This window comes from Gallinula chloropus (assembly GCF_964237585.1).
Source record: "Gallinula chloropus genome assembly, chromosome: 5".
Lineage (NCBI taxonomy): Eukaryota > Metazoa > Chordata > Aves > Gruiformes > Rallidae > Gallinula > Gallinula chloropus.
The window spans coordinates 55,075,348-55,197,243 of record NC_140090.1 but is presented as its reverse complement, the minus strand read 5'-3'; the positions used below and the strand labels follow the sequence as shown (position 1 = coordinate 55,197,243).

The window sequence follows — 121,896 nt, the reverse complement described above, 5'->3', positions numbered from 1 at the left end:
GAAAGTAAACTAACATGCAATGAGCTTACTTCTTATGTCTGCATGCTGTCATTGCTGAGGCCCATAAAACATTTTGCTAACCATCATGCCTGAGTAGGATATTGTGTATCCCTCTCTTGTGTAACTGTGGTCTTTGACTCGTCTTGTCCTCCAAGGTGGTTTGGTCAGCAGTGTAAGAGGGTGACGTGTACAAATTGGTCAATGCTTCTTCATGCTAGCATAATCACATCAGAAGATGGAAATGTTAGGGGATGGATAGTTTGAGGCTCCCTTTCATCAGACAAAAAGTGGGGTTTGAATTTGAATTTCTGTGGAATTTGACCTATTCTGAAATGCTGTTTCTGTCAACATTGATATTTAAATCTGCAATACTTTATTCATGAGTGAATAATTATTCCCTAAAAGATATTTACTTGAAGTAAAGGCAAATGGAAATGCAAGCTGCTACTACTGCAAAACAGTTCCTGGAATTTTTTTGTTTTATAGATATGTGTGTGTGTATATAAATATATATATTTTTTTAGTTTAAAGGAGTAGGAAGAGGCTTTGTTGCTGGGTTATTTCCTCCCACAAAAAAAACAAAACCAAAACAAAACTTGAGAAGGAATGGGGGAGTTAAAACTAATGAAACTAGATGAGAGTAGAAGAACCCTTAGTACTTCAGCTAGCTGTGTGAAAAATGTATTTTGTTAGACTGTCCATATTGTTGCTTTCCAGATGCTATTTGAAAGGAATCACTTATGGCTGATGCAGTGGAAAGAAATAATGTTTTCTCTGTCTCCTTTTCCCACCCCTTCCCCCAGCAATCTTTTGTATCCATGTGATAGAACTTCATTAATGTATTTTCCAAATGACCAGCTGCTTTGTAGTTCTAATATGTACCTTTCTTTTTACTTTTAGGTTCTGTCTTCATTTTGCTGTCTCAAACTACAGATTCCAAGGAAAGGAGGGGGAGTAGAATAAAATACTCAAGAGCCACTGGAAGAGCCAGACTAGCCAATGAAAAACACTGTTACTAAACTGTAGAGTGCTTTCACTTAGAGCGAGGGTAAAAAATGGCTGTAGATTACTTTCACAGACTCTCCTGAACTTCAAACAGGCTAAAACCCTTGAAGTAGGAAATGGAAACATGACTCCTTGCTGGTGTCTTCCACTTTTTCTCCCCTTCTGCACCATTTTTTGTTTGGGGTAGGAAATCCTGAACAAAGTGTATGGCGTCAATCAAACTTACAGTTGATGGTTATGGATGACGTAGGAACTTCAGATTTATGCCTCTGCAATGACACGTGATTAAGGCAACGGTTGAAAACTGCTCATCAGCTACTGTATCAAAACTTGTAGTAACTATTATGTTCATACTGTTTGTTTCTAAGATTTGAACTCTGTGGTGATGTTCCCTGGAAGGCATGAGCAGATAACTCATCTTTTTGGATTGAAAACAGAAATAATATAAGAATGCCCAGGAGAGGCTTAGTAATTCAAGCCAGGACTCGTTGGCTATTAGTGGGCCTTGCTTTACTGTTCAGCTTAGTTTTGCTCATGTATTTGCTCGAGTGTGCTCCACAAACAGATGGTAATGGATCTCTACCTGGTGTTGTAGGTGAAAACATGGGGAAAGAATACTATCAAGCTCTTTTGCAGGAACAAGAAGAGCATTATCAAAACCGAGCTACCAGTCTGAAACGACAGATTGCCCAGTTAAAGCAAGAACTTCAGGAAATGAGTGATAAATTGAAATCCCTGCAGGAAAAAAAGAGCCCCAAGGTCAATGGTATGAACTACCAGGGCACCAAAGAACAAACTTCCAATGATCTCCTAGAGTTTCTTCATTCCCAAATTGACAAAGCTGAGGTGAGCGTAGGGGCCAAACTGCCTAGTGAGTATGGCGTCATTCCTTTTGAAAGCTTTACGTCCATGAAAGTATTCCAGTTGGAGATGGGGCTCACTCGGCATCCAGAAGAGAAACCTGTTAGAAAGGATAAACGTGATGAATTGGTGGAAGTTATTGAGGCTGGCCTAGAAGTTATCAATAATCCAGATGAAGAAGACGGACAAGATGAAGATGATGGAGTAGGAGAGAGGCAGCTGTATAGTGAAAATGATTTCATAGAAGGTATGTGGTTTATGCACTTTCCAGCCTGTTAACAGAATGTCACAACAGGCATTTAATGGTGTTTGTATTTTTAAGGGGTTTACCTGCTTGATTATAGTCTTTACCAGTAATTACACAGGAAGAACCTTTATTTCTAATAATGAGACTATTAGGTTGTGATTTGAGTAGGGAGCAAGAAACGCATTTCAGAGGAAGGGCTCACCAAAAGAAGTCTGTAGGGAAGCTTTATCCTCTTAAAATACCGAGGCATTCATAAGTGATTGTAGCTGAAGTCAGTGTGATGCAGCTGCTTATGGTTCTAAGTAACTGAAAGCCTTCCAGTCATCCAGGCTTTTGACTCTTCAAGCTGGCATACTTGTATTGGAGGGAGAGAACTGGTAGGCTAACGTGTTCTGATCACATCAGCTGAAGAACTTGGTGTCCTGAGTAGACCCTTCATGATGTACTAGTTACGGGTCTGCTAAGCTGCCCAACCATGAATTGTTCTCTCTCAGTGCTATTAAGTTTAATTACAGAGCATATATTATAAAGGCAAATATAGCAGTTATGCTTTCAATACTTAGTGACACCTTTAAAAGATGTGTTAGTGGTAATTCCTATCAAAGTTGGCTTTCAAGGTACAGTGAGATGCTGAGGGAGATAAGTAAACTGCCCTAGTGTCTCTTCTTTGTATTTCCAATATTAAATATAGTTCATGTTGCCATAAAGCCCCCAAACGTCGGACCATGTTATGAGAGCATTACTGTAAAAGGGATACTGGATCTGAGTACTGTCATCTGTACCAGTAAACAGATGTGCTGGAGAAAGGTACCATTGGCCTGGAAATAGTCAGTTCTTTCAGTCTCAGATGATGTAATTGGTCTGTGGTATGAGAAGTCTCTTCTTGTAACAGCTACTGCATTTGAAGTTTAATGCGAGTACTCTTCTTCGTTCCAGACGGTGGGGCAGGGTGTATGATCCACTCAACTCTGTCAGTATTACACAGCCAGCCCAGTGTTAGCTTTTTGGTGCAGTTTTCACTTAAAACCATAGTACTTGGTCTGGAGGTAGTCCTTCTTGTAAGTGTGCAGCTGCTTTTCTTTTGCTGTCTAAGATACTGCTTATATTCTAGTGATTTTACTTTTATGTGTTTACTGATACTGAAATAGCTGCTTGTTTTTCTTAGTGTACTGCCTGTAATGACTGCAGACCTCCAAGATTTAGGACCATATAAATGTACTTCACACCTCTGCTTCTCCACACCGGTATATTTATAATTGTTTTTAGAAATCAAACTAATTTCCTTTCACTCTAAAGGCAGTGTCTTTAAGCATAGGGTTACAGGAAATACTGAAATAGAAAACTATATCATATGGGTGTGTTAGCAACTAGACATAGTGATAAATATCAGTGTTGTCTTTTCAGATGGAAGTTGTGGGCTGTGTGGGTATTCTGTGTTTTCATATGTGCAAGCACTACTGGCTAATTTAGACACTGGGCCAGGAAAAAAAAAAGGCTGCTTGTGAATATTAACACATTTTTTTTCCTTATTGTTTCAAAACTTAGAGGTGAACAATGGAACCAGCTGGGATTGGGACCAAAAGGTCCCTCAGCCTGCAGCCCGCTGCCTGGGCCTGTAGTGCACTGCTTCTGGTGGCAACGGGAGTCCAGTTGGAAAGCACATGCCTTTCCATTTAAAAAATCCTGCTCCCTTAAGCCATCATAAACTGGTGGGTTCAAGCTTTATAGCAGACTTGATGTATCTACTGAAGGCACAGCTTATGTAGAGACACAGTTTGTTGAAGTCAGCTTGAATTAAAACAAATAGTTTAACTGCTGTATGCTGTTAAATTGCTAATAGATGATTTTGTAATAAGTGATTTAGGACTAAGACTAGAGTTTTATGCCACGTCAAATGGGAGATGGAGAAACTTGGTGTGAGGATTGCTTTTGTTTTTCCCTCTGGGGCAAGAGAGAAAATATGATTCTACACTAGTTAATGCATAGCCATCATACTTAGTCTAATATTTACAAAAACTGTTTTTGCTGTTGTTATGACTTGCAGGATTTTTTTTTTTTCTCAAAACTAGCATATATCTGTGTACGGAAACTTGCCATGAGTTCAAGCTACACTAGAAACAGGCATTTTTATTCTAGAAGTGTTCTGGCTTCCTACCTCAAAAAGCTAAATTTTCATGTAGGTAAATGTGTAGTTCTGAGATTTTTTTCAGCTTTTTCCCTAGAATTGCGAAATACACAGCTATGCAGGATTTTGTGGTATGTACTTTCAGGTGTCTTAGTAAATCCCTAGGCAATTTGGTGGCTGTTTGTGTAAGTTTAGAATCTTTTTCTTATAGATAGTTTTACCTAATGGCATCTTTTTCATCTCCATTAAATATGTCTGAGGTTCTTCCCTGCATTGACACTGCCTGTGATGCCTAGAAAGTAAAATACCACTATCTCAATTTGTAATTTTTTTTTCTTACCGTATTTTAGGATTTATCTACATCAGAGTCATTTATGACAACATAGACTAACAACATCAATTTAAAATTAATCTGTTTTCTGACTATTTAAATTTGTCTATTTTACAAATAGAAATAGCCTAAATAAACTTTTCTGAAAAAGTACATTTATTTACTTATTTACATGGTTGTCTAAATCTACTGAATTTTATTACTCTAGCACCGCACAGACTAAAATCTTCAAAGTACTTGCTGATGGATGCTAACTTTCTTCTTGCTGCTTAGTTTCCTTTTTTTGCTTTGTGCCCTCAATTTAAGTGTCCCTGCAGCTCTTTTGCTACATGCTCAGCCTCTGGGATCTTTACATGAAGTAGTAGTAGCAGTGGTGCAAGGAAGGTGTATCCATGATAAGGAGCAACCTGTTCAAGTGTTACCTGAACTGATCGGGCTTTTTTTAGTGTTGCAAGACAAAGTAATTATGCTCAGGATCTGGCTGACAGAGAGGGGGAGAATAGCAAAATTCCCATGGTTAAGGAGGAAATGATTAGCGACCTACTTGGCCAGTTAGACACTAACAAGTCAATGGGACCTGATGGGATTCACCTGGGGGTGCTGAGAGAGCTGGCAGATGTGCTAGCCAAACCCCTTTCCATCATCTACCAGAAATCCTGGCAGACTGGGGAAGTTCCACTCGATTGGAGGCTGGCAGATGTTACCCCCGTATATAAGAACGGCCAGAAGGAGGATCCAGGGAACTACAGGCCTGTCAGTCTGACCTCAATCCCAGGGAAGATCATGGAGAGGGTCATCTTGGGAGCTATCATGCAGCACATGCGTGATGGCCAGGGTATCAGGCCTGGTCAACATGGGTTTACAAAAGGTAGATCCTGTCAAATTAACCTGATCACTTTCTATGACAAGGTGACCCGCTTCATGGACAAGGGGAAGGCTGTGGATGTGATCTACCTGGACTTCAGTAAAGCCTTTGACACGGTTTCTCACAGCATTCTGACTGAGAAACTGGCTGCCACTGGCCTTGACAGGTGGACCCTCAGCTGGGTTAAAAACTGGCTGCATGGATGGGCCCAAAGGGTGGTGGTGAATGGAACCAAATCCAGCTGGAGGCCGGTCATGAGTGGCATCCCCCAGGGCTCAGTCCTGGGTCCAGTCTTGTTCAACATCTTTATCATTGACCTTGATGAAGGGATTGAATGCTCCCTCAGTAAGTTTGCAGATGACACTAAACTAGGAGGAAGTGTTGATCTGCCTGAGGGGAGGGGAGGGAGGGTCTTCAGAGGAATCTGAACAGACTGGACCGATGGGTTGAGACCAATGGGATGAGATTTAATATGGCCAAGTGTAGAGTGCTGCACATGGGACATAACAACCCCATGCAACACTACAGACTTGGGGGAGGTTGGCTGGAGAGCTGTCAGGAAGAGAAGGACCTGGGGGTGTTGCTTGACTGCAGGCTGAATATGAGTCAGTGTGCCCAGACAGCCAAGAAGGCCAGTGGCATTCTGGCTTGTATCAAAAACAGTGTGGCCAGTAGGTCAAGGGAGGTAATTGTGCCCCTGTACTCGGCATTGGTGAGACCACACCTTGAGTACTGTGTCCAGTTCTGGGCTCCCCACCATAAGAAGGACATTGAGGTCCTTGAGCAAGTGCAGAGAAGGGCAGCCAGGCTGGTGAAGGGGCTGGAGGGCAAATCATATGAGGAACGGCTGAGGGATGTTTACCCTGGAGAAAGGAGGCTGAGGAGAGACCTTATCACCACCTACAACTACCTGAAGAGAGGTTGTAGAGAGGTGGGCGATGGTCTCTTCAGCCAGGTGACAGGAGATAGGACAAGGGGAAATGGCATGAAGCTGTGCCAGGGCAGGTTTAGATTGCATATTAGAAAAAAAAATTTTACTGAAAGAGTTGTCAGGGCCTGGAACAGGCTGCCCAGGGAGGTGGTTGAGTCACCATCCCTGGATGTGTTCAAAAAAAGGGTAGATGAGGTACTTAGGGATATGGTTTAGCATAGGATAGGAATGGTTGGACTTGATCTTCAAAAGTCTCTTCCAACCTTGTGATTCTGTGAAATTGTTCTGGAGTTGTGGTGAAGCAGAGCTGCCACAGCCACATCATGATCAAGAAGTAACACCAAAGAGAACTAAGATTGGCAAGTACGCATTGTACTGCAAAGATACTTTGAAAACTCCAAATTATTTTTCACAAGGCTCAGTTGGCTTGCTCTGCAGGTAAAACCAGGAAGCTTCTCAGCTCTGTAGGGTTCTGTTGGCTGCACTGTTACTCTCTTTGCTTTGCTGCAACCCAGAATAAAGCTCCCAGAATTCTAATATTAACATAACAAAAATCTGACCTTAAAAAAAGTCTTGTTCTGCAGTAGCTGTTTGAGAAGCACACTGAAGTGGTTTTTTCTTAGTATTTCCATTGGATCCAAGCAAATGAGAAACAGGAGCGTGCTAATTTCCTTGGATGAAGAGTATCCCTAGAGAGGACAAAAGTTGCAATATTACATATTTTCTCAAATGAAGAGGTCTAGGACTAAAAACAATGAACCAGAGTGCCAAACTGGGCATTCTAAGGTACTCCTGGATTAAAAATGGATTTCTCAGAGGAATGTTTGATAATATTGAGAAACAGACGATAAGATGAGGAGAACACAAGAGTATTACCTCCCTCTGTCCCCCCTTTCTTCAGAAGTCAGTGACATAAAGTCTTCAGTAGTGATGCGGAACTCATCGAGGATCCTTCATGGATATCTGTACTTTACTATCAGTAAACTGTAGTTTATATGTACTTTGAGTAGCTGGTTTAATTGGGTTATGGTTATCAGTGTAGCGGGTTTATTTTTGTCAAGAGATAAAATGCCTTTCCATTGAATAGACATTTAAAATTAACTTTTGGAAAATAGAGGCACTGGCGTATATTCAGAAGTTAATTATCAATCAGCTAATCTCTAATAAAGGTCATCTTGTCTACCAGTGCTGCTGTTTGGATCGGTTTCTCTTGCTCTGTGTTTCCAGTTGGAACTGGGCAAAGGCCAGAAACTATCTTTAGGCCTGAATGTCAAGGGAAGACTCCCTGCCCATCCTTGGCACGTAAAAATTGTGTATCCCAGTGCTGCAAGCCCAGAGTCAAAACTCTGGAGGAGTCCTTGCCATCCGTAGAACAGTGTGGACTGTTTGTCATGCAAACATCCCTTCAGTACATCTGCATAAGACCAGAAACTGGCCAGTGTCCTGGGAACTTCAATGGAGAATTTTAATATGAAGGAAAAAAAAAAAGAAAGAAAAAAAAATAAAGGACATAGGTCTTAAATTCCATAGACCAAACACTTCCTTGATAAAACAAGAAAGGCGATAGTAGAACAGCTTTTTAGCTTTGATAGTAATTGATCCCCAGTATCCCTAGACTTAATTTGTTTGGTGAGAAACAGAAGTTCTGCAAAGGGAGGAAGGCTTCATGGACCAGGAATAACGGCTGTTAAGTTATTTCTGCTGCTTTTTTACCTCTTTGCTTATAGAGCTGTATTTTGGATGGCAGCCAGCATATGCTACTTGGAAGGTGAGATTGCGGTTTTTATTGCATGAGTCAGTCCCAAATGTTAAAAACCTGAATACACTAAGTACTAAAACAGATGTGGGCTCTCTTTCTGGCTGTTCTCAACTCTGGCTTCTGTGTATAGAAGCTTTAATCCCATAGAAGTATTCAAATTAGCAGGTAGTATGTAGGCTAGCTCACAGCAAGAGTAACTCAAGGAGCACATACCTACCTACTATTGAAAAGAAGTATGGTGCTCATAAGAAGTATGGTGCTGGTAGGCTGTAGAGGTTCAAAGGTTCAGAACCATGTTCCAGCAATTAAATGTTGGCAAGGCACTACTCAAATTCAGGCTTGCATATTGAAGTCTTTATGAAGTTACAGCAGCATGGGGTTTTTTTTTTTTGAAGTTACTTTAATCTAGAGTGGTTTTATTCTGTACTACAGCATTCTGTTGTAGCCTGATATCTGAGTTTGTCCTTTGATGAAAGATAAGCTATTGGCAACTGTAACATGGGTTTTAAATACTTCACTGATATTGTAAAAGGTGTTTTCATTTGTAAACAGGTATTGGATATTAGAGAAAGGAATGTAGTATGTAACCCCGAATGCTAATTTATGCAGGAGTACTGGTACAAAGTATTTGCTGCGTATTATGTGAGAGCATGGTGTGCAAGCACTGTGGTGCAACTGCTGGTCCCATAATCAAGAAGCTGTTTTCGAGCTACAGCACTGGACTGACTACGCAGCAGAAAGGGTTGGAGTGGAAAAGGATTGAGAGGGACCGAAGATCTGCTTCTAACAGTAAACATTGTGCAATTAAACTGTTTGACTGAAACACACTTTTTTGTACTCGCAATTAATGCTAATTTGAAACTCATGCTTTTCCTGATCATTAAGGTCTGTGTTCACAAATCAATGAATATGGGTTTCTCTCTCCAAGCAGTGCATTGCAAAACTTGTTCAAAGGGTGAAAAGCATTCAAGCTGAAAGGTGAGATTCAGTTACCATTAGCTCACAGTGTGATGGCACCAGCTGCTTCTGCAACACTGTGTGTCCTGCAGATCCAGTGTAGTGGTCATCTGTATTTGCTGTCAGGTCTGCCAGTGTACATGCCTGCCTTCAAGAAAGAGCTGAATATTGGAGAGTAATAGGGAGCCCTCTGCAAAAGAGACTCTTGGGCTGATACAGGCCAGGGCAGAGGGAGTGAATGAAACTGTATTTGGTTTGGGTAAGAGAGGTGAAGTGGAGGAACATGGAGGGAGTTAGGCAGGCCTAGGAAAAGGATTCGTTGTCATGGGAGCTAAGGGTATAGAAGGAAGAAGTTAGGGCAAGTGGTGAGCACATCTGTAAGCTATAAATGCTTTCTTTCTCTATCCTGAGATAGACAAAGAAACCCAACTGCTCTTTGAAGGTTGCTCTCTTTACGTACTGTGAGCCTTCCTGATTTCTGTTGCAAAAAAGAGGCTAACAAAAAGGACTGTTTCAGTACCGAGCACAAGGTAACTTTTCACTAGAACAGTTATTTGTCTCAACCCCTGCCACTTTCTGTCTGTATGGGAGGCTGGGAGGGGACTTCAGAAGTGAGGCTGCATACAGTAGCTGCTCTGGAGGCTGGCTTGCAGGAGAAGATGTAGCTCGGCATCCAGGTGAGGGGCAGTGCTCTGGGTGTGTGGTGTAAAGGCAGATGTGTTCATCACCCCTCGAACTATGCAGCTGTGCCTAACTTTCTCAGTGGTCGGTGTGGCCAGCTCAGCCGAATGGTGTGGCTTATGTTTCTTCACCATAATATCTCTTCCTGGTGGGCAAGAGGATTGCTGAGGTGTGCTGAACAGAGAGCAGTTCTGCTGGGGGATTGTCCCATACCTCAGGTTAGTATAAGTAAGGAATTGACAGCACAGAGCTCAGTTTGGTCCAAGCTACACATGAGTCTTAGTCATAAAATTAGAGAAACTGTTGACTTGACTTGCTTCCTTGATGGTCCATAAATGAACCAAATGGTTATTTGTTCTGAACTGGATAGGTTTCCCTACCCATTGGGAGTAAAATGTCTCCAAATAGGTAATCTTGTTTTATAGGGAACTGGTATTGTTTTCTCAGTGTTAACAGCCATGTAGAAAACCCACCTCCTTAGAGAACTGTAGCTACAGTAAAGTGCCACTATCCTTATTTATGGGATAGAAAGCAGTGTAGCTGGTCGTCAGCAGTGAAAACAGTTTATAAGCATTCCAGCATTTATCACACAGATTTATTTTCATTCAGATATCACATTTCAGATTTTACAGGCTTTGTCAAGTGCGTTAGATTGTTTGTTCTGCCCACAGTTGTGTTGATTGCTGGCCAGATGATCTCAGCTTTTACTGTGAACCAGCTCAGGGGAAGTTCCTGACTGAAGCTCTTAAGAACCGGCAATATTAGATTTCAGCAATCCTTTTCCACAGTGAATAGTTGCCTTTTTGTTGGGAAGACCCAACTCTAATTCTGCCTGAGAAGTTGATGTAGGACCATAAAACCTATCTAAGAAGCAGGGGAAAGCTGGAATGAGTTTGAGATTTACTTTTCAGATCTGAAAGTGTAGGAGGGGGATTGTGATTGGTGGTTTGTGGATTATTTTGTTTTGCTTTGTTTTTAGGAAAATCACAGCAGCTTTCCCTGTCCTCCCCCCCTCCAAGTTTTTTTTGCATCTTCATAGTTCTCAGAAAAAACAGTGTGTCTGAACTACAATTACTGGGATCTTTGACTTTAAAAATTACTTGTGTGACTTATTCTTCAGGTTACTATCGTACAGAAAGAGATAAAGGGACACAGTATGAGCTGTTTTATAAGAAGATGGATGGCATGGAATACAGGCATGTCACCTTGTTCCGGCCTTTTGGACCCCTCATGAAAGTGAAGAGTGAAACGGTCGATATTTCTAGATCAATCATTAACATTATTGTCCCTCTTGCTGGAAGAACTGAGGCATTTGCACAATTTATGCAAAACTTTAGGTAGGTGCATGAGATTATAGTGAGCTATATTGCTGATTTTCAGTAACTTGTTTCCTTTTTGAAATTCATTTGTTTTGGTGGATTTGCAACAGAAATAATGATTCTGACATTGTGTGCAACTGCCTTGGGATATTTGTAATTATACCTATTGTATGGGGAAAATATTCCTTCTAAAAGGATTTAAGAGATTTCCAGAATGCAGGAAAACCCTTTTGACAAAATGCCAGGGCTACTGTGAAACTGGGCACCAGTGGCTTTGAACATCATTTCTGTATTTACACCAGCTTTTGAGCTCCTGTTTATAAAATCATGTCTTGGAATGAGACACACGGTATTGGAACCTTCTGGTTCAAATGGGAAAGAAGGGGAGAAAACCTTTAAAATCTTTAAAAAATCTTCTAAAAATCTTCAGAAGCTAGTTGGACTCTGATTAGAATACATAAATCTGCCAATACTTTTAAATGCAATAGTTTGTAAGTACTTGAAATTTCTTTTGTGTTGCAAGTAATTATTAATATCAGCTTATCTTTGTGCTTATAGGGATGTGTGCATTCATCAGGATAAGCGTGTTCACCTCACAGTGGTGTATTTTGGACATGATGGACAATCAGAAGTAAAAAGCATCCTAGAATCTGTAGCCGGGTAAGTGTGTCAATCCAGTGTCAGTCAATACAAGCAATAAGCATTTTAAATGTTTTGGTTTTTTTTTAAAGGATGAAATAGCAAAAAGAAAAATGTTCTAGTTTGTTACAGGTTCACAGAAGTAAGCTTTATTTACAGTATATTATTTTTTGGATAGCATGTTACAGCTTAAGTTGCAAAGGTCTCCTGAAGACTACTGAAAACTAATTTATAGGCCAAGAAAAGGCTAATGGCAGTGGCAATGAGGCTTCTGTCTGATAGTTCAAAAAGCAACTGGGGTGAGTTTTGCAGGAAATATTCAGTCATGCTAACGGATTGATCAGAATTAAAGTTCTTTGCAGGGGAGATGTACTTTCCGATAGCTCTTTCACTGGAGAATCACTTTTGTTTCAGGCTACGGCAGAGAAATGTAGTCCAAGTAAGGTGGGTTGTGGAGTCTGAGAAGTTAGGTTTTACCCTCTGACCTCTAGGTACTAGGGAAATGGGCCCATACTTCCCCTCTGACATGAGCTCAGGTGCTTGTCCCTGAGCAGGGAGCCTGATACTTGTTACCCAGCTCCCGAGTGTCTCCATCGCACAACTCAGCCCAAGGCTCTGCTCGACGCAATATATTAGACACAGACTATTGTGTTGGTCGCTTAAATGTGACATGAGTTGGCCTGGCAAGCACAGGCATCTTCTAGGAAGGGAGGAGTGCTTCTGCCGCTCTGCTGCAGAGCCTTCCTGGTGCCTTGCTTGGCATGTGCCAGCTGCCTCTGCTTCGGAGGCCTCTTTGCTATGCTCCCTGTGAAATGTCTTCCTTCTCACAGCACTGAGTCAGATCCAGTGCTGTGAACTCACTGGGCATTTATCTGGTTCTTTATCTTCTTAGTGGTTCTCCCGTTGCGTATCTTCACACTGTTCTCTGCAAACATTGGCCTCTGAAGTGTCTCCAAGGTAGACACTTAACTTTGCTTGAAGATATTCCCCAGGTGTATTTCCAGTCTCCCTTTGCTGCTCCATCCCTTTTCTGCAATAAGTGCACGGTATGAAATAACAAGGGGAGGCAAACTGACTGGCTTATGGTGGCATCACCAGGTAGATGGTCTTTTGCCACACAAGTGTGGTGATGCTGGGACTCTAGCTTTCTGTTTGCTCTACTCTGCCATAGTGAAGACAGAAGTGTTCCTCTAATAGTCAGGACTTCTTGGTTTGTGGGGACAAATTTTAGATGTCATTGTAATTTCAGGGGACACTTTAATTCATGTCAGTTGCCAAAATATCTTTTTAATTTGATTAAAGGCAAGGTGAAGTTATGAAGTAAGACTGAGGTCCTTCTTTTTACGGTGTCTAAGCTCTCACACTTAACACAGGCAAGTGAATGAAACAGATATTTCTTCTGGTCATGGTAACTTTTGTTTTTTAAAAATACTGGAGTGAAATTACTGTAAAATGCTAAATAAGTATAAATAGTCCCTTCCGCCACCCACCTCTGATTTGTTCTGGGTTTGGCTCTGTTTTTTCTTGTAGAGAGACTAACTTCCACAATTACACACTGGTCTCTCTGAACGAGGAATTTAACCGAGGCCGGGGACTCGACATGGGAGCCAGAGCCTGGGAAAAGGGCGAGGTCCTGATGTTCTTCTGTGATGTTGATGTGTATTTCACAGCCGAATTCCTCAACAGTTGTCGCTTGAATGCTGAGCCTGGTATGTCCCTTTACAGTTGCTCTAACCGATTCTTGTCATCTTGCTTGGCTTAAGCTGACCTGTGTAGACCATATCTGAAACTGACGTGAATGATAAAGCTTCCTCATGACTGTCCACCTGGGAATATGCAAAATACTGTGTGCACAGGAGACAGTAATAATTAGCCTTAGAAATAGCTTTTGCCTTAGTGTAGCTTGTTTTAAGAACAAGCTTTTGTACAGTACAATTGTCACAGTTTCTTAAGATTTGACTGTCTAAAAGCTTAACAGTTTAATCGCTTTAACAATTAGACTGTGTGTAAATTTGTATAACAAAACTCAGTGGTGGAGAATGATTTTTTTGTTTCACAGAAGTGTCTAACAAGTGTAGCTTATGTCTTCTCACGCTTGTACAGCTGAGACACATCACATATGAATGTTTTCCAGTAGAACTCCACAACGTGCTCCCAACAGAGACTGAGCTCATGTTCCACATTTACATCCCAAGCTCTGAAATTTTCTGACCGTTTTTCTCAAGTTTGTACAGAGCTTGCTTGTTCTAGCACCTTCTGCCAAGAAGGATAAAGCTTTCTTGAGTTAACAAATGTGTTAGTTAAGACCTTCTCCTGTTCAAACATTTGTTTGGATTATTTTTTTTTAGTGCTTACTCTTATTCCGGATTTGTTGCAGTCAGAAACCATTTTGTCCTAGTGTCAATTTGGAACTTTTTATTCACTTAATAAATAGGTCCAAAAATCTGCTATGAGCCAGATATTTAGATTCTATTTCCTGCTTTTTCTTTCATTTCTGACTGTCTCTGCACTTCAATAAATGATTTGTATAAATAATTGGAAAAAATTAGGAGCAGAGTGTCTTGTGAGCTTTCACAAGGAAGGGAGTTTGAGAGACTGCTTGACAATTCATCCTGACAGCTTGTCACCTTGGCTTCAAGTGAGATGTAAAAATACTGCTCTCAGGTTCAGAGTTCATGTCCAAATCAGGGTACTGTGTATTCTTGTGGGCTGTCGTTGATAACATCACAGCACTGGCAATGCAAGAGATCCTTGAAAAATATTTATATGCCTTATGTAATAGGCATAGAACTGGTGTCACAGCATAATCAGGATACTTGTGATGTGTAATGTCCCTTGCAGGACATCCTGGATGTACATGCTTGTGGGAAGAGTTCATAAAGTTCATAAAAACTCAAGCTTTGCAGGGTGTTCCTTAGACTCAGTTATTTGTGAGCTTGCTGCATGCTATTACTGAAGGGATTTTTCGCTGTCATCTAATGCAGTATTCTGGTATAGAATATTTTATTTTATAAAGTATGTATAACTATATATAAATTTATAGAGTAAATTTCTTTGTTTTTATTTGTTTGCACTAGAAAGCGAAAGCTAATATTTTACATAAAGAAAATATTTCTGTTTTCCTCTTGCCTTCAGAAAGTATGCCCACAGAGAGTAACAATACCTTTTGACTTCTAGGAAAAAAGGTTTTTTATCCTGTGGTATTCAGCCTTTATAATCCTGCTATTGTCTATGCCAACCAAGATATACCACCCCCTGTGGAGCAACAGTTGGTAAGCAGTGTGATTTATTCGGGATAGAATTAGTTGTGCTTTGTGTTAAAACAAAAGTGTAACTTGATAGTCTGTCTGGGATATTTTATGACATTTGGCAGTGTTTCCAAACACTTCTCTCCATTATGGGCAAATCACTTGGAAGAAAAGCTTATCAAACAGTACAAAACTGTTTCATAGGTAAACATAGAGTTCTACCTTGATTTGAAAAAAAAAAAAAAGTGATATTAATCAACTAAAGTTGGTAGTTCTGATCTGTTGCTTAATTCTGGCTTGGAAAGCCAGTGTTTTAGCAGGATAGCAGCATAGCATAGCTGCAATTTGGTTTTCTGTTCCAGTGCACAAAGAAGTGGTTAAAGGAAACAAAACCTCCCTATGAATAGTGCTTGGTGAGCTTCCCTCTGTATGGACTCTCTTTGCTAACCAAACGGTAGCTGCAGAAGGCATGCTGTGTAACTCAGGGTGGGCTAAGATGCTCAGTCAGTCGCTTTTTCCATGCTGTGGACAGCGGTACTCTGTGCAGATTGGGACTTCTGAGGTAGACAGGTTTGGTGGGAGAGAATGAAAAACAGACTTACTAAAAAAGCCAAACCAATCCACCATAACCCTCAGCCATGATGTTGTTTGCAAGAATCTTGCAGAAAGTAGGAGGGAAGTTTTTGTGTATGGCCTCAGGTAGTCACAGCAGAGAGGAGTGAGCTCCTGCCTGACAGCTCTGCTGTTCGCTTTTTGGAATTCAACAACTTTATGGTTGCTGACTTCAGTCACAGAACTTACTGTTCTTGTCATATCAGAACAAGAGGAGACAATAGGGCCTTAGAAACCAGGCAGCAATTGTAGTATTGGTAACAGCTGATTTGGCAATAGGCTACCAAACATTCACTGCTTGTTCTGAGCAGATACATAGAAAATAGAGGTGGTGTGGCAGAAAGGGAGACAAGTGTTTGGAGTTGGATGGCAAAGAGTGAAATGAACAGCAGGTAATTAGGAAGCCCACATCTGTGCATGACACAGAAATACTGGAAGTGTTACACGCTTTATCCCCTACTGAGAAAATGATCCAAGAAATTAGCTTTCTACAAAACCAAGTCCAGCCTACCTCCTTTGATATATTTTGCGTTTCAAAATGATATTGTTTTAAAATTGCAGGTACACAAGAAAGATTCTGGTTTCTGGAGAGATTTTGGCTTTGGGATGACCTGTCAATATCGGACAGACTTTCTGACTGTTGGTAAGATGAAACTGTAAAAAAAGAAAACAAAAAAAGTAGTTGTATATTTTTTGTTTCCTTAAAAATTTATTTTCTGTTCTTATCGAAGGACAAGAAATAGTCTTTTTTTTTTATTATTTTACCAAGATCTGCAGTGAGACTGGCTTAGCAAGTCTGACCAATAAGATAAACTAGTTTTTCTAGATTTTGATGTCTCATCTGGTGAGTGTTTGTTAAAAGTCACAGTATTTTTAGTAACAACACTTTACAACTTCTAAAAATCTTTCTTTTTTTTTTTGTACTGTGTGACTGTCTGAAACAAATTAATCATGTGTGAGAAACACGTCCCTCAATTAAACTATTGACGTAGGAAAGAAGCATTCAAATTCTTCCTTATAAATAACTTTGAGTAGTTGAACAGTTGTTGGAGGCGTTAGAAATAAGCTTTGGCACCCCCGTGTGGCATGCTGTTAAAAACTGAGAACAGCTTTGCGTGCTTAAACTTGAAAGACCGTCTTGAGGATGGTCTGCCAGACGGTGTAATGGAACAGCCTCATGTGCGGTGTAATGCCCTGAACGCAGGCTGATTTCTAATAGCAGTCAATTTGCTGTGTGGATGGCATATGGTACGGGATGACTTCATAAATCTAGAGTTTTGAAATTGTGCATGAGTCTGGGCAGATTTTCACTGTGGTCCTGAAAATGGAAGAGAACTTAAAATGGTGGAACAGGTTCCTTCCCTGAATCCAGCTGAGTTGTCACCTATGGAGTAACTGCTGGCATTTTTAGATAGGATTTTTCACGTGGTGCATGACTGCTTTAATTTTCCAGCTGTTAAAATCCATTATGATTGCTAAAAATAACCCAAAAGTATAGCCAGTGAGGTTTGTCTACAGTTTTCTGCAGCTGTCACATGGGATGTCATGCATAATGTGATTTGGAGACACTATTCTAGGAGAGTTTCAGAAGTCAGCAATGCATGATGTGTGTCCTGGGCAGTTTCTACCAGAAAGGAAGTGGTAGGCTTGAAGCTCATCTCCCTCAATTTGGCATGGAGAACTTTAAGTTAATTGCTCCAGAATTTTTGGTATGTCCTACCAGATTTGGTGATAGTTATACCAGGAACATTGCTCTTTTTGCCTTGCATCTGGCCTGTGCACCGAAATAATGTTTTCTGATGTTGTTTTTGTAGGGGGCTTTGACTTGGAAGTCAAAGGCTGGGGTGGTGAGGACGTTCACCTGTACAGAAAGTACTTGCACGGTGACTTGATTGTGATCAGGACCCCAGTGCCTGGTCTCTTTCACCTCTGGCATGAGAAACATTGTGCAGATGAACTCACTCCGGAGCAGTATCGCATGTGTATCCAGTCCAAAGCCATGAATGAGGCCTCTCACTCGCACCTTGGCATGCTGGTCTTCAGGGAGGAGATTGAGACTCACCTCCGTAAGCAGGCTTACAGGACTAACAGCGAAGCAGTGGGTTAAATGTCACCCCCATGACATTTGATGACTTCAAATTCACAATGAACCAGCAACATTTTACAGCCTTAATTCAGCTTAAAAATGCAGTGCCTCTCTTTTTCAGTGAAGAAGAGTTTAGGGGGGGTTTGGTTCTTGTATTTGTTTTCCAAGTAATTCTTTGACTGATGTGCTGTTACCGACATATCTTGCAAGATCCAGCACCTCAAACTGGAAAGCATATGTAGTTCAAGGAAAGTGTCTTCAGTATCAATTGGAAAAATCAGGGGAATGTACAACTTGACCCTTTTCCACACGGTACATTTAAATTCTTATATTTGCATTATTTAAAGAATTAAATTAAATAATCTTTTGTGTTGTCTGGAGTATTTTCGGTCTGTATTGCTCACTGTGCTGTGACTTCAGAAGTATGCTATACTTACACTCCATTGTAGAAGCAAGAGCAAGGTGTGAGAGTGACTCTCACTGTGAAAGGCGTACAGGGCGTGCTGACTGGTGTGCCAACTGTTCCGGCTGCGGATTTCACAGCCGGGCCTTGGTGCTGCATTTGCTGCATTAACGGACGTTCACATGGCTGAATGTAGAATAATTCATGGTGGGGGAGGGCACGAAGCAAAATCTTTTGAAGTGGAATGTTAGAGCATATAATGTAGTTTCACACTGCAAAAGAGACACCACCTTCTTACCTCTGCTATGGGTCAGACAAGCTGGGAATGTTCCAGTTGGGTGTTTCTGCGTCTGGCCGTTTCCCACACTAAACACCACATCGGAATCCCTCCCGTGAACTGAGATGTGCTCTTAAACTTGTTTGTATGAGGATTTTTGGTCCCACTCTCTATTCAAAGGCCCTCCCTGTACTTCTCAATCTTTAAACTGAGGAACTATCTTTTCAGTCCCATATGAATTTATCAGAGGCCCATTTACTATTATGCCAGTATTGTCCTTTGGCTTTCTTTTCCTCTCTCTGGTGTTTTCCTGATGTTTCTGGAAAGCAATCATATATTTTTAGCTATTTCAGTAACAGAAAAAGCAAGTGCTATGCCAGTCTTTCTGCATATAATACTCTCCGTTCCCAGCAGTCTTATTCTTCCCTTTTTGCAGTTTAAGGGTATTTTAGGGTGGTTGGTTTGTTTTGGGTTTTTTTTTTTCTCTGGGGTTTGGCTGGGGTTTTTTTGTGGGGAGGGTGTCTTTTGAGGGGTTGGTTTTTTGGGTTTGGTTTTTTTTTTTTTGAGCATGATTAAGCAGAATTATGCTATGGTCCCATTAGTGCCTTGTACAATGGCACTAACACTTTGCTACTTCCCTTTTGGGTATTTTGGGATGTGTATACAGTTTAAATGCAGCTAGGTCATATTTCTCCATGTTGTCTTATATGCTACCATATGGCATGCCTCATTTTTAATACATTTGTTTATAGAATGAATGTTGAGAATGCTAATTCAGTGGTTAAACCATTTGCATGGTCTCCACTGAGTTTAGAAATTAGTTGAAAACCCTTCTCAAATCAGGTAATTAAAATCTGTTTATGAGTTCAGTTTGCTTTGAGAATTCTGAAGGCAACTAAAGTTGTAAATGGTTGATTTCAGAATAGCAGATATACTGTGCAAATAGTTCTGGGCACTGATCCTTCTTATATGTACATAAAATTTGCCTTTCTGTAACTTATTGTGGAGAACAGTGTACTGTATTGTACTTAGAGTGAAGAGAATGCATTGCAAGACTTCTTGCAATTTATATTCTCAATACAATAAACGAAATTTCTGCATTTTAGAAATTGTTTTAAGCTGTTTTTTTAAAAAAGCTTTTACAATAGTAATTTACAAGGCAGAACACCAGATCCAAGCCATAGTATCTACAGTGAGAGGTTCAGCCAGCTCATTTTTGCATCTGAAGTGACTGAATACCCAGACAAGATACAGAAGTACAGAGCTGGTTCCCCACACACAACTTAAACTTATACCAGAAGTTATTTTCCTTTAAGACATCTTGTTGGTTCCTTACATAAATTATAAGGTACCAGTGATGAAAAGATTAAATACATAGGCATGTTGATTTGGGGCAAAGATAAACGTGGGATCTTCTCCTGAGACTCCAGCCATTAAAACGTCAGCTGCTGCTTTTGTCCTGGCTCTGCTGCACAAGAATAAGCATCACAAGTGCCTGTTGCTGACACCACCGCTGCTTGACGTGCAACAGAATGGGTACTGATGTGGTGCAGAGAGGTTAAGTATTGTTTAGTTGTCTTCCTCAGAAGGATCCGTTTGTCCCAGTTTCCATGTTTTGGAAACACAGCAGGCTGCTGATAGCCTGATCTGCTATTTTCCACTGGGTGGGTGGTTGTGCCTATCAGCAATGGCCAGGAAAGAGAACAGTGTCAGCTGTCTGCATCTGTGCAATCAAAAACTGTCTACAGTGTTGATGCTGGAACCCAACTGAGGAAGCCTGGAGGTGATGGTGGTCAACGGGAACCAAGTCTGAAAACTTTTTCTGTTTATCATCCCAAAAATGTGGAAGCGGATGTGTTGGAGTTAAAAGGAGGTCAGAAGCCTTAGAAACAGTTAATGTCCCAGTTGAGTATTGACACTATTAGTCCGAATAACTGATTATTTGAAGGCTCCTGAACTTTCAGGGGCCATTGCTGGCCTAGACTTTCTCTTGTCTTAGTTCGGCTCCCTGCAATCACTGCCTGTGCAAGAACATGCTGCTGCAGCACGTCGGCTGGGCAGCTCATCAGTTGAGTAGGCAACCATTGCCTATACATGCTGGTTACAAAAGCCAGAGACACTGGCAGGGGCCGTGTGCTGCATGAAGTGAATGTGAGGTACTGGCAGCCCGGTGGAACAACGGGAGTAAGTGTAAGGATGGAATCTCCTTGGGGACCTGCTGCTGCTGCTAGGTGCTGGGTTGGGTACCGGCATCTCGTGGTGTGCCTCTGTGGGAAGATGGCACAATCAAGCTGTGGAACGTTTACAGCAGGAACACACTCAGCTCTATATTGCTTTACAGATTGTGGGGTAGCTTATTAGCAACTTTGATATCGGAAATTAAATCAGTTACTTTAATTAAAAGCTGCTATTCATGATTTAAAATTTGCACTTCCAGGGAGTTATTACTAATCATGTACAGTTCATGTTCCCTAATGACTTACCATTTAACCTATTAATTTCTCTAAATTATTATATAATTAGATTAAAAATTATAAATACCTACCTTAAACTTGCAGCCTTTAAAATTGGGTGGTGGTGTGTGTTATAATTCTCAAGTATTTTAACTTCTGCTTTTGGGCTAGGAAAAAGGCATCTATCTGCAGAGAAGTTTGTTTTGCCCAAGTCCTTAGCATACCTAAAAGAAATTGCACATGCTATATAAATATATTCAGAAAGCTTATATGGTTCTTCATCTCTTTGAATGTCGCATGGTGTTGGCCTGTGTCTTTCTTCACCAATATTCTTGTATTGCGCTTCATCAGCCTGTGTGCTCCCTTCTTTAGTCACCCAGTCCAATTTCAGTTTGCTATGGCTCCTCTGCAATTTCTTCCATCCCTGTGCCTTAAAGCCTTCAGCCTTTTATAAGCTTCAGCCCTGGCAACTCGGAAGCCATTGGGGGTCCCAGCTGACAGAGCTGTGGTGTGGCTGGGCATTGATACCTGGCTCATCAGCCAGACTCCAGAGTGGGACAGGAGGAACTGCACCCTTCTGTTTACCAGCTCAGAGAGCTGGCTTCACATCACAGAGGATTCAGTTTGTGAACTCTCTACTATGGATTAGGCTTTCTTATTTCTGTACTTGTCAAAGTATTTCATGCTGGGATGCAGCAACATGAAGTTCATGGCAAAGAGCAGTGAGTTAAGACCATTACCTGTACCTAGTGCTGCACACCATTGATCCTGCTCTGTAACAGCACCAGAACAGATATAGTAGAACATTCTTCAAGTGAGTTTACAAGTGATTTCACTTACGTGGGTGTATTAAACTTCTGCTTGTGTTGTGGCGTAGCCACGTTGCTATATGGGTGCATCTGTTTGTATAGAGCTCTGTTGCTGCTGTTCTCCATCCCCGCTGGGTGCTGTAAGGCAGGGAGGTTTCCCCTTTCCCAGTAAAATGTGTAACTTGTCCTTGAAGGTGTTTCCCAACCTCATCCAAGAAAGGGAGGAAATTAGTCATGTTTCAAATATGAAATTCTCTACTTGCACAATAAAATCTATTCTGCATGTTGCCACAGGCATACATCTGGCTAAATAGCTGGAATATGTTAGCTAAGTGTCTGGTCTCAATTCTGTCACTCAGGGTGGGGGACTGCAGAGATACCGTTACCATGCGGATCCACAGCTGGGTGCTGCACCTCAGGGTGCTGTACTGTGGGGTACTGTACCATGGGGTGCTGCTGCTTGGGCCACAGCCTGTGCAAAGAGCCTGGCTGCTGGGTCAGACAGCAGGAATGGGGCTGCTGGAGGCTGCAAACTGCATCTCTATCCTCCCCATTGGAGGGGAGCCACTGTGTGCCACAGGAGCTGCTGGGATCAGAGGTTTGGGGTTTGCTCCCTGCTTTAGCAACACACATGGAATTGAGTTACTCAAGGGAGAAGTTAAGCCAAAGGGCTGGCTCCATTCTCAGAATGAGTCCAGTAATTTAATTATTAAGGCTTCAGCGTTGATACTGAGCTCACATTATTGCTGGTCCCCTCCAGCCTCAGCCGGTGTAAAAAGCAAAAGCCCCTCAGCTCGAAGGGTCACTGCTCTTGGGTTGGAGCCACAGGCACTTTCTGGAGGAAAGGGGAACTGCAAGGTTTTGAGCTGTGCATTTGGGTCATTGTCAGCTGTTGCAGCTACAACCTGTGTGGCTGCAGGGGGAGGGGGTGTCCAAAGAGTAGCTTGGCCTTGCACAGACCATTACTGGCTGAGGGGAGGAACCCTGCTCTGACCTTTCGTATCTTCTGCACGGCAAGGGAGAATAAAGCCCACACTGTTCAGCTTGGGCTGCCAGCCGCTGGGGCATTGCAAAAATAAATGAAAATATTATGCTTTGGAGTCAGAAGCGACCCTCTGCCCACGCTGGGAGCTCAGGTTACGTGGCCGGGCGTTGGGCCGTGTCACCATGTTTTGACAGATGCTGTTTACGTAATGCCCTGTTTCCCTTTTCTAAGCTGTGGTCCAAGCATAAAAAGCCAGCTGTGTTTTCCTGGAGGAGGCACTGCAGTTTCATGTTAGAGCAGTAAATATAGTAACGGTTGTTTGAATAGGAACGTGCTCCCCTGAACTGAGAAACAATTATTTTCTTTTTATTTTTAGGTGGTATCTGTTATACACATTAATTGTAACCTTTTCCAAGGAACTTTTGCAATCTGCAGGGGAAGGGGAAGTGTTCTCAATTAAGGGAAGGCAGAAAGAAATTAGCTGAGGGCACACTTTTACATTAGACCTTTTATGGGACTGAATGCAAGTTGTGCTTGTGAATTTGCAAACTTCATTCTGTTTAAAAATGTGTCTTTCAACAGGTCTCCTAGATACTGTTGTGAGAATCATAGAATGGTCTGGGTTGGAAAGGGCCCCAAGGATCATAGATTTCCAACTCCCCCCTGCCATGGGCAGGGCCACCAACCTCCAGGCATGATCTAGTCTGGGTTTCCCAGGGCACCATCCAATCTGGCCTTGAACACCTCCAGGGATGGGGCATCCACCACCTCTCTGGGCAGCCTGTTCCAGCACCTTACTACTCTCTCTGTAAACAACTTCCCTCTAAGATATAATTTAAACCTTCCTTCCTTTAGCTTTAATCCATTCCCCCTTGTCCTGACATTATCTACCCTTTTAAGAAGTTGATTCCCCTCCTGCTTATCAGCTCCCTTCAGGTACTGGAAGGCTGCAATGAGGTTCCCACCCCCCCCCCCCCCAGCCCTCTCTTTTCTAGGCTGAGCAAGCCCAGCTCCCTCAGCCTCTCTTTGTAGGGCAGGTGCTCCAGCCCTCTAATCATCCCTGTGGCCCTCTTCTGAACCCTCTCCAAAAGTTCCACATATTTCTTGTATTGGGGACCCCAGATCTGGGCACAGGACTCCAGATGGGGCCTCACGAGGGCAGAGTAGAGAGGGACAATCACCTCCCTGTCCCTGCTGACCCCTCTTCTGATGGAGCCCAGGATACCATTGGCCTTGTGAGCTGCAAGAGCACACTGCTGGCTCATGGTAAGTTTGTCATCCACCATGACACCCAGATCCTTCTCAGCAGGGCTGCTCTCAATAATATGGAATCTTAAATACAGATGGAAAAGTGGAAAATGTACAGAGAAGTTGGTTCTGTGTCCACTGCATCCAGAAGAAAATACTTAGTGGTACTTTTTAAAGTTTGCTAAAAGCCTGTGACCCTTTGGACTTTGACATACACACACCTATGAAATACTTATTAAAACTTCTTTGTAAATTGATTAGATTGTACTTCTTGGCATGTAAGGGCAGAAGGAGAAGTGGTGGGTAAGCCCACGTACCTCTCTCTGAACTTAGACATGGATTTAAGCTGCAGTGTTTAGTGCATGCTGGAATATAAATTTTAAAATAAAATGAAACAGCCTTTTGCTTTGTCAGATCAGTGAATGAAAGGGAAAGAACTTCAAACAGCCTTTAAAATGATGGTTCAGCATAAATGCAGTAACTCACTGGCTGCTGCATTGCTGCAGCAGTAGAAGTGTTTTGTGTGGGTAGCAAAGGTGGTTTTTGCTTTTGCTTGCATGAGGTGTGCTTGCTGTGTGTGTGGCACCCCACTGCACCCTGAAGAGATCACTCATTTGAATTTTATGTACCTGCCAGGTAAAACGAGGAGTGTCAGGATCTGGCCAAAGCTAAGCAGTGGTTGGTTTTTGCCCCCAGGGTGCCCCTGACAGCTTGCTGAGGGCTCCAGCTCTGTCCTCACAGCACAAACTCGACCACAAAGGAGACTAGGATGAAATACTGCTTTGTGTGTTCCTGTGGCTGCACCAGCTCTGCAGATCTCTGCTTTCATCGACATGCTACCAATTTCTCTCAATGCATCCCAGCAAGGAGTGCATTGAGGGTTGGGGCTGTGCAGGATGCCCCTTGGCAGCAGACTGGTGCAGCACCACCCCCTACGCTGGCTTTGCTAGCCAAGTCTCAGGCCCCACCTGTTTCACATTTGAGCTCCAGGATTGCCTTCAGCCTCCAGTGAATTGGTCCCAGCTGGGAGATCACCCCTGCCCACTGTGAGGAGCCTGCAGAGCTGTGCTGTCCCTCAGCCTGGGGGATGGGGATGCTCTGGGGAATTTTTTTAGGCTCACCTCATCCTGCCCTACTAAAGTGATGGCAGCTGTGTGGTTAAACAGGGCCTTGGGCAGTAACTGACTGCTCTCAGTTTGTTCTTGAAGGCAGCAGAAAAGGTCTCTCCACTTCTTTCTTGACTGGTGGGTTCTCCCCTCTTCTGGGATAGGATAAGGTAAATGTTGTTGTTTTATTTTTCTGGGCTATACTACTATGAGATTATACTGAGAAGGGGCTGGTTTCCCTCTTTAAGAGGGGAGCTTGTGTGGCTCTGCATAGGACATGTGCTGGATTTGAAGAGTTGGGGTGTAGCTGCGATGGCAGCAGTGAAGTGCTTCTGAACTGATGGTGGAATGCTAAATAAATCCCCCTCACTTTTCAGCCTCAGCCTGAGTGTTTGTATGAGTCTGTATTGGTTGTGTTCTGGGATAAGTGAACTGAGTCTCTCTAAGCTGGAGACAAGGCATGGGAGATCAGTGTCTGGGTTGGTTTGACTGATGCATTAGTAGTGATGTACATTTATATGTGAAGTAGTTGAGTTTTTCAGAAGTGGGTTTAAGCCCAAAAGTTTCGAGGTGGTCTTGTAGCTGCAGGACTGGTCTGTCTCGCATGACCTAAGTATCCTGGCCCATGTCCTCTGAGCTCTTACTCCACTGCTGTAGAACTCCTTTGCTGATGCAAGTTAACTTAAAGGCCCTATCATTTTCTTCCCTAGGCAGAGTGTTTTGCTTTGCCAAGACTTGACTGTAAAAGACAATGTTAAACCTTTCCTGCCATTTGTAGTGCCAGTAGCTTACTAAACTCTCAGAAAGAGATAACCGTTGTGATGCTGATGGTGTGTGATTCCAATGACTAGGCTTTTTTATAACTGCTTTGATATCTATGCTCTTTGCTGGTATTGAATTGTTCTTGAAGATCTGCTAAAAAAGCTTTTTTTAAAAAAAAGCAGTTACTGGAGTAATTAGAAAACAACTTTCCCAGGTAAGGTGTGTGACCTGGCTGGCTCTTGCTGAAGCTGGTGGCAAGCATGCCCAGGCAGCAGGGTCACAGCTGTGAAGCAAATGGGGAGATCTTGCAAGAAGCAGTGGTGTGTGTTAGTGTGGAGGGGACGGGATGTGAGGTAAGCTGTTCAGAGCTGTGGAAATTCAAGCCAACGGGTGCAGTGGTGGCGTTGGTCCCAGGAGGGCCTGAGCTCTTGCATGGATTTCCTGCAGCCTTGTGCAAGCTTAAGTGGTGGTTTATCTCTGATGTTTTTACAAGCCATAGGGAAAATAACCGTTTTAAAGAGACAGTTTTAAGAAAAAAAGAGAAACCATTAAGGTAGCTTGGTGTAGGTGTACACTTTGGAGAGGTGCTTCAAGACAGGTAAAGCTTAGGCTCCTCTCAGCATATGAGTTATATGCTTTCCTGGGCTGTGGAGCTACTGGGGAGCAGTTGGGATGGTGTTCTGGCTGGCAAATGCCATCCATGTACTGTACTTGTTGGGGTTTTTTGAGGTGTGTTTGCTTTTACAGCCTTGTCAAACTGACGTTTTGGCTGCTGGGTTCTTGTGACATTCTTGGGATACTCGGATACTGTGATGCTTCTTAGAAGTGAATTAAGAGACATACAGGAAAAAATTATTTACTTTGTGGCTTTGCTGGAATACGCTTGGAATTCATGTTTTGAAGCATTTTAGGAGTGGCTTTTACAAATTGAGACAAGCTCTTAGCTCTGCACTGAGGAGTACGTCATGGTTCCATACCGTAAGTGTTAAAGGCTTTTGTCAAACCCATCATTTGCAGCTCTGCTTGCTGAGACACACCCCACCCCCCCCCCACCCCCCCTCTCCCCCAGTGCTCTGCTGCCTCAACTGGTGGTGCGTTGGACTTTGCTATTTAAATGGATGCTTGGGGAGGTGGAGTGTGGTTAGTACTATCTTCTTTGTATTGAGTGTAAACCACTGGATGTTGTGAGGCCTGAATGTGCTCATTGACAGCCGTTAAAAAGATGTTAAACATTTTTATGTCTGTGTAACGAGGTTCTGCTACAATCTCATTGGTCTTCTGCCTCTAAACAGAATTATATAAATTTTAAGATTAAGATACCTGCTTGATCTGAAGAAGCTAGATAAATTTAGAGATGTTGGAAGGAAATTGCTACTAAGTTTCAAGTTCCTTCTTTCCTGACTCAGATCAGGAGTAGTTTGAATCTGGTCCTTCGGTTTGTGTTCACCTTGACCTTTTTCTCCACCCTGTAAAATGGTCTCCACAGCTTGTGTTCAGGTGGGGATGTTAACAGGAATCCTCTGCATGGCAACAGTCCTGGCTTTGGGGGTCTTATTTTCTTGGGGTGGGTTATTGTTTTCAGTTTTTGGGTGGCACGTTCTGGTAGGTGCTACTACGGGTTTCAAGAAGCTATACTGTTTCTGCCAAGCACTGTTTCTTACAGAACTATATATATAGAAGTGCTTTTAATTTTTATTAGCTGTTAGATGCCTAGGTGTTCTGAATGTAAGGTATGCCCCCTAGGAGAGCAGAAATGGGATGTTTATTGGCTTAGGGTTTTTTAATTACCATTGTATTTCTGGTGCTAGGAATTACTTCCTTACACACCTCTTGAGGAGAAGGTGGGGTATCAGTCAGACTGTCTGAGCGCTCCCCGTGGCACGGAACTTGACTGCTTTTTAGTATTTCCTGTTGAAGAGGAACTAATATCCCTAAGTTATTTCGCAGCAATCAGCTGCATCCATTTTCTCCACAGCAGCTCGTTGTGGTATCGAGAATCCACAAAAATGCTGATGGTAGAAATTGCTTTTGTCAGAAATATTAGAAATGAGTGAACTCTTCACTGTTACAATGTTACAGAAAGAGTTACGCTTTAGGTTATGCCTCCAAATTACAGCAGAAATAACCCCCCAGATTTGTTTTTCTCTCTTCCAAAGTCAGCTTTGGGCATGGTAAACTTACGCAGGCAAACGTCTGCAGTGCTGGGGAACCTGCATGGGAGGCCTGTAGAGATGTGCCGAAATCTCAAAGCATACCCAGTTATCACTGCCTTTCCAGGGACAAGCATGGAAGAAAAGATATGAAAGCAGTTGTTGCTAATACTGGCATGCTTGCTGGTCTAGAAACTTCCTTAATAGCATGCACTGACAGTTTAGGATAAAGTTTTTCTGCAATTGGCACTGTTTTGTTTTTACTTAATGTCCACATGATGCTATTTAATGCCTCCAGAGAGTCATAAGACAAAACTGTGCTTCCATGCACTGCTTGCAGGCTTTTCTGGCTAGCTGGGAGGCTGGGAACGCCTGACACAATTACATACGCTGCAGACTGGAGAGGGAAGATCTGTCTGCACAGCCTCGGAAGGACTACTGATTTCCTTCCAAAAGATGTGCTAGTACCAGTTATCAACTGACTCCTCAGCTGACTGTTGCTACGTGAGTTGTTTTCTGGAAGAAAGCTGTTTCTTGGGACCGATTAACTTGATAAATCAAGTTGCTGCTAACGTAACTAAAGATACCTTGTTGGCACTGAGTTACTGTTTGTCATACTGCCTCGCGCGCTAATGGCAGGAAAGTGCCCGGAAAGCAATTTCATTGTTTACTCTTATGCCTGTGTAAATAGCTAATTTATCCTAATGACTGAATGGGACATAATTGGAAGTACATTTTCAAGGATGTAATATGCATATTAATTATGAGTGTGAACTGGCCATCAGGAAGGCTCTTGTCTGCTTGATCCTCTTAATGCTGGTAAACATAATTATCTTTTCTAATGAGCCATGATGACTGAAAGTAGTACTGTTCTACTCTGGGAGGCTGTTGTGGATGTCTGGTTACCAAAGCAATTTCCCCCGAGAGTTTTCAGCAGATTAAAAATGCTTGCAGCATTACCAGAGTTCCTGTGCTTGCATGCTCTAACTTTTTTTTTTAAGGCTTTTATTCCTGGGAAAGGAGGTACCATGGGGAGTGCCTCAGGAAAGTGGGCTCTCCTGTGTGACCTTGGGGAAGTGACTCTGCTTCTGTAAAGTAGGGCATGAAAAAGGGTAGTGGTTGCAACCAGAGGTCCTGGAGCACTGAAATGTTGACAGAATCTTGCTGTACAGGAAGCCCTGTGGTGTGCTGCTGCCGGATAAATGTGTGGGAGGGGAAGAAGTGAAGTAGAACTCTTAGGATGTGCAGAATGTGTTTATACAGTGGAAGTGTTAATCGCTTTCATCGAGAATGTAAATATTCTATAGCAGGGACACTGTATCAAATCCATAAAATACTATTATAGAGAGCATGTGAGAAGTGGCAGCATATTGGGGGCTTAGTGTCACACTTGCCTTTGTTAGAAGATATCTAAATGTCTCATAATGTATATTTATAAGTCAGAACTTAAATAGTCATTTACTTCATTGTGACTATACTGCCTTACACAGTTGTTTTCCCTTGTTCAGCCACTGGTTTGTGGCTTGATAGCTGTCAAGAGACAAATAACCATGGGGAAAGTTAAGCCTGGTTGAAGCAATTTTTTTATTAATGCAAGCACATCCAGTCAAACACGGAATATCCTGCTTTATGGTACAGCTTTATATTTAGCGTTTCAGCTCAGAATAGCAAAACACAGTATTTAAGGAATGTATCAAACCGAGGGAGGAAAAATAAAAAGGAACCAATGTAGATACTGCGTTGATTTCAAGTATATACTAGGACTGATTGACCAGTGAAGTGCACATTCATGTGAAAGCTTTTTTTAATACATTTACAGAAAGTGTTCTAAAATTGCATTTCAAATATATATTTTTTTTCTTAAACTTTAAGCATCCCTTTTAAATTTCAGTTACATAAACAAAGCTGATATACAATCCCTCTTATAGTGTCTGACAAGGTTACTAGCTAGAACATCTCTGAAAGTGCAAAACACTGTAATAATACAGTATAAATATTCTTACTCTAATCCAGGTCTGAAGGTCAGTACTTCAGCACAGGAAAAATAGCAGCAGATGATAAGAATTATCCCTTCCCCTTTTCTGGGCAGTTCTTATTATGTTAGTATTTTATTTCTTCCTTCTTCATGGCATGACTTGCTTTTGTTTCTCTCTGATGTCAGTACTATGGGAAGAGCAATGTTGATTATGTCCCTTTGTTATCCCAACTTACTCTTTTGATTTTAAGTATTTGTCAAGGGGAACAGGGAGAGAGGGAAGGCTCTTTAATTTTTTTACTGTACTACAGGGCCTATGCAGCAAATAACTTTTCCTAAGTGATTAAGATGTGATATGAAACAGGGGCAGTGCTCTTGGTTGTAGGCACTCAGCAAGAAGAATCTACTGGACTCTTGGTTCAGCAAGTCCTGCCCCTTCTTGAACAGGAGGCATAATAAGGTAAAACCCATCTACTTAGAGTGGATGATTTTAAAAGAAGTTCCTCCAGAGGCCCTCTCTCAGGGTCTATGAGGGTGGCTGCAATGACTCTGAACTCTAGAGGGCTTTGCTCAAGGAAAAATAAAAATCTAATTTTCTGACTCAAGTCACTGTGTTTATAAGCATGTAGTCCTTAAGCGTTAAGACACAAATTAGAGGAAAGGACAGTAGATATTAGCGGGTAATCATCTGTTTATTAAACAAAACAGGTTTTGATTTCAGCCCTTTTTCTTAATTCAGAGATCACATAAGAAATTAAGACCTGAATTCTAATTTTTCCAGGAAATAAATACCTTAAATCTTAACAGACTCCTCAGGTGCTCATTTAGAAGCCAAATTAGGTGCAAACTCAAGACTAAAGAGAAATTAGGAATGGTAAGTATTAGCAAGATTATAGATAATCTCTGATTTTGGTACTGACCTGGGTTCAAAGGCCTGACCAATTTCTTATGGTGTTTTCCCTTAGATTTCAATGGGTTCTGGCCTGGACCATTAATAATGGCTTGCAAAATACTAGGAAAAGCTTGTATCATAAGTGAGTATTTGCTTTAATCGTCGGTAAGTGCAGACTAGCGCTTTCAAAGAAAACATGGGAATTAAGTACCAGTTGAGTGCTTACAAACTCTCTTTAAACTCTGGAGATTTTAGTCTTAAGTTCAAATTGGCTATGTGAGTTTACTTCCCTCTCCTTAGCTCATGTGTGTTCTTTACTTTGCAAAAAGTATTTAAAAAAAAATAAATCACCTTATTGAGCCTGTTTTGCAGAGATAATCTAGTTTAGACATCCTTCTTTTCAACAAAACAAAAAATTCCCTGATTTTTAAAAAGGAAAACACAAACTATTCTGACAGCCAGAATTTAAAGGATAGATCCCAGAAGTACTAAGACTTAGACATGTGTGCGTCTTCACACATGCACGCACACATACTCACACACAAACGTACGTCCCCCAGCAGTTACCCCATCTTAGCTCTTTAAATCATGTAACAAAAATATGTTTGCTGCACCATCAATGTTACAGGCAGGTATACTCTACTTCATGTGCCATATTCTCCATTTTATTTAAAAAGTACATTGTAGCTGGTTTCAAGACACCCATATTTTTATTTTCTTTACTTCCAGTCCAGCGTAATGAAGGTACACTAAACGATCAAAGTACCTTGTAAGGCACTATCTTCTGATGTAGGAGAGGGACACACTCATGGCAGATGTCTAAGGCCTTGACTCTGCAAACGCTCACTGACACATGTGAACAGTATCGCTGATTTGAAGGAGATCCTTCACCTCAAAGCTAGAGAGATGTGTTGAATGTTCTGTAGGACACCGGTCCAATGGAGCATTTAACCTGAACACTGACTTTAGTTGGGATGTGTGTTTCAATTTTTTATTTGGTGGAAGTAAACAAAATAAAAATTTGGATCCTGATAGAATAAGGTCTCCCCAGGGATACCATCTCCCATGATACATTTCGTCTCTGAGAACAGGGCCCTGCCCTTGTATTTAAAATAAAAAAAACCAAAACCCTTCACTTAAGTGCCTTAAGGTTGACATGTGAAATATTTACCACATTTCATTTCATAAAAGTTACTGTATATACAAAAGAGACCTCAGCCAGTGAGGTCTTTCTTAGCTCAGTCCAAGTCTTTTGGGTTGTAAAAACTCATTCATTTGATGTGCTTCAAAGTCTGCAGATCAGATCCCAAAACCTCAGGCTCTATTAAGCAGAGTTGTCCTAGAAGAAGTAGTAATAAAAAAGAAAATTATCTTTTCTGTCGCAACAAAAGGTTTTACAGTATTGGTGAAGGTTGGCAATAGATCTGTCTTGCCTTGTTAGGTGGAAGCCCTTCTTCAAGTGACAGATTTCCAACTGCTGCAAACTGGAATACATCTATGTATTCCAATAAAGATGTCAACTTGAAATTAAATGAGAAGTTAACCTTTCAAATGTTACTTCGGGACCTTAAGGTGTGCTTGGGCAAATAACATCTGTTCTTCTGTCACCCTAAACTATTGCTTGCTGAACAGTCAGACTTAATACAAAGTATACTGGATGGGTGTCATGAGTGAGAAGCTTATGTGGACTTACCAGGAAACCCTGGGATCACTGAGAAACAGTGTCTTGTCTATGAGAATACTGTCATAAAGTAGCTCAACTGCAGCTCAAGACATACAGGCTTCTTCATTCTTTACTGGTACAGGTATGTCAAATCTAAAGTCTAAACCTTTCTGTCTTGGCCTCCGTATTACAAGAAAACTAACTGATCTCATTTTGGACCTGGAGGAAGAGCTTTTTCTGATTTGGACTTTGAAGAAAAAAATTTTGGGGGAGCAAAATTGGTCATAGGCTGGTCCTATGGAAATAGGAGAGAGGAAGTCGATGATCACATGCCTGTGTATGTCTGCTAAAAGGCTCATGTTCTGAGAAAGCTTTATACCTGAGTGTTTTCCAGCTGTCTTTTTCCATGTGGTTTTCTGGACCTTCACTTTCAAAGGATGCAATGAACAGAGCTAGTAAATAAAATAAGAACAATCAGACATGGGTTCTTTAACTGAAAAAACAATAATCAGAAGTTACAATGTAGCGGGGTGTAACTTAGCATACTTCATGATGAAGCTTGTTCTCATTGCAGATGATACTAAAATGATAATACATACTTATCAAGTAGTTTTTTTGCATGTTAACTTTTCTTATGTGCACACTGTCTGCATTTCAACAAGTAGGAAGTCTCATTATAGTGTTCAGTAAAGGATTTTACCTTCTTCACTATAAATGGGTGCTGTGAGTAGATAGCTCTGGATCTTTTTGTCTTTTTCAAAAGGGCATTCAACCTGCTTCCATGTCAGGAAATCATGAATCTGTCTTGAAATTTCCCAGAATTTCTGTATGAGATAATTAAAAGAATATTATTAAAATCAGACTTGTTTACTTCAAATATCCGTTCTTTCATTTAAATTTCAGAACCTCTCAGTCTTGTTCTTATTAAAGGTTTTTCTCTTCTTAACCCTTATTCAGTCTTGTTCCTTGTCATCCTTTCCCCTTGCCGCTCCCTTCATCTTCCCCCTGTGCTCCTAGTTCCTCATCTCTTGTTAGCCTCTCAACTTGAGTAGTGTATCCCTGCTAACTACTTGGTCATTTGCATTCAGTTCCTTTTGTCATCAACCTTTTTTTTGTGTATAATAAAATCCTGTTGGCTTGCTTTCTGTGTTCTATCTCCCAATTAAGTCTGCCAGTGGAAGTAGTCAGTAACTATTTTTCTATTTGCCTACTTATATTTCCAACCTTCAACCAAATGTGACTTTCTCATAAAGCACTTTTGAAATTTAAGAAATAATCAAAATTACCTACAGAAACTATAGATGTCTTTTACTTTCTAGAATTTTAAGTAATGCATAATTACTTAGGGTTTGCATTGTATATTCTGTGTGTTGCTCTTCCCCTATCCAGCCTAAATAATGACAAAATGTTCAAAAACACTTTTGATAGGTTGTGGTCTTCTGTATGTGTATGCTTATTGTGTGGCCTTTTGTGTATGCTTATTACTGAGGGAGAGAGAATCCAGAAACTGTAGAAACTTCCTTGAAAACCTGCTAAATACCATGTACTGGTTATATGTGGCATTTATAGCTATCTAACCTGATGAGGTTATATCAGCTAACGCTGATGATTTAGGGTGAAATTACTTATTATAATTTGATTGGATAGGGCAGCTTGCTGCTGCAGAAAAGCTTACTTTCTGTTCTTTACTGCTTTCTGCTTCCCCCATTCCCTTTTGAACACAAGGCAGCAAAGAGTGGGAAACTTCTATGTGCCTTCATACACTAAAATTCTTTCACTCCTTGATTTGAAGTTCTTTCCTTTTACTTCAAATGTTCTAAGAGTACAATGTTCCTTGAAGAGGTTTACTTTTTCAGTTGGCTACTGTTGCACTATTTCTGTATTAAGTAATTTTTAATGCTGGGGGGTTTGGCTTCTGAAACTCTTGCATTCTCCATCTTCTCACGCATCAGCTTTGGTAAAAAGTCAGTGTTATTCCCATCAGTTCTGCTTACATGAATTTTGACTTTTGCAGTGTTTCTGTCCCATTTCATGTAAAACTAAGAAAATTTATTTCTGTATGCTTTAAAACTAATCTTTTAACTGAAGGCAGCTAAATTCCAGAAGCTTTAATGGATTCCCCTCTGTAATAAGCCATTGGGGATCTGCTATATACATGGCAACTGCAACACTAGCTTTCACAGGAATCTGGTGATGTCACTTTCCCTAGATAATGGTGTTGCTGTATGTCTACGTCACAGCAGTCCTGAAAGAACTGGTAATATAACGAGCTAGAAGTTGAAAACCAGCAAATGCCTGTAATGCACAATGTTTAACTGTCACTACAGTTCCTGTAATAGCAGTGTCTTACCTTGAAGTTGATCTGCCCGTTGGGCAAGCGGTTCGTATGTATTTTGTGCAGGAAGTAGATATCTTTAATAAACAGGTTGAAGACTGGAATGACTATTTTCTCTCGGTTGCTGTTGGCAGTCTGAGATCGCTGCGCTGCTCCTTGCAGGGCTGTGCGGTAGTTACAGAAGTTGCTGGATGGATCCATGTGATGCTGTTTTTGTCGGGGGAGAAAAGAAGACAGTCAAATAAGACATGTTTCCTGAATATAAAAAGCTCTGATCTAACCATTGGAGAGCTCATCCTCTATGAATGTGTTAGGGCCCTTTTGAAATTTCCAAGACAGAGTACCTTATACTGACCAGGTGTGGATTCAGGTTATTGTAGTTTGTACTTTGTTTTAAAGGAAGGTTCTGTACTGGTTTTATATCTATGTCTTGCTTCAGTGATTCATGGAAGACTGAAAGGGAGTGATAAATGACCACTGGGGGGGGACAAGGACAACATAGAATTCTGGCTTGCTGTCACCAGTCTTTCTATTTCATTTAAGTTTTTTTCATTCAGATATCCACTAGATGGAGTACTCTAATTAGTTTTAAGGGTGGCAAAATGGCATTCACTTGAGTGACAACTACCTTAATGTCAAAGTGGAAAAATATGCCAGGAAGAAATAATCTAAAGAAACTTCATCCACTTTGCTTTGCAGGCAAGTAGGGAGTTTGCAATTCAGCAAATGAGCTCCCTAGTATTTTTTTTATGCTGGTGACCACTGACAGAGGTACCTGTGTGATCTCTGACTTAAGTGATTCCACCGTAGAGGTTTGGATGAAACTATTTGGTGGTCTTCTATATGAAGTCTAAATTTTAGACATACCTCTAAAACATCAAATTTGGCTGTTTTGACCTTGGACCAAGTTTTCTTTAGCCGTGCCACAGGACTCAAGTTCATGCCAGCTGAATGGAGAGAGACAAAGAAACAACTCAGTTGGGGAAAAAAAAAATAAATGGGGCTAACATAGCCCATATTTATGTATTAGCACCACACATTCTGGAAGGGAGTTCAGCTTGACAAACAAAAGTTATAGCTAACACACACCCACGTGTTAATCTGTCACCGGTACATACCACCCCTGTAGAAGTGTGCATGCTGATTTAGGGCAAGCATGAGCATAATCTTGACAGGCTATAAAATGGAGTGCCTTTGCCATCTGTGTTAAGAATACTCACAGATGATAGCCATCATGGAGTTGAAGTTTCCAATATTAAAGCATTCTCTTGCCACATCAATGAAAAATTCCACCATTCTTGTACGCTGCTTTTTCTTTACAACCTGAAAAGAACCAAGATCTGTTAACAGGGAAGGGATGGCCTAAATTTTAGATGGGAATGTTCAGTCAAAGGCATTCTACAGGCTGTTTGAATAGTTCTACTAAATCTTACAATGATACAGGCCCGAGGGTATTTTGTTAAGATTAATTTTTAATAATATAGCAGAAGTATTTGGGGCTGCTATCAATTATTTGTCCAGTTGGGGGGGGGGAGTGTGTGTGCAAACTTTTGTTTATACTTCAAGTTCAATGTCTTGGGGAATCTTTTTAAACAAACTGGATACTTTCAGCAATTTCCTGTTAGTGGAAAAGGGAGATAACATAAAACTACTGTCATAAAGAATATATGCAAAAATTTTAAACTTCTGAAGGGGGGAAAGCAGTGGACAGTTTTAAAACAAATGACATACAACCTGAATGTGAGTGAGAGCAATTGCTGTGTCCTGATTTTCTGCATTTTACTGTGTATACTCTTAAATTACCTTTTGAGAGCAGGTAATGATGACAATCAAGTATATAAATCCCCACTCATGCTAACTTGAAGGGGTCTATTAAGTGATGCTAAACATATGCATGCTAGATTCTTTTATAAATGGCAAAGCAAAATTAATATGTAGCACTATCTCAATTTTGTTTCTGAAAGCTATCAATCTTTCTCCTGTTTTTTAAAATAAACTAGTATTACTGCCTAGATTTCAATCATTCATAAAAATCTCTCATGTTTAGATCTAGAAGTTTGGTCTGGCTTTGAGGAGAAAAAAGAAATAAAAAAATTAGTGGTGACTGCAGACTAGTGCACCAGAGATTTCCCTTTCTCTTTTTCAAAAAAAACCCCCCTCTTAGCTAAATACTCTGCAAGATTTGTTGGTGTGGTTTTTGTAACAAGTTTCTGTGAGAACCAGAAATCTTAAGAGATGAGTATCAATATATCAGACTTGGAACTGCAGAAGGGTTCTGGATTTCCATAGAAGAGCTACAGAGCAAGCAGGAATAGATAGAAAAAATCCCATTTGATGGAATTGGTGCATATTAATAGAGATCAAAAAAGACAGAGAATGCACATGTTAAAAAAAAAAAAAAGGCTTCTGGGGCAGTAAACTCTGCGTTTCTTTATATGATAGAAGTGACTTTAACCTCTAATAATCATAGAATCATAGGGGTTGGAAGGGACCTTGAGAGACCATCGGGTCCAACCCCCCTGCCAAAGCAGCTCCCTAGCTCATATAGCACAGACAGGCATCCAGACAGGTCTTGAATATCTCCAGAGAAGGAGACTCCACCACCTCCCTGGGCAGCCTGTCCCAGGGCTCTGTCACCCTCACTGTGAAAAAGTTCTTCCGCATGTTGGTGCAGAACTTCCTGTGCTCCAACTTGCAGCCACTGCCCCTTGTCCTGTCTTCACAGACCACTGAAAAGGGGCTGGCCAATTCCCCCTGCATCCCCTGCTTAAGATAATTATAAACATTAATAAGGTTCCCCCTTAATCATCTTTTCTCCAGGCTGAACAGTCCCAGCTCACTCAGCCTTTGCTCATAGGGGAGATGCTCCAGGCCCTTAATTGTCTTCGTGGCCCTTCTCTGGACTCTCTCCAGGAGATCCCTGTCTCTTTCATACCAGGGAGCCCAGAACTGGACACAATACTCCAGGTGGGGCCTGACCAAGGCAGATGCTGTTGCCCCCTTTTTTATAAAAATCTCTCTAGTAGTCCATTTTCTTTCCAGGCTTCTGAAGAAAGTTTATTCCTGACTTTACTACTTGTAATACCACCGTTGATACCTAAATGCAGCAGCAGAACAGATGTTCATCAGTAAATCCGTATTTAAAGATGAGTATCTTTGAGAACTTATGGATGCATTTAAAAATAAAATTTAAAATTCAAAAGATTTCCTAACTCAAACTCCACACAAGTGCCATTTCACTGCATGACTAATGCTCCTATGGAAGATACACAGAGAATATATGCAAAGCTGAACACAGCCATGAACTCTTAATCATATAAGCATGTAAATAATTTAATGCTTGAGTTGTAATAATGCTAAAGATAATGGCTTAATTGCCATTATCTTTAATTGCACTGCTAATATTTAAATCTCTGTAAGACCACTGCCTGCCTTTTGTCCTTAAGGCCAGCATCATTCTGCTATCTGGTTTTCAAAGAATACCTACCCGACAAATCTCTGTAGCCACCAGCATGCTGAGACAATTGAACCAATTGTCATAGGCCTCCAAATTATAGGTTTTGGTCACATCGCCTCGGCACTACAAAAGAAGAGGCCACATGTTAATCCTATCCTGTATCATGATAAAATCAACATACCAAAAGATAAACTTCCTTTTCATGTCTTGATAAAATTTTGTTGACCATTTCTTAAGGCATGAAAGGGTTAGAAAGTGGCAGACTTTCTTTCACAGGCTATATTTGAATCATGCAGGTCCTTTACTCTGGTTATTCTTGGTTTCTTTTATCCTCTGTGCCCCTTCTCATACCTTGTGATTATCCAGGGAGTCCATGTGGCTGACAATCTGCATCAGATCCTCTGGGTAAATGTTGCTCACCCTTTCCTGTGTTTGGAGACATAAGAGATTGTCACTGTATAGATAAACAGGGAGTTCGGTGAAAATCTGTCAATAAAGCCAAAGGTAGGAGAACATTTTGATGAGTTTGATCTTCCCATGGTGTAGATGTGTGAGGTGTATTTATTGATGTGTCTAACTGGTCTTGTTCGTTACTTGTATTTTTTGATTGAAACATTAGAGACTTTCAGTGAAGCCATAGCAAAATTCCCATTGATTATCTGAATGGACAACTAAATGGACAACAAATCAATTCACAAAAATTAGTGTCTCACCAGTTCGATATAGGTCAGCTGCTGCGCCAAGATCAGAGGGTCACAGCACACGCTCAGAATGTCCTTTTGTGTTGACTGTGGCTTGGTTTTGAGGATGGTGCCTTTGTCGGTAACAGGTTGCCGGAACTTCTCTCTGATTTCCTGGTACTGGCTCCGTGCAGAGAGGGCCATCAGGAGATTCTGTGTCATCTGGCTAATGATCTTTTTCACTGTTCCATTTTCCTAGGCAGAAGGCAGAAATAATGACTGCTAAAACCCTTTAGCTCTTGCAGACACAGATCACCAAAGAACTTCCGGTGGGGGAAAATAAATGCCTATTATCCGTTTTCTTTCGTCTTATCTGAGCTGATCATCCTGTGACAAATGCAGTTGTGCTAACTGCCCACACAACTTCACAAGGACACTGTTATGTCTGCCTGACTTCCTAACTCTGTTTCACTTGCTTGGTTGATCTGCTCCTTGCACCAGTTTTTGGTTAGTACCTCATTTCAAAGGCATCAGGGTAAACCCCTTAAAAGTGGGTATAAGGAAAGGTGGTTGAGTTGTTTGCACGAGGCTTCTTGCATTCTCTGTGTACCACCAGAAAAGCTCTGCCAAAATGCTCTTTCCTATTCTGCTCAGCCCCACTGATCAACTCCTATTTGGCCTAGGTAGAATCCAGGGAATTCACATGATGTTTGGGTGTGTACCTCTACAACACCCTAGCTTGGCTTTGAGCTACTGCGGCATCAAAAGATTTAGGTAAGAGCACCACATTCATCAAGTTCTTGGACAACTGTGATGCCTTTCTACTCATCAGAGGTGTCAATTTCAAACACAGGATCTATAAGGAGACATACTGGTAAAACCACAGAAATATAATCCATCTGTTCAGTGTTTTGATAACTAAGGCAAGCTGAATTCTTTCTGCTACCGATTGTTTGTGTCCTATATACGCTTCTCTTTGAGGTCAACCCCAAAGATCTAATGATCACTTTCCTACACCTCCATCCCTCTTGTTACTCTTTTAAATGTCCCAGGTTCTCTAATCCTGTTTTTCCTGTGGCTGGAAAAACTAATTCTGCAGTCCTCTTTACTACACAGTTGTTTTCTTGCTTTCATGCAAATGATTTCTCTTGAAGTTAGCCACAAGGTTAACGGTTAGTTTATAACCTGCTGTGTTGGTTTCTGCCAGTCAACTGGATGCACTAGAAAACTGCAATGAATCTGTGATAGTTCAAAGAAGCCACTAATGTGCAGTGATGACTGAAATTATGTAGCAGATGTGAGAGACGATGACTACCAAATACTTGTATATTCCATGCTATAATTAAGCAATAATAGTGTCAGAATGTTGCTTTACAAGGCAATAATCGGACTCCCAAGTGAAATCAAATGAAAAGCTGAAGGCAGCGTAGCTCATTTTGATGAGGCAACTGGATTACTGCTCAACAGCAGCTGGCTGGAGCCATTTTGGATACTGTGCTACAAGTGCTAGATATGCCAAGGGAGCGTGGTGGGAGACTAAAATAAAGCACTATTTCTGCTCTCTGGTATGTTGAGCTTTATTGTAAATCATTCGACTTCAGCTGCTCTGCCTGACTTACTCATGAGTCTGGGAAGAGAAGGCAAGCATCTTAGATGTGGATCACAGAAAATCAAACTTGAAGGCTGGTGAGAGTATTGCAGATGTTATGTGAGAGTGAACAAAGAAAGTAGTGACATGAAAAACTATGGCTTATGCTACTGTGAATTTATTAGTGTCTTCATACTTTAATGCCCTTAGAGTCAGGCTAGTAATGAAACTGCTAAAATTCTAAGTTTTCTTACAAGTTTGGAAGGTAAGTCAATAACTATACAATAACTTGTGTACAAACAAGGTATTTGCACTTCATTTGGGGTGCAACCCTGGCTGTCACTATAGCTATTTGGTTTGCTGTCTGACAGAACAGTCGGGTGCTTGTCCTAGTGTTGTGTGAATTCTCTGTTTACTTTCTATCCTATGTATGGAAAACGCTGTCCTAAAGGGATTTGGAAAAGTCTTAAAAGGCAAAATAAACCCCTAACCTATTACTATAACCCCTTGCTGAAGTAAAGCATGGGTAATTTATTGTGATAATAAATAAAAAATAAAAAAAAGAAAAAGAGTTGCTTTTTGTCAGTGTGAAATTGTTTTCTAGGGGTCAGATGTGGCATAGCTCTTCACTGATCAAACCTGACTTGTAGCCTTGTTAAGGGGACAAATATGGTGATGCTGTAATTAAAAGATGTCGTCAGATGCCTCAAACACCAGAGTGCTGAGCCACTCAGTGAACTTTTTTTTTTCTCAAATGACAACTTATTCATATGTAGCAGAATGGGAGGGGAGGGAAAGCAAAAGGGGCCCCAACTCTTTTAATTCAAAGTAACTTGGGAATCAGTAAATACTAAGATACAGATGCTAAATAAAACCTCTGCTGAGTCCCCTTTCACAGTAGCATTGCTACCAACATACACGTCTTCACCTTTGCAAAGGGAATAGAGGGCATATCATATTCCTATTTCTATTTCCTCTTCCCCTCCTACTAAGGCACTGACATTTTCATAGTAGCATCCGGGTAAACAGCTTTGATGCAACAAAATCGACATACTTCCTTTTGACATCTTGGTAACACCTAATTGTGCTATGTCCTATTGCTGATTCATGCAGTGTTGTCAAACCTGCTGTTCTTCATTTTCTTTGAACCTGAATCAACAAAATCACTTAATACAATTGTCTTCTCATTTCCTGCTAATTGTTCTCAAAAGCATCTTAAAGTTGTGGGTTAAAAACCAAGGAGAAGCTTCTATGTCTGTAAAGGTAGTCTTCATGTTCATACAAACACTTCACTATTAATTACCTTAATTATATCCTTCCTTTTGTCTATTGGTAGTTACAGTGACTTTCTCAATGAGAAAAAAGTAAGCTTTGTGAGTGGTGGGGGGGCAACATCCAGAACAACCCCACCCCAAACAAACAGAAAACTATCAGTCCTTGTTTTATTTGAATTTGCTTTATTTGTTTTCAAGAAGTGTTTTGTGAGGTCTAGCTTTCTTCACAGGCTAGAAACTCAGCTGTTAAGACTGGTGATTTGCCTAGCTAGTAGAGCTCAAATACAACGTCCTTAGTGGAAATACTGTGAATGTCACTTGAAACAGCAACAAAGTAGTTGATGATTACTGTTAGGAATCAACTACTAAATAATAAGCATCTCCACCTTGAGCAAGAGTACATTTGATACAACCAGTTGATGTGTCTTGTTGGACTTAAATGTATAGAGGAGTAATAAAGTACAAAGGATGGAACATAATCCATTATGAAATTTAACTTTTAACTATATTGTGCTGTTGCAGTAACTGTTCTTTCCTTTCTCCCTCTGCACCACATACATTTTTCATATCGTCGTGACTATTTTGCCTCTTCCTCTAACACTGTGTGATTATAAATAGACAGTTTCTGCTAATGGACCATTAAGTTCATCGCTCAGCCCGTGTCCTGCAGTTACACTGACAGCTTAGCAACTGCTGCTGTAGTCTGTTTAGACAATACTGCATGCAGGAGCAATGGTTTGTATATAGTACGATAAACTACATATAAAGGTTGACAAATACTGCTTTCCCACTTAATGGTTTTTCTCCCCCACACTCCTACCTCATCACATTGTGTGATCCTGTGAGAAATCTCCTTCAACTCTTTCATGGATTTTTCATCTTGGAAATCATAGGGGAAAGTTTCAGTCCATTCCTTCAGGAGCTGAATTATTTTGGCAGCGAAGGATTTCAACTTTGCCTAGAAAGAAACAATTATTTGATTACTGACCTCAGACCCTTCTGACTGCAGAGTAAATTATCTGATAAAGGCTCCTGTAAAACTAGAGACGCCTTTAAAAACACTTAGCATTAACAGTAGGTGATATTTTAAATATTTAACTGTGAGTCAGAATGCTAAACAGTATGACTTAGTATCCTTTTACAATAGATGGTAATGTCTTACCAAGTGCTTTGAAAGTATTTTCAAGGTTAGTTGTATGAAGTCAGAGAGATGACAGAATAGTTTAACTTATTTGACTCAAGTCAGTGGGATGTAAGCTGATTTTTGCCATCTGAAGCAGCGGTGCTGTATAGTTTAAATCCAAATACATACAAACTGCAGTATTCTACCAAGCATCTTTAATGAGAAACATTCACAAAGACAAATTCTACTGAACAAAAATATCAGACCCTCCAGACTGAGTTGTATATTACAATAAATAAACAGGAGAGATGTGCATATGCTCTCAATGAAATCTAAATCAAAATGGACTTTGAAAATCAAGTATTGATTCTTACTAAAAAAGCTATTCACCACAGAAGGAAAGAAGTAGAGCTATTTTCCAAGTTCTTCTGTTACCTGCGAATCATCTTGGGACTTTTTATCATAGACCTGAATCAGAAGCCAATTATTCCACTATAGTAGCAATAAAGTAACATCAGTAAATCCAAGAGACTGCTCTTGTAAAATTGGGAATGTGATTATTAAGAACACTTAAGAAAAACCAAGAATCAAAACTTAATTCAGGCTATATTTGTCCTCCCATCCCACTTGTGATGCACTAAGGAAAGAGGAAGTTTTCACTTGTGTTTACCTTCTCGCTTACGCAACCTACAGAACTCCCACTACACAGCAGTTCCTTTTGGCCATGCACAGTGCTCTTTCCTCATGGCCCTCTTCATCGGCATCTTTGGGGTTACAGAGGGTGACTTAGCATGTGAGTGTCGCTACAGGAAGTCAGTGTATTTTCTTTTAAGAGAAATAGAGAGTGTCTTCCAAGAACTGGTAGGAACTGTTAAAAGATCATCTGATCATAGTATGAACTAGTCTATTTAATCAAAACCAGAAGTCAAACAAAGCTTTTTGGGGTTTTGTTGGTTTGGTTTGTTTTTGACTTCTCACTGGTATTCAGTCAGTGGGAACGTGAATAATAAGAACGTGAAAGTTCTGCACCCTTAAATCATTAAACTGAAAATGAGCCAGTGCTCCTTCTAAGTTTGGAGAAAAATCTCTTGCTGCTTTTTTTTCTTTCCAGAGCTGCAAACTGCATTCTGCTGGCATGTTTTTCCTTACTTGTTTACTGATAGCATTTAATTGATCCTGCTAGTAAGAGAAGAGCAGAAAAACTGGAATTGTTATGCAGTGGGCATTCCTGCAAAGCAATCTCTGCTAATTCCACTCCTGTGGAGCCCAGCTTCAAGGTATTTCTAAACAGTGTTGGACAGAATTCCAGATTATAATTGTCTGTCCTCCAAATGCCCATTGTCATCTGCCTTGGGGAAAAGACAACTTAAACTTCTTTGCTAGGAAACGCATGGAGCCTGACATTAAGAGAATAATCTGTAGGTGGTGATGGAGAATTAATTAGCTAGGCAGTGTGCTTCCATTCAATTCAAGTTAACAGGTACATGCCTATTCCACTTCTGTTTACCAAACGCCACTACAGAACTATTTTTTTTATTAATTATCTTGACTATCTTTTTAACTTTTGAAACTGAAAAAGGAAGGTCTTCCTTAGGCCCTGGCAAGAATCTCTCAGATGAACACTGGCTTCCTATCTCATGTGTCTGCTCATGAGGTGCTAGGATTTGCTTCCTTCACAGTGGAAATTTAGGCATCTGTTGCAAGACAAACTGTAAGCCGTATTACTCTTAATGCAATTACTCTTCGGGTGTAAAAATTATTAATCTTTTATCAGATGCTTTTAATGCTCATAAAAATAATGTATGCTTTGAGAGCAACGCTACAAAACATCAATATAGCAAAACACAAGGTTGGCGTTCCATGTGCGCGCTGATGAAACGTGACAGGCTTGATGCACATAATGTGTGATAACCTAGATTGATGTCACATGGTATATAGGTAGCAGTATGCATTTTTCCTTTTTGCCATGACTGCAGTAAACCTACCAACCTACTTTCTGCAATCCTTCTCCAGATGTGAGCCTTCCCTTGCAAGGCCCAACGCAGAGTTCTCTGGAGTCTATGGGACTACTTCTCCCATAACTATTTGTTTGGGAAGAAAAAGCCTTTATTAATTTAAGTACTGAGGATCAGTCCTGTTACGCATGACAGGAGTGAGACAGAGCAGAGAAATGACTACCAGTTAGGAAGGAGGGCAATAGCAGTACTGTGCTTGTAGGAAAGGGAGGTTTAATGGCAAAGATCCAGTTCTGAATATTGTTTTTTAACAAGAGAACTTGCTAGTGACAACTTGCTGAAGGAAATAGTTATTTTTGAAGGGACTTGTGTATTCCAAGACAGGTGAGACAAGCTTAATGGAAACTAACTTCTAATTTCTCTCTTAAACTCTGAGTTTTTTAACTACTTATTTTAAAAATAACCTCAAGCTGCAGAAATAAAAACCTGTTTTGAAAACTGGTTTTATTCCACTTCAATACTGGACAATCACTTTTTTCTGTACCAATCTTGTTTGGGTCTTTTTAATTTATAATGAGCTTATGGAGAGTTAAATTTTATGTTTTATCGTCAAGATTAACTACTGACGTATGTTAGAACTGGTGTCTTAAACTATGAAACTTTTCTTTTTATTGTTTGAGTGGCCAAAAGGACTCTAAGCACACACTGAGACATCCCAGAGTAGTTTTCTTTCTAAATCACTTTTCTCTGGGTTATTTTCTATAGGAGTCTTTGACCAGCCAGTGATGTCAAAATCAAAGGAATGGTAAATACTGTGGTGTGTAACCTCAAAACTTGGCTTCTTGCCACTTTTTCACCTCACTGACTATCTAGGCAAGAAGTCAGCCAGCTTCTCGTTTGCTTATGCAAATCCCTTATCCAAAACGATCGCAGCTGCTTTAACTACTTTTGCCAGCTATTTCCTGCTATGGAGCCACTTAATTAGAAGGTGTGGGTAGCTGATGATACCTTAATGGGTTATGACTGTGAATATGTAGAGTGCCTTGAGTCGAGAATTTGTATGCTGCATGTGAAATGAGCTTTTATTTGTTGCCAGATACGAAAACAAACGTTTGCAAATGCTAGTGGCTAAATGACTGTAAAAGGTACAGGTGCATGCAGTAGAGGACAGTAAAGCAGTCCTTTGAGAGGGATGTCAGGATTTTATGTAGTGTTTCCAAGAACTTTGTGTTTAGTGGGCAGGACAAAATTACAGTTTATATTAAGGGGGCAGGAAGGAATTAAGGGCATAGTAGGAAAAGCGATCAGCAGAGCAGGTAAATTAAAGCAGCTTCCCAAACACTTATGTTTTATTGTCACCCGCTCTTTGTCGGTTTTCCTGTAGGCCCATTTCCAAATTGTCAGCAGAATGTGTAAGAGTGTGGGTGTTTGGAATATGAGCTACTCTATTTTACATCCTGTTGATAGGATGTACTGCTATTTCATTCCCATGTGGAAGCCATGATTTTTTTTAAAGCATCTGCTGAAAAGACAGAATAATACTTCTTTACAACTGATATTTTTAAACAGCCAGGTGACTTAGTCCCTAGATATTGTTTTCACTTTAAAATCTCCTAAGTGTATTGCTATTCATGGAAGTTTCACTTTTATGTCCCATAGTTTTTAAATCAAAGTATTTCACTTCAGTATCTCTGACACTAGCTACTGACAGCAGTCTTCCTCTTCACATGTCTACAGATGAGCCCTGCTCATTTCATGCTTCCCATGGTGCCAGTGTCTCTTACAAGTTTCTACTTCTGTTGTTTAGCTACATGTTGCTGAGGAACCCCTACAATTTTCAGAGCATCAGTTTGAGGCTGCTCAGTCATGAACCAGTTTGGTAAAGGCGATGAGAACTGTTACTGCCTCTTTACAAAGCTGGATGCAGTCATTCTTGTACTTTCTTTCCCCAACCCCTTGAACATTACAGCACGTATACAAAAAGTTACATAGCTGTTTAATGAGTAGATCAGGGGACTGACCTGGATGAAAATAACTCAGTACCAAGTGGTTAGTTTTTCCTGTGGAGTAATTCTGTGATGTAATATAAAACCACACCCCAGGAATAGTAAGGGAGAGGGAAGCTCTTAGGTCAGCATTACTGTCAAAACTTCTGCATTGTCAAACTACAGGGTTGCCTTGTGCTCCCCACTCACAGTCCTGATAGACCCATTTTGTTTTCTCATTGGGGTGTCATTATCCTGCACAATAGGAGTGCGAGTGTGTAATTTCTTACTGTAGAGGACTGGATCCAAAATGTGCCCAGAACTTAAGTATTTAAAGACCTAAATTGCTTGTTGACTTATCTTTTTGTTTCTGTCATTGTCTAATGCATCCCAGCTTGGACTATCCTGGTTCTTCAGTTTCAATACACACTTTCCATAATGGTGAAATTTAGATGGATTTAAGTATGTATCATAAACTGATCCAGTTGTAATAAATCTGCATGATTACGCATGTCAGCACAGGCTGCCATTCTAAGTAATGCATCCCTTAATTTCTGTGAGAAGTAACTTTCTGATTTACTGGTACACCAACTTAAAACACCCCACCAATAACCTACAGCAGTGCAGCCAATGTTAATAGGATGGTGAACGTGACTGGAGAAAGGGGAATCTGATTCAAGGAAGAACTTAACTTGGTGAAAGCCCAAGAGCAAAAAGCGACTTGCTGGGCAGGTTTCATGGCAGATAATGTGACTTCAGTGCACAGCACCAACCTGTAGCTCATAAGCCAAGCTGTATTTCCATCCGCTGTATCTCACAGGTGAGATAATATGTAACCGGTGTTTGTGGTTAGCAAAGGAGCAACAGTTCTTCAAAGGAGAAGACCAAAGTAAAAGTGCATCCAGTCCCACTTATCAACTACAATTTCAACTTCTTTATCAATTTATTTAGCTTTGTGAGAGTGGGAAACACAAGATATCAGCACAGCTAACTGAAGGACATAATGGCTCATTTACCTTTTCTGCCTCGGTCCCGGTTTCTAGCTGCTGCTTCTGTTTAATGCAGATCTGCCCCACTTTAGCCAGGAGCTCGTGTGGGTGAATGAAGACTCGTGAGCTCAATAGGAAAGTGAAGATGTAAGTCCTCTGTAGAAACAGGGAGGGGGGGGAGGGAAAACCACACACACAAGTTGAATACCTTTAGCATAAATAATGCCTTCCTTAGAAAAACTATTCCAGAAACATAACTGTCAGTTCAATTACTTACTTTTCCTGTGTCCAAAGATGTGGTGGTCTTTCCTAGCTCTGTTAAAAGGAAATGCTATAGGCTTCAAGGGCGCTAACTACGGTGTTTTCAGAGTCTCAAATTTATTTCCCTTTAAAATGCCAAACTTAGTATGACTAATCTTTGCTCACTAAAAAGACAAATTAAATAGGTACTACATGGAATGTTATGCTTCTTGAATGCCAGTATTTCTGCTGCTTTGTTACTTTAAGAGGGATATTTTTTTTTCCATTGAGCTGAGGAAAACTGCTTCATGCGTATTCCAAACCACAGCTGTAATCTCCTCATGTATGGGGATTTTTCATTCCTTTTTCCCACGATCACTGACACCAGCTTTAGCTTAGATTGTGGCCATATGACAATTTCAGCTTTAAGTTTGACTTGACTTATTTGGGGCCTGTTACAGTCTTTGGAGCATGAACACTGCTAAGAAATGCTAACAACTATTATTTCCTATTAAAAATAGCTTCTCCATTTGTATTTTTAAAGCTGTAATGCATTGTATGCCAAGTCATACTCTGGACAATTTAATTGAAGCACAAATGCTTTTGTGCCCTAGTCTTGCTTCAGTGTTTGAAACTTGGCCTCTGTATTTAAATGTAATAGCCTGAATAATGATAGCAGTATTTCATAAGTACTTCTGTTTTTCCTTCAGGCTTTCTGACAAAATTTGGAATTAAGAAATTGTAGGAGATGTGCTTGACAATGGATTTTAATCTTTGTTATGTTTGCAGTGTGTTTTTAAAAATGTGATCTAGCAGGCCACAGCCAGGTGTGTATATAGTCAGTGTGCCTATCTACAACCTTGGATGGGGAAACTAAAACTAAACATCCAGAAACTTAAGACCACCTGTCTAAAATATGGCATCTCTACTATTAGGTACTGAATTCTTCTGCTTGGTCTCTAAACACACTTGTAGTTGGCATCTTTAGGACTCTTAAAGGGTTATGGGATTTTCTCTAATCACAATAAAACAGGCTATTAATAAAAAGTGTTTCCATGACTTTAGTACTCAGTATGCCCTATTTTTTTTTAAGAAAATAAAATTAACTACAAATTAGTGTTCTAGGAGTGAGTGAACATTATATTAGATTAAGCATATACATATTAAACATCCAACTCTGTCCTGAGCTTGTGGAGGAAGCTAATGAAAGATCTGAGTGTGACACAGCAGAGGCATTTAAAGTGCTCATTCTGATCTGAAGATATGATTATCACTGGGGTTCATGTTTTAAATCTATGCAATCAAACAGGACTTAATCTGTAGTCTTTGCCTTGTCTATGGCTTATGAAGAGTGGAGCAGAAGGGTTAACTGGATGGACAGTTTGGGTCAGATTCTTGAGTAGTACTCCCACTGGTGCCTGCAGAAGATGGACAGCTGGGGCCACCTAATAATTGGGCTCTTAGTGACTTGAAGCAGGCAACAAGGTTACTGACAGGATACTGACAGTGTGGCTTCCCTTCATGATGGCATGGCTGCAAACATCCCACAGTTGAGAAAATTTAAGAAACTGGGATTCTGTTTGGTATTTAGTTTGTCTCTCCAGAATTTCAGGGTTCCTTTTTTATATTTACAATGACAAAAAAAAAGTTGTTTATAGATTTTGAAAAACAATTTCAGTGTAGCTTTTATGACTGGAAACAGTTGACAACATCATGTCAGCTTTGAAGAAGCTTTATTAAAAAAACTATAGTATTGCATGTGGTATGTTACAGGTACTAAAATTAGGCTGAAGAGCTAACCTGAGTCACAAGAGGGGACTGGGCTGTGTTCTGGGACAACCTATCAGACCTTTTATTCTCATGTATATGAGAACAATCACTAAGCTGATGCGCTGCCTGTTCAGAATAAAAGCAGCAGAAAGAAGAGTCATGGCATGGGTTGTGAGACTTGTGGGTTTTGGGGTGCTGGTGAGAGTTTTAAACTATGCCCATTTATCTTCTCTTGATTTTTGGAGCCAGTTTCTGTGTTAACTTCTATCAGTGTTGTCTCTGAACTTAAAACTATGAGTCTAGACTATCTGGGAAAGGAATTTGGCTGTTGGGTGTGTCAGCTGTCAGGAGGCTATGTGAAATTTTTTTTTTTGTTCTGGAAATGTGAAGCAGCCCTCACTTTTTATGCTATTTTGAATTCAAGAGAGATGGAGTATAAAAAAAAATATGAACTCTGATACTTTTATCCCTGCCCTACATTCTTGCTTTGGGAGTTTAGAAGCCTGTCTGAAAGATGCCTATGTCCATAAGGAGTGGGGAACCACAACTTAAACCATGCTGTCCTGCCACTGACCTTAGCTCTGATAAACTGGAACATGTGCTTTTAAGGAAAGATATAATTTTATGTCTTGTACTAATTCTAGTGTTGGTCTCCTCAGTGGAAGTTTGTGTGATGTGGGACAGTGTTTTTCCAGAGTGACTCTGAAAGGCCCACTCTGAGTATGGTTTCCTATTGTTACTCTGCAAGAGAAGTGTGACCCTGATGACCTATGCTTTTATTTGGTTCCTTTGATAATGTTTTATGTGATCTTAAAAAAAGGCTGAATTGCAAGCAGAAAGATACATGGCCATGAAAGAGCAGGCTTTCCATTTTGGGGTTGCTGATGTCTCTCTGCAATCAGTAATATCTGTATCGGACCCATGCAATGCTTTTCCAGACAACTCTGGACTACAAGCTTTTAGGAACAAATTATTATTACTGCTATATTTCTGTAACTATTTTTTCAAGTCATCTTACTGGAACTGGGTTCAGTACTTGGGAAAACAAAGCCATTCTTATTACAGTCAATCAAGATGTACTGGTTTAGAATATATTGGTATCTAACTGTAGGGTGGCTTTGATACTTTTATTGCATATGTTGGCATAAACAAGGAGTAACTGCAATTAAGAACCAAATTAATAGGTCTGACAGCAGTATTGACCTCCATCTCCTTGCCTTTCTGCTAATAGCCACTCCCTATCCAATAAAGAAAATTGAAGTTGAACTAAGCCATACATTTCAGCTTAGTTGCGGGTCTCAGGGGTTAGGAACAGTTGTTTTGGATAGGAAATGTTTCAGACTAATGTCATATGCCTTATCTAGATCAAGGATTTCTGTGATTTGTTGCACCTGTACTACTGTAACACATACAAGCTAAATACAGCATAAAAGCCTACACTCACATAAGCAGTCCCCTAATCATGGTTTGGAGAAAGACATTTAGCCATGAAGCTAGCGGGCTTGACAAAGAATGATTTAAAAAATGCTTCCATAAGCTACGGGATTGAAAGTTACACTCCATTTACCCTACAGAAGTGACAGGTATTTGGGAGGAGAGGCAAAAAAAAAATTCCTTTTTGTGCTTGGAACAACATAAGCTGACACAAAAGAGGCTTGTGCTTTACAATAGAGTAAGAAGCCAGATTCTTCTAGTGCCTAAAGTTGTTGCTATGAGATGGCCTGAATTATATTTAAAAAAAAAAAAAAGCGTGAGCATACAAGACTAAAGAAGGAATTGTTACTCTCTGACCTAGGAATGCACTGATGGCTTCTCAAAGAGGGAAAAAAAATAATTTCTTTGTGCATTCGCTGCTCATTCTGGAACTTCTTGTTTGTGAAATACTTTCTAGAAACATTTTCTTGCTTGGGCACAAGGGTTGCAGCCTGGTACATTCCATTCCTAACCTCCTGAACTCCTCTGTCTCGTGAGTATATATTTCTCTATGTGCTGAACAAGTCCCTGTACACAAACAAGCCTCAAAAGAGCAGTACACAAATGTAAGCCCTTATCTTTCCCATCCTCCCCTGCCTGTCTCGTGTTCTGCCAACATGGCAAATATATTTTTGTTTTACCTCTGTAACCAGCACAGAAAAATACTGTGTTTGCTTTTTTCCTGTCTGCAAGGTTACTGTGATCTTTAGCTTAATGTCTACAAAGGCGAGAATGACTTCTAAGCGCTGTGCTCAGACGTACCAATTGAAAAACCTGGATGAGTACTGCGACTTAAAGGTACCCCGCTCGGAAGCTGAGGTAATTCTGGCGTTACCAACAGCTTGTCATGGTGCAAATTAATTGGCGATGCCTGGCTGCCTTTCCTGGCATGTGTTGCCAGAGACATGTGACTGAAAGGAGTTTATATTGTTCTTCTGAACATACAGTGTGGGTCACTCCTCTGACAGGATGTTGGTGTAAATGGCTATCACTCCCACCCTCTGTGGCAAGTTCCCCAAAAATAAAAACGAGCATGAAATTAAGTATAAAAGTGCAACTGATCTGAAATAGAAAACTTGGATTTGAAGAGGATTCAAATATAGCTCCTTCTTTATGTTGTTCAAAGCTTATTTGTGTGCTTTATAATTAATCCTTTCAGCTAAATTGGGTGATCTGATTTAACTAAAAGAATGTGCTCTGCTGTAGAGGAGATGAATTTGGCTTAATGCTGTTTTCCATCTCTTTCCCTGGAGTTCCCTTGATTGCTTCTGCTGTATCTCTCTCGGCTGTCACTTTGCTGTCTATTTAAACTGCAGCCTCCCAGGGTGGAGTGTGTGGCTGCTTGGCTTGCAATGCTCCCTTGCACAGTGTATGGGATAGCACCATGGAAACTAGTAGCATTCCAAAATAAGCTGCAGACCCCTTTGGTAGTGCTCATTTTATGGAACCATTTTCGGAGTAGCTATGTCAGAAGTAGATCTTATGTTACGAGTTACAATAAGGGATGTGCATTAGCAGTTACTTAAACTTGGTAATGTTCCAGAAATCCAAGCAGCAAGTAACTATGTTCTAGTATTACATGGAAGACAAGGAGATGACTCCTTGAAAGGCTTAACTAAGGCAGCCTAAAGCTGTTCCACTGGTATAGTATGCCATGCCAGCTCTACCTGCTGCTTGCTTCTGCATTTGTTCTACAGTATGTATTTGGGGGCAGTGGGCAGACGTTTAAGGTCTAACAGCAGTTATTGCTCATAAAGGACTTTGTACAAAGTCAGCATCTGTCAAAGGTAGTGCAGTTGTACATGAGCCGTATTTACATGCAAAATTTAGGATTACTTTTCAACTGGAATGTTAAAACATGGTGGGCCTTTTGGTTTTGTTTCTTTTAATCTTCTAGTGACTGCTGTGCTGTTTATAGCCACTGAACTTTAACAAGGGGAGTCCCTTTTTGTGCGTGGTGACTGTGAAGGTAGGTGGTGTAAGTGTGGGTGCTTGGAGGGGCTTTATTGTGACTGATGTGAAACCACAGTAAAACCGTCTATGCAAAATGGAGAAACACACAAGATACAGCACAGTCAACTTCTGTAAGTATAAAGTTCAACAGAGAAGTTAATAGTGATTGCAAATTCCCACCCCCTTGCTAGTCTTTCTGAAGTACTGGGCTGCCTCTGCCATAGCTGCTGGGTTTTTTCAGAGCTCAAATGGAATATATTCTATATATATATATATCTGATCTTGGGCAACTTGTTTAAAATAATCTTTCATTAATGGGTACAAGGGGTCAGTTTAAGTAATAAAGTGATCTCTTAATAATATCCTAGGCTTTGAATATTATTGCATGCCATGAAGCTGTAAGTAGCATCTACTTCAGGGGACTGTGCTGAGGATGTTTAATCAATTGCAAAATCATTTTCAGGCTCAGGAACACACATTGTTACAGTACTGGCATACTGAAGTGTCGTCAGAGAGCATTTTCATCTATTAATTTTTTTCTGATGGCATATCTAGAAGATGCATAGAAAAGTAAGGAAAAAATCTACAGCTGACTTCAGGTCTGCTTTCTTTGGTAGGAGCTGGTTAGTAGTTAATCTTGGCTGCATTAGAGCTAAAGCAGCTTACAGGGATTGAAAATTCTGTAGCTAATGCTGCTTTTAATTGGTTCTTAAGGCACCCATTTGGGTTCAACATGGCTTTATCTTTCTAACAAGTGCCACAAGTGTCCTCATTTAAAAACTGAGAGTATCCCTATTGAGCAACATCTTTCCTGAATGAATACTGCAACTAAAATAAATGCATCTTAGCCTACATCTTGTTCTCAGATCAAGTGGAGACAGAATGATTTGAGGAAGAACCAATCTAGATGATAATGCAGGAATATCATGGGAAGAAAAACCTTCAGTGTCTACTTACATCTGGATAGTAGTCCATAGTGGGTACCAGGTGCTCTATCAAGGCCTCCAGTGATCCAGAAACAAGGTTCCCATCCTGATAAACAGGGTCCACACATCTCTCTCCCATATCTGGCTGCACTTGTCCACTACAACTGGAACCAAGCATGCTGGAAAATATTGGCGTCTGGGGCATAGTTTCCTGCAGGAACAGTAAAAAAAAAAAAGAGGGTTAAGCTTTCATTCAGGATGTCTCATATGTGGGTTTTACAGAAGCATACATCCAACACAATTACATATTTTTGAATGCAGCCTGCACATTAGTGCTAAGTTCTGAATCCAAGCAGTTGTACATCTGTAAGGTGTCTTTGGGGTTTGAAATGCACTTTAAACTATGTCACTAAGGCAGCAGATGCAGAAGCTGTAAGAATTTCCTTCACTGTTCTTGACTACTTTCTCCCTAGCTCTCCTGCCTCTATGCATAAAAGTATACAGGGATGAACACGTAAAATGCTTTCTCAATTTATACTGAAGCGCCTTAGTGAACAAACAAACAAAAAAATACTGTGCTTTCATGTCCCCCTCTGAGCTCTTTTTCAAGTCGGATCTTTGACCACAATATTTGATTTGCAGCGATGAAATCCTTCACTCTCCTGTAGCTAGGTGTAATCCAGGTCTCGACAGAAGTGCATCTTCAGCACACAGGTATCACTGAAGCAGTGGGGGATATACTAGTGGAACAGAACTTCCTTTTTTTAAAATGTGAATGTGAACTAAACTGAGTGGAACTGAATGCTATGACACATTGTAATATACAACTCTAATGTCCCTTTGGAGACTTTTGCTTAGGAAACAAACCTGCTGTTGCACCACAAAACAGAGTAAGGTTTGGGGTTTCTACCTCCCTCCCCTTGGCCACAAGTTGTATCAGTACACTATAGTTACCAACTGTGAGTAAACTTGGGGTTTTTGTTTGTTTTAAACTGGCTGCAGCTTAAACATATACAGGAGGCTAAACAAAACATTGTGCTACTGTATGTAAAGGCTGAAAAAAACTTTCCAGTATCAGAAGCATTTCTCCTGGCTACTGAAATAGTTAAGACTGTTTAGAAGGTAAAGAGAAAAGAAGCCAGCCTTAACTCTAACTGCTGTCTCACCTTCTATGAAACAAACATAATAACACACCCTGAAAAGCACTTAGGTAGATAAAAGGTATTAGGCCATTACCAGTACCTTGAAACTGTTGCTAACTGCGTTCCTGTCATACGGACCTAAGTCCTCTCTTTCTTGGTAGCAATTTTGAATAACTAGTTCAAGAACTGAAAACCTTCAATGCTATAAGGGCTTTTAAAATATTTCAATTTTCCTTTTAGGCAGTGCTTGAAACACTTGCAGAGCAAAAGGGTACTCTGGATGTTTCTAATGCATTCCTACTCCTTTCAAACTCTCCAAAGGGATCATTCACGTTTACCACCTGAGATAAAAAAACACTGGCTGAACACTGGCTGGGTTGCTAATGCTGCTATTGTTGCTTTACCAGTACTAGTTCATTAATGTGACCAGTCTAGTTATATCTATCAGGTTGATCAGTAAAACTTTTTTTGTGGCTTTAACCACAAAAATATGTAATATTTATGTATTTGTATGTCATAGAAAGATAAGGGAAGCATAATTCCCTGTAGACTACTCTGAGGAGTTAAGTTCAGTTTCAGAACAGGACCGAGTGAAACGAAACAGAAAACGTGGAAGCTGATTGCACATGGAAATAAATGAGAAATGATGATTGTGCATAAACAGGCATTATAGGTACTCTGAATTTAACAGACCGATCTGTTAGGCCTAAGCTTTGCAGTACTGAGCAATCTGACACATCACTGGAGCATATGCTGAAGAAGCCAGCTTTGCTATGCGTGCTATGTAACGGCCAGTAATTTGTTTTTTTCCTTTTAAGGTCCATAGCAATAGAGCTGAAAGCTGCTTCCCTGGCTGGACAGGCTGTCATGGGCACTTCTGGCTAAAACTACAAAGCTGCACAGGGGTGTAAGGGAAGCTTACTGCCCACTAAGCACCCCCCAAAAAGATGCTGTCCGAGGAAAGCTATCCCGTGTCATTTTGCCATCGAGTGTTTTAACCTTTAAGGCGATCACTAGTCTATCAGTTATGTTTTTAAAGACCGCTGTAGGGAGCGGGCTCTACCGCTCCTGCCCCCATTGCAAAGACTGGGAGCCGAGTCCTGGCTCTCTGCTAGGAGGGTGCCTGCTGCCACCAGCCCCCGCTCCCTGCGGGGCCGGGCCAGCCCCCCGGGCCCCGAGCCGCCCGGTGCCGCCGCTGCGGGGGAGGCAGTTCCCACCTCTGCGACCAGCCCCCGCGCTCTCAGCCCCCGCAATCCACAAGTTTCTGTGAAAGCAGCAGCATAACGAGACCCCGCTGCTCGGGGGTGGGCGGGGAGCGCTGCGGCGCCTGCCGCAGCCGGCGCCCTCGGGCAGCACCTGCCGCCTCAGCGCTCTCCCGCGGCCGGCGGCCAGCTATCCCCAGGGCCTCGGACAGCCGCGGCACCTCCGCTGGTGGCCTCAGGAGACGCTCGGCAGGACCCCAGCGGGGCGAGCTCCAGCTGCGGCGTGCGGAGCGCCGGCTCCGCCGCAGGGGCCGTTCTGAGACAAGCCCGCCAGTCCCTCAGACCTTTACGGGTTTCCCCCCTCGGTCACGCCGAGCCGCCACCCTGGGGCTCTGCCCCGCCGCGTACCCAACCCGTCCCTACCCCCCCCTCACGCGGCGGGTGAGGGTCGCGACGGCAGCCACCGACCCGACGCGCTTACCCTCATTTTCCTGGGCGACGTGTACATACGCGTGAGCGGGGGCGGCAGCGCCGGTGGCCCCGCAGCTGACAGCTCTGCCCACCCGTGGCGGAGCTGCCGCCCGACCGGCACGGCCGGCCCGGCCCCGCTCCCGCCGCTCGTGACGTCACGGCCCAGCGCGGCGCCCTGTTGGCTGAGCGCGAGCGTGGCCGGTTCAAACGGAGCCGAGTCAACGAGGCGGGGGCGTGTGCGCGTGCGGGGCGGCGCCGCGCGCCCGGCCGTGCCCGTGGGGCGCGGGGGCGGCCGGTCGGTGGGGCTGCTTACACCCCTTGTGGGTTTCTCTCGTTTGGCTGATGGGGGTTTGGCTTGGGGCGCTTTGCCCCCCCCTCCTCCCCCCCCGGAACAACGTTCCGGAGGTACCCGCGGCACAGCGAGGCGTCTGAACGCCTGTGTGCGGGGAGCGCTCCCCCTGCCCCGAGGCAGCTCCCGCGCCTGGCGAGGCAGGGCGTGAAGTGGGCAGGCGGCGAGGGAGGATCGGGCTGCGCTTCTCCCTGCGAAGCTGTTTACTCCGGCACGCGTGGCAGCACCCGCCGTAATCGCTGCAGCACCGAGGGCTGCCGCCCTACCCTCCCTGCTAATCGCTGTGTTTATTCCCCGCTCTGCTGGAGCTGTTCCTCTCTCGCAATTGCCCAGCCGGCAACCCGATAGCTCTGCGCTGGTCGGAGGCCGTGGGGCTGGTGCGGGGCCAGCCCCGTTGTCCTCATGCGGGCTTGGGCGCTTGTCTGTCAGTCTGTCTGTCTCGCCCTCCACGGAAACGTTCGGTGGGAACGTCCAGCCGCCCTGCGAACTCCCTCACCTGCACTCAGGGACATCTGAGGGTATCCCCAGCCTCCCCCCACATAAACAGACCTCTCCTGTCCCGTTTCTCGCTATATTTGAATGGGAATGTTTTAGTATTTTCCCTGTTGTCTCCAGGCATTCGTTAATTTTGCTTATGGAATGGCTCGGCTTGGCTGTGTAGCAGAAGGCTTCCCTGGTTTCCACGGTGACTAACGTGGGAAGAGCCTTTTTGGAAATCAGCATGGCAGTCTAGGTAGGTGGGCAAGGCAAGCGAATTCGGGAACGCACACGTTCTCGAGAGCATAGGAATATGTTCACGTTTGCTCACGATTTGAGGATGAGCACTGTCACCTGACCTAAACACAGTAATTAAAAAAAAAATATTACTCCTAATCTTTACTGCTTGCCTACTGAATTCCTTCTTGGTTCCAAATCTTAACAAATCTGCTATGAGGTTTATTTTCCTTATTGATATTTTTTTTTCTCTTAAATGACAATGCGAGAAGTCAATCCTTTTCCTCCCTGACCACTCTGCTTTGCTTTTAGTCTCGTTTCCGCATCTCAGCGGTACTCTGCAACCCTTAGAGCACACAGGTGTCATAGCACATCAGTTACATCACACTGCCTGCCTTGGGCACTAACCAAGTCCCTGGCAGCATGATCTTCAAAGTTTGATCTGCTGCAGTGTGGTGCTGGGACATTAGTGTGTAATAGTAGAGCAGGATGAGGGACAAGTTTTGTCAAGTCTTAATCAAATGCCTTGAAGATCTTTATAATAATTTATCAAAAGCCAGAAGTAGGAATTCATAGTCTAACACTGTATATAAATATAATAACACTTCTTTCTGAAGGCCACAAAAGCATTCTAACATCTCATCTAATGTTTACAGCTAAGAACAGCACCAGGAAGCCAAGCAGATACATGCGCATGGAAAACCAAGTATCAGATACCATTCTATTTCTGTGTTGCTCTGTTTTTCCACCTTAGCAAATATTTGCTGAGACTTGTAGAAGTATACATCCATTTATCTTAGCAAAACATACACAGCTAGTTAAGCTCTAGTCACAGATTCAATGTGTTGTTAAAACAATCCCTGATCTTTTTATTTGTTTGGGTTTTGAGGGTTTTTCCTGTATCAGATATTAGATGTATCCTGTCATTTGAACTAAGAAATGTAGAAATTTTATAAACATTTTAATATAACTAAGGAAAATTACGCTAGCTAGGCATGTGCTCTCTTCTCTGGGAGGCATGCATCAGTACTCTGTAAGCAAAGGCCTGTTATACCACTGCACAATAAGCACCAGGAAGAGTACCTAGGGTTTCTACCAAGGTTTGGAATAGCTGATGGATTGTACTCCTTCCCCAGAGTACAGATTGCATAGGAGCTGATTCCTGCCATAGTTGGATACAATCCAAAGTAATATACGTAGAGACAAATGGCTGAGACTTATCCTGTTCTCTGTAGTTCCTTATGTTGTGTGTATTGGCACCATATCAAAGTGGTTTTCCATTCTTCTCCATTCTGCAGTCCAGCAAATTCTGCTTAGATTTTTTTCTATGTATACCAAAGGGGGGTGTGTATTTCTTGTTTATATACATACCTACGTATGTGTATATAAACATTGGGGTGTGTTAGAGAATGCAAGTTTAGGGAAGTGTATTTATTTTTTTCCTGTTCTAGCATACGTGATGCTTATTTTGGGAGGCTCTGTGTTGTGTAGTCCTGCAGTTGGTTGGAAAGGTAGTTTTTATAAATCAGAGAAGCTGAAGACCTACATTAAGCTTATATACTGTGTAACAGATGAATCATATTATCCTTTTATTTCCATGTCTGTCTTTGTAAAGTGTGGATGATGACCTTTAGCTAGCTATATTCTGAATGTTGAAATCTGTTGATACAGAAACTCTCTAAGGTCTAATTGTTCCTGTAGTTATGTAAGTTCTGTTCCTCAACAAATTGCTTGCATTCTGAAGATGTTTTCATTAGGCATTGCCTCCTGTTACTGGTGGGTGGACTCTAGAGCGAGTTCAATCAGCAGAGCCTTCATAGCTTGCTTTTGAGGCAACAGTGCTGCGGTTCAATCCAGCAGGTCAGAGGAGTATCTTGCTGCAGAGTGAGTCAGCAGCAGTCATGCCATGGCTGCCTCAACCTTGAAGGTTGCTTCAGCCTTTTTTTATACTGGTTAAAAGCAGTATAATGTTTTCTATTATCTTACAATTAATGAACTGGGTTGGTGTTTGCAATGTTTGGGTTCTATTCCTGCTTATTCTACGGTCTAGCTGTTCAAAGTTTTTAATTCTCACTGTGCCTCAGCATTGATCTATGAGGTGCTGATAAAGATGTGTTCACACTACTGTGCTTACTGTGTATGTTTTTATATGTAGACAGTAAGTTTTTGCTTTACTGTATTTCCTAGTACAATCTGAATACAGTTTCCTAGTAGTTACATGTCCTTTTCACTGCAAAGTTGCTGGTCTGTAATTTGGTAAAATTAGGGAATATTAGCAAAGAAAATGGGTGAAGATGAAATTGATTTCAGGGTGAAGACTATAAAGCTAGATATGCAAGTTAGGGAAGATGAAACTTGGGTCTTAGAAAACAGCACTTTGGAAACAACTTACCCAAATGTGCTTGTGCATATTATTTAAATTGTTACTGTATTTAAAGGCAAGTAATTACATAAGTTATTAATGCTGATCTGAGGCTGTAACCTCGAGCAGAAATATGATGTTTGGAGTGGTCATCGTTAAGCTACTTCAGTCACTTCTTGGTTACCTTCCACACAGATCTGGTTATTATTAACATTTGCTTTCATTTAACATTTAATGTCAATGTCATTTAAAGCTCCAGTATCTGTAGTGAAGAAAGCAGAGGGACACAAAACCAGAGGAGTCAGCATAGGAAGTGGACTTAGTCGTGTATGGCACTCTTTGTAGCGTTGATTAAAAATGGGATTGAGTCTTCATCTGTCCGTTCCCACCCTCTTACGTACCCAGTAGTGTACTGCATGAGTATACCACATTGCTTTGGTCTTTGAAGAACAACTTGGTTTAGTGCATAGTCTTGTTTCTTACTCCAGGACTGTCCGGACTGTTACCCGGAGATCTGTGGGCCTTCAAAGTGGCCAGGGTATATAGGGTCACTGTATTTCAGTTCCAGTAGTGCATTATACCCATAAAGCAATATGATTCCAGAAACTGTTTTGTGTGCTTTAAAGGCATATAGCCTAATATTGTCACTTGGAACATGAATGTAGAATGTAGGCAGAGCTTCAAAGCCTCAGGCAAATATCTCTAGGGAACATTAGGTTTTTAGTCTTATTTGTGGGGCTGCACAGATGTTCAAAATCGCCTTGTTGCATACAGACTTTAAAATCTGAAAGCTGTTCTCAAGCCACTTTTAGATGAATTTGAAGATTTCTAAATTTCAGAGATTCATGCTGCGGAATAACTTGATGGCACATTAATAACTTGGTAGCAGATGGGAGTGGGAGAAAAGAGTTTCAAATCGTGGTTCTGAACTGAGCAAAGCTTTTAAAGCTTGAGACTCGAAGTGAAGTTGAATGCTATAACCATCAGTCTGTGGTTGTTATTGACCATGCCTTTCTCTCTCTCTCTCTCTCACCTGGGCGACGATGAATCTTTCCCCATAATGGTTTTGTCTGAGCCAGTGAATGTTTTAGCTGGAAAAATGGCATTTTTCAAATGTTTTGCTGAAGAGTTTTTAACTAGCTCTACCACTGAGATATCCAGAAACTTTCAGAGCAAACTAAGCTGAAAATGTAACTAAGATGTGATTAATTGCTCTGTTTCCAGTTCTACCTGAAAGGGAAAACTACTTGTGAAAACTGTTATGTAGCTGTGGAGCAAACTGTTCTCACTGGTATAAGGTCAGCCCTGTGACACCATTTAGAATAACTCTACAGAGCAGTGTGAAGCTGATTTTTTTTTTTTTTTTTTCCCCACTGATGCTCAGTAGTACAGTAGCTCCCTCTTGGACTGAAAGGAAAGCTCTTCCCCAGGATTTAGAGATGACATGGTGTTAATCCCTAGATTTTTGCACCACTGCCAAAATAGGAGATTTAACATAAGCTGACACAAGTTGCCTATGATACTGGTGTGTTGCTGCTAATTAGTGAATGAAATTTTAATGATTATTTTGGCACAGCTGTCTGAAAAAGTTTGCTAGTAGTCAGTTTGGTTCCTAATTTTCATAGCTGCTTTGGTCATAGATTTCTGTAGTTTTTAGGCATTCATCTTGTCTGCTAATGGAGATTAAAGGTACATCCAGTTGGGAAACAACACTGTAATACATCATGGATGTCCTTATTTTATACTTGAATGGTGTGGATGAATCAGCTTTGGTTAAGAAGAAAAAAAGGGGGCAAATAAAAAGGGATGATACTTCTCCTTTTGATCAGTGATGTAGTAAGAGATACCTCTTACCAGGATCTGAGGACCTTAGGTCACTTAAATGTGTAAGAGAGCTAGTAAGAGAGTGAAGGGAAAGAAAGAGATCCCAGAGAAAGATAGCTGGCATAGCCTTCGATGCCAACGCTACAACTTGTCACACACAAATGACAACTTAGGCAATCAGGGTGTAGTTGAACAGCTGCTTCTACTGTGGTTGTAGGATTTTTTCCCATCCTTATTCATGTTTTATGTTTTCTGGAGATGATGAAGTATGCTCACTATTTCTCATGTCTTGCTTTCCAAGAAAGGACAGGAAAAGCACCAAACTAGCTGCTTTTAATGCTGGTGCTTTGGTCTGACTTGAATTATAACATAGAAGAAAAACGGTATGTTAGTGTAATATGTGCTCTTTATTTTATTTACGGTCTTTTGAAGCCGGATATTTAAAACTGATAGTCTCTTTTAAATTGGGTTCAAAGTGAAGGAGTTCTGGTCTTATTCTAGCTAGTGTGTCCTTAGCTCACATATTCATGCTTGCTGTGACACCAGCTATTCCAAGAATGTGCCACCATGCAGAAAGTGAATCAATTATGCCAAGAAAGGAGCATGTACTTACATCAGCAGTTTGGTGCCCAGGGGAGGAAAAATCTGCATGTCTGCTGATGTCAATCTTCTTGATACGGTATTTTTGTAAATGCACGTGAGTTGCTATTTCTTTTAACTAGCTCAACAAAAATAAGTTTATTTTTAGTGTTACAAGCTTTAGGGCATCACAATTAGCAGATCAAAATTGCCAGTCTGACTAGTCAACTCTGTTTGCTTTAGGAGAAACTGTGACAGCAATGTTGTTAGCATTCCCACAGGTATTTTGGAAGATTCATTAAGGTTGGTGATGGGATCAATTGCTTTTTCTTTATCTTTTTTTTTTTTTTCCCCACCCCATTTTCCATCTCCCTGCTTTTGCTCACTGATGGTGAGAAATGCTGGGCTGATGAGCTCATTTGCAGTAACTCAGTTGCAACTTTTAATGTGTATCTGTCTTACCTGAATTACTGCAGGTAATTCTCCTTATCTGTACACATTTATTGCTTGGAGTTTTTTTTTCTTTTTTTGTCCAGACACAGCCCAGAATTTTAGCAGCAATTATTACAGAAGCTTTAGAGCAGGATAAAATCTACTCAATTTACAGGGCAGTTAACAGCTGTTGGTTTAATTCTAATGTCTTTATTTGGAATAGAATCAAGGTATGCTAGTCCTAACAATATATTGAGTAAAAGGTATGGAGAAATACTGGGGGGGGGGGAAAGTTAAATATGGTTTAACTTTAGTAAGATGTCACCAAATAAAGTATTCAGAAATTAATTCTTTTTTTTAAGAAAGCATTTTGATGAACGACAAGAGCTAGTGAACAGATGGATGAGCCCCCAAGCCTACTTAGTTTCATCTATATGCACATTTCTATCAGCTACAGTATGTTTTGGCAGTTTGAGCTACGTGGGAAGGACTTGCACTATCATAAACACTGTGAATAAACAAATGTATATTGATGCTGAGTAGTACAGAATATATGATATTGTCTTACACATGTATATTTATCTTTTATATCCTAGGATACAGCCTCAGACCATTCAAGTGTAAACTACTGAACATGAACCACTAAAGTATGATGATCCTATATGGTCAGGCTTGTACCTAATAAAGCTGAAGATTAATCTTCAGGTAAACAGGCCACCTGCAATATATGCATAAAAGTTGAAAGTGGGGGGAAAAAACCCAATATAAATTTCAGTGAGCTACCTGTATGCTAGTGAAATGAACTGAATGTTTACTTAGTATTCTGGTTTGCTAAAGCATCTTGACGTAAATTAGTCAAAGAATTGACATGACAGCTACTTTGTTCCAACATTATGTATATAGGGAAATAAATTTAAGTGAACTTCAATTAAAAAAAAATACTGTCTTCCTGGACCTTTTATTTTCCCTTTGTTCCATATTTAGTCAAGACCTGTCTGGACGCCTACCTGTGAGATATGTCCTAGGGAACCTGCTTTGGCAGGGGAGCTGGACCCGATGATCTCTTGAGGTCCCTTCCAACCTCTACAAATCTGTGATTCTGTGATTAAGTCACAATTCAAACATGCGATGATGAAAAAACAGTGTGTGCCTTGAACTGGTTTGGTTTTGCCATTTAGGACTGGCACTCATCTGAAGGCTGTCTGTATCACAGGATACCAAGTTTCAATGACTTCCATTTGAATTCTTTTAACACTTAGCTATTTTGATGCGAGTAGGATAATAATTACTGAATTTGTCGGCCTTTTCTCTGTCTGTCTTCAAGTTCATTGCACCAGTATTAAAGATGTTTTAGGGATCTGTGTCATTATTTTACTTGTGCTACAATTCATATTCTCCTCTGCCCCCCTGTCTCCCTAGGAGAGGGAGAATCGAACAGTGTAAAAGAAATACAGTGAATTCAGGATTCCTGTACCTTCTGGTGTCTCTGGGTTTCAACCTTACTGCTGCTGTTTGCCTTGCTCAGGTGGTGTGAAACAGATGTCACTGCAGCTAGCAACCGGGATTCCCCAGGCATAAACATGTGGGAAACTTAATGCTGATACTGTTTCCCCAGGGGGAGCTTGTTGCTTCTGGTAGTTGCTTGCATTCCCCATTAGACTAGGTTCTTGGTCTGCAAAAGCTGTGTGTACAATGGGCAGAACCTGTTTTAGTCTATGTCTGGAGCCTTTTTTTAATCTCATCTCTGCTTGGATTTTAAAATAAACATTGTTTTTATTTGTATGGGGATGCCAAAGCTCACTAAAATAAATATTTATGTTGGTGAAAGATTTTTTGGAACTAGAGTTCAGAGGTCTGTAATCTCTGTAGAATTCAGAGAACTTTTGTGGTTGATGCTCTTCTCCCTGTGTTTCCTACTTCCAGAACTATTTTTTTTTCTCCACAGCTAGCCAAGATAAAAATGGGTCCATAGGATAGGCTTATCTGAGGAGAGAAGCTATAGTATGATATAGGCTGGGTTTGTGAAACAGGTTTCTAAAAAATGGCTGAAATAACAATGAATGAAATAAAGAATTAAATGTGTTTCAGAAGAGTGGCTTCCACTTGTTCAGGAAAATATAGTCAATGGTTTATTTGCTTTTCTCTCCACAAATTTTTAAAACGAAGTGGCATCATTGTAAATGCAAACCCAAAAATGTTATGTGAAGCACATGCTCATTATATACACACATGTATATTACATTGTAATTTAAAAAAATAAGCAAACAAAAAATTATTTGCTTAGCAAGAGTGAAAGGGACTTATTTCACCTTCCCTGTCCCTTCCTGGTTCCAGTGTATGTCCTGAAGTGATACCCAGTTACCTACTGTCTTTGTGATGTCTGAGTTGGTGGTTCGAAAGTAAAAGCCTTTTATGTAATGGCAGATTTCCTGGGTGGTCTATTCATAATCATAATGCTGTTAAATTTTTCTTAATTATAAGGGAGTTTTGGTCAGGTTGTAGTCTTACATGTCTGTAACAACTGTATACAGGAAAATAATCTCCAAGTGCCTTGTATTCACATGCAGCCACTTATTAGTAATGACTTAACTGCGTTGTAGTACTGACTGATAATTTGAGAACTTTCACTGAAAATAGGATTTTAAATTTTTTTTTTCTTCTTGAGTAGGGGACTAATTCCTTATGAGCATTTTATAATATGTTCTTTTTTCATTAGTGGCTCCCATAGGATAAGTGCATGGCTAGATGAGCTAGAAATCCTAAATTTATAAGGCATCCCACTGGGATGTAGTTATGCTATAGATTTAACTAAAAGGGAATAATGCAGACTAATCCTGAAGGGAAAAAAAACATCTTGGCTTGCATGAAGTGTTGCAAATGCATTAAGTTACTTAAATAACTATATTTTCAAATTCATTAATGAAGTCTAGCCTAATTTTAATCAGAGAGATTTAAAAAGGCTTTATTGTGTGTATTCAATATGTGTGCTATAGATGTGTGTTAATCAGGAGAGTCCTCTACCTAACCGAAGATGTTATATTCTATCTCTTTGTGTTGTTCCAAGAATAACTATGAGCATAACATTAAACATTATTGCCAGAATTTTCCCATGATTACACAGCAGTCTGCATTGCATTGCATTGCTAAGGAGGCTGAGGAATTTCTTCTCTCATTCTACTTTGATGCAAGACCAGTCCAGAGAAATCACATCGTTCCTACTTTCCTGTTTATTGGATCTGTTCTGGCATAAAAATTGGTTGATAAAGGAGACATTTGAGACTATAGAGGCACTTCAGTGTTGGCATTTTAAATGTCTGTTAAGTTCAGCACAATCCTGCTATATGCCTTTGGTAGATGAAGTCAAACCTACTTTTGCTGAAATAAAAAAGAGTTTGTTCAAGTGGAGTATTCTGTTCTAGGAATGGAACTATATTTTTAAAACAGAAGACAAAAAGCACTGTATATGATAATAATACTACGATAATGCTTTTCATGGGTAGTTATTTTCTACAGTAAATGAAAGCCTTGAATTGCCCTAGCATTGCATAACATAGAAGATAATTCATAATAGCTAGTACATTAATTAACTTTTATAACAGATGTTCTATGAATTTGTTGAAATATGTGCTTTACTGTTTTGTGTTTCCCAGTGAGTCTATTGAGTGGCATAACATATTTTGTTGCTGCTGAAGCTTGTTTACTGCTACTAAAAATCTAGAGAATATGGGATTACTTTATATAGTCACTTTATTTTTATAGTGTGCAGAATACTGGTGAATTTAAACTGAATTTGGTGAAGGAAGGCACAAAAATCTAAATCACATTATAGATATCTTCATGCACAAACCCTGAAAAATCATCTCTGGCCTGTTGTCAGTTGCCCCTGTCAAAACTGTCAATAACAGAGTACTGTGCCAAAGTGCCAGCCGTTGCCTTACTGGGAAAGCTTACTTCAGGCTGCCCACAGTTACAGAGAACTATGAATATACATGGTAGACAATGGAACACAGGTCCCTGATTAGAGTGCAAAATGCAAAGTGCCAATATGCATCTTCTAATTTTCAGAGTCTGCACTATCATGATAATCTTCTGAGATGCAGCCTTTTCCACAAAATCTACAAACGAAAATAGAATTGTAGGAACACAAGACAATGCTGAAATGTCCACTGGGCATCTTTATCTGGAACATAATATAGACATCCAAGCAAGCATAGCTTATCCAACTAGAAACATTACTACTTGGAAGTGATTTATTCCTTAATTAAAATGCTAGATTTTCATGAAATTTGTAAGCTTTCTAAAATGTATTGAGACAGGCTGCTCACCACTCTTTGAGGACTGGGGCTAGTGTGTTGGTTAATGAACATTCTAAGGTGCATCTTTTGGCTGGGAACCAACCTGTAGCCTACAGTGGTAAATGACAAGGGGTTTGACATGCTTATTTCTTCTAAAAAGCCTCATAAAGAAGTTAGAGGAAGTTTTGCAGAAAAGTTACACTTCTAATATTATCCTGAAAATGTCAGAAGTGCATTTGAAAGCAATTTATAATCTGTCACAAAACTCTGTTTTGACATATGTTTTGTTAATTGAACTTCTGAGGATGTGCAATTCCATAATGTCTGTTTAAGGAAGTGCTGTTGCTTACCTGTTTCACGTATTTAAAGCTAAGCTAAACTTTCATCTTTATTCTGCTCAGCATTGCTGTTTTTGCTAAAATATAATACATTATTCATATCTGCTTCTAATTTTGGCCTAACTTTGAACTGGAGATAATTGGAATGCCTCCAATTGTCTTATATGTTCACACATCAAAGAGCATTAAGTCAGCAATCAACCTTGTTCTTGTGGTATATGTATGTGTGTGTTTTCAAGGGAGGAAATACTGCTTTGCTAGCGATATTGGGACATTCGTCTTTCAAAATCAAATGATGATAAATTTATAATGATCTTACAGAAGAGGTGCCATTGGTTAGCGTGTCCAATGCTGCAGATCTGGGTCTTAGCACAAAACTCACTGGAGGCACCAGAACTCATCAAAGTGACTTCAGTTGTATTTAGGTAAAGCCCCAAATAAAGGTTGATTTCTCATTCTCTCCCCTTTGGTGCTGCCAACGCAGAAATCATAAATACCTCCAGGTATCTGTGGTGTCCTTCTCTTGCTATTCTTTTCATACTAATTTCCTCTTTTCTTCCTCCAAACTGAATCCAAATTCAGGTGACACTCATAAGGAATGCAGTGGGACTAGAAAGATGCTTGCTGTTCAGGGAGTGGGATTTGCTGGATGAGTTTGAGTACTGCTTGGGAGGATGCAGTGTTGCATGGTCCAGCTTTGCTGCATTATTGCCTTTGTACAGAAAACTTATGGTTTGAAATGACAGCAATTTCCTAAGAAACTGATAATGTTGTAAGGCACATGAGTTGTCCTGCAGGAATTGGAAAATGCCAAGTATCTGGGAGCCTGATGAGACAAGGGCAACAGGCTTTAGGTCTGGGCTGGCGAGTGCTGCTTGGGACTGCTGTAAATGGCAGCCGGCATGAATCTCATCACATCAAATCAGGAAACTTGTAGAGGCTCTACTATATCGTGTGCTTAAGTCCTGCTTGAAATTTTGCAAGTGTCCCATCATAACTACAGTTGTTTAAACATTCATGCAACCTCACAAATGTTATAGTGCCTTTTTCTCCCTACAAGCCAGATGCAGTTACAAACAGCCTCTCGCTCTCATATGCTTATGGATGTTTGTAGTGCATGAAAGAATGAACACTTTTCTTTTTTTTTCTTGGGGATTAGCATGTTAAGTACTAAAGTGCTTTACTGAATAATTTGCAATAAGCCATATTACTTTTTTCTACAATCACAAGTCACTACTTTCATTACTGAGCTAAATGGCCTTATTTTCTTTCTTACTGTTTTTTCTTTATAATCTCTTCCTCTATATGGTGATAACTTTCACAGCCTGATTCTGCGTGTACTTTGTTTTTTAAACACAGGTACAAAAAGGCCTAGGATGAGGAAAAGAAAAAAAGATTTTGCTAATGTTTTGGTTAAGCCTGGATATACTCTTTCTATCAAAGTGACTATTAATATTCTACACTCCCAGGCACTCCACAAAATCAAGATAATAGCACTCCACATGTTACAGCACTGAAGTTATTACCCCTCAAGTCAATACACATACGGAGTGCTTAAGTTTATCTTGAAGCTGCCCATTTAGTTTCCTGCCGAGATCTCTGCTCAGTTTAGAAGATAACCAAAGTTATTATAGATGCCAAATGGATGATATATCTTCCTTGGCAACAGATAAAAACTTAAGAAAACAGCAAAATTAGTACCTGTATCTAAAAATCTAGTCCCTTGCTTTGTAAATGGATCACAGTTCTCTATAGCTTTGAATCTTTTTCTATCATCAATGAATAAATAGCATAAAACGTGTTTAGAAGTAGCCAAATAAATTTGCCCTGTAACTGTGTTGCTTTTGAAAGATTTAAATATTAATTCAACTACAACTAATATTGTATCTTTTAAAAAGCATCAATTGTGTCTTTAAAATGTTATATTTTACAATTCATGTTACAAAAGAAGTGTGCTTACATTGGTGCTATAATAATGAAAATACTTAATATTACTTTTTATTTAAGCTTTTTAATGTTTGAATGTCTTAATTCGCTAAAGGCACTTACAGCCAAATGATTTCAGCAGGAGTTTAGATTCTGTCCCTTTAAAGCACATGTCAGGGCTTAGATGCACTGTTGTGCTTTGCCCTTTATCTACAAGTAAGTACCTTTCCATGGGCATTTGGGTTTGTTTCAATTATATTTCAACCCCATAAAAGAGGTAACCTTTAACAGAAACAACTAACTAGCTGGCAATGCAGTCCTCAAAACTGAGCTAAGTAAGTAATCTGCTCACATTTGTGATCACTTTGAGGAATGATCCTGGGTAGTTATGGCAAATGTCCCAACATCGTCTTTCGTATCATTTTAGTGATAATTTGTGTTAATATTTCAGCTGCAAAGGACTTAAAGAACATTTCGAGACCGTTTCAAATTTGACAAGAGCTTGTGGCTGTCTACAATTTAGAACAGCAAGCTGCACATTTCCTGTTGCAGCAGCAAAGATGCTCAAGATTTTATTTATTTAGTGGGTTTTGGTTTTTTTTAGAATTACTCAAATACAGCTGATACACACACACCCCCCTCCCCTCCCCATGGGTAAAAAAAAAAACAAAAACCCCAAACCAAAGGAGGAAATCAGCACATTTTCTTTTTAGTTCCATGTTAGTAGAATAAATAGTTTGATAAGACTATGGGAAAGTTGGAGGGTAAGGCTGGATTGAAGATGCACAGAAGTTTTCTTATTAACATGTCAGTGAAAAATGAGGAAAGAAAAATCAGCCTGGGGAAGGCATCACTTACCTTTTAAGCTTTTAACCTTTCCCCAAAGGCCTGTTCTGCAAATCCATTGAAGTCCCATGTTCAGCTACCAGTACTTTTTGCTACCCATCTTTTTCTTCCTCTGCTCCAGCCATCTTCTTCCCCCTTCCCCCAACTCCCTATTAAAAGGAAAGCTCCGGAGAGCTCCTAAGTAACAGGCTCTTGCTTTCAATCAAAGGAAAGCGCTGAATAGCCTTCCACTCAGAGTGAGTTCAGTGGATCTAGAGTCAGGGCCCCTTCATTAATGAGAAAGGAATCTGTCCACCTCCTGAAATCTTTCAGCGCTCCCTCAAGCTGACTGAACCACACAACTTGCATTTCTCATAAATTTTCCCCCTGTGGCTACCATTCCATTTCTCTCTTTCTCCCCTACATCTCTTGAAAACCCAGTGTGCAAAGGTAATTTCCCTGCTCTTACACAAGTAGATCCTGAGGTTTCTCATCTTTATTTGCCCATTAGGGGATGCCTTTTCAATTTAGTTCCCTCCTTTCCCTGGCCCCCAAACCCTTGTGTCAGCGAAATAATTAGCTGGGCTAAGAATTATATACAAAGAAAGCTAACATTTGCATTGGGCTTGCCAGGCGTGTGCACAGTGCAGGTCCAAACATTAGTTTTGATTGTCAAGCTCAGTGGTTTCCACAAACTTTTTTTCAGTCAAATCTCTTGTTTCAGTTCACTCCAACTGAGTTTTGTTTTGAGTTTGTAGGGGTAAGAATGAACCCTGGAAATTCAAATGCAAAGCTCCACTGGCACAGCTGCTGAAACTTAGTCCAGTTTTGGTGAAAACCTCATTAAGCTAGCATAGTATCTGCTTGGTTTTGGAGATTTTTCCTAGACTTTTTTGCGCTAATTCTATATCATAAATAGTAACATGAACTCAACACCCAGCCGCATCAGGAATTGTATGTTTTCATTTCACATGTTGTCAGAAATAGGAAGGCATTATTTGTTACTGCTTCAAAAATTATTTTTTTACTGTGCCTGTATCTATTCTATGTCTGCAATGCTAAAGGAATATTTACTGTCAATGAGAGAATAAACCAGTGAGGAAAGATGTTACGCGTGACTTGTATCAGATGGGTCCCTAGCTTATTCAGAACAAGCATCCAGTGGTTGTTCTATGGATGGTCCCATATATAATACTTTGGGGATGAATGCTTTGGCAGCCCTCTTGGTATCATCACATATGTAAAAATAAATGACAGTAATGGGAGAAGATGCTTTCTGTGTGTGGGACTGTGAATTGAAAAGGAATGGGAATTGCTAAGAAATATGTGCTTTATAGAGTCAGTGTAGCTGAGGATTGGTTTAGGTTTTGATAACAAAGATGAAGTTTTTTAGGTAGGTTTTTCCATGAAGATGATCAGGGGGCTGGAGCACCTCTCCAGTGAAGACAGGCTGAGAGAGTTGGGCTTGTTCAGCCTGGAGAAGGTTCTGGGAAAACATAATTGTGGCCTACCAATACTTAAAGGGGTCCTACAGGAAAGTGGGGGAGGGACAGTTTATCTGTGAGTGTAGTTATAGGAGAAGAGGAATGGCTTCAAACCAAAGAAGGGTAGGTTTAGATTAGATGTTAGGAAGAACTCTGCGGGTGGTGAGACACTAGCACAGCGTGCCCAGAGAAGCTGTGGCTGCCCACCTCCCTGGCAGTGTTCAAGGCCAGGCTGGATGGGGCTTTGGACAACCTTGGATAGTGGAGGGTGTCCCCTGCCCATGGCATGGGGGTGGAACTAGATGATCTCTGAGGTCCCTTCCAACCCAAAGCATTCTATGCTTCTGTGATAACACCTTTGACATCAGGCAGTTTTGACTCTTGTTAAAATATGCAGATGGTTATGGCTAAAATTCAGACTGAATTGTCAAAATTGACATTTCTATTGGTCTCTAGTGCCATTCCACTTAGAGTTACCTTTTTCTATTAATGCATAACTGATATTGAAAAATCTCCCCTCAATTTCCCTGGTGGAGTCAGGAGAAAAAGAGAAGAAAGAGGAAATGTTTTTTTTTTGATTGTTGAGCTCTGTTTGTTATTTTATGTTGATAGTACCTAGACCTCAAGGATATAGTGACTAACTGAAACTGAAATTCTGAGTGAAAAGTACCTAGACTTCTTGAATAAAAACCAGATAACTTGTCAAAATAAGCCCTGTGCAATAAAGAATTCCATGGGAGAAAAGAATGACTAGAGAATGTGCAACTGGATTACTGTGTATGTGATGTTAATTACTGTGGGTGTTGATTGCTTGCTAATTTAAATAGACATTGTCAGTGCTCAAAATCAGGGTGTGAAGTGCTGGCAGTAGCTTTCTCTGCCTGACAATCATGTAAAAGAATAATTTTTGATTGAAATCACAGATCTAGCTGTAAGATTATAGGTACAATCAACTGTTTCCCTCTTTTCCCAGGTTTTTTTTTTTTGGGGGGGGGGAGAGTTGTTTGAGCCTATAGTAACTTAGTTGAGGGTTGAAAAAGAACTTGATCAGAACATAGGGTATCTCAAGTAGAGGTCTGTAGCAGTAAGTTATGGTGCTGCCGTACAGCAAAGCACATCACTGCAGCGAGCAACTGAAATCTGCCAAACACAGTGCCAGCTTATTGTGACTCTGCCACTGGCACACAAACAGTGCGTCGGTTCTTCCTGGTGTCAGTAGTGAGTGTCCTTAAGGCTACATATTTGTGCTCCGGCCCATGCCTACTCTCCCAGCTGTTCAGGAGCAGTGCCTGCTGGCACACTCCCTAGCAGCCTACGCAGCAGAGGGAAAGTCATTTGAAAAATGAAGAAATCAAAGCTTTAAAGCATAGAACTCCTCCTCTCTTATTACTTGACACTGGAATTGCTTTGAAATGTAGCTATCACCCCCTTGTACTTCAAACAAACCACTGAAACTCCAGGTTAATACTCACTGCTCTCTTATCGCAGACTGGTTTGTGCATGTGCTGTGAGCTGCAGGAGTGCCCTGAGGCTCTGTTGTGAATCTGTGCCCAAGCCAGGCAGCAAGAAGGCATTCTGGCAGAAGTCCCTGGCCCCGATGTGTTACATGTGGGGAAACTGAGGAAGACAGCTGACCTGGGTGCCCTGGTTTCCACTGGGATAGAGTTAATTTTTTTCCTAGTAGCTGGTACACTGCTGTGTTTTGGATTTACCAGACAATGATATTGATTACACTGATGTTCTGCGTGTTAAGCACTGTCTACTGTTAAGGCCAGGACTTGTCAAGTTCCCAGGCCCTGCCAGAGAGGAGGCATAAGCCTTGCACAGGAGGTGCACAGGAAGGTGGGAGGGGGCACGGCCAGGACATCTGACCCTAACTGGCCAAAGGGATATCCCATATCATGTGATGTCATGCTCAGTAGATAAGCTGGAGGTGGCTCAGGGACTGGCTGGGCATCAGTCAGTAAGCAATTGTACAACGCTTCACTTGTTTTTTATATTCTTCTTTGTTATTCTCTTGCATTTCTAACCTATTAAACTGTTTTACTCTCAACCCATGAGTTTTGCCTCTTTTCAATTCTCTCCCCAAGCCTTGGCACTGAGCAAACAGTTGTGTGTTTGCCTCAAGGTGTCTGCCGGCTTAAACAATGGCACTGGGTCACACACTAGGTGAATTGTGGGGCTGGAGGGAGAACCTAGGTGTCCTGGACTTTTTGCCAGTCATCTCTTTCTTCCCAAGCCCCAGGTTTTACCTGACTTCCATTTTGTGTTCTAGTTTAGCTTCACCCTATGAAAGTGCAGGAAACATTTGAGTGCCCTGTGGTGCAACGACCTGCTTTTTATAGGGACAGAACTCCTAGGCGTAGCTGCAGCTCCTTGCAGTGATTAAAACTGCATTGTGCCCACAGCAGATGGCATGAGAACTGTTCCCTGCAGCTGTGCCCAGAAGTAGTTTATTTAAAACGTGTGTTTCTATTTCAGTTTCCTGTGAGAGGAGCGAGTGTTCAGGCTTTTGTAAATTCTGCCCAATAGAAACTAAAGTAAATCTTACTGTCATCTTTCCTCTATATTGCTATTATTTTAGAGGCGATTAAAAGCTTGTTTACTGTTATTGCTGTTCTGGATTTTCAGGTAGGCAAAGAATGTGATCCTTTGGATTATTTGTTGCATTGGCTCAGTTACCTATTCACTTTTTTATTGCAACTAAATTTCAGAGAAGGCTAAAGGGGGTAAAACCAGCCTGTGTTTATTCACACAAACAACTCCTGAAGTCCCACCCTTGCCACACAGGAAGGTCTGTCCTTAAAGCAATTCAAAGTTAGGGGCTGTGAGGCTCTGCTTTCTGTTTTGTCACTGTTGAGGTTGACGAGTCAAGGGTCAGGGTGTTAAACAGTGACTATAGTGCAGAAAAGAATTGCTGAGCTTCTGATGAAATACCAGTTTGCTCTTTGTGGGAGCAGTGGGAAAGGCAGCATTGGGAAGACCCAGCCTTACCAAGTTGCTGGCATGGGGGAGAGCCTTGTAAGGGCACCTCAGCTGGAGCGCTGGCTTAGTGCCGATTTATATCCACACGAGTGTGTACTCTGCATTTAACCTTAATCCTTGTGGATATGCCTGATTATTGTTGCTTGATCTGAATGGTAAGTAGCAAGAAATTAGGGCATACTACACGAACCCAAAAACGTCTGAGATATTATCTTCACCCATCAGAAACTGAAACTCTAAAATCTTCTTTAGGCTCCTAACAATTCCTTGTTTCCTTTAACACAGAAAAACCCTTTAAGAAAGCTACAGCTTTTAGAGTGTGGTTCTGAGTCATGATACTGGAAGGTGCTGGGCAGATGTAATAGCCATCAATTTCTTATTAATCATTACAAGAGAGTAGAATCTGCTCCCTCTCTTTCATGTACTGAAAGACTCTTGACTTCTCTATTTACTTTTTTCATGTTAAATTTATGATGAAAGCCGGAAGATGCTGTCTAAATTAAGAGGTGGTTATTTATTTTTTTAGAAAACACAAATCAAATTTCACGTTCTTGTCCAAAGCAGACACTTTTCTCCTGGTTATCACCAGTCTGTAGGGAAAGCCATTGCACTTTAATGTAATTCCTGAGCCATTAATCACACTGACTTATAATTTTGGAAGAGGCAAACCTGCAGTTGATTGCAGTCCATTCTTTAAACTTAAACTATTTACAGAGCATCCTCACTCCTCCCTTAAGACCTTCAGAAATGAAAAATGGTAAGGGAATGCCAGTTCCTTCTCCCATTTAAGTATGGAAACACTATTTTCAGAGCTTTTTTTGGTGTGGCAAAAGCAAGGTCAAAAGATATGACAGAAAGTAATACAAAATAACATGTACAAACTAGATTCTAGTTATAATTGGGAAATACTCAGCACTGCTGTCTCTGGTGTAGTCCTGAAACATGTGGGTACTCCCTAGCACAAATCAGAAACCTAGCAACTACTCTAATTTGTCTGCAGTCTCTGTGGCTCTCAGGGACCCAAGCACAGCACAGAGATAACTGGGGTCTGGTCGTACCCCACCTCAGCTTACTACATTTGGCTGCTGCTTTGCTATCCTAAAGTGCCCACCTCTCTTCTTTACAAGCAGAGCAGACTTACTCTTCTCATTTCAAATTATTATTAAGGCTAGCAATGTGTTATTCAGACATCATCAGCTTATGCAATAAGCCTTGATGTGCTAAGGCTATTCTAGTTTTTTCTCATAAATCCAGATTGGCTAAAATGGATGTGTGTAGTACTGAGACACAGTTCCAGTTTCATAATTCAGTTACTCTGTGTTGCAAGACCATGTATTACGCACATTTTATTTAAACAAACAAACAAAAAAAGCCCTTATTTCTGTTATTTCTCAGTAGCAAGAACTGTAATGGGATGCCTATTGCTGATTATGAAGGCTCTGAAAGAAAATGAAATCTTGACAGACTATTTCTAGTCTGTATTTTCCGAACCTCTTGCCCTTTGATGGCTAAATTGTGTTGGTATTGCTTTTCCGTATTATTTTTATTATTATTATTTCTTTTAAAAAAAGAAGACTTAAAACTTTAGTCAGAAAATAAGACATTTTTTTAGTCAGAAAATAAGACTTATTTTCAATCTGTATTTTTCACTGTCCGTTACCTAACTTCCTTCCTCAAGGACTTAAATACACGAACATCTAAATACAGAAAGAGGTAGTTCTTCTTTTTCTAGTTCTTTTAAGGGGGTTCTGGGGTTTTTTCAGTGACAATGAGGCTAGAGCCCTGGAGATTTCAACCTTCTTTCATTCTTCGTGTCAGCAATTTCAAAGAAGTGGGTTCTTGTACAGTTCTTTTTACATGCTGTACAGTACTCTCCAAACTTGGCTTGCAGGCTCTTTCTCTGCAGGTGAGAAGGGAGTGCGGGCAGGGGATGCGTTTGTACCTTGGACTCTTGGGCTAAAGCATTCACAGAGGGAGAGGAAGGCACCCTGGCATAAGCGAGCTGTGCATAGTCCAAAAGAATGACATTGCTTTTTACATCTCCACCCTCTTTGTGTGGCCTCCTTCTGAAGTTTGCAAAGTAGCAAACACACACAGCTGAGAGACAGCTAAGTTAGGATGTCTTAGCTTTCTGTTCTTTTAGTGGAAAGAGACATTAGGAACCATCAAATAAAAACAGCTGTGTCAAGTACATTTGTAGTGTACTCTGTGATTACACCTTACAAGAACTCTAAAGCCTTCAGTTAATGTTTCTTCTTCCTGGCTTACAAACTACCCATTGTCAGGGCTGGAGATCTGTCAAGGCTTGTATGTGTGGGTCTAGCACATCTCTTCATTTAGACCAGGTGATGATGGGGGGGTGAAGCGAAGCAAGGAGTGGGAATAAATCCTGTTCCTGGTAACTGTACCTAGCAGTAGTAATGTAGATGCCAGCAGTTGATAGGAGAGGAGTGTGATTAAAAATACTACAAAAGGCAGCTGGGCTGCATGGTCAGATCAGTGTGGAGAAGGGAGCAAGGCAGAGCAGGTATGTGCTGGGGGGAGCGCTGGCAGTTGAGCTGGGAAAGTCTTGCAGGTAAGGACGGGATGCAGAAGAGAGGATGAAGAGATAGGAATGAGGAAGTGGGACAAGACCTAGTAGAGTGTGTGCAATAATCTTTGACCTTAAAGCACTAAAGCCATTTAAAATGTCCCAAAATGTATTTTCTCCGTGGATGCATACTGCATGTTACTTTCTCAGACAAAGGAAAAGTACTTTCTATGTTAGTATGAATTAAGAGTTTCAAGACTGATGTCCTCTTAGATTCGTGTAACCTTTTCTGGGCTGTGTTTAAAACAAATAGGTGTGCAATAAAGACACCTCTCTTCCTTTCCCCTCCTCAAATTGTGTATTACGATGTTGAGGAGTGATTACATATTCCTTATGGTCTGTGCTCAGGATTTAGTTTATAATATGCAGCTGTTGTCCCACTTTTAATTTAAGGGTATGAGCAAGGGTGTGTGTCTAACATAATTAGTATAATTAGAGAATCTTGTTTGACAATTTAGGAGAGGAACTTCTAAACATTTTTATTTGGGATATGTTCTGTACCCTTCCAAGGAATAACTTTCCCCTTCTGTCTGAAACCTCCCCCAAAATTTTCAGCCCTTAAAGCATAAAATAAATGAACCTGCTGTTCCCAGGCACCCTCAGAAGATTGGTTTTTTCACATTCTCTAGGTGCGAACCCCACAGTGTTTAGATGTGAAAACTGTTATTGCATCTTAATTGAAGTCACCACAGTACTAAGCTACAGGCAAGGTTTTGCAAAGCATGAAGATAGATTGTTTGAGTTTCTCGGAGCTTGGAGTAATCTTTATGGCTATAGACAGATTAATCTCTTTCAGTTTAAGTATCCTAGAGCATATTTATGGCAAGCTTAATTACACTGAATCCATAATCAATTCTTGTTCTTCCCCTTTCATTTAACAATGAAACGTTAATTACCTTATCAAATATTTCAGTAATATACAATAAAGTTTCTATTAAAGAAAGTAAGGGTTATATTAAGAGAAACTCTAATCCCTTTTATTTGAGTGAAAAAAAGCATGACTAGTTTAAGGGTGAAATAATTTCTTGCATTTCATGTTGAGGAAAGTTTAGTAGTTGTGAAAAGAATCAAAGTAGCAACCTGGAATGTGTGCTTTCATTTAGATAACTAATGTTTTATTAGGTAACTAATGCTTTTAGGAGTTGGACTCGATCATCCTTATGGGTCCCTCCCAACTCAGGATACTCTGATTTGTTAGAAGAAAATCCCAGATTTTTTTTTTTTTTTCTCTTCTAGATGCAATGCTCTGTTCTGCTAAACTGGAATGAAATACACAATTCTTGTTCCGCTTCATGTTCTAAAAACGTTCATGTTTATCTCTCAAAGTGTATGGGAGCTTGGGGTGCCCAGGCTGTTACAGTGTGTGTCATCTTGGGTGGTGTTACCAAATGTGACAGAGGTACTACGATTTTCCTACTGCAAATAGGAATGTTTATTTCACTTAAAGGATGCTAATTGCTTAGCTACCATATTTTGCAAAGCTGTGTGAAGATGATGAGGGACCACTCAGAAGAAAGGAAAGATCAAACCGTAGTTTTGATGCTGTCAGAGGCGTGGGTGTTGTATGTGGGAGGTGAAGGCTTAGGGAAAAGGAATGACATTTACTGAACTTACTGCATGGACTCCTTGTAGTTCAGATATGCCTACTGATAGTGTTTATAGGGGTAGCTCATGTGTGAAAAAGGAAAAAATGACCTTATGCTTAAAAAGAAAAAAAAAAATCACTAGCCGCCATTCTTTCTAAATCGAAAAACATAATTAGCAATTCAGAGTAGTTCTTTGTGTTTTCAGAACTGTCAAATCTGTCACACACAAAGGCTACATCAGTGAAGGGCATGTATTATATTAGAAGTGCTTAATGTCGGCAAGTAAAGCCTTGTGAAAATGAAGAGCAGAGAAGGGGTCTTTAGCTATTGACTGCTGCGATTAACTGAATGCCATATGGCTCAGTTGCTCAATTCTCTGACTTGAAATATCTTCAGTGCTCTTGCATGTGCTGTAGTATCTAAAACTAAGTGTACTGCGGAAGCCGACTGATAGAAGACTCTACAGAGAGCAAACCTACCTGCTCTTTACTTCCCATCTAAACTTTTTGGTACGAGGAATCAGCTAGGCAGCATTTTGGCCATGCTGTTTACTCGAGTGGAAGAAGTAAAAATGTTTGATCTGCTATTTTCACGCTATTAAGCTCACAAAGGCTAACAACTGTGAAGAAGATCATGTAATATTTAGTCATCAAGTTTGAGATTAATGGATTAGAATGCATAGTTAGTAAAAATTGGCACTTGTCACATCTATATGAGTCCCATGAGCTTATAACAATCTTGAACATCTCTATTGTTCCAGTCACTTTCAATTTTGTTTCTCACTTTGCAGAATTTCCCAGGAGATGTAGTGGGTCAGTAGCAGGCCAAAGAAGGGCTTCAGACCTAATCTAATCAATATTGTGACAAACATAATGAAAGAAGCTATGTCACCTTGGACTCCCAGTACATTTTATCAGCTCTGCTCCTAATGAGATGTGACAGCAAGGTTGATCTGTGTCTCCTTAGGACAGGAGAGAAGTTGTGTAAGGGCTTGTGCAAGTATGGCTGTGTGATGAAGGGTAATCTGACTTCATTGCAATTGCAGCTAAAGGCTGATGCTAGAGGTCTTTGCTTACATGTCAAACATCAAACAGCTACTTTAATAACCCTCATTTTCAAGTGAACCACTTGTGTATTTAGTGCACTTTCATCTCCTCTAACATTGTCTCCATTAAGAGATGGTAACTTCTCTTTCGGTGGGAAGGTTCTAGAATTGGTTTCACAAATTGGAAAGGAGTAGTTTCTGGCTTTTTTGCTTGTATTCTAAGCAAAGCACTTTCACTTCAGTCCTTTGTCATGTTTCTATAGTTTGAATCACTGCTTTTGCAATCATATGCAACTCGATCACTTTTCTACCAGTACACGACATTTCTGTGAGGCTAAATTTAATTACGTTCAAGTCTCTTGCCTTGTAATTTTCTTCCTTAGTACTTCTTTTTCCTAAATGTAGCTGCTATCTTGGTAGTCTTCACTAATGCATTCAGGTGTGCAATCTCAGACTTTTGTGCCAGTCTAGTTTTGAGGTGGCAGCTTTGCTGAAGATTGCTTTTTGGGTAACCTAATTTTCTGTGCCCAGCAATGTACATTTCACTGTCAGACTTGACAGTTTCTGTACTTAATTCTAATAATTGTTGTTTTCTGGCCAGCTAGGTTCATAGAGACCATCTCATCTCTTGTCTTTATAGTTTCTCTGTTCTTAAGTGTTATCCACATACTGTGATGCTACCTCTACCAGGTTATTCTCAAGGCATATGCTTCCTCTGTCCCTTTACCCTTAACTGCCCACATTGGGATGAATGGTAATTATTGTCAAAATGTTCTTGTGCATAGAAATCCTGTGAACATGCAGACTATCATTTGGATATCTGGAAACTTGCAGAGGTATTGGTCAAGAAGCTCTCCTTTTCCAGAGAGATAATCTTTAGAAGTATCTTGTGGAAAAAAATTCTGGTTTCTTCTCTACACATAATATTTGAACATGGAAAATAATATGATATACCTTTTGCTTGTCCTTTAATTTAAGAGCAAGTTGTTTCTGAATCTAATTTTCAATTATTGATGTTTTCTCTATGAGGATTTCCATAAAATGCCTTGATACATAAACAGTGGAGCAAAGCTGCCTTATACATTTTACTAATCCTGCAATTACATTCCATAGAGCCTTTTTACTTTCCTTAATATGAAACTAAACCCTCCTTTACTTAACCAATGCACTAAGAATTATGGACACGACAGCTAAATCCAGCTTTTAAATCCCAGGCATAGTAGCTATGTGCTATTGCTGCTCGCTATTTCTTTCTAATAAGCTGTAGGCAGTGCAATATCTCATTAGTTAATTTTAAAAATGTTTCTCAAGGGATTGCACAGCTTATGTGCATCAGGTCCCTACCAATCCACTTAAAGCTTAAATTCACCAGACTGAGAAACTCAGTGTGGGATTGGATTTTATTTGTTGGAGCAGAAGCTTTCGTTTCCCTATAAATGTACTGGGACAGCATTTTTGATCCAGCGGAAACTATATTGAGAAAACCCCTGAACAACTTTTTCTGGAGATGGCAAACCTAACATGTCTAAAAAGATGAGCTCTCACTTTATAATTGTTTTTATTTGTAATATGCTGACACTGCTACTTTTTATTTTGCAGACAGTATTTGTTATTCTGCTGTGTAAACTGACAGAAGGAGTATCTTGTTGCAGTTCAAATGCTCCATTACTGTTGAAATTTCAATGTTATTGCTCTCTGTATAATTAACTTGAGGAATAAAGGTAATTTGAATGAAAACTTTGAGACAACATACCTCTGATTCAAATACCTGAAATGTGATTACTGATATTCTGGGGAGTGCCACCTGAGTTTGGGATGGGCTGGCCCCGAAAGACTAATGCAAACAATCCCCTAGGAACTCAATTTTGATTCTGTTCTGCACACTTCTCAGTGTACTACATCACTCTAAATCTGCCTGTTCCATACTGAAATGATCTCTGTGCGTATTCACTCAAAGTGATGTTTCTGTCTTTTTCAGTATTCCTCTCGGGGGGGGGACACACATGGGGGGACGACGGGGATATAAAATCATGTACCACAGGAACATGAAATATCAGCCTGTTTCCATTTCTCCACAACAACATTGTATACAGCCACCACCGTGTGATCTTCCTTATGGATAGTATTACATATGATCCAAGTATGACATAATACACAGAATAACCCGTTAATTTATAAACAATTTTAAATGTGCTTTCTCTGTAACTTAGCACTGACTAAATCATGCATGGCAATGTGCGTCTCAGTGGCTGAACTCTGCCATCACTGTGGTAGCAATACCTAGCGCAGAGACGCTCTCACTGTAATTTGCTCAGAGACGTATATGCCTTCCAAAACACCAGCAACACGTGGTAACAGTTAGTATAGAGCACAGCACTACGCAAAACTTACCGGGGTCTTGAGGACCATGTCTTCTCACAGCTGGAGTACCCTGTGTGGCGGAGTCTGTGTGCTTTATGCTTCCATGGAAGCAAAGGGCTGCTTCAGTGCTCCTCTTTCACGTCTACGCTCAGGCAGAGTGTGCTGAGGACTGTGGTGAGCCCTGTGTTTTCCATTGCAGTTATACTCAGAAAAACTGAAAGTACTACGGCGATGGGCGTACCAGAGGAAATTCTGAGTCTCAACTTTCCCCTACGTAGGTATCATGTGCCGGGCAGTGACTGGGAACTTCCATTCCTGCCCTTCAGCTGCAGTGAAACCAAGGCTAAGGCTGTGTTGCTGTTGTCTCTATGCATAGGGTTATAGGAACTTACATGCTAGTTAAGAGCTATTTACAGACATTGAAAAGAAAAGGAAGTATGTTTTGGGTTGGCATTTTTAACTGGCTGCTTTCTTATAGCATTACTGCTAAATTTGTCCAAAATTCTGGTTTTGTTTTGCTATGAGTTTAGAGCAGCATCCCTCAAATGTCTTAACTTGATTATCTTTTGGACAACAAAATTCCTATGAAGTGATCTGGAAATTTTCCAGTGTTTTCTGTGGAAATCTGATAGCTAGGAACCAACACTCTGGAGTTAAATTTGCTGACAACTATTACTTTTTAAATCAGTTTCCATTTGACCATTCTTTGTTCTTGATTTTAGCACAGTAATGTCCAAACATTCTTCAGAAGCTCAGTTAAATCATATGTAAAAAGTATGAGATGTATTCTGTTTAGAAACCTGAATTGGTTTCCCAAATGGTGTTATATCCTTGATAAGTAAAATAATAAGAAAGAAGGAATTCTCTCTGTTGTCATATGTCTACAGTGTGAAATCTTCCAAGAAAAAATATCTTTTGCTCTATCCTGATTTTCCTCCATGTAGGTGATGTTAGTTTGTACATAATGAATTGGTGAGGTGTGTTTTGTATTGGGCTATATAAAGGTACAGAGATTTCAATAAGGATGTAGTAATGCGACTAGGGAGGCTGAACAATTGGCAAAGGAAATGAGGAAGAAATCATAAAGGTGACTGCAAAAGATAATGACATACCTTTATGGAAAAGTGAAGGCATAGTTTAGAAAGGGGAAATAACAAGACAGGGATGTGATTATACACTGATCAAATAAAAGTTAGCGGAAGACATTTAATTTGATCTTGCATGGGCCATAGTGTCTGAGCTGAACAGTGGTTATAGATAAGAAGGGTTTAACTTTTACAAGTGACGTGTGTGTTTAGACGAGATCTGAGAAATGCATGTTGGTGAAGCAGATGACTGAGGAGCACATAATGGGTACCATAATCAGAGATTTGTCTGAAGTGGTGGAAGAAATGGGTGGTGATGAGAGGAGAGTAAGGGAGTTTTGAAAGCAAATAACAATATTGGATTTTACAATGAACTGTTGCTTTGTTCAGGGTCTTTGTTTTTCCTAGTGCACAACAGGGCTTCACAGAGTTCCAAGATTCTTTCTTCTGTACCTGCTTACAGAGTCTTCTAATGTCTGAACTAATTGTTGTTCAAGTCTAAGGCTGCCCAGTGTGATTCCTGAACAATACATATATCTAACTATAAATTATCCTGCACCAGGTCTTTCAAATAAAATAAAAAACCCCTTTTTTTGTAAGAACCATAAAAAGTAAAATACTACTTACTTTGCATTTCTTTACAACAGCTTTGCACAGTGGTTCTGCCATCCAGCCTTTCCCAGTGGGTGGACTTCCAGCTATTTCACTCTATGATTTTTGTCATATGTCTTGCCTCCTTCCCCTTAAAACAAGGGGTGCAATGGATTACTATTTGGAACACACTGTTATTTTCCATTGAAAATGCGTTGTAGTATCAGAATAAAATTTGACATGCATAGTTTTTTTTTGAGGGGAGTCACATGAAGGAGGAAATAGGACAAATTATGGTGTTACAAAAAGGGAAAAAGGCAGAATTTAAATACTATATGCCAAGAGAAGGGTGATAGGGGAGGAGTTGGATTAAACTCCCACCCCAAACCCTCAATGACAGCATTTTGTAATAGCCATTAAGAAGCAATATACAGTAAAATAGTGATAACAGTAACTTTGCTAAATTGACTGGTTATTCAACTGCATGCTGAAAACTGTTTAGCAAAAGCCTTTGAATTCAGAATTTTATTCCTTAGTGCAATAGAGGAATAATAACTCTTCTTGTCTTGAAGTACTACGGCAGCATAAACAAAAAGGGACAACACGATAATATCAGCATGATAGATAAATCATTACCTGTGTTTAATATCTACTAAACCGTCCTAAATATGACATAAAAATAAAGAATACAGATAAATTGGCAGTCATTCTGTTGACAGTAAGATAAAATGTACTGAACAGAATCCAAGTTTCAGCTGTTTCAAGACTATTGTAGTTATGCTAAACACAGAGAAAACTCACTGCAGACAAACTTCAAAACAGAGTCTTCTAGGATTTTAGTAGGAATTGGGTTGTTTGCTTTTTGTTATGGGTTGTTTTTTTTTTTTCCTACAGGGAACTCACTGTGGCTGCATTACCATGTTGTGACTAGTACCACTGAGTTGGGCGCAGGTGTTGAGAGTTTCAAGGTGGGTTTTTTTGCAGGACACCCCCCTCCCCCCCCTCCCCCCCTTCCCCATAGGAAATTAAACTAGCTGTGAGCTTGCTGGCTGGAAGCAGCCATACTATTCTGTTACAACTGAAAGTCTTTGCTTTCGGTGATGGCACAAACCCAAGTTGTTCTCCAAGCAGGTATTTCTTTAGCACCAAGACTTCTACCTTATCCAAATCTGAATTATTATCTGGAATTAAATATTTGAAGAGCTTTGACAAAGCCATGGAATAAGCACACAAAACTCATTTCACTTGAAAATAAGACTAAAAAATAGCACTTACTTGCTAACAAAATGGAATGGGTCTAAATGCATAAATACTCTATAAGGGTTTATACCAAGTAGGCTGTCAGCTATGACAGTGATAATGACTTCATGGCCATAAGGAATTAGGGACTAAATCTTCATATACTTAAACCTTCTAGTCTGAATTTTCCAGAGTTGTTCAACGTCATCAATTAATTTTGTTTTCAGTTAGTGCTTGATCTACCTCTTAGTTTAAAACAGCTTTAGAAAACTACTAGGGCTCATGTGGTATCGATCATTTTAAATCAAAAAAACCTGTTGGCTTTCAAAGAAAAATCTGATTTCTTTGATTTTAAATATACAAACAAAAGGAAGTATAGGATGTGAGAGAGAAACATGAAAATGCAGTTTCGAGTTGGTTGTACATTGTTCTTTAATACGATGCAAGACTTTTCTGTATCAGTGCTGCCTTACTTCCACACTAACAGCTGCAGATTTTGCCTGGAACTGAAGTGAAAATGTTTTGTTTGTAGGAGGGGTTTTTGTTGTAAGCTTTGTTGAGAGGTTTTGGGGTTTTTTGTTGGGGTTTTTTTATTGCATTTTTGGTTTTCTGATGGGTTTTTTTTTTTTTAAATGGGTAGATACATTCCTGATTCAGGACAGATTCTCCAGTGACTTTGAGGATGAAGATGACTTTTGTATAAATAATTCTAAGACTTTCTGGCAGGCTTTCCAAGCTCTGATGCAGATTCCATCACAACCTAACTCAGTGGGAATGCACAATTGTGTTTAGATCGTGATGTTAGTAAACGTCGTTACCAGGAAGCCAGCTATGTTTATACAGCCTTCTTGTAAAGATTTCTTTTTTCAATAAAGCTTGAAGTGCTGTAACACCAAAGGGTACTGACTTGCCATTATAGGGTATCTCCCTTTGCTTTTTCTATCTACTCAAGAGGATGACAAGTCTAAGGTGAGATGTACTGAGGAAGAAGCCCCTGAATGCCATAGATCACCAAAAGGTGATCCATGTTCAGTTACCAGGCACAGTTTGTCTTGACCTTCAGTATTAGCAAAATGTGACCTTTTGTAGGTGCTGCACTGTGAAGTGGGCATACGCATGGGTGTAACTAACACTTACTCTGTCGCTTCTTATCCTGCTTCTCGTAACCACATACCACGCTTTAAAAGTGAATGGGCTCATCTTCAGTGGAAGGTGGGTGTGCCCATATAGGGTTAAAATAGGCTGTAACTTCAAAAAACTGCAGGCAGACAGCTTCCCTTTCTGTAAAGAGAGCAGCTTCCTGCTAGCACAGATACTGTGACATATCATTGTGTATAAAGTGGAAACCCCCATCCCACTCAAAATTTTATGTAGTGGAACCTACAGCAAGTGTAAAAACATAATGACATGCTTGTTTTTGAGAAGTGGGAAAGTACTGCGGGAGGAAAAAGTTCTCATGGGGTATTTTTACCATCCACATAGTTACTTGTATACTGTGATTTGGAGGAAAAGACAAAAAAGCTAATAAATTCCCAAAGAAATTGCTGAATTTTGGGGGATGTTTTAGCAGAACTTGGTATTAGAGAATATATACCTGGTAATAGAAAGCAGCAGTAAAGCTGTTTCTGCTGCATCTTCCTTGATGAGATTATATGAAATAATTAATGTCCCAAATGTAGTTTTTAAATGTAGAAGTGCTGTTCATTGTTGAACACAAACTGTTGTGTTTTTTCCTGATATAAAAGACCCATATATGCTGCGGACTTAAAATTGGAAGCTGTGAGAGTGCTGTTAAAGAAAGGATATGTCTTATGTGCAGGTAGATTGTGCTTAATATTTCTAGTTGTTAATGCAGATATAGTCTTCTTTTGTCTTTGCAAGTCTCTGGATTTGGAAGGAGACACTTTTCCCCTGCATTTTGGGTATGTGAAGATTGACTCTTGAGTGTTTGGCAGCAGAGTCCATTTCTGGATATTATTACTGCACTTGAGTTTTGATCGAGTATTATGTCTAATGAATGCCAATGCTGCTTCAAAATATGCATATGGGTTCAATTTTAATTTTTTGTACATGCATAGCACCTTCATTTTGACTTGTGCTTCATTACGATGCTACAAGCTCTCTTGGTGTCTCCTCGTGTTTGGTACTGCTTGGTTACTGTCATTCATCAGTGTCATTGGTTCTGCTCTTAGCAAAATGGAACTTTAGCAGAGGAGGATAGGAAACCCAGAGAGTTGCTTTTTTTATTTCTAATCAGTTGAGAACCACGCACAGCTGGATAGCAAAAGTTATATTGTTTACCAGGTAAGAAGATGTCACAGTATGTGTTCTTGGAAATCCTGAGGGTTAACTGGCATTTCAGAGATGGAGTAGTCATGGGAAGTAATGCTGAGCCCTTTTCAGTTGGCTGCCACTTTGAGCTACTTGCTGTGCTTCAGCCCTGGGACATAGATAAGTAACCTGAGCAGTGTCAGCACTGTGGTGCTGATGGGGTGGTCAGGCTTTTCTGGTGCCCTGCTGCATCTGCTGTCTTTCCAAGGTACCAGAGACCCCTCTGCAATGACTAGTTGTTAAGGTCCTTACTTGTGGCTCTCCTGGCAGGTCCTGCTAGGAAGAAATCCTGGCTTTGAACAGGGAGCTGTTACTAGATTTTCAATGTCCATTGCTAGAAGGGAGAAGATGCTAGTTATGAGAGAGGGAATGCCAAGCAGCATGTTCTGATACAGTAGAGGTAATGACTAGTACTGGAAGATGTTAACACGTTATTCCATTCTATTACTATAGAAAATGGTTTACAAAGATTGAAGAAGTTAATCATTTTAAATGTTGAAACTTTAATTTTAAATGTAAATTTGGAATAGTTAAAATGAAAGAGAATTGTAACGATTTTTTTAATGCAGGATTTTTTATTTATTAAGTCAGTTACTAAGTTGTAAATGTTTTAAGGAAATAGTTCTCTGAACTATTTCTCATATGTTGAGAGTAAAATTGTGTTATCTTTCTGTTTTGTTTAGTGCAGGAAAGAGGAAGTACTTTAAGAAAGATCCAGAATATCATTGTTGATTTGCAGCTTTCTAAATATTGCCCTTGGTTGTACAATGAAACTTACTGTTTAACAGAGTTTTGGTGAGAAAGAGAAACTTTACCCTTGAAACCAGCTTCCATATTTGAAAGTAAACCTTTCCTTTATTTTCTGCTAGTCATAACAGGATGGAAACTGTTTTGATTATGTTTGTCAGTTAAACTTTGAAAATGCAATAAACTTGGAAATAGATCAGGAAAGCATCTTCACTGCACAGCAGGGAGTCATGAGGGTACCCCAGCCTGCACTGCTCCAGTTGCTGCCAACATGCAGAGCGCATCTGTGCTGTTAGCAGTGCTGCTCACATATGGAAGCAGCACGTGAGTGTTAGCCCAATATCGTGCCAAGGCTTTACACAGGAGAGTGAGACTTAGACCTGTACAACTCATTGCAACACTTAGACCCTTAAAAATGGACAAAACATATGGGTAACGTTACTCCGATTGACATGGGAGCTACTAAACTTTTGATTGTGTTTTGGAAAGTGACCCTGAGATATGCTGTATTTTAATCTCAGGCCTTATTCATACCTCCCATTTAATACAAAAATATCTGCTGCTAGACTCAACTCTTGCTCTTCCCTCTGACCGTGTTTAGTTACATACTCAATTTTGAAAAAGGGTGGAGAGAGGTAGATTAAAAGGAAATGTTTCTTCCGTACTCATTTCACTGTGAGGTCTTTTCATTTGTTGTTAAGCAAAGATGCTCAGGAGTAAATAATAACAGCCACAGCTGTTTCTGCAATTCATTCAAGATGTTCCTGGAGTGCTGATGTAGATGATATTAAATGGCTTTATTACTTCACAGAATAACATAATGGTAAGTAGAGGTGGACTTTAGGACACAAGCTCCGTGGTCCTGTCTCTACTTGTCCCTATCATCAAGTATGAGCCAAGCACCATCATGCTACAAATGCTAGCTAGATGCTGTTTGTAGTGAGTTTTTAGGGTAGGAAACATTTTGGCCTCCTGAGCAGGAAACATCAGTGTGGTGTTGATGATAGAGTTTTGTCCGTGTTGGCAATGCGTAAAGACTACAATTCCCTGTTCTCTGGGTGAAGTAACAGATTATTACTGAATGTTGATTCTTTACAAAGGAATGTGATGGGTTGCTACTCATAATGATTGTGGAACGTAGAGTAAGGTATATATGCACACTGACAGTTTAGCTATGTACATTTTTAACCATATCTATAGTACCAGTAATCTCATGAGTGTCTAAAGAGTTGGGACCAAGTCCATTTTCCCGTTATGCTGTTGGTTCCTTTGTGTGTGAGCTTTGTGTCAGCTCCCTTGTCTCTGGTTGGATATTTGTGTGGCTACATTGGCATTGACTCTTCTTATTTTTCTGAAGCATTCTTGGAGTAGTGGAGGATTTTTTCCATTTCTTAATACAAATTTCATCTTCGTGCACGTCTTGGCGAACATTTTTATTTTAGCACTTGAAACTGGAAGTTGGCAACTAATTGGCAAGGCTGTACTAGGTCTTACTGTTTCATTGTGTAGAACTCTTGATGATGCTGACTACAGGGCACAAATTACTTGTACTGAGTCTGCTGCCTTTTTTTGTTTAAAAGGATTTCCATTTGCAAGTCAGAAGAGGAACTTCTGGCTGTAGAATTACTGTACACTTTTCAGGAAATAGGCTATTTACTGGGGATTTTCTTGGTGAAGGGGATTGCTTGGCATGAGCTCAATGTCTGCAACTTTTGAGCCAAGTTTTCAGTGGCCTATCTCCATTCCTGCACCCTATCTCCTTTTTTTTTAATCATCTTAGTACAAATATTTATACTCAGATCACATTGGAACATTTATTTCCTTTAAAAACAAGTGTCATCACTGGTGAATCACTTTGTATTTGCATTAATGCTGACCCATACTTTGTCTCTTCCTAAAGCACTCTCCATTGGAAATCTTGTTAAAATCTAGGGGTTTGTTTCATTTTGTCTTGTTGTGGGGGCTTTATTTATGTTTACGTGGCTCTTTATAACTTGACCGTTCAGTGAGAGCAGTCAGTGTATGAGCTTTCAGTTGTTATGTATTACTGCAATCCTGTGTTGTCTGATGCACCCCAGTTTGTGTCCCAGAATAGAATGAGGAACCTCCAAAGAGCATGAGGCCTCAGGCGGTCGCCCCGTGTGACCAAAGCAGAAGCTGAGGAAAAAGCAACCATCCTGAATTCTGAAAAGAGAACCCCAACAACTCAAGTGAAAAAAATCTAGCCTGGAAAGCACCGAACAATTTCTCACACAAATCTTCAGCATTTTTCTTATTTACAGGCAACTCCAAACGCTTTGATCTCAAAAAGGTTCATACAGTCACAATATGAGAACTGCTATGAAAGGTGTTTGAAAGTGATAATGTAGAAGAAGGTGAACAGGTTTGAGCAGCAGACTTTCTTCCAAGAAAAAAGGCAATACGGAAGAGGGTGACAGAATACTTCGGAAATAAAGAGGTGGGAGGGAGGGTGCTGGTGTTGCAGCCAGGATGTTTCATTGGATTGAAGTGAAAAGGAAATGAAGAATAATTTAAACTTTGCATACATTATACATCCGTGAAAAGGCAGACATACATTAAGAGTTTTAAACTCCCTGCTAATAAAATATTGCTATTACTCTAATGCAGGCTTACAAAATAAGTGTGGACACTTGAGGATCTGGGCTGAGGGCCAGCAGACAGTGAACTCTGCTTCTAGCATGAATCACTATGTTGTTGTTTTTCTCAGTGACATGTTGTTTTCCTGGTAGATGCAAAAGGCCACTCTACGGAAGATTGACTTGAATGAATATATAAAGCTTGCTGTGACAAATGCAACCAAAAAAAAAAGAAAGAAAACAAAAACCCCAAACAAAAAAGGCCACAACTTGGTCTCTGTTCAGCACTAGAAAACGTATCAGGAAAGCCTCAGCCAGCAGACTCTTGCCTTATGGCTGTGCACTCCCACATACAGGAGAAAGAGCGCAGTTCTTGTACATCAGGATAATGTGGCATAAGAAAATGTAAGGTACTTGGCTACTATAAACAGCTTAGGGATCTTATTGGCAAATTGCAAGAAATCATTTAGAAAAGGTATCTTCAAAAAAGCTCAAACAGAAACAGCAGTCACCTGTCCTTCAAACAACCCTGCACCTCTTTACCCTACTTTTCTCATAACCAGTGGCTGATAGGGTAGCGTGTGACTTGATGGTGGTGGCTGTTGAGACTTTCTCACAACAAAGACATCTCCATTCTAGTTTACAGTTTGAAAAGCTGTCAATGTATATTTCTGTTTCTTGGAAAACCTTCTCATTAGCGCTATGTGCTTGGTGTGATGAGGAAAACATGACCAACAAAGACACTGATGATTACAGAAATGAGACAGTCACCACAGAGACAGAGGGAAAACAAAGGAAAAACACTAGTGGGTGCTTAAAATTACGATTAAGACCTGTACTTTCAAGTCCCTCCTCTGTTGTTGCGATTATGTTGCACATTGGTCACCAGCACCTCTTAGTACTTGTTTGCAGTTAGGTTTTCCCCCCTTGCAAAGCAGTATCTTCTCAGGTTTGCTTTTGTTTTATTTTTGGGTTTGCTTTCCTCCTTTTTATTTTCTTTTGGGGCATGGTTTCTCTGCCACTGATGATGTGAGATGTGCAAGTCAGGTGTGGAGAGATTTAGGTATCCAGGAGTGGTTTTCCTAACAGCAGCAATGCAAGAAAGAGGCTGCTCAGGGCCAGGGCAGGTGTGCCTGCTTCAGCGCGGCACCCTCATACCTATATCCCCCTCTTTCCCTGGAATTCATTAGTTTTATGCTTTGCTTAGCCCCATTCTGGCTTGGTTAAATTTCACATGGTGAAATTCGGAGGTGAGCAGGCATCCTGGTAGCTGTCACTGAGTTTTTTTAGAAGAGCATAATTTCTACTCTTTGAAATACATTCATTTGTGTTTCAGGAGAAGGAGGTGTAAGTGTGACATGAACAAATCAAGCTGAGCTGATTAGGAATAACAGAGAAATGCAATTATTTCTACCCTGCCTGATTACTTTAAGCTTTTATTTTCATAAATCCGTGTGTTGGTTTATGATTAGTATTTTAGCATGAGGTTTATGTGTGTTGTAATCATATTGCTTTGAAAGCCAGTATTTAGTGGAAATTTAACCTGACCAGTTAATTTTGGTGGCCACAGTGAGCTGTCCACCCAAAATGGATCACCAAACAGTTGTTAACGTGTGAGTTGCCATAACAGACATACAGTGTAGCACTGGATGCTGCTGTGGTCCCAGAGATGTAAATGGTCAGGAGGAAAAGCATATTTTAATGCAAGCTTTCCTAAGAGTAAACTGACCAATCCTTCTGTGTACGTTAACATTTTTTTATCATGGACCAAAACAAAAGCTCTTTGTAAGCCCTTTTGTTCCTGAAATCAGTGTTAACCATTTGTGAAACATCTTTTGCCTAAGGACTCTAAGGTAGGCTGCGAACAACAACCAATTAATCTTTGCTATGGGGAGCTGGACTTTATTAGATTATTTTCGAGCAGTTTAGTTTGTTGGCTACAGGATGTTGAATGAGTTACTTAAATAGGGTTCAAAGTCTTGGGAGTGCTCTTGTAGTTACTGTATTTTTTGTGTCTCTGGATAACAATTTAATAATCTCCTTTCATAGACTGAGAGAGATTCCAAAATGATAAGTGATACTACTAACTTTATTTTTTCAAATAAGGCAATGGGTTCTCTTCACTTAGTGATTTATAATTTATTTTTTTTTTTGCCTGATGCTGTTCTGAGTTAATGGCAGAGCCAGGTAAATGGTCCAGCTCCCACGCCATCCAATCCTGTGACCCATTCAGCTCATGCTCATTTAGTGGTATAAAACACGCAAAGAAACCCATAGCAATGCTGTCTCTCTTTGACCTTTCAGCACTCCTTTGCAGGTACGTGTGGGAGAACTTGTTTTTAATGCAGATTTCCAATAGAGATAATGTATAGTTTGTACAAGTGAAGCAATTTCAAGTGCCTCTTAGCTTTCACTGAACTAAAAAGAGACTTCATTTAAAAAAAAAAAAAAAGTTTTGTAAAGCTTATTCATAACCCTATGAAAGTGAGTTGCAATTTCTTGTAGATAGTTAACGTAGACATATGATCTTCTGTGGAAAGCCAGATTAGTCCCCACTTAACAAGCCTGATTCAATTCCATCCACTGAGGTCAGTGCCAGAGTGCCAAAATATTTTTAAATATGTTTTAGGAATCTTCTTAATTCTTTCCTTGTTGTCATTATGCATTACTAAATATATCTTAGCTGATTTGGAAGACAGTTATTATTATTCTTTTTATCTTTTATGCAGCTGAAAAAGCAGCGTTTCCCCAGTTACTGGATGCTAAATGTGAAATGAGTAGAATTTTTTTCTCTTTTTTTTTTTTTAAAGATTTCTCTGATTACTGTAGCATGTAGGGACACAAGCAGTGATTGCTCTCTTAATATCAAGGGTTGGAGTTCTTTGATCTTCGTGCTGTATTATCTTTTTATGGTTCGTGCTTCTCAAAAAGAATGCTATATAGTTTAAATTTAGATTAGGTACAGATTAAGCGTATTTTTGTTTTTTTACTTCTGAATTATATGAAATACCTCATTAACTCGTTATCCTTTGCAAGTCTGTGTAAACCTTTCTGCTTTTACATCTGTTTTACACAATGAAGACTTTCAGTGCTGGGGTTTGCTTTGTCTCGTTGGAAATATTTCAGGAAGAGAATCATAGAAATGAGGGCTGGAAGAGACTGGCATTATCCCTTAAAATCCACACAAGATAAGATCCACAGTGTTCTTGGCACATGGCTTTGAAATGGCTCTTTAAAGGTTTTAACGAAAGACGGGTTTATGTGTGTTGTAAACAAAGCAATTAGTGTCTTTCCTTGGAGGATACTTTCTGGTATTTTTCATCTCTCTTGCTTTTTTCTGGATGCTTGCTGGGTTTTTGTAGTTCAGAACTTAAATTGGGCACTGCATTCCAGCTAAAGAGACACCAGCATGGGAAAGAGTGGAATATTTACCACCACTGCTTGCATATAACATTCCTTCTCTCTCTTACAATGACTTTTTAACCATCGCGCCAAGTTATAATATGGGTTCATATTGTGTTCTGCCATGCCTCCTGCTTACTGAGTTCCTCTGTTTGTGTGAGTGTATTTGCTAGCAGTTCTCAGGGTACACCTGCCTAATTCACCCTGTTATTTTTAAATTCTCGTTTAGCAGGAGCATTTTGAATTTAAATGCTGTCTTCCCAAGTACATCTCCTCCCACTTGGGAATGTTCCCAAATTTGTCATGTGTAATTTATATCACTGTTGATAGTGTTAATCAAATGTGGAATAGACTGGGCAGAACACAGTGCAGACCCCATATAATCCCACTGGAGACAGCTTGCTAATGTGGCAGCAAGCTGCTGATAACTATGGCTCCGTTGTGTTTTTCCAGCTGATTGTGGATCCTGTGTATCCTGCTTCCTGGGGTGGAAACTTTCTTAGGCTCCATTTGAGAATTCCTCCTTTGACAGTGTAACTGGCCTAGTGACTAGGACAGAACAGTAGGAGTGACATATCTTAACTATGTTCAAGCTTTTTGGTCAGAGGGCAATCAGACTCATTTGACATGACCTGTTCTTGACAAGTTTGTTAGCTATTTCGCATCATTTTCCTGTGCTCCAGGAGTTTACAAATTGTGTTTCTTCCTGAGTATTATAGTTAGTATCCCTGTATGTAGTACAGCAAGTCCCTCCTGCTTCTGCCATTTAAAATGCTGCCTTTATCTTTCTCCAGTAATCTTGCATCTCCCTTCTATGCTCTTTGCTGGTTACAAAACAGAACATTATGGAGTTGGCACAAACCGAATATTGGAAAACTAATTACATATCTATTCTCATGAGCTTCTCATCAGAATACTGCAGCTATTAGAGGATTAATTAGCTTGAACAAACATCAAATGTTTACAGCTAACTGATTTTTCAGCTTTGAGTCATACACAATATTATTATGTGAAATTTGGTGTGATTTTTTGCACACCAGCTTCAACAACAACAAATCCTTGGTATAATACAGTTAGCTTCCAGGACAGATTTTTCTGGTTTTGCACCAACATAATAGCTGCCTATTCCAGCCCTGTTCCAAATATATGTTTCATCCTGTTAAATAACTAAGAGAAGCATGTCTGCAATCCACATTAACAGCTGCTGCTCAAGTATGTCCAAGTATCTTTGATGAAAACGGTTAATAACAAAAATTGGTACTGATCTATTTGCATCTCTCAGACCTAAAGAAACACAAAAAATAGAGCAAAGGGGTATAACTGACAAGTCAGTATCCAGATGTTTGATTCTTTTCCATATTTGCATTATCTGTGCAAAGCCTACTTATCCTTTCCCAGATCCTTATTTCTCAAGAATGTGTGTAACCGTTTAAACTTGCTGTTGTTTCCTGCAAATCAGAGAGTTTATTCCCAAGCCTAGCATTAAGTGTACTTGCAAGCAGTTGCCGGAAATCTGCTACATTTCTTGAGTGTTATCACAAGTTAAATTGATGGCATTTGAAAGAGAAAAACGTTTTCAGTCTTTTTACGCCCATTCATGGTATCCTGCTTCATGAACTGGTAGGTCCTCTTGTTGCCTCCTGTAATTCTCACTTGCACTCTTTAACCTTCAAAAATACCAATGTTGGTTTATGTTAGGAATACAGATTATGATAAATGACCCTATGGATGCATTAGTTCTAGCAAAAACATTAAGATAAGATACATTCTAGACACAGACTGCTCGAGTTAAATTTGTAGAAAGAATTAATCTGTGTCATTTTAATGTCAACTCCATTTTAGAACTGAATATGTGGAGTCACTGTCGGCTTTCTTCTTAGCACCCTACAAATCTGCTGTGAAAAAGCCTGTCCTGAAAAAAGACAAGTATAATTTATCATTTAGAATTTGTATTTTTAAGGAGTCTGTCAGCCAAGGAGACAAGGTCTCCTGTATCTAGAGCTGAGTAACAAATCAAAACAATGAGGCACCTCATTCAGAAATATTAGTTATTCTGAGCTTTTGTCTCTTGTGTTTGGATTTGGCTTTCCTGGACTTGATCTCTTTTTGAAGCTGGTATGGGGATTTCTGTTGATATCAAAGGAAACGTGCTCAGATCTATCCTGAACTTATCCTGTTAATAGCCACAAAATTTAGCAGGATTTTTGTGAGCTAAAGATCACCTAAATGCCATCAGTCTGCTACAAATCACACTAGCAGCCCCATTTAATCACAGCCTCTGTTCTGTTGATGAGCATTTTCCTATGCAAGGATAACTGCCAGAACCATTAATAACAAGTGTGATGACTTGTGTGCAGAGATTTTATAGCGTAGTTCCAATTCTGGAGACCAAAGCATCACATTTAAGGAAGCTTACTAGGGTACTAATTTTTTTTTCAGTGTTGAGAGAAATATGGATTATTAATCATACTGCTCTGAAAATAATGATGAACATGCTAGGAACCAAAAATTACACAGTATGTTATTCTCTGATACATATATGAATAAGTCTTTCACAAAATAGCCAAGGTATTGTAGCCTCTGGAGGCCTGTAGAGCTACTACTGATGTTACTCTATGTAAAGAGAATAGTTTCGTTCTTGATTTTAAAAATAATCTGTTGTGTTTTAGAGTGTAAACTCTTATTATCTAAGCTTTTGGAGCATTGCTGTAATTCCCACTTCATGAATTCCGAATATTCCTTTTTATATGTTCAGTCCTAGATAGCTTTCTTTGTCTGGTAAAGTTTTTTATAACTATATAGTTAAAAGCATCTTCTCTTTTCTCGTTTTAAGTACTTGCTTAAATAGTTTGTACTTCAGAAAACAGGAGGTGACACGAATGCTTTAATTCTCTCACTTAAGTCTCAATTGACAAACTCATCTAAAGCATTGGCATCCATTGAGTTAGAAGTGTGCTCTTCTGAACTGTGATATTAGGCTTATCCAAAATAATATGAAAATGGCTAGTTTATTGTAACTGGTAGTAAGATTACTGTGACAACTTAGTGATGTGGAATGTGTGAGTTAGAAAGGACTTTGAATAGGAAGCACTGTTGTTGAAATAATATGTTCAGTGTGTTAAACCAAAGTTGCACTATTTTATTTCTTTGCAGTACCTTAATCTGTATCGTTGTGGCAGAATATTAATTGAAAACTACACTGCTGCAAACTGTAGTGTCTCCATCTGCATACCATCAGCCAGCATTGTCTTGATCCCAGCTTCACTATTTGAGCACAGGGACAGAGCATTATTGTGACTGACAGGTTGGCATTCATCTAGCTGGATCTGTTAAAGTTGTATGCATATAGATTTGTGTGTGTGTAAGTATATATGTGCACACATAGAACAGCATTGTTTAAAAAAATGATAGTGCTTGCCATAATCTCCTTTGGCTTGATTAATTGCACTTTTGTGAGTTTGTGTTAAATGCTGATGGTGATCACAATATAAGTGGAGCAAAGAGTGAGATGCAGTAACTACTAAAAAGTAGTTTGTATTCCCGTAGTCACTCAGAAATATAACTTGAGATGAACATAACCACTGTACAAATATCTAGCAATAAGTTAATGCTCTAGGACTACATGCAGTCCTAGCACATCAGCTTTTTGTTGACTTGCTTTTCCGTAGACCTCTAACTGTGGCAAGGGAGGACAGGCTACAGACCTAACCATCTGTTGGAGCTGGTCTGGGGAAAGAAGTGTGGTGGTGTTGCCGGCTAGAGAGTACAAAAAGTCAGAGCAGGGAAAGATAAAAAAGTGCCTTTGATGCTGATACCACTTGCCTTCTGAGGACAGTGGTACTGTTACTTGCCTCTCATTGTAGGGTTTTTGACATGCAGATACAAAGTTGAGTATATGTAATCTTTTTTCTCCCCCATATAGCAGCACAACGGCTCAATGAATTCTAAATGGTAGAGAGAGGCAAACAAAATCTGCATCTGGAATTTGAGCTGAGGTAGTCAAAACCAGAGCTAATCATATTTGTGTCAAAAAATGTTTTAGGATTGGTTTGTTTTAATAATTATTCCTGACTGACTTGGTAAATGCTTCAAGAGCTGTGAGATTTGTTTCTAGAATGGTTTTTGTTTGTCCTCCAGTGAGTTATTCTTTAGCCTTCGAAAGGAAAACTGATACGCTGTGCATTTAGCATATAGAATGCAAACTCTATCAGTTTGCTCTGTGTATGTCAATAGTAAAACTAAACAACATGCTTTTGTCTAGCAAATGTAAAGGAAAAGTGCTTTTCCTTTTTTTGTCTGAGTATTTTGATTCTGTAAAAAGTATTGCTAGTACATGTATTTCAATATTTCATAACAAATGGTGATATAGATATTGCTAAACATGCATTGATTTGCTTTTGGTTGCTGTCTTGGGAAATACATTAGTAAAACCTGACTCTTGTTTTTTTGTTTGCAGTTCAAATTTTGGTTAATGCCAGGGGAGAAGCCTTCACTCCTAGGTTGCCTTCACATCTGACAAGCCTACAGTTAGAGATGCTTCCAAAAGTAAGTACAGTTTCTGCCTCTTCACTCTGTTTCCTGTTGCCATGGGGTGGGCAGGGGAGAGGACATCCCCAGAAGCAGTTCCAATCTTCATTGGCACCTCTAGAGCATTCATTGTTGTCACTAACTGTTGTAAGAAAACTATTTGCTTTTGTTAATTTGATGCACTTTCTACTGGCTTTGCGTGGGGATTGATGCAAAAGGAAGAGTGGGAATATATGGCGTGGAGTGAGTGGGTGCAGAGGATAGATGGGGGGGCCAGCAGCTGGCAGGCTTGGGCTGTTCTGGAACAGCAGACTGAGCGGCTGCCCCAGGTATTCACTCCTGAAATTTGGGAGGCTCGATTAAATCTTTAATGGAAACCTGCGAAAGAAATGGGAGCAGAAGTCTGCCTGTAAGATGCAAGAAATCTGCTGTGGTGCTTTACCTGTTTTGCTCCTGTTTACAAATTTCTACAGGACTAGAAACAATCTGTCGCAGTTTATTTTGTTTCTAGATGAGACTTTTCATTTTTTCTTCAACTAGCAAAGAAATAACCTACAAGTTTGTTTGTTTTTATTAGTGAATATGCTAGCAACTGAGCATTCCGCATAAAAGACAGATTTTGAGAAAGATAATACTGCAAGGTTTACAAAAAAAATTGATGTTCCTTAAAATTTGCCTGATTGGTGTGTGTCTGATAATCAACCAGCTTCAGGGGTCTTTTCTCAGAGTTTCGTTACTTTTTTTGGTCATCGTCTGTCATTGCTTGTGATAAAATGGTATTGGAATTTACGGGATTATTGATTGGCTTTTCCAGCTCCCTTTCTCACTTGCTGACTGTCACTGAAGGGGTATTTCACTCACAAACATACAGAGTAAAATATCTGACTTTGCTGTTATCCCTATCTGACTTTTGGATGCATATCTGACTTTTGGAACTGGCCTGTAGTATAAAGCATATATTTCTGTTGTGTCAGCCCAAAGAATTAGGCATTATTTCTTTGTTTCTTCTTTTAATAAGCTAAGAAATTTAGATTGATTCAAATTCATATAACTGTTTTGAAATATGAAGGTTTTCTGGCTGCCATTTTGCATGAGAAAATATGTTGTTTCGCAGCAAGGCACTTTTACATCCCCTGTTGGAAAGCCTATTTGTGATCTGACATACATTTCTACCTGCCTTGTTTATCTGAGCAGCCTGGGTTGAGCAGCAGTGGATCCCAATCATCTGTGGGTGGAAAAACCACCCCTATCACAGTGAACAGAAGTAGGTCTTTGCTCATAGTCTTAGCAGAGAGGCCAAGGAGTAATTCCACAATGACTAGGAAACCCTTTCAAATTTTCAGATCAGCAGGAGGGCAGCATGTGTAAGGGAAGCTTGTCCTGAGAATGTCTGTGTCATGTCTATCATTTAGATAAACAGGCTGCTTTAGTCACAGTATCCATCAGTTTGTCATTTCCCATACATATTAAAACTCGCCTTGAATGCAGCAAAGACTTATTCTTATCAGCTCTGGAAAAGCCCACAGGTACAGAGAAAAGTGCAAGAACATCTTATGTGTTATGCTTCTAGTAAGAGACGTCACAGAACCATTTCTGATCACTTCATATACTGCATTTAATTAAAATGTCTGGCTAATGTAAACTAAACTCTGACAAATACCCATACAGTAATTTTTGGTATTTATTGCTCTGCCAAGGCATTCCACAAGCTCATCTAAAAGGATCTTCTACAGAGCAGATAAGTACCTAGTCTGTAAACGGTCTCTTACTGAAAACAACATATTTAGCTTTTATTCATTATGAATTTCCCATAAGCAGCAGTATCTGTAGTTTTAATATTAAGATCTGTGAAGGGAGTCATAAAATGAGTTGCATAATGATGGTGTGTGGATAGTTTAACCCCTTTTTCTTCTAGAGCTTCTAGTGCCAGCACAAGTGGAAGATACTGCCAATTATAAATGATGTTTGCAATTTGAAGGAGCTGTGTTTTGCCAAGTTGTATGAATATGTACTGAAAACATAATGTGCTGGTTCAACCAAGCACTGCTCAGTGTATAATTTTAGCCTGGTGAATCATTATATTGTGCTAAAAGCTTGCTGCAACCTTATTACTGTAAAGTGTTAAGACAATGTCTGTAGGCCTCCATCACCATTAAGTGAAATTCCATTATAAATGCATCTCTAATGACATGTGTTTTGCTGTGGACTAGTAAATGCTTCTTCCCCACCAAGCATTTTACTTCTACGTGAAGGGCAGTCTACAGTAAATAAAAGTTATATAAATTACTGCTATGTGGGAGATCTGTAACTGAATCTTCCCTGTTTTTCCCAACACCAGTGCTTTGATTGGAAACCTTACAGATTAATTCGTCGAACTCAGAACCATATGGCAGTGATAAAGCATAGCACATATCCTGCAAGTTGCACATATAACAGTAATTGGAAATGAGAGATAATGTGCAAGTCATAAATCTCAGAAGCATAAACATCAGCTAAACAACTACATAAAATCACTGACTGTGTCTGTACTTCAGGGATTCTGTTGTTTTCTCTCATATAATTTGTTCTTTTGAAAATAAAACCGAAATGGAAAGGTGTAAACCATGTGTTAAACCTAATACTGCTTGTTCAAGTGAATATGTAAAAACTGCATGAAAGCAGATGCTCACAGGTACTTGCTACAGAATGATCTATTTAAAAATAGCTGCTGCACAGTAAAAATGTACAGTAACACCCAGTGCTTGATATTTCACGTGATGAAAGTTACAGGTGAGAGAACTGTCAGTGATACGTGCTGCTGTTATAATTTCTAGTGTCAGAGTGTATTAGAGAACTATTTCAAGCACCCACAGGAGGCCACATAGTGAGTTGCAGAAAGCTGCACAACGCTGCTCATAATGGATGCTCTCAGGTCAAACAGTAGTGTTATTCCTGGCAAACTTATTCCTCTTGGATCTTCATCAAATCACTGCAAAAATGTTTTTCCACAGAAAAATCCAATGCCATCCATTCAGTCGTTGAAGTCGGGGAGTAAATAAGAACCATTTCAGGAAGGTATGAGGCACAGTGATAGCTGACTTGGCAGGACCTAGCTGGTACTGCTTAGGAAATCTGGTAATGCACCATATCCACATTCGCACTATAGCAAAGTATTTTGAAGTAGCCAAAGTGCAACTAGTTCATTTAGAAGCTGAACTGGACAGTGTGAGTAAATAGTCATGAGTGAGTACAATGCTTCTCCTATTGTGCAAACCCCTAAAGACGCTAGACAGGCAGCCATCAAGGATCCCTTAAATACTGGCCAGAGCTTTGCTGAGGTGATGAGGTCATGGCTGCAGCCAATGCATTACTGTAATAATTATAATGGGATTTTGATTGCTATGGCTCTGAAATGCTACACAGCATGAGGCAGTTCTTAGGAAACACACCTGCTGGGAAACAACTTCAATCTATTTGGCACCTTCCGATTTTTCTGTTATCAGAAATTACTGGGAAATTGGAAGAACCCTAAATTTTCCTGCAAGCCCAAGTTAAGCTGATTAACTAGCTCTTTTTTGGTGTAAAGTATTTAGCTGATCATTTTTGTTCAAGGAAAGAAGTAAAATTTAAGAAATGCAAAAGGACAAAGATGTTAATAGTTGCTGCTTGACTGTCTTATCTCTGAAATACTTCGTGTCAATTGATTCATGTCATCAGAAGAGAACAAACCAACCTAAAAACCACAAAGATCTCCACATTTAGATAGGGCTTGAGCCACACCACTGTCTTCCTAATAATCTCGGTTAAAGCTGTGGTTTAGACACTATAATTTACTTGCAAAAATTATTTTTCCCCTGTATTTAATAATAGAAAGGAAGGCTTCTTCCTCTTCAAGAGATTACTGAGTTCATCACCCTACATCAAGGAAGATCAGCTTTACCTGAAAATTTCCTGGAGGGTATTATTTTGGAGCTCTTTGCAAATATCAAGAAAGCACTGTACTAAGAAATCAGTTTAATATTTTAATGTAATTAGGGGGTGTTTTCTGTAAGGAGCCTCTTCCCATTCCTCATTTCTCTGTCCCCTTCATAACGTTTAGTGATGGATTCATTTCTGTGTTCTGCAAAGCTTGTACTCTTTTGTCAGACCAAGACTACTTGAAAACCTGCCCTGTCCAGGTGATTCATTGAGAGCAGGTCAATTCTTTGACTATATATAACCTTAATGGTTCCTGCTGCAAAAAGATCTTTCCTTTGTGGCCTCCTTTTTCCTCCCCTTTCCAATCCCCAATGTACCTGTGGCCACTGAGAACTATTAATGCTGTACACTCTGTGGCAGTTTTTTATTTAATGGGAAATGAAGTTTGGTGCTTTTTAAATGAAACAATCTGGTTACATTTCCCAAAATGTATTTTCATTTCTCCTTCTCTCTCCTGGGCAGTGAGAATCCTTTCCACTGTGAAGAACTGCAGGTTGAGCCTGGTATCCCACCGGAACGTACTGATAAGCAAGGCCTGATTACTTCTCTCTCACATGTAGCAGAGAATATTCCTGTCCTTACCTACCAGCACTGCTTTTATTTTTTTTTTCTGCAGTGTTACATAATTGACTCAACTATGATTCATATTAGCACTCTGGCAGTTTTCAGCAGTGCTGCAGTGTAGGCTGACAAGTCTACAATTCATAGTTCTCCTTAACATTGTAAGAAACAAAACCAAAACCAAACCAACAAAAAAACCCACCCAAAAAACGCCAAACACCCCTCCTCCCCCCAAAAAAAAACCCCAAACCCTCTGTTCTTTATTCCAGTGATACTTTGTGCTCTCTGCATCCCAAGTTACCCTTTGGAAAACTTGGGCATAAAAGAAGCATCTAGTGGTACACACCAGTGTTCCAAGAGAAACTGCTTGTAAGTACTAACTCTTGAAGCAGTTAGCTTTAGGCTTTGTTGTAAAATGAATGTTGATGCTTCTGTTGATATTCAAGTCCAAGGTATACATAAATACAAGGTTAGCTGAACTGCTTTGAGGCAGTTGTGGCTGAGAAGGCAAAGATTAGGTTGACCTTGAAAATAAGTTCTATTATTATTTACAAAGCAGATCCATTTAAACTCCACCAGATTTGTTTGACAGAGTACCTTGTACATGTATCAGTTCCTGACCAAGTACATGTGGCCTTCTCTAGTAGAAAAAGTACCAAGCGGGTGTGTTGTATCTATTTACTTTTTTTTTTTTTTTAATTCTCTACTCCTTTTGTTTCTTACTATCTAATTAGTGTACACAACTTGTGCTTCACTGAATTCCAGGTGAAAAAAAAAAAAGTCCAATAGGTTTTAAAAATTCTTGCTTGGATGTTTATAAACTATTGCTAATGTGAGTATATTCCATTAGCAACCACTTGACTAATTTTTCTGCTTAACTTGCTATGAAAATTAGTCCTCATATGTTTGATCTCGTTGCTTGCTTTCTCTTGAAATACCCATTTGCCCAAATGTTATCTGGCATAGTGTACAAGCAAGTGACTTTGTGTTACACTGTTTGAGGAATATCTTCTTTAGTGTCTGTCTACATTAGCAAAACATAATTTATCTTGATTAAAGTACTAGTATTTCCTGCACCAGGGATAAAACTTCTTGGATCGTTGTCCACTAGAGAAATCCCTATCCTTTCACAGTTTCAGCTATGTAAACACATCTTCTCTGAGCTTCCAATATCCAAATATTTTTAAAGAAGTTCTGTGATGTCAGTAAACAAAGAGAAGAAATATATAACTTGCGCTGCCTCAAAGATATCTAGCAGCACTCTAGGACTAAACTGAGTCCTTCAAAAAACTGTTCTAGTCTGAAGGACACAGTTTGTATCTTAACTATTTATTTTAAAAGCTTTTTTGGCTCACGTTACAGATACCTTTGCTGCCTGGGCTATTCTGTTTTTATTTTCTCCAGGGTCAGTGCATGTTGGAGAAACACACATCTTAACATGTCAAATCATACCTAACAGAAAAGCCTGCATTTGTGAAGAAGTCATCCAAGATGAGACAAAAAGTAGTTTAGGAAAACATGCTATTTATGTTGCTGTCCTAGGTTCAGGAACATCAAAGCATATACGTGAAATCTAAACTATTTAATGTGTACTAAGCAAAAAGGAGACAATGCTTATTTAAGCATCTGTCAGCTGAATTATAACCCAGTACCAAAACATAATTGTTTGGGCTAATCGCTTGGTTAAAAAGGTGGAGTCCCTATGTAATTTTAAAAGCATCACACTAAGCTTGTGCAGGGGTTCTGCCCAAATATGTTCTCACTGAGAAATCCAGGTTGTGATAAAACAAAACATTTCAGAAACTTACATTTATGAATGAATACATAAGCAGCTATTCTTAGAGTACATTTCAACTGTTAGAAAAGTTATTGCGTGTTGCTTGTCACTGAAAAGCAGGGCCAGATGTCAAAAAGGGGATTTTTGTATTTCTGAGGGATTTTACCTTTTTTTGTTTAGAAAAGTTTTTTCTTGACCTTCTTATACAATCATTCAACAGTTTCTCTAACAAAACTCTGAAAACAGAAATTGTGCTGCATAAGAATCCCTGTACACTTCCGAGTACAGCTGTCGCATTCCTCTTGGTCGCTCAACAATGCTTTGGATGTCTGGGGCCCCATGGTGTAGTTATGTAAAAAGGCTGGGGTGTTTTTTGTTACAGAAGTCTTGTGCAGTTCTTCCTCACTTTCTTTAGTATGGAAGTGACTTGTCAGTTCTTTTTTTTTTTTTTTTTTTTGCCACAGGGAACAGTTACTTCTATTTAAAAGAAAAAAAAAAGCCAAAACCATTTGATTTAAATATTTGGCAAAAGAAGGAATTTAAACTAGTGCCTTCTTCAGAAGCTTATATAATACCCTGATGTTTGCTTTCTTCCCTTGAATTTTGCAGCATTAAAAGCAATATGGAAAATACACGATCATGACAAAACCTTTCAGAATAGAAAATATCACCATAAAACCTACTCAAACCTATGGATATATTCTGTTGATTTTTTTTTCCTCCAAGACCAATATGGTCTTTTTAATTCCAAGCCAGTAAGAAGAAGAGCGGCTTTGAAGAAAATGGCTGAGACAGGAGGATTTTCAGAGAGAATCCTAGGATTTATTGGGTCATGCAAGTTCAGATTGATTTCAGTGTCTGTTTCTACAAAGGCTCTGTAAAAAGTTAGGGTTGAAACTGCTTTGCTATTTTATTTATTTATTTTTTTAAAACAGGACAGTGTCAATTAGAAATCTGCTTTTTATTTGGAAAGGTGTTTTCTTTGGCCTCTACTAGTGTGATAGAAACAGGCTTAAGAGAATTTCTCTGTTGGATCTTAAAGTTACAATCCAAAGTTTGATGCTGAGTGGGGAACTTCATAGCCACAAAGAGGAAGGATATAATAGTGTCTCTTCACATAGCTGGGAGTAGTAGAAAATCTTGGTGAAGCACTTGGATGCTGAAGTGATGGCCAGTGAGGAAAGCTCTGTCAGAAAGAATCCTGTCTTAAAGCATTTTTTGGTTATTATGTAATTTGTCATTATGTCTTCTATCAGTATGTGGTAGTTTACACAGAACAGAGAGACTAAACCAAGTTGTTAATTGGTGTCTGGTTCACTGAGCGGTGCCTATTCTGTACACATGGCGAGCAAAGTATGATTATGTCAATTGAAGACTGAATTGTAACACTCCAGAGGATGAAGCCAAAATTATACAGGACTCTGTAATCAAGGCCTTGCCTGACTTTGAAATGCTTTACTTGTACGTGCAATGATTACTCAATCCTTTTTGCAGCCTTAATAATCTTCTCCTTAGCACAGTCTTTTGATTGTGATTTTTATATTCCATCTTCACATGTGAACTTAGGAAGATATATATTCCATTTTTGCTCAGTAGCAATTTGTACCACACTTCCCAGTCTAAATAAGTGAGAGAGAATAAGTTGTCTGGCCACCGTGGCCCACAGAACACACAAAATATTGTAGATGATGGAGATGTGTGCATGTATTTTATGGTCTTGTTGTTCAGGTACGTGTATGTAAGAAAATACCTATTTAATATGAGTTATTTCAGTCTGTATTAGTCACGTGTCTTCTCACTTCTCTCTTCTTCCTTCTCCTAACACAGTTATTTTGGTCACTATGGAATGAAAAATGCCACCGACCCATATATAAGCTCGTGATGCTATCAGTGCAATTTTTGAGGGGAGAGGCTTTTGGCACACACCATCAGTTTGTGCAGTGTCTTTGTCTTCCACAAAGCTGCAGTTTGGTTAATGGTTGGTTTGGCATTGCCTACCGAATTTGCTCCTCCAGCACATTTAACGTTAAGCCAATCACTATAGAAAATTAGCTTTGGAAACAGGTCTTCCGAACAGCTTGAAAACTGGGATGCTTTAGCTGTCATGCTGAAGGCCTGTGAACTAAATGTAAGATTAGCCTTACTATCAACTTAAGTTTCTGATATCTGGTTTGGCGTTTCTATATTGACTGCTAACAGGAAATTATTTCACGTGCAGTTATGTGTAGGTAGGAGTAAGAAGATTTAGCAACCTGTGTGATGTACTGAGAAGGGGAGAACTAATAGCAGACATTTCTTTCTGTTCTTCTTAGCTCTATGCTCTCTGAGGTGCCAAGCAAATATATATATAACTGTAGAACAAGTTGGAGTCTGTCTTTGCTGTTGGTCTGTTGAGGACCACCACTGGAAAGAAGTTCCTTTTAAGAATGAAGAGGAAAGGAGTAGTGTATCACACCCCTTAAAAATCTTGTGTGAAGCAAGGGATGAGAGAAGCTTTCTAGTTCTTACTGTGAAGTGTTGCAGTCAGAGAATTTTCCCAATCTCAAGATTTAATTAAGATTCTGCAAATATATTAAAAGATATAGTTGCCACCAATGTAGCAGCAGCATGGAGAAATTGATATATTTATGCAATGAAGTTGAAATATCTCCATTATTACTGATCTGTATGCTCACAGTCTGGCATCACACAAAGTGATTGTTGCTCCCTGACTTAGGTTGGATCTGTATGCAGTCCTTCCCTCACTCACCGAGCCGCTTCTGTATTTTCTCAGCAAGACTTCACTTGGAACCATGACTGTTACTGAATGACATTGCAAAGCTTAAAAGCAGGAAGGTCGAGCTGTTTTTCAGTGCAGTTCTACCAAGAATGGCCCTGGAATGTTGTGCTTCTGTATTAGGCAGCAGGGTCATTTCAACGTCAGTGTCTAATATTCAATGCAGTCGTGCAATACCAAATCACTGAACTTTTCTTTTGGAAAATTGTTCTTTGGAACATTTGTTATGTAGGAGCTGTTATTTAGGGTGGATCAGAATCTTAATTTTATCTTAGATTTTACTCTGTTTGACACTGACCCTTTTAGAGGCACTCTATCCATTAACCACTCATTTTGAGGAGAATGGTATGATGCCTTTCTAGATTAAGATTTAAAAAAAAAAATCAATGTTTTCCTCAGATTTAACTGTTGCTTGCACATAAACAATCATCCAGCCTTCTTTCTACTAAACAAACAGCATTGCCATTAAATGAGTAGCAGGCCTTAAATTGGTGATCTTGAAAATAATGTCCATTGCTGACAATGGACATTATGCCGTTGAGTTGCTGTTATCCTGCTAAAGTAAAACGATCGATGCAGCTTTCTGCTCTGACTAAAGAAAATGATTTTATCCTCAAAAAGAAAGTTGAAATCCTTTGATTGGTGCCATATGCTTGAGTTCATAATAGGCTTTTGTGCTCCCTCTTAGCTGGATCAGATTGAAAGTGGGATAATTATCAGTGAGGGTTAGAAATAAAATACTTAGTTTTCTATGTCAAAATATCTTCTTTTTTATGTCAGTTGTGCTGTCTTTCGGGTATAGTGAAAACCAATGTCAGATTTAACAGCCGCAGCACAATAATCAAGTTTCGACTCTTCCTTGCAGTTGGTTGTGGAAGTCACCTGTCCATTCTGCCTTGTGGGCAGGAGAGTAGGACATATGTTTCCAAATCAGAGAATAATTAGGATGTAAATATTTCTTTCTTATTTACATCCATTTTTCCGCTCAGTAAGATTCAAATATGAACTATCTATATTACAGAGTTTGATCAGAATTGTTATTTCTGCGTCAACTTTGAATGCTCAGCTGCAATATCTTTAATTGACTTGGACAGCTGCATATTTTGGTATGTCAGACTAAAGATGACATACCAAAAATTGAATATTTCAATATATTGAAATGATAGAGATGAAATGACTTGAAGGTAAGTAAAAAGTACAAGCACGTAGTGCCGATTTATGTTCTTATGTGTGCCTATGCATCACTTTACTTTTACAAGGTTTTCAACAGAAAAAAAATTCATTAGAGTATTTGCAAAAGACATAAGAGTAAACATTTGGTCTTGTAGCTCTGGTCATTTACTTGTGACTTCTTTAAATGCCTGTCTGGTTGAGTTTGACTTTGGAAATGTGTGCCAACATTGTGTGTACCTGTGTCTAATTAAAGAGCTTCTAATTGATTAAGAAGTGTGATGACCTAAAGGCTTTCAGAAAACCAAGAATCTTTAAGATACCTAAGGGAAGCACTAAAGTCTCTATTGATATTGCATTCTTTGTACTGTCTTCTATTATTTAATTTTAAGCAAAACTCACACAGAGGTGTTGGGAAAGAATAAGAGGTTGTTGCTATAGATGACTTGTATTGCCATGGCAATGCTGTTCTTTAGAAGTAATAAGCCTCCTTCCTATTGTGCATTATGGATTTGTAATAAAGCACATTTATAAAAAAAAAGAAAAGAAAAATGGGAAAAAAAGAAATAGGCAAAAAGAAATGTTTTTAGGATAATGGAACAAGATATTGGGGTTGGATACAAAATTGCATTTGTTTTATGATGGGCAGTAAAACAATTATCAGATGATTAGTCTTTGAAAGTTTTCCAAAATTCAGTTGGTACAGAAAGATAGAATTTGTTTTTGGTTTTGGCACATTGATTCATTTCATAAAATCCTATGTGTGAGAAATATGTTTTCAGTACTGTCTGACTGGGCTTTTTCCCTCTGGATTTCAATTGTGTGTATGTTATCTGATAGGAAAATATAATAACTGTTAGTAACTAAAGAATCTGTCATGAATTCTATAGAAATGGCCTGTTTGTTCTTCACTCTGGTTTATTATTTGCATAAGAGTAGACAACTGTTCTTCAGCAAATGGGTAATGGAATCAATATAAGTGCAAAAGTGTTTGGGAAGTGTCCATTGCTAGAAGCATTCATTAGTTTTCAGTCTTGGAAATTTCATTTAATAATATTTGAGAATAAAATTCTTTCTCCTGTTTTCTGACATTGTGCTCAGAAAGCCTAAAAGCTACTTCCAGGCAGTTCTTACGGGGTTTATTTATTTCAGTTTCACCATCTTAATTAATTAATTAAAATACTGAAAGAAGAATGAAAGCAGAGATGTGCTCCATCCTTACTCTTTCATCTGATGAAGCCACTAAGAGGCTGTTGGTTTATTGTTGTCGGTTTTAGACTTCACAAAATGGGGAAAGATATTTCGGTCTTCCCAATTTCTGTGCTCTATGGTATGGGAATAAAAGGATGTGAAAGCAAGTATACATAAACAATTTAGAGTAGAGAAGTGTTACTATAGCTTGCTGGTTGAAAATGCTGTCATAAGACATTACCTAAGGCAAGTAATTTATCTTTGTTCAAATAAGTGTTAGGGAGACAGTTCTGTTGCCTCAACAAGGATAACGAGAAAAGCAAGACAGTTCCTACTAATGGAATGTCGTCTTTTTTATGGTAATAAGTCTGACTTTGACAACTCTTTTTGAAGAATTGTTGTTGAATCATTACCATTGTGTGTCTACTGATTGTGTCACCATCCTAACAGCCATGTAAAATTTTTAATGGTGTTTTAGGACTGAAAAAATCTGCTTCATTATCAGTGGGATGAGTGCTACAGACTTCATCCTGACTTGGGCTAGAGGAGTCCTTCTGCTATCAATTCCCACCCTCCAGAAATACACAGTGATTTAGGTACGTCAGTTTTTCCCTATATTTTTTTGTTGTCTTATACATGCAGTTAAGATAGGCAGAGGCAGAATCCTGAACTTTGAGCACTGAACACAAAAGAAAATAAATCTCTAAATCAATGTATTTCCACAGTACTGTCTTTAAAAAACAAAGTGGTTTTGTTTAGGTTTGTTTTCTGGTGGTTTTATCAGGTCTTTTAGGTGTGCTTTGTAGCAGCAAGAAAATTAGCTAGGTTCTGTTTTGCAATCTTTGGTCTTTGTTAGAATCCTGGACCTCTAATTCTTTTAAGTGTAGACTATGCCACCATCTTTTTGTTAAAGCAGGCAGAAAAAGATTGTTCCGTGTAGGTTTTGGTTTTTCAACCAATTTTTCAAAGAGCTTTAAAAATGCTTAACTCATTAAAAAAAGAAACAAGTCAGATGTGCTGCAAACATTTTATATACTGTGAGGCGCTGTCTTCCTCTGAAGCACTTCAATACCATGGTTGCCATGGCAAGAGAGAAAACGAATAAAAAAAAATCCTGCAGTGAATACCTTTATTACTCCAAAATCGTCACTCAGCAGGGCTGTGTGTTTAATAACTAATAAAAAATGCTGTGGATTTTTCAGAGGGCTGGGAGGGAATTTCTGCACTGATTTGTCTCATTCTGTTCAGATGATTGTACATGCTACTAAAAAGCAGAGGTGACCAGGAAGGGTACCTACATGACAGTGTGATTTTTAGCTTTGACGTGGGTGTGAGTGTGTTCAAACCTTCAGGCAAAGAGAGCCTGGTTCCTTGGAACTGCATGACAGAGGGGTGGGATGGAGTAGTGCTGCTCCGAGCACCAAGAGCAGTGTGGGAGGACAAGGAGACTGCTAGTGCCCTTTGGGCCTCCTCTGAGATGAGGAGGAGAGACTGGGCAGCATGCTTTTTCAGTCTAAGGATGATATTTTTAGCTGATGCAGTTGCAGACCTATGCTTGTGCAGCCTTGTATTTAGCAAAGGGACCCTGAAACCATGTGCCTCATCGCTCCAAAGGAGGCTAAAGATGCTGCTTACATCTGCCAGTGTCCACTTTCCCATCTGTGAGCTGTCCCCTCTGTGCAAGGCCCTGCCTCACACCACTTCTGGCATGCTAACAGGCTTGAGTGTGTCTTTGTTATGCCATGTACAAACATCCAAGATTCCCAAAAGCTCTGTGTATTGTGCTGGAAGTGGGGGAAAAGTTTTGCGTAGTGAATAAGGGCACAAATATCCAACGTTCTGGCTGGTTTTAAAACATCTCAAGATCTCCTAAGCCATAGAATGTATTTTTTGAATCTTTTCCAAAGAAGTAGACCCAGTGGCACTTGGTACCTAATAAATCACATTCGTACTTGGAGCATTTTGTAAAGTTCAGGCTGAGACCTGCAGTAGGGTGATGGCATTTTGAGACTTTCAGTGATAGATGAGAGTGCCCACAGTCATAACAACTTGATGCAGCATCCTACTGCTAGCACCATCTGCTGCAATTTTTAAATATAGAAGGGGATTTTTCTTAGTCAGCACGTTTCTGTCAGAGCTAGCTCTTCATAGGCCTAATCTGAATGCCTCCGCAGAGCTTCAAACTTCATCAGCTTTCTAATGGAATAACACAACACAGTCTAATCTTTTCAAAGTGTTTGCCTTTTCTTAGCAAATGGAATCAATTTTTACTCTTCAGTGATTTTTGTGGCTGTGTCTGCACTTATGTCTAAAATGTTTCCCATCTTTGCACTATAATTTGTATTTCTATCAAGAATGATTTTTAGGGTTTGAGAAGCCATCGACTGCTGAAATATGAGAGGAGCTAGCTTTTTGCTTGGATATTGCTACTATAAAGCTAAATTTGTGATAATGTCATCAAACAGCTACCTTACTTAGCTTCAGTCAAGTCCCAGTATTGTTTTTTTCAGTGGATGCCTCAGAAATGTGTATGAAAGCAATGCTGAATAGCCATGGCACCTCTTTGCAATCTTTCCTAAGATTGTTTAAGCATTTATCAGCTAGGAATCATGATGGTTAAACATATTTTTAAAGTGTTCTGAAAGCTACAGATCAAAATACCTGGTTTTATGGTATTCCTTTCCAGCACTTCAGCTCACAGCTTACTGTGCCAATGAAACTTCTGGGCATCAAACTTTGCATCCCTCTTACTGCTCAATACCTCTGTACTGTCCATCTGTATGGCATGTGGCCTGCTTCTGAACAAGGGGACAAATACCCTCAGAGGTAACAGCAGTACATACTGCAGGAAAATCTTTCTCCTATGCTGGCAGAGGCCTGAGGCCAGTATGAGCCACCAAACCAGCTAGCTCTATCTGCTGCCAGTTTTTCTTCCTGCTGAAAGTTTTTACGTGTTGCTGCAGGATTGAGGTTGGCTCAGGTAATCCTGGCTGCTCTTTTGCCCAAGTCTGTAAGACACCAGTAGTCATTCAAGGATTGCACAACTTGTACTCACTTTGAGGCCTTCCTCTCCACCCCTCCCATGTCCCTTGGACCCCAAGGAAGGTGTGACACAATAGGGATGTCCCACAGGGTTGACACCAGCAGGTCACTTCTTCCTCTGATTGTTCCCTCACAGCTGGTCTGCAAACACTTCCTTCCCTTGCTGCTTCTGAATAGCAGCTTGAGAAAATAAGCGTACAAGGAATTGATCGCTGTGTAAATAAAATAGGATTTAACATATTTATGTTGTACTTGCTCATCCTAGGATTTACCTGGTCTACTTAAGAAAGATTCTACATTTAGTGTTTATTAGGATCTTGCTAAGCAGCTGGTTATTTTGCTCTTCTTAAAATATTTTACAGTGCAATTATACTATATTGACCTGAAACACATCATCAATAATTTCAATAGGTAAACAGATGACTTAAAAATACATATTTACTTATGTAGCAGTCCATAATGCCCCCTTTTGAGCTGTTAGGCAGTTCTTTGTGCAAATATATATATAACTTCATTGCTGAGCTGAGAAATCTGTATGTGTATTAGTTAAAAATCCTCTTGAAAAATAGCTACAGTAATCATTCTTCATAGCTACGTATCATGTCTGACATATGAAATGAAAGAACAAAGTCACTAGCTGAAGCCTTGGAGAGCAGATGAAATGCCAGGCTAATAAAGTCTGAAAACCAAGACTGGTGACAGACACTATGATCATCCTGGACATTGTTGAGTTTAAGAAGCTCGGCATTATTTTGCTTCAAGGGTCTTAATGAGAAAGAGTGAGAATCACTTGCTAGCAGAGCAATGTGAGGTAGGTGTTCTTTGGAGTGGGTTGTCAGCCCTTCAGGAGGTTGTTTCCTGGATGTCCCCTCTTCCCTGAGTAACACATTTGCAAATTAGGAATCACTACTCTTTTTCTGCATCTGCTGTTCATCAAATCCTTTCATCTGTACCTTTTGGTTTTTGCATATTTTTAAAAACACTTCTTAATTACCACAGCATGCTTCAGCCTTCATGGGCCTGAGTTAGTGCTGCAGTAGAATGCAAGTAAAAGAGCCCAAAAGGGGGGACTCTGCAGTGAATGTTGGGGCTAATTCCTGAGATTTTGTTCTTATTTTGAAATGTAAATTGAGTATTAGTAATTTATATGTTAAATGGCTGAGAAGAAGTAAGGCTAGGTTTGTATTTATTTTCAGAACAAGAAAATTTACAGTTAGATTTGATGTTATGCTGATGCCCAGGACAAACACAAAGTTTAGAGGGGAGAAGTTAGGAATGATGGGTTCATGGGATTATAGGATACTCGTGATAAAATGGACCTCGGGCAGGCAAGTAGTCCAGCCTGCTGCTCTCTTGCTTTATTTCTTTGCTTTGCCAGAAGTGGTGTCGTGTAGACCGTTCAAATTTTTTGTGCCCTCCTGCCCCACCCCCACCTTAATATTTCAGGAGGGGAATAATATGCTTTTTTAAGTATTTTTTGGATACTCTCCTATCAAAAGCATAATCTGAATGGTAGGTGTTTTCATTAAGTCTCACAGGAGTGAAGATTAACAGTATTTCTTTAAATCTACATACTACTGTTGATGTAAGTCATAAATGGCACCAAAGAATTACTGTAAGCCCTACATATCAGTAATTGCAGTTACTGACACAAGCAGAATATCTGACTCAAGAGGCCGATCGTACTTCTGATGATGATTCCAGTGTAAGAATTGTAGTTTTTAAATGCCCAAATGGCTTTGTAAATACAAAGTACATTTTGGCCATCTCTGAATTGGACTGCATTTCTGATCTAGCCTTCCTATTCACATTATTAAGTTAGGTGACATATAGTTGACCTGAGGTCTGGTAAAGTTGCAGTGGGTGTTGAACTTGCAAGGAACCCACGGGTGATCTGAGAATACCCATGGTTTTGTTGACTTCTGCATTAGCTCACTCGCTTCCCCAGCAGTTATCACAGCTTATAATGATGTCTTGTGGGATCTCTGTCAATCCTGGCCTACCTCAGGCAGTTGCAGCAATGACAGCAACTGCATTGCAGGAGTGCTGGAGTCAGAGTAGATACTGGTTACACAGATGATCAAATCACCACATTGCAGGTGATGTACCATAAAAAATTTACAGCTCTGCCTGCTGTGAAATGTTTGGTGGAAGCTGAAATTGTCTAAGTGACCTCGGGAAGGAAATATTTCTAAAGCTGCTGAATGGATGGAGACGCTTATCAGTAAGCTATAGCTATAGGAAAGTTGCCAGGAAGGTAGTGCTGGACACTGAAGGATTCCTATTTTTGAACCAATCTGACAGCTAATTTACCGTCTATCTTGACAGATTCTCTTTTGTTAGGTGATACAAAATAAGTAAATCCACAAGAGGGGAAGAAACTCTTATGCTTGTGTATTGTTAAGCATCAGCAAATGGTCTTTGAATAGCGTGTGAACTTTAATTTCTGGAGAATGATACATTCTGTAATGCATAGCTCATGATTTCAGTTACTTCTGTATTTTATTAGTTTTATATCTATTTGTTGTATTTCCTATAATATGAACATAAATGAGTTCAGTACTCTAATTTTAGACTGATGGATACCTATCATCTTCCTATGTAGTTTTTTTTTTTAATGATTCAAATTGAGGCTACAAATCACGTTTTGGGGAAAAGGGAAAAGCTGATCCCTGAAAACCCTCAATCCTTAGCACATTTTAAGCTCTGAAATCCTGATGATTTCTATCAATTTACTAAGAAGGCAAGTGATAACAACAATTTTCAGGTGTTCAAACTGATAACAGAGCACACTTATCTGGGGAAGGGCTACCACATGCACGTACTCTAAATTTCACACAGAGCTTTCATCTGCATTCTTGACCTAGAAGCCTCTTCATATTCCTATGTTAAGCATAGGAATGTCTGGTTTTACTATTTAAGAGCAGACCAAAAATCATATGCTCTTCTTTCTTTCCCAGGTTTGGCTTGTGGTCTGGGATAGAAACTTAAATTAGTTCGTGGTAGAACATATTTGTTCCTTCTTAGGTCATGTATCAGTTCACCGTTTGGGTAATGACTGTTTGCAGAAGTAATTGTTATATTGTAAATCTCCCTACTTTCCTTTTTTTTTTTTTTTTTTTTTAATACAGACTCCTGGAGTGTTAAAATTGTCATCTTGGTCTTACCCAATGAACTTCAATAGTGTCAGCTTAAGACTGCTTACTTTTTAAAATTGTTTATGTGGAAGATAAGGTGTCCATTCAGCCAACTTGTCTCCCAAAGCCACCAGGGTGATTGACAGATCATGCTCCCTTGGAACTCATCTGCACTTTAAGAATCTGCTCATGAATGCTTATCTGTCCCCAACAGATAGAATGAATCTTTCCCCTGCTATTCAGGATCCTATTATTCATCCCCACTTTCTTATCACCAGTAATATTAAAAGCAACCTTTTCAGTCTAAAATTTCTATACCCAGATAATCACAATATAATGAGCAAGCATCAAGCCTATATAAAGTGGATGATGGAATTTTTTTTACCTTTTAATTTTCTGTTGAAAATGGACAAAGCATGAAATCATAATTGGGTTCATGACAATTTTCTTAATATATTTCTACTTATGATGACATCAAAAACTCAAAACTGAGCAAGGAGAGTTTTTAAAATTGGTTCTCTGCATACTTACTGATGGACACTTGTGATAGTTGTTGTAGATATCATTCATCTGTGAGATGGTTAACACTAAAATTCACAGAAACTTCCCGTTACATGGTGGGTTGGTTGGTTTTTTTCATTTTTCATGTTTTTAATTTCAGCTATTTCTGATAATAAATTCAGAAATAGAGGTATAGGATTTTTCTCCTGCTAATATGTTCTAGAGGTCACTTCTTGGAACAATATTAACATACATTGTATCAGGCCTTTATAGTGCATAAGAGGAGGATGGTTGTCATATTTCTCATGGATTTGCCAGATGGAAGTATGTGTGCCTGGGCTTCATAGCCTGCTTTCAGTGAATTTGTTAAATCTGGGAAGTGCTGAGGTTACTAGGGAGATGTAGCACAGGGAGCCTGGGTGACAGAGTGACTTTTGTGCACTGAGGAGTGGGTTTTTGGGGCCACAGTGGCATGTTCAGGTGGCTGCAGCTGGGCTGTAGGATGCAGACAATGTACTAAATCCTCCCCATCTGCTTGGGCAAAATATTCAAATGGGGAAAATAAATGTGTGTTGGGCACGTGCTAATCTAAGTGATCACTACACAGTTCCAATCCATCTGGGGCCCCATATGAGTCCAGCTAAGTATACTTTTATCACCTAGAATGACAGCAGCTATAGCTGCCTTTGCTAGACAAAATGCTCTGTTTTTCATTAAAATCAAACAGGTTTATTCACAGTTGGGTGTTTGGTTTGCTTTCTTTGATATAAATTGCAGTCTAAAAACGAACTTTGGAGAAAGAAATTTCATCTTACTGAAATGCCTCCTGTGGATTTTCTTTCTTTCTTTCTTTTTTGTTTATTGAATGAAAGGTTGTCAGAATTGATTTGTTTCTATAGAGCTTCACAATGCGAGTAAGTTATCAAAATTTTCAGCAATCTAGTTGACTCTGCTGCTGACTCACGCTGGTTTCAGCATAGTGCAAGATGCTAGAACTCTGGGTTTTTTTTCTGTTTGTCCTTATGCATTAAGGCTGTATTGTACACATTATTAGATTTGCAGTGGGAAGTGTTAATAAGTTTAGATCTTTCACTTTGTTACTTTGATAGATTAATAGCTTTGCAACTTCTGTTTCTTTTAGGAGTATTTCTTACTCTAAAATTATAGTAGCAGTTTTTATCCATGGGTTAATTCATTAAGGTATAGGAAAGCTGACCTTTGTGAGCATGACTCTTTTGTGGAAACCTCTGTGTGGTGGTGTACGAATTGGGGTTTTACACTTCTGTAGGCAGAAATGCAATACTCTAAGCTGTTGAATATTATCTTGCCAAAATGGGTTTTCTCAGAGTCTTTATCACTCTATCATGATATATGTGTGTACCCAAGGACTAGATTAAAATTCTGAAGGATTTTTTTTTCTTATTTTGTTTTGTGTTATGTTTTACCTTCTGTTTGACTTAGAAACTGAAAGTTTTCCTAACGTGCTTTTGCCTGTTATTCCTACAATGTATGACTGCATGACTGCACTTACAAAAATTTCTTTTTCCTTTTTTTGTTGTTGCTTAGGTCTCATTTACTGTTTTTTCTAAGTTACATTGATGAAATTCTTTCAATTTTGCACTGTCAGAGAATGAAGCTGTGTATTTTGACAATATTCTTTTTATTAACCTGAGTAGCTTACATAACACTGTATGTCTTATTTTTTATGTTGCTTATTGCTCACAAAAGTTTCAGGAATGTTGTTTTTCTTCTAGGTGCTTTTTTTAAGCAGCTATTCATATAATTCCTCTGCCTGAAAGTAAACGAAAGCTGGTTTTAGGGTGCCTTTGGTTTTGTTTGCGCAGTTAGGTTCTTTTTAGGGGTTTTTGCTGTTAGGCTTTTCTTAAATAGCTTGATATAAAGTCTGCTGGAGCCCATGTTGGGTGGATGTGAATTCCTACAGGTCAGTCAGGTCTTTGGGATGGCAGTTATCTAACAAAAAGGGTAGAGTCCTATCTGCTACAAAACATTCCAAAACCATCAACAGATTCTAAAACACCCAGGATTTTAGTTTGCTTACAGTCTTAGAGCTTAGGAGAAATTAATTCAGCAATGTTGAGATACATATAGATTCTTTCAGAATGAGAATCTAAATTAAAATGTAAATTAGAATTTGTCATTATTAATATATAGGTGTTGCTTGAGGTGCAAATAGCCCAAATAAGAACAATGAGTGTTTCAAAAAGATATATATATTTTTGTGTGTTGGTAAACAAGTCCCCATCTCTCTTCTGCTGTAGTGTTTCTTAGCAACTGCTGCATGTCTTTGAGCTAGTGTTTCCTTGACAATACTTGTGGCACACTATACATGTATATAAAGCATTTCATTTTAAGGGCTTTACAGTCTAAGAATGTATTCACAAAGTATCATTGAAATGCAGCTATTTGGCAAAAAGGAGAAGTACGCAGGCATGGCATTGTTGGTGGAAGGAATAGGAGAATAGGAAAGCATGTGACTACAAATTTAGTTTGGGCTCATCGTGACAGGGTTTCCTTTAGAGGTAAGAAAAAGTCTGTGGCTAAGATTCAACCTTTCTATCTTCAAGTTAGCAAGGTGTCTTTTAGACTTGTGAAGGAAAGCAGGTGAGTAGCTTAGCTTGTTAGGGCAGCATTTGAGCAACAGTGCTGAGTTATTGTTCTGCTTTGTTCCTGGGGAATTATACCAACCCCTAGTCCTGTAATCGAAGCCTCCTCACATGCTATGTAAAAATCATTAACCCCCTTCCTACGTCCCGTCTTCACCCTGTGTGTCCAAGACTCTAGGTTTCTGCTCTGTTAAATAGCTGGACCTCTCTGTGGCAAACTGTTAAAGTAGCTGTGTCTAGCTGCATGCGTCTTCCTGGCGTTGTCAGCTCCTGCATCATGACTGAGCAGCTACTGTATTCCAGCTGCCTGATGTGGTTCTAAAACACAGGCGAGGTGCTACCTTTCCTGCGATGTAAATGCATGAGCATAAACCTTGCATTTAGGGGATCTCACCTGGAAGGCTGCTGTGAGTTTCTGTCTTCTAATATTAAGAAATTAAGATTGCTATTATCTGACAAACTGGGTAAAGATTTTCAGCCATTCCCCAATTTAGGGAATTTTTGTTGTGGGTAACTAGTAGGTCCAGAGAAATGCTATTGTTTTTCAACTCCTCTATTATGTTTCTTCATTAATATTATCTTGCTAGTTTTCTAGACAGTCTGTTCTTAGCAGACAGTAAAGGACACGAACTCTCAGATGTTTTTAATTGTTTGTTTCCATTTTTCATGTTTGCTGCTTTCGTGGCTTTCCATTTCCATTTGTCTCATTTAATTTTGTGAGCAGAAAGAATTTGGAAGCTTAAGGCTATTGGTCTGGAACTGCTCATCAGCTAGACAAATTTGTCACGGCTTGTGATTTAACATTTTGCTTCGTGTATTTTCTTCAGACGATGATTGCAGCTTAATGTTATTTTGCATTCTGAGTAGTTGTAGATTCCCTATCTGTTACCAGACCATAAGACTGACTTCTGAGTTCTCAAAAAGTTGTGCAGTAGATCTCAAAACTCCTGTCATTTGTGATGCTAAAAAGCAGGTTGAAATTTCAATGGTAATTTGTTAGAGAAATTAATGAAGTTTCAATAAATCAGTAAATTCCTCTTTCCATCCTCAACCCATTTTAATAACATGAGAATTGTTAAAAGTTTAGTCTATGAAGCTATTTCTAATAGTGACTTAGTTTGGCACACCATCCTAGAAATGCTGATTTGAAATTGGTTCAAGAGCTGAAAATAGGTGTGCAGTAAAGATTTCAATATGCAATGAAGTGAATGCAATTGGCATCAACCTGATTAAAGCACGTGAAGTGGGCTACCAGTTTGGGGCTACCTAGCACATATTTGCATTATTGAAATGTCTTTCCATCTTTGGGAAAACAAACCAGAAAAAAAACCAACAACCAAACCCAGTCCTAGTTGGCATACATTTGAGTAACAGCTGAGAAGAAAAAAAGCAAGGAAAGTGATTGCTTGGGGAATTGCTACTGGCTCATGTGCACTGACAGGACAGTTAGGAAAAAAAATCTGGCTCAGCTGCTTCTGTAGGCTCCTCTGCTGACTTTGGTGCTGAACTGCTTCCACCCTGTGACTAATGGTGAAGCTTACCTTATGGAGCTGTCATTATGGCATCTTATACTGAGACAGCAATCACTTTAAGGGGGGGGAGGAAGGGGGAGAGGGCTGGGATTTAAATTGGCCCCTTCGTTTTTGTAATCAAGACAGGACGCACCAGCTTTTAGCTCAAACTGGCCTATTATGTACACTTGAGAAATGAGTCAGTCAGAACCTCATACAATAGGTTCTTGGTGGGAAGACAGACCCATTTGGGAACTCAAGTCTGAATGTGTTTCAGTGTTTTTATATGGCAGTGAGATCCAAAGTATGAAGGGGTGTGAAGTTTTTGGGTTAGATTTCATAGTGATGATAACTTCACATGTTTTTGGTGATGTAGTGATGCTATTAGATATATCAGTTTATGTAGCATGTTGGATTCTAGCTAGTGACTAGATGTAAGGATGCTGATTTTGAAGTTTCTTGTACAGTCTGTCTTAATTTTCC

At 39.8% G+C, this 121,896-nt stretch overlaps 2 protein-coding genes across 3 annotated transcripts; one reads left to right on the top strand and one right to left on the bottom strand.

Moving 5' to 3' along the window:
* Positions 1-1,455: 1,455 nt before the first annotated feature.
* CSGALNACT2 (chondroitin sulfate N-acetylgalactosaminyltransferase 2) lies at positions 1,456-17,941 on the top strand (the record flags this gene model as incomplete). Its single annotated transcript, XM_084264937.1, has 7 exons — positions 1,456-2,113; positions 10,883-11,099; positions 11,640-11,741; positions 13,251-13,429; positions 14,898-14,992; positions 16,142-16,223; positions 17,395-17,941. The coding sequence occupies 7 exons, from the start codon at positions 1,456-1,458 to the stop codon at positions 17,685-17,687; spliced, it is 1,626 nt and encodes a 541-aa protein (XP_084121063.1). The 3' UTR covers positions 17,688-17,941.
* A 14,099-nt stretch (positions 17,942-32,040) lies between these two features.
* RASGEF1A (RasGEF domain family member 1A) lies at positions 32,041-84,401 on the bottom strand (the record flags this gene model as incomplete). Of its 2 annotated transcripts, none has more annotated exons than XM_084265029.1 (13): positions 32,041-32,065; positions 32,769-32,841; positions 33,090-33,213; positions 34,740-34,931; positions 35,592-35,671; positions 35,945-36,047; positions 38,212-38,304; positions 38,533-38,607; positions 38,895-39,116; positions 42,544-42,681; positions 47,803-47,931; positions 54,169-54,348; positions 84,360-84,401. In XM_084265029.1, the coding sequence occupies 13 exons, from the start codon at positions 84,399-84,401 to the stop codon at positions 32,041-32,043; spliced, it is 1,476 nt and encodes a 491-aa protein (XP_084121155.1). The 2 variants fall into 2 exon arrangements, with proteins under 2 accessions (XP_084121155.1, XP_084121156.1); XM_084265030.1 differs by lacking the exon at positions 84,360-84,401 and adding an exon at positions 56,963-56,989.
* Between the last annotated feature and the right edge of the window lie 37,495 nt (positions 84,402-121,896).